This window comes from Dermacentor andersoni, unplaced genomic scaffold, assembly GCF_023375885.2.
Source record: "Dermacentor andersoni unplaced genomic scaffold, qqDerAnde1_hic_scaffold ctg00000033.1, whole genome shotgun sequence".
Lineage (NCBI taxonomy): Eukaryota > Metazoa > Arthropoda > Arachnida > Ixodida > Ixodidae > Dermacentor > Dermacentor andersoni.
In genome coordinates, this window is record NW_027314755.1 from 4440639 (window position 1) to 4584817 (window position 144179).

Genomic DNA, 144179 nt, shown 5'->3' on the forward strand with positions numbered 1-144179 from the left:
TTGAGAAGCAGTTAGAGACTGAATAGGTGTGTATGTGATTACAGAAGCGCACGTTAGAGACATGCAAGAGTAACCAATGATTGATAATCGTGTTTGGGCACATTGTAAAAGAACAAATTGGGAAAGAAAGGGAGGGAACAACTTGGGAAAGAAAGGGATGGAGAGTCCGAATGTTCATACATGCTGGAGCCAAATGGGAAAGACTAAATTCAAAGTATCAAGATCATTTTTGGTTATCAGGCGCAATCAGCCGAAAAGATTTGTCTAGCCGTGACGTATTTATGGACGCGTAAAAATTGCCATAAATAGAATCAGTAGTTAGTGCAATGCCTAAGCGGTCATTTTAAGTGTTTCGTGAATGAGAGCGGAGTTATCCTGTGGGTTGACATTAATGCTCACATAGAGGATCTAGACGGCATACCGACAACAACGTGAATGTTATGCTAGGTTTATGTGAATAACATAACATCGTTGTGATGGATACGTGGCCAAAGTGTTATGGCGAGATCACGCGGGAAGGTGGATTTAGGCAATTCGATATCGATTATTCTCCAATGATAGTGTTTCTGATCCGTTGGGAGAAATGATTATTGAGGAAGAAGGATGTAGCAGCATAGGGTATGGACAAAAACGCATAATTTTGAAAATTGTATCGTTGTTGGGAAAGAGATCAAAGAACGAAGAATTTCCTGTCCAAGTGGGAACGCTGAACTAACAAATGTAATTGCAATAGTCGAGGAAAACTTCCCACATGGTCAAGCAATGCGTAGGAATACAGTTAGCTTTGAAGTCTAATGACGACAGAAATGATGACAGGGACGCAACATGCTTGTTGGAAAGGAAAAAGGAAAGCGGAAAGTTAGTGGACCAGGGAGGTACGGGAAGCGATTGACCAACGGCAGATAGGATCACGAGAGCATAGGGAGGCAAAAAACGCACAGTTGCTACAGGATGCACCGACAGTAAGTGAGAAATCTACTGAGAGAAAAAAGCTATGATTTGAACACTGTTTCCATCAAACATAAGAATGAAAGTGGAAGTGGGTTGTGAGAAATACGTTAGAAATAGAATGCCGCACCTTGCATATTTTGGAATCGCATTAACTTACTAGTGAGAGAGATGGGTGCAGTACATTATCGAGATGCGCACGGCAACAAACTGGAAGGGGATGCCGAGTTAATTTAATTTAAAAAAGAACAGCCGAATCATTTCAAGGCCATTGCGAGGTGGCTTGTGAGGTAAGCAAGATAATGAGCCAGAACCAGATGGTAAAGCAGCCGTTGCTGAGAAATTTAAACTGGAAGATAGCTGAAAGAAAATTCCTAAACGCACAGTCACAGGTTTAGACGAGCTTCCCCTTTAGGCTAATTAATAAGCTGGTACAAAAAAGTAAGGAAGCTCTGTTGAAAGCTATAGAAAATCAAGCTTATATTGTAGGCGAATGCCTGACTGTTTGCGATAGAGGAGAATGAAGTTAATCTATAGAGGTAAGGTCGAAACAAAAATCACTCATGTATACCGTTGACCACTACATCGGTAGTGTACAGGTTGGCAATGCAGGCGAGTAAATAAAAACCGCAAACATGGGCAAAACAAAATGACGTACTGGGAGAACTACACGATGGCTTGAAAATCTGTTGGCGTCGGCATGATAACTTGTTTGTTCTCCATCTCGGTGTATTGAAATATCGAGAGTACAAAGAAGACCATTACATGTGGCTTTTTTTTTCTACATTACCGGAGGGTATCACAATTCTACGGTATCACAATTACCGGAGGGTATCTACATTACCGGGTGTTATATTCTGGAAGGAGTAGGTGTAGGCCACGACTGTATAGAGCTTTTGAGGGGGATTTAGCGAGAAAATGCCGTTTGCTCTGAATTATAAGAGATGAGCAGCAAACAGGAAGCTGATACCACCAAGGGACATAGACAGGGGCGCCCTCCATCAGTGCTGCTGTTCATGGTGTATGTGGTAAGGATGCAAAGGACGCTAGAAGGAATGACTATTGGTATTAGCCACTGATGCAACCAAGAAGGAACCATAGTGGAGAAGCAGGTTCCAGATTTATTCTATGCGTTCGACAATGTGTTGCTTTCTAACATGCAATATGATATGCAACGTCGGGCTGATACCTGTCGGCGAGAACGTGAGAATTTAGGATTAAAATTTTGCGTCCAAAAATCAGGTTCTATGGTATTAAATGAAAACAGTCAACGGACAGTGTTAACACTCTGCCGGGAAATACGTCGGGCAAGGAAATACAAGTACGTTGGTGCATCGATAAACGAAGGTGATAGATCTCTGGAGACACAATTATCCCAAACGACAGCTTCCGCGTCTTCGACCTGAGGCAGAGCGTCTCATCGACCGCATCTCATACCTCCAGCTGTCAAGACGGAAGAATGTGGAAATATTTCCTTAGCCTTCTACATTATTAATAATATTATTATTATTATTATTATTATTATTATTATTGTAAGTCTTTGTTCTGAAAATATAAAGATGCTAGAAAAAAAGGCAGAGCGAGGGGCGGGCTAGATACTGCCACCGAAAGGGACACGCCAGCTGCCTACTCTTAGAAGGAAGAGACAAAAACAAAAACGTGGAAATGGCAGAGAAGAAGGAAAGGAGGGAAGAGAAAATAAGCAGGAATATGATCAAATTCAGAGATACGCAGAACGCACAGAGTGCAGGTCAAGCACAGTAGCGCCATTCACTGCAAGTTGCGCCAGTAAATAAGGCATAAATACTGGGAATTGTGTTTCAGGGCCGATAGTTAATGTATAAGGACTCTAGAGTGAAAGGTATCAGGTGAAAGGCGAACGAAGCAATAAACTTAGTGACTTTTCACTGCCTGAACGCGCATTACGCGCAAGCGAATGGACGCAGCGAACACGTGCAGCGAACTCCACGGCGTCGGTGCAGAAACGGGAAGTGCGCGAACGCGGCGAATCCCTTCTCCGCTTTCAAGCGCTTTCCTCCTCCGGTGCTCGCTTCCCTCGCGGTGGCAAACGTAATTTTGTCGTTTTGACAGACGGGGCATCTGCACTTTCTCGTAGAAAAATACGGCGGAGACACTTAAAAATTTTACGTGTGTGAACGCAGAACATAAGTCACTTTGGTGAAATGCTTTCTTTTTTTCGCGCGTTCCTGGTCGCAGAAAGGTCTAGCCTACGTTCCAACTACGCCTCGGCAATGGCAAATGACAGTGTCGCTGCAGACGTTCTCCTGGAAAACAAAAGCGAGGGAAAATTATGTTCGAATAATAGAAACCGATTCTTAGTTAAGGCAAACAACATGTCAATGGTTGCATAGGCCGCAATAAAAACGCCCCCCCCCCCCCCCCCCCCCCCGCAGGTGAACTCTTATTTACTCGATTTCTGCAATGAGGGGGAAGAAAAAATTGTAGAATGTAGCCTTAAAGTAATCCAGTACCTTTCAGCTATTACTCAAGTATTGTTCGACTACTTTTTGGTAAACGTAATCAATAACGAATTGCTAAACAAGTCAGCGTGATCGGTTACATTACTCAGGTCACGTGTACAAGTCTGGCTACCGGACACCTTCGAAAACAGTGAGCAGGAGATCATACATACTAATGCATATGTATCATTCTTCGTGCACTTTTAATGCAGAAATATCACTACTTTTTTAGACTACACATAGATAAGTAGTCTTAGCATATCACCATTCATTTCGGGAATGCATAGCTTCCACACATGAACACGCGTCGGTGTCAATACTGAAGCCGTTCGTAGCTGAACGACGCAGTTGTTGAACGCTGCTGTTATAGAAGGGCCCCACTTGTTGCTCACGCGGAATTAGAGGCAAACATTGCATCTAGGAAGTTAATTAATGAGCAACCTTAATACCTTCACTTTCACTTATTGGCGCAGCCACATTTACTAAAGCAAGAACTGGGAGGGAACACGTGTTGCAGCCTTCGAGAACAGCAATGTACGGATGCTTAATGTCTGCCGTGCCACTACTTCTACCTTTTTGGCTATGAGCGCTACAAAATAAAGAGCGGTTGATTTCAAATCTCTACGGCGAAAGCTGAACTATATGAAAATAATTTTTTAGTGGCACAAGCCACGATTGACCCTCTTGTTTCTTGCCGAGCGCTTCTAGCTCACCTGCGGAGAGGGCACGTGAGAAAATTAAAAATAAATCAGACACAAAAACACAGAAGACACTGCGGTAAAATATACGCGTTTGGTTATAGTGATCATATCAGAGCATAAGTTTAGCCACAAGTTGAATTACTGAAGGGCCTGGCGATAAATAAAATTAATCAGAAATCAGTGATCACCGCACACTGAAGCACATAATCGTATAGTCTGGGGACTGTTGGAATCTCAGCGCTGACACCCGTTGTTGCAAATGGGTCGCAAGCCCCAAGGGTAGCGTTGGCCTGGCGGCCTGGGGCACAACTGGAAGCATCCGCAGGTCCCGGCAAAGCATGAGTCGACTGGTAACAGAACAACTTGTTTATTCTAGCATCGCAAAAGAGCGGGCGGTAAGGTCGGCCGAAGTGGAGACACGGGAGAGCACTTAACTCAACGGAAGAAATCGGAGCCTCTCGGCGTCCGGGGGCAGCTGCTTTTATACTCTCGGAGTTGAGGGCAAGAGGGAACGCCTCGATAGAGGCGCACGTGACGCGGGGCACGGACAGGCTGAGAGACACGTTGAGACGAGTGTAGTGACGCATCCGCCGGGCCGGCGCCGGTCAGACCTCCTCGCTTCACACTTGGGGAGCTCCTCTCCCCGGCTGCCGCGCTTTGACAAGCGTGGGAACCAACATGCACACACACACACACACGCACACTTGAAGACACGTGGCATTTAAACATGCCTGGACGCGCCTGGCGGGGAGGCGTATCGGCGGCGCTGAATGGGCCAAAATGTCCGCCGCTTCGAACGAAGCCCCGGCGTCCGTTGCATCCGCGCCGGCTATACCGCGCGTCGTAGGCGAAACGTAACAGACCGCCCCGCCGGGGGAAGGAGATCCCGATGGTCAGGGGACTGCATCCGCTGTCCGGAGGGATGTCGCTCGATGATGCTCATAACCGAAGTCGGGCGTCCTTCGGCGTTTCTTGAGCGCAGCGCACAGAGAAGGCCTCGTTCTCTCGTTCAGGTTCACACAGGACACTGCAAAGTGACTTCGGGAGAGTTGACATTTTTGTTCTCGTTCCCGGCAAGCGTTAGAACTACACCGAAACTCAACCGCTCAGTCAGCAAGCACGAAACAACCCTCACCAAGTCCTGCCAGGCTCTTTCCCCTTTTATACCACTGCCTAGTTCCTTACAGTAGTCTAGCAGCACTGAGAACGCGTCCACAAATTGGAAAATTGCACTAGAAAGCACGTCATCACTTTGAAACACTACACAAAAGCAATATGTTAAAAATCCTGCCTCAGGAAGAAAACATCAGTAACAAATAACTTTGAGGCTGATTCTTACGTTAGGGGCTTCGACTTAAGCCATCGGCGTTACCGGTGAGACTCTCCTTTTTGTAACGCACCTCAAAGGAATATTGCTGCAAAGCGAAGCTCCAGCGCAGGAGGCGGCCATTTGTGGAAGAGATGGTCTGCAGCCATTGGAGAGGGCAGTGATCCGTCTCGAAGCATGCGAAGCGGAGATCGCAGCGAGCGACCGTACACTAGCTCAGCTGGCGAAAACCCCGTAGCCGAAGTGCCGAAGGGCCTCCACCGCCAACGCGAAATCAGTCCCCACCAAGGAGAAACGACGCGCTGCAATTTCGACGAAGCTCTGAAGAAAAACTACGGTGCCCAAAGGATATCCGACGACGACACAAAACAGTGGGACAGTGCCATTGTCCCATGATCAGACACCTCGCAAAACCTAAGGTACGATTAGGAACCACCAACATCGACGCTGTCACCGCACTGTGGCCGCTTTCGTGGACAGAACCCGACTACTCCGTCATGAATGAATCCTTAACTACACAGTCGATGACATTTATGACTGCATGGAGAGGACCCCTAAACCGAGCAGCTGGACTTATCTCACAAGGATGACTGGAATAAGCACGTACGTCGAACACAAGAGGTGCTAGACACCCTTGCGTCCCAAGAATCACCCTTGTGTCTGAGGATCACGACAACTCGCCCGCCCACATGAAAAGTCAGCGGATGTGTGCACGTCCTGTAAGGAAGTAACATGCTTGTAAGCAAGCCAACTTGTGCACCAGTAAGCGGTTTTACCGTAGCTTACCAACTATGATTTCGTTGCTTTATTTTTCTTTACTGCGTGCTCTTTTGGTCTTCGCTCTTGTTTGGTGCTCGTAGCCATGACACGATACTTTTTAAGGTGGGCGCATTTACACGTGTACTTTTTGTCTTTTTCCGGTGAACCGGTTTTACCGCGTAAAGTGTTTCACCGCCTAAAGATCTCGCTCCGCACATGACGCGCTTGAATGTATCAGAACCTTCGGCGTCATCCTCCCTGATTTTCTCGGCTGTCTATGTTATAGTGGAACCTTGTTTAATGAGATTGCTTGCGTGACGAGAATAGTGTTCCGCATACTGTAAGGAGCTTAAACCCATGCGGCTAGTCTGGAATCTTCGACTAAACATTTTTAAATAACCGACTCGCTTGAGCCACAGATGAGTTTTTCGTAGGTTGACGCATGTGCTCGCTGCTTTCATTCAGCCTGAGTGTAACTCTTTTTATGGGCATAGCTTCGCTCAATAAAGAGTTACATTTGTGACTCGCGGTTCTTGCTACTGTGTTTTTCACTGAAGGTCACTGCAACGTAAAAATATGGAAGATTAAACCGTGTCTCAGTGAAACCTTCGTCGACAGTAACAGAAAATTTTGCGTGACTCTGCTATCGCAAACATCGCAGACCAGCGAGGCTGAGGAGAATTAAGGCTACAGAAAAATTGATGCCGTCTTCCTAAGTGGGAGGTTTCGCTTCGGACGGCGCGCCATTTAAGGCGTCTGCCCCAAAAGAATCGATTTGTTGAGACACCATGTGCGTGGGTGTCGTATACCAGAAGCAGCACCACCGCCCCTTAGCTCTGATGCATACTAGCTCCGACGCCGTGTACTAGGTAGCTTTTTAGTAATCTAAAGAAAGGTAACCAAGCGTCTTAGTAATCTAAGACGCTTGATTCTGCAACCCGTGAGGGAAGCGTCGAACCAAACAAGCCCGTGGTTTGTTTTTTGTTTTCTTTAAATCTGAGAGCAATGACGTCACGCCACCTGTGTCCCCGCAGCGCAGCTCCTTCTCCCTCGCTAGACTCCACCCACCCTAGCCGCGTCACTATGCTGCGCAAAGCTGTTTTTTATACTCTGCTTTCGCTATCTCTCAGCAATCGCTCCCCCAGCACGGCGAAGCCGCGAACGTCAAGAGAAAACCAGCGAAGTTGTAACAGCTGCACTGCAAAAACGACTTATCCAGGTTGACTCTATCTGTGTTGACTCGCATTACTTTACTTACCGATGTACCATCTGCATCAAACCAAACACGAGCAGCGGATCCCGTGACCGAAGCCTAACTGAAGGCGCCGTCGAATAGTTATCACCATTGACAGGCTCGCGCTTCCGGTTTTACTGGACTATGCGACGGTGCTTGCCCTATACCGCGATATTTTCGCATCTTTTCTTTTTGATTTATGGTTTCTCTGTTTGAAATTAAAGAGGAACAAAGGAGAAGAGAAATTTCGCAATATAAGGCGAGCATCGTCGCCTGGTGAGGTCAAACCAGATGTATCTGTCAATGCTGGTGACTGGCAGTTTTGCACACTAAACTTGCAGTTACACTTAGGAAAGACCCTCCGGTGTCCGGCCTTCCCATTTCCGTCTCCCCTTCTTGGATTGAGTTTTTTTTTTCTGACGTGCTTCCTTTTACTCGTAACAACTCCAACCTTCCTATTTGTTTGTAGGGCTCACGTATGCGTTCTTACATGTTAAGTCTTGCAACGTCTCATGGTCATTCCAATCTAAACACTATACAAGGCTATGAGAACCCGATCTTCTCCTTCACTACCGTAACTCTCCAAATAACTTGACGCACTGATGGAGGCTTACGAAGTCGTTAACTCGTCCGAAAGACTTTCCGCCGTTTCTATGTAGCAAACCGCGAGAAAACTGAAAACCAAGCTAGGATACTTTCTCTTTTTGTTACGGGCAATTCTTTGACTTAAACCCCAGGCACGGGCTATAATGTGTTAAAAATGGTCAGCGGAGACCTTCTCTTCTTTCGTGACAAACAAGAGTACGAGATGCTAAGCAGTCTTGTGAAAGTTGGAGGAATTCTGATCACCAGCATACCACACTGATGCATAAAAAGCGCGCGCGGATAAATATTGCTGCAGTGGCCTGCCCACCTGAGCAAAAGGTGGTGTCCAAAGCCAACGCTCGGACCAGTGTGCTGACACAACCCATAGCAAGAAGTCATCTGCGATGGTGACCACGCAGCATTACCAGGATCACGTGCGAAATAAAAAAGACGGAAAAAGGTCATCACCCTAATTGTCAAAGAGAATATGTCGCTTGAGAAATCCCATAAAAGGCGCAAAATTGTTTACTCACAGCCTTGGCTGATGGGATGCGTAAGGGGGAGGGGGGGGGTGTTTTTGAGACCAAGTGGGGCATTTAAACTCTGACAATTCAAACTTCCGGTGATCGGCCATCTGAAGATACCGTGACGACGTCATTGTCTCATTGGGTTGTATGGCAATAATTTTGAAGACAAGTCTGTCACTTATAATACACAACTTAAAGCCACTCGAATCAGTGTCAGTACAAGTAATTCTAAATGATAGATTAGTCACAATTCCTTCTGTTTACCTTCAATATATATATGCGTATTATAAAAAATACGTTTTTGTGGCTGATGAGTGAATGCTGGAGGTGAATGCTCAACAATTTGTAGCGAGACTCTTGGTGCGATGCCAAAGGTAAGCACATGCAACAAGTTCTTGTAGCCTAAGGTGAGTGGTTAATAAAGAGGAGGCCATGTAATGTACCACATAATTAATGTTGTTCTGTTTATTAGGCGCATGGCCCATCTGGGCTTCTTCCCTACTTGGAAAGGAATTTTTTTAAAAACTTTTTAGGCAATGACCACTTCACACTAGCGTCTACTTTAATGCAGCAACAAGCCTATCCTCGGCATAATCCTATGTTGAAGCTAGCTTCGGCAAATTGGTCGTATTTAAAAAAAATCAACATGTCTAATTCGTTATTAGTTAAGCCAACTTATCATAGACGACGCAATAACATACTTTATCACTTTTATTACTAATGCCATAGGATACGTGCAAGAGTGAGGAAATGAGGACGCGAGAAAATCAAATGAAAGAATGGGGCACACTTCGTTGATACCCAAACACGTAAACTTATATCGCATTGAAGAAGGTAAGACCGACGGTAAGACCGACGCAAGGACAAGCTAGAGAACAAGCTGTGGCAGTTTCTCTCTAGCATAAGGTCCTGCATAGAATAAATACAAGTCTGGTATGGGATAACAAGTTTACAATGGCAGGAAACTCATCCGTAGGCCCTGATGAATGACTGAGGCAGGAGCCTAGAAGATCACGCATATACTATTGGTAGACACTTCGAGCATGAGTGTAGCTCTATGCCGAAAATTCAACCGCTTTTAAATTTTCCTTAAGATCTATTACAGCTTCTCTAATCTTCGAAGAACAATTCTCTAGCTCCGGCACACTCATTTTGCAGCGTTTTCAACTGGCTTACTTGTGCATTAATCAACTAAGGATATTAAGCAATCGTCCGTGCACCCTGCAATTCAATCATGGTGATAGAGAGAGGGAAAACTTAGAATAAAGTCCTGGTTTGAGTCAAGGGAGACGGGCGGCCGTGATGCTATAGCCCGACCGGAGCCTCCCTTCCTCAGCTGGTGGCCGCACCTTGAGTCTTGGCGGCGTCGTCGTCCAGCCGAGCTAGCCAGATGTGATCCTTCGGGCATTCGCCGAGCAGCATGTCAGAGCTTGTTTACTTATTTATTATTTTAGGTATCAGCTCACTTCACTGGGGCTGAGTGTGAAACGTAATAACCACTGTGGCGTCATCACTCACAAGGATAGCAACCAGGCTTCAGTGGCCACGGCTTGGCACGTGTTGTTGATTCGTAGCGTAAGACACGGATAAACACAGAAACATGACAAGCGCGTCTCGCATGTCCAGGAGCCGTAGTAAAACTTTAAGCACAGGCCAAGTAGGCATTCATGAAGCCTAAACTAAATCAAAAGACAGTTCAGGGTGAGCCCATGCAATTGTGGTCTTTTTGTTTTTAAACTGAAGCTTTTTTGTGCGAATCATCCCGGAATTGGTTGTTGATTGTGGCTGCTGCTGTGTTACCGAAAATGTGCGGGCTTCACGTCGCCTCGCACGCATGCGCTGTGCATTTGCCATTACACAACAAGCACAAGGATGAACCGAGAAAAAAAGAAGGCTACCTTACACCTGTCATTGGAGTCTTATAGTTCATCCTGCACACACCTGTCCTTACACAATGCCAACATGCTTAATGGACGGGCGTAATTTCCTTTTGCTTTACTTATCTTTAACCGTAAGCAGGCACAGCATTGTAGACTGCTTCTGATCAAGATTTGCTAACACCGAAAAAACAAATCTTTAGCGAAGATAACTTCTATGGGCATCGCCGCGTACGCGCGTGGGCGGCGCCAAATACTTACATCTTTGAATAAAAGAGCATTAAAGGCTTAAATTTTCAATATAATAAATTTCGCGGCAAAACATGAATCTAAATAAATCGCCCCTATATGAGGCACACAAAGTAGAAGAAAAGGGAAAACTTAATTTGCGTTTATGTACTTCAGAGATCGCATGCTTTGTCAAAACGGTAAGCTCTTCCTGGAAAGGTCCATCATTTGACAAGGCGGAGAAAGATGTCATTGAGCAAGCAGCAACGAAGTTTACTGGAAGGACAATGCTTACTACAGGTGTATCGTTGTTTTAGCTTTCTTACGATGAATCAACGTTAATTTAGAGCACCTTGTACCTTGTAGAGCACCTTGTAGATTCGAGCAAGCTCGTCCTCTGGGCGAACTCCGAAAGCTGTCTCATCAAAGGCATTTACTGAGGCAACCATTTGGTTTTACCGCAAAACGGCCTCATTGAACAACGCTCGCTAAATATACCTGTAGATTTACTTCTTGAGGCTGGCGTACAGAATTCCCGCGTGTAGTCAACTTCGACGCTCTATCTGCTCTGGTTGCCACAATAAATTCCTTCTCTTGTCCGCGATTGGCATGCACGTATTTTGAAAGTTTCTTTCATACGGCAGCTGAGTATGACAAGCATTAAACTTGTATCGCAAGATACCGTTGAGAAATGTGGTGCTATCTGCACGGTTCGGACATCAAGATTTTGCAATCAGGATTGTTCCTCTGACCATATGGAGAGGATTATGATTGTCTAGTAGAATAATGTGGTGACGCAAACACACGAGAAACGTTCATTCCTTGCGCAGGACTTTTGCAATTCACGCAGCAGTGCCTCGTGCATGACGATGCAAATTGATGGTAGGGCCTGTCACACTAGAAGGAGGAAATTCTGGCAGCCACAACCCATATTACATTCTGAAGTGAAAACGGTGACCGCTGTAACGTGGTGCCAGCTGGTAACATGTGCGGAAGGCATTACGTGGTGGTTGTTGTAGATGAAATATTTTATTATATTCGAGTAACGTCGCTTGTCGGCTCGGAGCACCTATCGTTGACGTTCGGTAAATAATTTTTACTCCAGGGCGGCAAGAAGGGTCTGTGGTGTCTGAGCCGCATGACTGCAAGTGGCCTCGGGGCGCTTACGCTTAAGTTCCTCGAACATGGTTGAGTAGAAAAGACTTTTGGGATGAGGCATTTTCGCGAGAAACCTTCCTGTAGCATTACGTGAAGGCTCTATGTACAACCCAAAACACACTGAAACGAGCAGGAGCGATACTGTGCTAACGGAGAGCACTGACGTCACTTATACGTGCCTTAGATGTCTAAAGTCAATCGTCGCTCGAACACCTACACGCCCAGGGATAAAGCCAATGTTGACTTCACGTATCACATTTATCGGCATAATTTGGCCTAAAATATAGGGGGAAAACTTTCGGATTCACCCTCCTGAAAACGTCGTGTTGGCTTTGGCTCATTCTATGTATCAATTACTTGCGCCACGACTGCCAATATCTCCCGGGGAAGCCTTAGCAGTTCTCCTGAAAGAAAGAAACAGTAATAAACACATGTTTGTGCCTTACTGAAATTTGCTTTGATGATTCGGTGTCAATTCAGCAACGGTCACTGGGGCGCCTCTTTTAGTGTTCGAATATTAGCAATTTAGCGTCGACATAGTGGCGCACTCTATCGTCTCTTTTTTCCAGATGTGTTTTACGATTTCATTCGAGTTGCCCAAATGCCCGACGTTTTACTGGTTCTATCATCCTTGGCACAGACTGCGCATGCGTGATAATTCAACAACGTTCTGTCTCAGAAAGAAGCTAGTGCTCCGGAGCGTCGTCACCAGCCATGACTGAACAACGAAACGGTGAACAAACGCCTCCCGCGTTTGCTTTCATCAGAGAAGCAACCCCGGGTACAAGCCGTGAAGGCGGCGAGGATGCCTCAGGCACTTCGGACGATTACCCTGCGTGAGTATTCCCACTTGTGAAAGTTTCGTTGGATTTTGTCAGCTGTAGAAACAACCTGGAATACAGACTGTAACAGTTATACATTTGTTTCCACATCGAAGTGGGCGTTTTCGAGGACGACTTAGATTCAGCGTGGCTGCGGCAGTTTATGACCATGATAAAGAGAAGTGCCTGCTTCCGTTTGATGACGGCTTCGCACACTTGTAGCAGTAGCACATTGGCTGGGATGTTGCGCTGCTTAGCTCGACATCACGAGTAATATTCCAGGCGCAGTGGCATTTTATCAGTGATTGTGAAACGCAAGAAGGCTCCGTAACTTGGATTTACGTGCGCATTACCGAAACCCAGGTGGTGAAATTTAATTCCGTCATCCGTCCAAGAGTTTGTCATAGCGAGATCATGGTTTTGAAACGTGAAATACAAGGATATAAATAAATAAAACAGTGTCACACTTCCATTGGCGGTCGAGTGAGCACACTCCAGGAGCTTCACGAAATATCGCACAAATAGTACCATTTGGTAAAAACCCAAGAGATGTGTGACCAAAGAACAACACCTGAACTTTTTGTTGTTACTTGTTTTTCAGGAAATATAAAAGGTGCGCTTGAAGAAAAGAATTAGCTGGAGCTTAGCTAAGGTTAAGCCTGGATATCTCGAAGCGAAAATGTTCGGTGATGCTTATGGTTTATGTTATGGTTATGCTTCATGATTTAGCCCGTGGTCATGATTATGGTTTAGCTTATCGTTATACTTTGATTTAGCCTATGGATATGCTTACGGTTTACCTTATGTATATGCTTACGGTTTGCCTTATGGATATGCTTATGGTTTAAGTTATGGATATGCTTACGCTTTAGCTTATGGTTATGCTTTATGATTTAGCCTATGGTTACGCTTACGGGTTAATTTATTGATATGCTTTGGTTAGCTTCTGGTTATGCTATACGTGTGCCTTGTGTAGTTTGCAAATTGCTTATCAACGACATATACCATAAGTTATACAGGGTTAATAACTTTTTTATTCATCATTGTTGGGCACATTGTCTTGAGATTTATGTACAGCCATAAACACAGCTCTCTGTATCGGTAGTATCACTGTCTTCTCCTTCCATGTTGAATGCTCACCCCTATTCACTGGCAAGCGGTTATATAGTCTGCCTCCGCGATGAACACGCGCTTGCGGCGAACTTCAAACGATGACGCACAGCGCGCGGCAGTGGCCACCTGCACCGCGCGTGACGTCACGCGCGGCAGCAGCAAAAGGTCAGGCGACGGAGCCGGCGCCGACTCCGAACACGCTTACGGTGCCAATTCCGACATACGCCGGCTCGCTCTAAGCGCGCTCTTGACTAGCGTAGTGAAGCTTTGGGCTTTGAAACACCATAGGTGCGATCTTGTAAGCGTTCCAAAATAGAACGGAGGTGGTTCGTTCCACCGAGCCAAATACGATTCGTCAATTTTAACCATGCCGAACGCCATGACGTCAATTGTGACGTGATATCTGCTGTCAATCATTCCGAATCGTCTGCTATCGGACGAACGGAACATACCGCCTATTTTGTGACGTAAAGAACGAACCGCCTCCGTTCTATTTTGGAACGCGTACAAGATCGCACCCCATATGTCTTTGAAGTGAACGCCGTGCTCATTTTCGCGGCATGTTCGGGCGAATCTGAAAGCACTACCGGGACGCCGCGACGGGCACGTCATTTTGGCGCGACTGCGAACGGCCACGTTGGCAGAGCGTGCGAAGGTAATCCTGAAATGGCGAGAACAGTTGCCGACTGCAAATCTCAAGCTGCGCGGTCGCACGCTGGCACAACTGTTGCGAACGTGGCAGGGTGACTGATTCGACTGACAGGCACGGCCCTTGTACGAGATCTAATATAATGCAGCCAAACCTAACATAACCTTGCGTTACCTAAAGCATAGTTTGAAGCTCTCGTCCACCGTTTCCGCATGCCACTCATGGTGCGGCCATCCAGTCACAATGTGTATGACTAGCGCTTTCCAGTTGAGTTGCATGACATCGTAGAGATATACGCACGTAGTCTAAAATGGGCGGCTTGGAGGGAATGGCACTACATAATTATATCGTAATCTTCCAACTTAGCATCTTCCTAACTTGGTTCTAGCATCATTCGTTGTTTTCTTATATTTCATGCTTCATGTCATAATTTAAGAAATTACGCAATTTAAGAGTGCGCCGTTCACCTATGCCAGCCAGCAAGTTATACTTTTGATAAAATGATACATTACAGGTTTTACCTTAATTATCAAAGAATCACTTCCCTTGTTCCAAATTCTGTTTGCCAAAAACACTCTTCAGGTATATTCTGCCGTAACTAGGAGCACCGAGCCAAAGCCAATATGTATGTCTCATTCCAGGTATATTGACGAGTACATCAATGACGCGTTGAAGGCGTTGAACCGCCAGACCGATGCTACTGACGTCAATGGTATGTACAGCATGGCCTTTAACCATCCATACCACTCGCGAAGATGCTTAACAACTAACAGAGGAGGCATCGTTTCAATCCATCATGATGGCGGTGCATTTATTGGTCATACGGACGCCTTACTAGCTTCACCAAGTCAGTTGGTGATGTGCAGTCGTAGTGTGAAATTCATGCAGATGAATTGAGTGCTAACAGAGTCAACACTACGCCTATTCTACGTGCCTCAAGTTTCGAATGAATTCATTTTCAACGCGATGAATTCATTCGTAAAGGCAATCGACGCTTCTCGATATGTCCTGGATGTCGTGTTGGAATGGGGTCAGAGTAACGAGCTTAACAATGCGTAGCAAACCAACCGCATGTTTTATTCCTCACGTTAAATGCTTGCTTGAGGATCCTGTCGTTGAAGGGCCTCTTACCGGGTGCCATTGCAAATTTAAATTATACGCGGGAAATCGCCAATGCGCCGTCAAGGGAGGGTTTCGGTAATACAATTTTTCAAGTACATTCGTTATGGAAGATGATAGATGACATCGAGCTGTCGTGCTACTGTGCCGTCGGCAGGCTAATGTTGCTGCTTCCAGACAGTCTTCCCCTCTGCCTCGTATGGCGTCCTCAAGCGGCATTCCTTCGTTGCCTTCTCCCATACAGGAGCAAAGGGCCTACGTCATGTTAACGTGACGAGCCCCTTCTCTATTATTTATTTCGACACGTTTTTGTCGTACGACACATCTGTTTGTAGGCATTCCGTCACTAGATGATCAACCAAATTCCGGTGCAGTGGTCGGTGCAAGCAGTTCACATTGCACAGATACATTTGTTAGCGGGACCCTCACCGGCTTTCTCGAAGCGCGGCACCTTCCAGATGAAGGGCACGTGGCCTACTGTTGAAACTTGCGACTGTTTCCTGCCACGCAGCCGCTTATACGTTTCACACGCGGTAGCCACTCCTTAATTTACCAGCCATGCTTGTGTATTTACAAGAGCGAAACCACGTGAGAGGACCTTTGAGACAGCTCTCTGTCTACCATGCGGAAAACAAGCCACACCTTACTGGTATTCTGGAAAACATGCGGTCGTTATGTTTACCGGAGCGGGGTGAAATTGCTGCTTGTTGCATCTGGGTCGCAAGCCCCTAGGCTAGAGTTGGCCTGGGGCACAGCTGGAAGCATCCGAAGTTCCTGGCAAAGGATGAGTCGACTGCTAACAGAACAACTTGTATATTATAGCATCGCAAATGAGCGGCCGGTCAGGTCGACCGAAGTGGAGAGACGGGAGAGCACGTTACTCGACGGAAGAAATCAGAGCCTCTTTGCTGGCGTCCGGGGGCAGCTGCTTTTATACCCTCGGAGTCGAGGGCAAGAAGGAACAGCTCGGGATGAGGCGCTCGTAACGGCGGCGCACGGACAGGTTGAGACGAGAAGTGACGCATCCACCGGGCCGGCGCCGGTCAGACCTCCTCGCTTCACAGTTGGGGAGCTCCTCTCCCCGGCTGCCGCGCTTTGACAAGCGTGGGCACGAACATGCACACACACAGACACACGCACACACTAAGACACGTGGCATTGAAACATGCCTGGACGCGCTTGTCGGGAGGCGTTGCGGCAGCGCAGAACGGGCCAAAATGTCCGCCGCTTTGAACGAACCCCCGGCGTCCGTTGCATCCGCGCCGGCTATACCGCGCGTCGTAGGTGAAACGTAACAGACCGCCCCGCCGGGAGAAGGAGATCGCGATGGTCAGGGGACTGCATGCGCTGTCCGGAGGGATGTCGCTCGATGATGCTCATAACCGAAGTCGGTCGTCCCTCAATTTGTTTCTTGAGCGCAGCGCACAGAGAAGGCCTCGTTCTCACGTTCCGGTTCACACAGGACACTGCAAAGTGACTTCGGGAGAGTTGCCATTTTTGTTCTCGTTCCCAGCAAGCGTTAGAACTACGCGGAAACTCAGCCGCTCAGTCAGCAAGCACAACACAACCCTCACTAAGCCATGCGAGGCTCTTTGCCCTTTTGTACTACTGCCTAGTTCCCTACAGTAGTCTAGCAGCACTCAGAACGCGTCCACAAATCGGAAAATTTGACTAGAAAGCCCGCCATGACTTTGAAACACTAAACAAAAGCAATATGTTAAAATCCTGCCTCAGGAAGAAAACATCAGTAACAAACAACTTTGAGGCTGATTCCTACGTTAGGGGCCTCGACTTAAGGCATCGGCGTTACCGTTGAGACTCCCCTTTTTGTAACGCACCTCAAAGGAATATTGTTATAAAGCGAGGCTCCAGCGCAGGAGGCGGCCATTTTTGGAAGAGATGGTCTGCAGCCATTGGAGAGGGCAGTGATCCGTCTCGAAGCATGCGAAGCGGAGACCGCAGCGAGCGACCGTACACTAGCTCAGCTGGCAAAAACCCCGTAGCCGCATGCGGCGCGGTCCTTAATGCAAACATCACCCCAGGCAGACAGAGCTCCCAGTCAGTTTGTTGTTCAAACCACAATGCTCTCAACACGCGCTTCATGACGGAGTGGAGCTTCTCAACGGAATTCGACTGTGGGTGGTACACTGAGCTGTGTAACAGCTTTACCCCGCTCCTTTCGAGGAAGGCTGTCGTCAAAGCGCTAGTAAACACGGTCCCCTGATGTGACTGGATTTCCGCAGGAAAACCAACTCGCGCAATATGGACAGTAGTGCATTGACTATCTCAACTGAGCTGAGTTCTTTAAGAGGCACTGCTTCAGGGAAATTTGTCGCTGGCCAGATCACAGTCAAAATGTGTCTGTACCCCGTGGGTGTTACCGGCAGAGGTCCCACTGTATCAATAAGGAGCCGTCTAAAAGGCTCCGCAATGATAGGTACCAACTTCAACGGCGCCCTCGATTTGTCCCCTCGTTTGCCCACCCGCTGACAGGTGTCAATGTCCTCACAAACTGCTCTGCGTCACGAAAACATCCTGCCAATTGTACTCTTGCAAGAGATGGTTCTCAGTCTTCTTAACTCCTAGGTGTCCGGACCACGAACCCCCATGCGACAAGCGCAACAGATCCTGACGGTAGCACTGAGGCACGATCAGCTGATCGAACTCCACTCCCCTGCGGTCTAGATACTTCCGGTACAGGACCCCACTTCTTTCCACAAAACGAGCATTTTTCTTGGCGATACCTTCCTTGACATTGCAGCGCATGTTTTCTAGGCTGCCATCCTTCTTTTGCTCGGCTATCAAAGCCGACCGGCTGACTTTTAGCAACCTAATAAGTCTATCTGATGTAGGCGCGATGAGCAAATCTGCAGATAGCTCTTCTAACTTTCCCGTGTCGGGCATTTCCTCTCCGATATCTGGTGCCTTCAACGCTACAGGCTCAGTTTTATTCAGTTCGGACGTGCTCTGAATATTAGCTTGCTGCTCCTCCGACCCTTTCTTATTGTTCGACAACGTCGGCCCCGCAAATACCGCCTTTGCAGCGAGCTCCCGAACTCTCGATCTAGTTAAGGCCTGAATGCTAGCCTCACCAAACAAAAGCCCCTTCTCGCGCAGGAGGTGATCGGACCTGTTCGAAAATAGGTACGGGTAATGGGGGGGGGCAGCATAGATGACCCTGCGGCCTCCTTCTCAAGTGCTCCGAAAGGTCCTTCAATAAGCACTTTTGCTACGGGCAGACACACGCTATGAGCTTTCACGGCTTGCTTGATTCATGCGCACTCGCCCGTGAACATATCGGGTTCTACGTAAGAGGGGTGAACTACATCCATTGTAGCTGCGGAATCACGAAGCACTCGGCACTCTTTCCCGTTCACGAGGAGGTCTCGCATGTAAGGCTCGAGAAGCTTCATGTTCTCGTCAGTGCTGCATAATGACAAAAACATGACTTTTGTTTTTGTTTCTGGACACTGCGCTGAAAAGTGACCCGGCTTCTGGCACGTATAACACACGCGCGCTTGCCTCATCTCGAACCGCTTTCTGCGTTCGGCTTCGGCTGCCGCCATCTCCTTACGTTCGGTCGGACTGCTTTCACTCGCATCCGCATTACGTGTGTCCCCCTTGCTCCCATGGGCGTGAACTTCGCCCTCTCAATCTTGGAGCCAAATTCACAAGCTCCTCGGCTAGCTCAGCGGCTTTAGCCACCGTACTAACGTCTGGCCTGTCCAAGACCCACTACCGCACGTTCTCAGGTAACCAACTATAAAACTGTTCCAGCCCGAAACACTGCAGAACTTTCTCGTGGTCACCAAACGCCTTCTCTTCTTTAAGCCACTCCTGCATGTTTGACATAAGCCTGTAGGCAAACTCTGTATATGACTCACTTCTGCCTTTCTCATATTCCCGAAACTTCCGACGGAACGCCTCCACTGACAGCCTGTACTTTTTAGCAGACTTGATTTCACTTGGTCGAAATCCTCTGCCTCCTCTCTCTTCAAGCGAGCGACTACGTCGGCCGCCTCGCCGGGTAACAAAGTGAGCAAGCGCTGTGGCCACGTTTCCCGAGAGAACCCCTGCTTCTCGCACGTTCGCTCAAAGTTAACCAGGAACAAACCAATGTCCTCTGCGAGCTTAAACGGCCGCATCAGGTCAGTCATTTTGAACGATACGCGCTCTCCTGCACATCCTCAGCTTCTAACTCAAGAATAGCCATTAGTAGTTCTGGTTTTCTGAGTTTGTTTGAGACATCCAGACCCAACTCTCTTGCAAGCTTCAGCAATTTCGGTTTGCGCAAGGACTTCCAATCCATGGCTGCTCTCAATGCTGCTTTCTCTACTGCCTACTCTACTGTCTTGCCGCAAACTAACCCGGGAGCAACGACAACCACAATTACCAGCTCTGTTTCTGACACTAACAAAAGCCTGGCAAAACTCAGAAGAAGAAAGTCCCGCACTCACCAAACCTCGCAGCCAAGAATTCAGCGCCGTCGTTCCGCTGCAGGCAACCAGTCATCACACAGGGCTCATTGCACGGCTCCCGGATGGTCGTTGTGCTGCCCCAGCATACAGTCGACCGCATATCTTCGCTGCTGGCCTCCGTTGTCGTGATCTCACCGCTGGCAGCCAGTTGTTGCATCTGGGTCGCAAACCCCAAGGGTAGCGTTGGCCTGGCGGCCTGGGGCACAGCTGGAAGCATCCGAAGGTCCTAGCAAAGGAGGAGTCGACTGCTAACAGAACAACTTGTTTATTATAGCGTCGCAAAAGAGCGGCCGGTGAGGTCGACCGAAGTGGAGAGAGGGGAAAGCACGTTACTCGACGGAAGAAATCGGAGCCTCTTTACTGGCGTCCGGGGGCAGCTGATTTTATACTCTCGGCGAGGGCAAGAAGGAACGGCTCGGTTTGAGGCGCACGCGACGGCGGCGCACGGACACGTTGAGACGAGAAGTGACGCATCCGCCGGGCCGGCGCCGGTCCGATCTCCTCGCTTCACAGTTGGGGAGCTCCTCTCCCCGGCTACCGCGCTTTGACAAGCGTGGGCACCAACATGCACACACCCACACGCACACACGAAGACACGTGGCATTGAAATATGCCTGGACGCGCTTGGCGGGAGGCGTTGCGGCAGCGCTGAACGGGCCAAAATGTCCGCCGCTTTGAACGAAGCCCCGGCGTCCGTTGCATCCACGCCGGCTATACCGCGCGTCGTAGGCGAAACGTAACATGCTGTTACTTTGTCCAACGGCTAACATGCATGGCTAACTGTAAATACATTCTTAGGAAGTTCAGCTACAGACGTAGGTAAATATATGCATCGCATAGCTGGGCTCTTGAAGAACAGTTCACTATCAGTTGAAGCTTGTATTTATCTCATCATGACATGATTTTCCTTGCTATTCAAGCTTGAATGAAATTTTCACACTTGTTCTGTCACCTTTTCCTTCGCCCACGACTCGATCAGGCTGCCTACTGCTAACAATCAATAGGTGGTATGCAGAACCTGTAGGTGCACTTTTGCACACAACCCGTTGACATATACAAGTTAGTCGATATCGGGGTGCAATAGTAATGAAAGTGTCAACATTCGGGTTGGTGACATCATTCGGCAGTCATCCTTTCGCTGCACCACCCAAGCGTTCGAAACAACTTTCTTTTTAATAGGAAGCTTCGGCTGGAAGCTTCCTATTAAAAGCCAATAGAAAGCTTCGGCATGTTGACCATTTTCATGGTCAACATGCAGAATGCCAAAATGCTTTGAGTAACAGCTCTTAGACTGACATGAACGATGTTCGTTGCATTTGAGAATGTTCTAGTGACTGCAGTCAGGGAATTACACACGTAGGACCTGGATGGTATGCCGAAATTCCCGAAAATTGGCAATTTTTCCGAAATTTGACACAACCTATGCAATTTAGTAACTCTAATCCTCAAACAAGTATAGCAGTCCTGTGAACCGCAAGATACAGAATATCTAAAGAGGCCGAGTTTGATTTATGAGTCTACAATTTACAGAAATGACAAATGCTTCCGGGCATTTTTAAAAGTCCTAGCTATAACATTGTGGTAAAATTTGGACCACTGCGTATCATTATTCCATATTTACGGGTATTAGTCAATTACTTTCCAGAATTATATCGTTTTTATTGATCGAATACACAGTTGCAAGCTTGATATTCCTTTATTACAAATTTTCGCGCATTCAATATTTTTATTAAGGACACTCACCATCTCAACAATAGGTTAGTTTATGGCAGTTACAAGATTTCATCATTTTTTTCCACATTCGATAGCCTGCATCAAATCTGGCGCAAGCGTGACTGAGAAAAATATCCCTGCTCCTACGTACTTAGACAGAAGCCTCCGAGATGAAGTTTCCTTTTGCGCGTTGCTAACTAAGCAGCTTTGCAATAGCAAGAACGCGTCCTTCTTGGTAAAAGCAAGTATGGCGTGAGCCAAATTGTGCTTATTGAATTTAACATACGTTTTTTTTGCGACCTTAAGGAAGCATGGAACACACCTCTTGCTTGAAATTGGAAACATAGGTTTGACCTTTGTAGCGCACTAAAACAATACGACCTGTAGTGTTTCGCTTAGCAAATGGGCGTGTTCTAATCTGCTGTATTGTTTGCTGCGTATTTATTTTTAGAAAAATCTACATTCCACTAATTTCAACGTGATTGTCTCTCACGTCAATGTGAATCTTTTTCGTGCACTGAGCTTCGAATTCTAGAATTCCGGAAAGAAAACACGCACTGCACACGCCAACACAGCAGCCAGCCTTCCCTATCCCTAAAGCCCAGAGAGAGACAGAGAGAGAAACGTTTATTAAACGAAACAGTGTTCCGAGCGAGGCCGGGTACCTCCCTAAGATGGAAAGGCTCCTTAGACCAGGAACCCTCTGGCTTCGACTGCCCTCTTGGCCCTGGCGACAAGTTGTCGTCGGTCTTCCAGGTACCCGAGGGTTAGCTTGGCCTCCCACGTTTCGAATAGGTCGTTTGCTTCTATTGCTCGTTTTGCGTGCGTTTCTGGTTGCATTTCGCTGCCTTCCTGCCACGGGCATTCCAGGAGCAAGTGTGCCAGAGTGTCGGGTACGTTGCAAAGTGGGCAGCGGTAGCCGTGGGGCTTCGAGTAGAGACGATGCATTATCGTTCCGTGCGTGTACGTATTACTTTGCAGGCATCTGAGGATCAGGCCTTCTTCTCTGTTGAGTTTAGGGTGCGGTGGAGGGTATACTCGACGATCGAGCCTGTAATGTTGCAATATGGCCGAATAGTTGGTGGGTATGGCCTCCGCCTCTTCTATCACGGGTCCGAGAGCGCGGGGGGGGAGAGTGGAGCCCGGCTGACGTGCTCGCGGGCAGCGGCGTGGGCCGCTTTGTTCCCCTCTAGTCCTTCGTTTCTGGGTACCCACGTTACGCAGCTGTACGGGAGCGCAACTAAAATGTTTTGCATGCCACCATTTATTTTTCATGCGCTTTGAATAACCTCTGCATAGCGACGAGTAAACACCTCTGCTGTTTTTTCGGGCGGTGCAGATGACACTGACAGCGGAAGCACGAACTACGCACCTGTGGTGTCCACCACTACTGCCGATCACGCCTGGCCCAGAACGGGCCACGCTAACATCGAGAAACTATGCTCCCCTACGAAAGACACCGCGAGGTGAGCCAACATATCGAAATAATTATTGACATAACACAACCAAGCCATTGGGCAAACTGCAACGGCGACCGGGCCCCTCACTCCCGATTTTATGCCACATAGAAAATAGCAAAATAGATCATTACTGTAAAAGCAAGAGTAAATGTCTACTTCAAAGACGCGTGAAGAGGTTTCAAAGATGCGTGAAGAGGTTTCAAAGATGCGTGAAGAGGTTTCAAAAATGCGTGAAGATGTTTCAAAAATGCGTGAAGAGGTTTCAAAAATGCGTGAAGAGGTTTCAAAGATGCGTGAAGATGTTTCAAAGACCCGTGAAGATGTTTCAAAGACCCGTGAAGATGTTTCAAAGACGCGTGAAGATGTTTCAAAGACGCGTGAAGATGTTTCAAAGACGCGTGAAGATGTTTCAAAGACGCGTGAGGATGTTTCAAAGACGCGTGAAGACATTTCAAAGACGCGTGAATACGCTTCAAGGACGCAAGAAGACGCGTCTCATTTCTCTATACAATAGGGTAGGCTCATGCGGTGTATAAAGGGACAGTGCCGCAGCAACCTTCCCCTCGAAGAATGTGGCCAATGTTGGGCAACAAGCCTCTTCGGTGGGCTCAGCCCAGCGTTGCACCGCCATCCAAGAAAACCTCATCAACTTCTATGTTTGTGGCATATAAAGATACTGTCACTCAAGGCGAGGCGTTGCCAAATTACCACTTCCAAGAATAGCGCTGAACACGATTAATAGACGAACGGCACCACCGTTTCCCTTCGAGCCCTATAACCCACAGTAACCCTGGGTCATATAGAACCAAAAGGACTCTGTAAGCTAAGTTAGCTGTCTTATATTAGACACACAGCACAAATGCATTCTCCAATATGTACCCACTAATATTGCAGAAGAACGTAAGGAGACTTTTACACAATTTATATGATGTCAAACAGCCAATTTAGAAACTTAGTGCAAAAGTACTGCGAGCATAGCGGTGGCGTAGAGGTAGAACACCCGCCTCGCGTGCAAGAGGTCCGTGGTTCGAATCCCGGTGCCGCGCAATTTTCCACCGGATTAAAAAAAAAAAAAAAAAAAATCCGCGTGTTGATAAAATTGCATAAACAGGCCTGGAGTGTGGCCTGATGCCGGTGACCAGAACCGGTAACACACTCCCTCACCAGAGCAGGATTGGCCACCCTGGTGCAGTACTTGGCCACAACCTCCTATATGAACACAACAATCAAACCCCGGCCCTCAGTCCCCAGCAGCTGCGAAGCAACTGACCACGGCGGCGGTCAGACCTGCGACGCTGCAGAGGGTGCTAAGAATCCCTGGCTCCGGACAGGCCGCCATTGGAATATGAACCTGGCAACGTTTAACGCAAGAACATTATCTAGTGAGGCGAGTCTAGCAGTGCTATTGGAAGAATTAGAGGGCAGTAAATGGGATATAATAGGGCTCAGTGAAGTTAGGAGGCCAAAAGAAGCATATACAGTGTTAAGGAGCGGGCACGTCCTGTGCTACCGGGGCTTAGCGGAGAGACGAGAACTAGGAGTCGGATTCCTGATTAATAAGAATATAGCTGTTAACATACAGGAATTCTATAGCATTAACGAGAGGGTGGCATGTCTTGTTGTGAAACTTAATAGGAGGTACAAAATGAAGGTTGTACAGGTCTACGCCCCTACATCCAGTCATGATGACCAGGAAGTCCAAAGCTTCTATGAAGACGTGGAATCGGCGATGCGTAGAGTGAAAACTAAATACACTATACTGATGGGCGATTTCAATGCCAAGGTAGGCAAGAAGCATGCTGGAGACAAGGCAGTGGGGGAATATGGCATAGGCACTAGGAATAGCAGGGGGGAGGTATTAGTAGAGTTTGCAGAACAGAATAATATGAGGATAATGAATACCTTCTTCCGCAAGCGGAATAACCGAAAGTGGACATGGAGGAGCCCGAACGGCGAGACTAGAAATGAAATAGATTTCATACTCTGCGCTAGCCCTGGCATCATACAAGATGTGGACGTGCTCGGTAAGGTGCGCTGCAGTGACCACAGGATGGTAAGAACTCGAATTAGCCTAGACCTGAGGAGGGAACGGAGGAAACTGGTACATAAGAAGCCGATCAATGAGTTAGCGCTAAGAGGGAAAATAGAGGAATTCCAGATCAAGCTACAGAACAGGTATTCGGCTTTAAGTCACGAAGAGGACCTTAGTGTTGAAGCAATGAACGACAATCTTGTGGGCATCATTAAGGAGTGTGCAATAGAAGTCGGTGGTAACTCCGTTAGACAGGATACCAGTAAGCTATCGCAGGAGACGAAAGATCTGATCAAGAAACGCCAATGTATGAAAGCCTCTAACCCTACAGCTAGAATAGAACTGGCAGAACTTTCGAAGTTAATCCACAAGCGTAAGACAGCTGACATAAGGAAGTATAACATGGATAGAATTGAACAAGCTCTCAGGAACGGAGGAAGCCTAAAAGCACTGAAGAAGAAACTAGGAATTGGCAAGAATCAGATGTATGCGCTAAGAGACAAAGCCGGCAATATCATTACTAATATGGATGAGATAGTTCAAGTGGCTGAGGAGTTCTATAGAGATTTATACAGTACGAGTGGCACCAACGATGATAATGGAAGAGAGAATAATCTAGAGGAATTCGATATCCCAGAAGTAACGCCGGAAGAAGTAAAGAAAGCCTTGGGAGCTATACAAAGGGGGAAGGCAGCTGGGGAGGATCAGGTAACAGGAGATTTACTGAAGGATGGTGGGCAGATTGTTCTAGAAAAACTGGCCACCCTGTATACACAATGCCTCAAGACCTCGAGCGTACCGGAATCTTGGAAGAACGCTAACATAATCCTAATCCATAAGAAAGGCGACGCCAAAGACTTGAAAAATTATAGACCGATCAGCTTACTGTCCGTTGCCTACAAAGTATTTACTAAGGTAATTGCAAATAGAATCCGGAACACCTTAGACTTCCGTCAACCAAAGGACCAGGCAGGATTCCGTAAAGGCTACTCAACAATAGATCATATTCACACTATCAATCAGGTGATAGAGAAATGTGCGGAATATAACCAACCATTATATATAGCTTTCATTGATTACGAGAAAGCGTTTGATTCAGTCGAAACCTCAGCAGTCATGGAGGCATTGCGGAATCAGGGTGTAGACGAGCCGTATGTAAAAATACTGAAAGATATCTATAGCGGCTCCACAGCCACTGTACTCCTCCATAAAGAAAGCAACAAAATCCCAATAAAGAAAGGCGTCAGGCAGGGAGATACGATCTCTCCAATGCTATTCACAGCGTGTTTACAGGAGGTATTCAGAGACCTGGATTGGGAAGAATTGGGGATAAGAGTAAATGGAGAATACCTTAGTAACTTGCGCTTCGCTGATGATATTGCCTTGCTTAGTAACTCAGGGGACCAACTGCAATGCATGCTCACTGATCTGGAGAGGCAGAGCAGAAGGGTGGGACTAAAAATGAATCTGCAGAAAACTAAAGTAATGTTTAACAGTCTCGGAAGGGAACAGCAGTTTACGATAGGTAGCGAGGCACTGGAAGTGGTAAGAGAATACATCTACTTAGGACAGGTAGTGACTGCTGATCCAGATCATGAGAGTGAAGTAATCAGAAGAATAAGAATGGGCTGGGGTGCGTTTGGCAGGCATTCGCAGATCATGAACAGCAGGTTGCCATTATCCCTCAAGAGAAAAGTGTATAACAGCTGTGTCTTACCAGTACTCACGTACGGGGCAGAAACCTGGAGGCTTACGAAAAGGGTTCTACTTAAATTGAGGACGACGCAACGAGCTATGGAAAGAAGAATGATAGGTGTAACGTTAAGGGATAAGAAAAGAGCAGATTGGGTGAGGGAACAAACGCGCGTTAATGACATCTTAGTTGAAATCAAGAAAAAGAAATGGGCATGGGCAGGACATGTAATGAGGAGGGAAGATAACCGATGGTCATTAAGGGTTACGGACTGGATTCCGAGGGAAGGGAAGCGTAGCAGGGGGCGACAGAAAGTTAGGTGGGCAGATGAGATTAGGAAGTTTGGAGGGTCAACATGGCCACAATTAGTACATGACCGGGGTAGTTGGAGAAGTATGGGAGAGGCCTTTGCCCTGCAGTGGGCGTAATCAGGCTGATGATGATGATGATGATGACTGCGAACCGCTGTGGTTGCGTAGTGGCTATGGTGTTCGGCTGCTAAGCACGAGATCGCGGGATTAAAGTCCGACCACGGCTGCTGCATTTTGATGGGCGCCAAATGAGAAACCACCCATTTGCTCAGAGTTAGGCGCACGTTAAGGAGCCCCTGGTAGACCAAGTTATTTCCGAGTTCCCCACTACGGCGTGCCTCATAATCAAATCGTGGCTTTGGCAAGTAAAACCCCATAATTTATCAATTCTTAAAAGCTCTGGGTGTTCAGGAAACACACGTAATATCTACACACACACATTCCTAGGGAATGTCATTTTTAAGCGAGACCGCGACGATGGTCTCACCTCGTCGGCTGGTGTGGCTATAATAGTAAATAATGAAATTCCTAGCTATCAAATACAACTCAGAACGACCTTTGAAGCTGTTGCTGTCCCAACACTGCTGCTCGACAGGCTGGTAAAAATCACTTCCGTTTGCGTACCTCCCAACCACCAAATTCGCGAAACAGTTTCAGAGCCTTACGGATGAAATTCCGGAAACCCACAGAGTATTTCGAGAAGAAAATGCACGTAGCCCCCATTGGGGAGATTCTCGCTGGAAGTTTGTCTTTTGTGGATGCCTCTTTATTGATAACGAGCCAAAATTCTTCAGCTTGAGATAAAGCATTCTCCTCGAAAGACAGCAGCACCGCATCATATACACTCATGCCCTACCTCGAGTGGAACGTCCTAAATAACTCGTGAGAACTCTGCTCCGGCAACTGATCAGACTATGTCCGCAATAATAAAACACATTCACGCTGATACGCATATTTGTCTCGCCAGTTTTGAACGCCATGTGGGCAACAATATAAATTTCCATAGCACTGAAAAAGGTTATTTATGTCTCCATCTTGAAACAGGGCTCGGATACATCTTCTATGGCCTATGGCGTCATGAAGCTGCTCGTTTAATCTATTACAAAAGATGATCACTCGTGGGCTATTACTTTCTTGAACGAGACAAACTACTTGACGTTTATGAACGATGCTTTAAAACAGGCGATCCACAACTGACCACCTCGTGCGGATTGTATCTTACATACGTATAGCTTTTGCTTAAAAACAGTTATTTCTCTCATTATTTCTTGATATCGAAAACGCTTGACGCCTCACCTTGCCTTACGGAAGTTTGCGACAGCTCTCGGAAATGGGCATTCGAGGCAACATGCTTAATGTAGTAGAAAGTTATTTATCGAACCTAACGTACCATATTAGTGCTGGCAACATTCCGTCCAGGCCATTCATCGAGAATACTGGGTTACCAGGGTGGGGGCGACCTATTTGTATCATTGTTGTTGTGAAAAATGAATTTAGCACGTTCATTTATTGCGCAACGTATGCTTTAATCCATTGATGTTGATGACTTGCCGATTCTATTTAACTCGTGTGACCTTGCATGCTGAGAAGACAAGTTGAAATTGGCTTGACCAAAGCGTCAACACCAGCGCAGAATTGATTTAAGCCGCATTTCTTGAGAAGCCCCTCCTTTATTTTTTTCAAGAAATAGAGGCGTCGTTCCGGTATCCCATATTGAGGTGCATCAGCAACACTTACCTGTGAATAAAGAGCACTCAATTTTAAGGCAGCATTTTAGGCCGAAGTTAACCTTTACTCTACGCCTTAGAAAGAGATAGGGTAAATGATAGGCATTGAGGTTACCCAACAATGAGCCCGATTGGCTACCCTGCACTTGCGGAAGGGAAAAAGGGGGGGGGGGGGGCAAGATTAACAGAAGAGGAAATCTACTGTGGATATTGCCGATGCAGCAAGATTTCTCTGCTCTATATCACAGTTTGTCACTCAGTCCTTAAGTACTTTGAAAAGAAATGCCCCAAAAAACAATGTGCATTCTTAAAATTCTGTCGCAAACAACGTGGGGTATAGTGACAAGAGCTTCCTCAAACATTTACAAATTCCTAATTGGAACACGCCTAGATTACGGGGCCAAAAGTATCAATTGGCTACTTATAGTGCCTCGATGATGCGGATTGTCCATCACCTAGGCTGACCCGTTGTAAGGGCTCTGAGTGAGACCGGAACATTGGAACCATCTTGATTACCAAACAGAGCTTTGGTTTCTCGGAACTTGCTTATAATAAAGGATATTTTCAACTTTTTGTCACCGCTGTAAGTATCTCATACCAATACTTTTTTTAATTTGCAGCTGTTCTGACGACGCCTGGCGTTGCCAGCGGAACGCGCAGCTCAGGTCGATAGCCGACCAGACGTACAACCTCGACGGTACGTAGGCGATGGTCATTCGCCTTTGCAACAAACATAGGAGAGATGCCCTACGTCCACCGTGGCAGTGGTGCATTTATTGCCCATGAAGACGCGATTAATCAAAGCCGCCAAGTCGGTTTCCGCAGGAGGCGCCTTACCAATCTCCTTAGTAAGAAATTTGTGCAGATGCGTGCAAATTCATGCACAACCTATGTTTGAATGCATTTATTCTCAGATCAGTGAAGTGCAAAGGCACGCTCCCAGGTGATGAAGGCAGAGGCCCAGGCTGTACATTTTACGCAGTCATCAATTCAGGAGCAATGAAAATCGGCGCTTCACCATTGATCTCAATTTTTATTTGTCAAGCAGAATCTGTGTGTTCGTCGTGCTGGCACCATAATTTTTCTCTTAAGCACGTTGAACTTTGTTGACAAAGATATTGCTTAGATACCAACCGTGGTTGCTTTGGTTACTTTGCCATTGCGCGACTTTGTTGAAGGCATGCGGGTCCCAACGATTAGTCTGGAACATTCGATGACTGCTGTATAGAAGCCGACGCGCTCGACCCGCTGGTCAGATTTTCGACGATCGCCGACCGTGTTCGTCGCTATCGTTGTGCTATAAGTGTAGCCTGTTTTTGTGGGCACAGGTTCGCCCAATAAAAGTTAGTTTTGTGTTTCACAGTATTGCTACTGTATTCTTCAACGTCACCAGCACGTGACAGCATCAAGAAATTCCACGACATGAAGACACCACTGCTTCCCACACTAAATACGTTCCTTTATTTTGTAAGATGATTAGCACTGTTTGCTTACTTGAAGCATTTTTAGTTTTCCCAGTACCTGTGCAACCTCCTTCACTGATCTAAGTGATATTAGTTGCGATTTTAGCGGTGCTACTCATACAAGTATAAACGTTCGACAATGAATTTGCCCCAAATATTCCCGTATGCAACAATACTATAGTTCATTAAAATTCAGAGATGCTAAACTGAAATCTTTAGTACAGGAGGTTGGCAAGCGGCTTTTATTTAAATTTTCTTTATGCCATGTGAAGACGCGATTAGCGTTCTTACTAGACTCTCCCCTCTATTTCACATTGTAAATGGACGTGTATTCAGTTTTGCGGTCTGTCCCTACATTGGCTTAATGCTAACTGACCTATCATCGTTGGTCGTCATGAGGAAGCTTCCACCGTAATTATTGCTAAATCTCGTGCTTTTCTTTTTTTTTAATTTCACGCAATTACTGGGAAGTTAAGATGTGTCCCTAGCTACAACATTTGCAAACCTAGCTATACTGTCCCCACTTGTAACGTACATTTATGCTCTCTGTTGCACAGTTTGGTGTCATTGCCTCGCAAATTATCACTTCTTCATTGGTTTCCAAGCTAATATGAGGACTGCAACACAACTCTTACATATGCTGATTGACTAATCTCTTAAATGCAAAGCATTTTTGGTCAAACTTTGCTAATCTGGCAGTGTCTGTCTGTCTGTCTGTCTGCCTCTGTCATTCTCTGTCTGTCTCTGTCTGTCTCTGTCTGTCTCTGTCTGTCTCTGTCTGTCTCTGTCTGTCTCTGTCTGTCTCTGTCTGTCTCTGTCTGTCTCTGTCTGTCTCTGTCTGTCTCTGTCTGTCTGTCTCTGTCTGTCTGTCTCTGTCTCTGTCTGTCTGTCTCTGTCTCTGTCTGTCTGTCTCTGTCTCTGTCTGTCTGTCTGTCTGTCTCTGTCAAACGCCTTGAATGTCTCACGGTAGTTCTGTTAACTTGGTAGGCACAAAAAATGGCATAATATGACTAGAACGCATCAGCAATGATCAATGATGGGGCATAATTCGGATATGTCATGTAGGTCATGAAACAGCCTCCTACATCTTGGTGCTCTCATGGTCGTTTCGTTCACTTGGTATCTGCAACAATTGGCATAGTATGTCAAGACTGCATCGCGAACAGAAATGACAGGTCATAACAGGAAATTCCTGATTTTCGTGTCATGTACGTCATGAATTAGCCACCTACGTCTTGGTATGTACCAAAATTGGTATAGTATAAGAGTGTATGACGCACCTAAAAACTCGGTGCCCTTCCAATCTGTGAAGAATGACCAAGGAGGCTGTGTATGTGGGCCCCTTAATGGCGAACTGTACGCTGCAGCGGGTTGACCCGGCATTGCATTATCTTCGGAATCGTCCCACGTATGGAGAGTCCTAACGCCCGCTTAACCTCCGCTGCGGGTCTTCGGGATTTTTTGTTTCCGTGTGGACCCGATCCTGGGGGAACTAGCGCTTAACAGCACTCCTGTAATTGATTGGTAATGTCAAGAGTGAAATTCATGACATGCGTGTCATGTAGGTCATCAAACATCCGCCTACATCTTAGTACTCTCACAGTCGTTTCATCAACTTCGTAGGCTACGCGCACACGGCTTCGCATAACATCGACTCCCACAGGGCGTGTGATCTGCCAGATTTTAATGTTGTCGTATAGTCTATCCATGGCCTACACAAGGATGTTGGGAATGACAGCCGCTTGAAGCATGAAATACACGTAGCCCGGCAGGGGCGTCCGCGTCAGCAGGCGTTTGGTGTTTTGCGGCACCACGTACCCGAGCACGAGGCTTGGCCCCTCCGGCCTTCTCCTTTCCTCTCTCTTCATCTTTTTCTACGCACAGGCACGCACACACACACACGCACACAATACATGCAGCTCCCGTTTTTGGCAACCTTCAGGAGACGTTGAGCAAAACTCGGGAGCCGTAATCCAGGAAATCAAGACGAGAATGGGAGGTGACTGGGGCGAGAACAAAACGAGAACAAGTGGGCATCGTTGGGAGATCAAAACGAGATCATCCGAGGAACCAGTCAAAATCAAGAAAATGCAGTCTCTTGCCCTGAACTCCCTGTACAGGCCCGCAATACGTAGGCTAGTTACTGCTCGAATAAGTTAGATATATTTCTTCCGATTCCAATGTTAGCGAGCAGAAGGAGTCCCAGGTGAAAGGGGTACACATGCTAGTCTCGAACCACTGGGTGCTATGGGAGGTCGCCCTTCTCAGCCACGACCTCGCCTATCAACTTTGGGGTATCCGGCACGCCGAGGATACCACCCGTGTCAAACGCCTCGGGCCGTCACCTACATTGGGGTGGTTGTAGCTCCACTCCGCAAAATTCGCCAAGCGTTTCGAATAGAGTTTTCAATCACTCACTCCTATTTCTTACTCTTGCCTGCTTACAACATCACTCAACCTGCAATTTCTTGTACGCTGAAGTTTACTTGGTCAGTTCGAATAGCCACGTTGAAAACACAAATACAGCGCCCCATACAATACTCATTTTTTGGCGCTGAAATATGGTTACCAGTGTTTTCAAAGGCAGAGGCGCGTGAGTTACGCGGCGTGGATTTGGCGCCGCCTCCAAGAGATGGCGCGCCGCTGCGTGGCCAGGCTGGCACCGTCGGGCGAGCCGCGCATGGTTATGAGGGTTAAAATGGTTTAGTAAACGTCGTACTGACTTCAACCAGTCTTTCTTTCTGTAAGTCATTTCATACTTGCATGTAATCGAGATTCCAGAAGCACGGGCAATCTTCATTCGTAATGAGCTCATAAAAATACAAATGCTTGTAGCCTGTATTTCCTTAACAACTTCATCTAGAGGAGTCCTCAAATGCGATTCGGATACCGCCTTCTGATATGCGAGTACGTCGTTGACAAATGCATGTATGAATCATAGCAGGTCAACAAATTCTGCAGAGGTTGCACAGGGCACATTTTCCCCGCAGGGGCGTCTGCGTCAGCAGGCGTTTGGTGTGTTGCGACACCACGGACCCGAGCACACGAGGGTCGGACCCTCCCGCGTGTAGCCGTGCGCGGCTTAGCCGTGTCTGGGGAAAGGGGGATCCTGGGGGTTGAGCCGATGCTGGGTGTCTGGACCTTTAAGGCCCCCCGGCGGACGCAACACACCCCTTTGGCCTCTGCTTCACATAGACGGCCCCCCCGGACTGACCCACCCGGGGGAAATCGGTAGTTGCCTTTTCCTGTCTCTCTCTCCCTCCAGCCTTCGTCTTTCTCTCACTTTTCATCTTTCCTGTCTTCTCTTTCCTTCCGCTTACTTCCATATTTTCCAGGCAGCAAGGGTTAACCTTGTGTGATTAACCAACCTAGGTTATTTCATATTTGGTTATAGTGATGACGTACAGCTGGCGTTTACAGGACCTGTTCTTACAGTCTCTGTAGCGTCCCCTTGTAGGACTCCATGGTGGGTGGCTGGCGTTATTGCCGAAAATTCAATTCCTTTATGGCAACATCCTTCCCTCCACTTCCTGATCGCCCTCAGAAAAGAGGGCGCACCGATGATTTATTCCAGTTTTTTGGTCGACAAAAAGAATCCTTCCCTCGTTTTCACGTGATCCACTCTGAAAAACCAGCTAAACAAGTGCGAACAATCTCCCCGTTCCTTGTATGTAAGTCTCTTACCGAAGTTTTTGGTCCAGGATATAAGGTGTCGAGGATGGCTAGCGGAGACCTCCTCCTGGAGCTCCGCGATCAGAAGCAATTTGAAAAACTGCCTCAGCTAGTATCATTTGGGGAGACCCAAGTAGTAGTAACCCCGCACCGCACGATGAATACCTCCCGCGGCGTTGTCTCGGACGATGATTTGCTGGAGCTCTCTGAGACTGAGCTCTTGGAGGGCTTCAGCGAACAGAATGTCATAAATGTCAAAAGGATCAAGATAAGGCGAGACGGTAAAGAAATTCCGACCAAACACCTAATACTCACCTTCAATTCAAGTGTCCCGCCCGAGTCAATCGAGGCCGGGTACATCAAGCTTCGTGTACGCCCGTATGTGCCAAATCCCTTGAGATGTTTCAAATGCCAACGTTTTGGCCACAGCTCGCAGAGCTGCCGAGGCCGCCAAACATGCGCCAAATGCAGTGCCCTTGAACACGCCACTGAAGCTTGTGCAAACACTCTCCACTGTGTAAACTGTGATGGGGAGCACGCCGCGTACTCGCGGTCGTGCCCATCGTGGAAAAAGGAAAAGGAAATTGTAACAATAAAAGTAAAGGAAAATATAAGTTTCAAGGAGGCACGTAGGCGGGTATCGTACCTGCCCAGGAAAACCTTTGCCGATGTGGCGCGTCAGGGGGCAGCGTCACAACGGCCTCCGGCGGCTGTCCGACCCACAGTCAGTGAGTCGCCAGTCACGCCATCTGCCCCCACGGTGGTTGCAGCTAGCGCTGCTCCGCCAACAGAGCAGACGGAGCCATCGACCCCGAAGGTGGGCGCAGCCGAGGCTGCCCCAACCTCCGAGGCCCCCTCCAGCGCTGGCAACGGCCAGCGCAGCCAAATCCCTCAGGGAGCCCCATCGACCTCCGGGCTGGTGGGCGCAGGGATCTTGCCCTCCAAGGCGGGACTCCCTCTGAAAACCTCTCGCTCGCAAGAGCGCTTGTCCGGCGCCTCACACGAGGCAATGGACACTACACCTGTCCCCTTGGCGCACGAAACGCCTAAGGAGCGTCGAGAATCGCTCGAACGCTTCAAAAAGAACAAAACACCTATTACAGGGCCTCGAAAGGGCTCTGTAATATAAGGCATCCACTCCGTTTCCGTAAACACAGCACCAATTTACCTTAAACATGGATACACAAATCATTCAATGGAACATCAGAGGTCTCCTTAGAAACCTTGATGATTTGCAAGAACTCATCCACAAACATAATCCAAAAGTGCTGTGTTTACAGGAAACACACTTAAAATCTAAACACACAAACTTTCACCGTACGTATGTTACGTTTCGCAAAGATCGCGATGATGCCGTCGCATCATCGGGTGGTGTTGCGATTCTTACTCATAGAAGTATTGCGTGTCAACCTCTACAGCTTCAAACGCCCCTTGAAGCAGTGGCGGTTCGAGTTGTCCTACTAAACAAACTCATCACCATTTGCTCCCTTTACATACCCCCGCATTACCAACTGAACAAACATGAATTTCACGCTTTGATCGATCAATTGCCAGAACCTTATGCTCTTGGCGATTTCAATGCGCACAGCTCCCTGTGGGGCGACTCTCGTATAGATGCGCGAGGTCGCCTTGTTGAACAGTTCCTTTTTTCTTCTGGAGCGTGCCTTCTCAATAAGAAAGAACCCACATATTACTCTCTTGCAAACCGATCCTTTTCGTCAATAGATCTTAGTATAGTCTCCCCGTCTGTACTGCCTGAACTTGAAAGGGAAGTTACCGACAACCCTTACGGTAGCGACCACTTCCCTATACTGCTAAGATCATATAAAGAAAACGAATATCCACCATACGCTCCTAGGTGGAAGATTGAGACAGCTGATTGGGAGAAATTTCGATCTCTAACTAGTATCTCATGGGCTGACCTGTCTTCGTTAGGAATTGACGCTGCAGTCGAATTTTTTACAGCATTCATAATAGATGTCGCATTTAAATGCATATCAGAAGTAAAAGGCTTGGCCTGCAAACGACGTGTCCCATGGTGGAACGACGATTGTAGGATCGCTCGTAAAAAACAGAACAGGGCGTGGGGGTTGCTACGCGCTTCTCCCACTGCAGAGAACCTAGTCAACTTTAAAAAAGTAAAATCCGAAGGCAGGCGAACCCGCCGACAGGCCAGACGAGAAAGTTGGCAGATGTTTCTATCGAGTATTAACTCGTTCAGGGATGAGGCGAAAGCTTGGAACAGGGTCAATAGGATAAGAGGGCGACAAGCACATGCACTTCCTTTGGTAAACACAGAAGGCGATACCCTACAAGATCAGGCGGACTCACTTGGGGAGCACTTTGAGAGCGTGTCAAGTGCCAACCATTACTCACAATCCTTTCTCAAATATAAACAAATAGAAGAAAGTAAGCCACTCATGAGAAAATGTCAACGGAATGAACCATACAACTGTCCTTTTAGCATTGCCGAGTTGAGAGCTGCCTTGAGCGCATGCAAGAGCTCTGCACCGGGATCTGACAGAATCATGTATGAAATAATCAAAAACTTACATAAAGACACCCAAGTTACACTAGTCACACTTTTCAACACGATTTGGGCTGCGGGATACTTCCCGACTACATGGAAAGAAGCCATTGTGATCCCGGTTTTTAAACAAGGCAAAGATCCTTCCGCAGTGGCAAGTTACCGCCCGATAGCCCTGACAAGTTGCCTTTGTAAGGTATTTGAAAAAATGGTCAATCGCCGTCTCGTGCATCTCCTAGAGTCCAGTAAAATGCTTGACCCATTTCAATGTGGTTTTCGGGAAGGGCGATCTACAACCGACCATCTTGTGCGCATCGAAGCGAGCATTCGCGATGCCTTCGTGCACAAGCAATCCTTCTTATCTGTATTTCGGGATATGGAAAAAGCGTACGACACAACCTGGCGGTACGGAATCCTTCGCCATCTTTCCGCGCTAGGTATCCGCGGCAATATGCTAAATACTATAGAGAGCTACCTAGAGAACCGTACATTCCGAGTAAAAATAGGTCCTGCACTGTCGCGTACATTTGAACAGGAAACTGGGGTACCCCAGGGTGGCGTACTCAGCTGCATGCTCTTTGTCGTAAAGATGAACGCGCTTCGTGCATCTTTACCACCAGCTATTTTCTATTCCGTCTACGTAGACGATATACAAATAGGTTTTAAATCCTGCAACCTCACAGTCTGCGAGAGACAGGTACAGCATGGTTTGAACAAGGTGTCACAGTGGGCAGAGAAAAATGGATTTAAAATCAATCCTCACAAGAGTTCTTGTGTTCTGTATACAAGAAAGAGAGGCCTGGTTCCGGATCCTTGCTTAGAACTGTGTGGACAACAGATACCTGTTAACAAAGAACACAAATTTCTAGGTGTTATACTTGACAATAGACTCACTTTCATCCCACACATAAAATATCTTAAAGAAAAATGTCTGAAAACAATGAACCTCTTGAAACTTCTATCGCAAACTACGTGGGGTAGTGACAGGACGTGCCTAATGAATCTCTATAAGAGCCTGATTCGGTCACGATTAGATTATGGTGCCGTGATCTACCATTCTGCCGCCCCGAGCGCGCTAAAGATGCTAGATCCGGTCCACCATCTAGGAATCCGCTTAGCCACGGGCGCTTTCAGAACGAGTCCCATACAAAGTTTATATGCAGAATCGAATGAGTGGTCACTTCATATCCAGAGAACATACATCAGCCAAACATACTTTTTGAAAGTCCACTCTAATCCTCAACATCCGTGTTATAATACCGTTAACGAGATGACATACGCTACACTCTTTCGCAATCGTCCCTCCGTAAGACAGCCTTTCTCGCTGCGTGTGAGGGAGCTTAGTGAAGAAATGCAAGTTCCACTCCTCGAGCTTCGCCAAATGCATCCAGCCAAGCTGCTACCTCCTTGGGAGTGGCAGCTGATACAATGCGACACATCTTTCGTTCAAGTTACAAAGCACGCTTCAGACATTGAAATCCAAATGCATTTCCGGGAACTCCAACACAAACACTCCTGCACGGAGTTCTACACAGACGCATCGAAGTCGCACGACGGGGTGTCCTATGCAGCCGTCGGTCCATCCTTCTCGGAATCCGGCGTACTGCATCCGGAAACTAGTATCTTTACGGCTGAAGCCTACGCAATATTATCGACCGTGAAGCATATAAGGAAATCAAAACTCAAAAGATCAGTTATATATACAGACTCCCTAAGTGTCGTGAAGTCTTTGATATCGTTCTGTAAGCACAAAAATCCTGTTCTAATTGAACTCTATTCCGTGTTATGTAAGGCATATGTATCTAACCAGCATGTGATTATTTGCTGGCTGCCTGGCCATAGGGGCATCCAAGGTAACGTTCTAGTGGACCAGATGGCCACATCAATTTCATTGAATGCAGTTAATCCTACTGCTTCAGTCCCTGTCACAGACCTGAAGCATCTGTTAAGAAGGAAACTACGAAACCACTGGCAACGCATGTGGGACGAAGAAATAAATAATAAACTGCATGTAATAAAGCCACAATTAGGTTTCTGGCCTCCTGTAACAAAATCCCGCCGGATAGATGTCCTCTTCTGCCGTCTAAGAATAGGACACACTTTTGGAACACATAACTTTTTACTCACGGGAAACGAGCCTCCAACCTGTGGTAGATGCAGGGAGAGGCTGACCGTCCTCCCCGTTCTACTGGAGTGTCGGGAAGCCGAATCTGAAAGAAGGAAACATTTTCTCTTAGCATACCGGCAGCACATCCCCCTTCATCCTGTTATGTTACTTGGTCCAGAACCACTCTTTGACACCAATGCAGTCTTAAGTTACCTGAAAGATGTTGTATTGCATGTTGTTAGCCCCACATGTTCGTAGCGTCTCCTCTCTTCAGAGGATGGCGCTGTGATAGTTCTCTCGTATAGCACGTGCCTCTAGACCCTTATGTTTCAAGGGCTCCGGCGAGGCAACAGTGCTCCAGCTATTTTTACCATCTCATATATTTTCAATTCTATGTCATTCTTTTACGATGGATTTTAATGTTCATAGTATTCGTCATTAGTCATCGCCATAATTTTATATCACGTAGATTTTATGCACTTTACAGCAACTATTTTTAGGCCACTTTACAGCCAAGTCACATCCCCATAAATACATCGTCAACATCACCACTTGTCATGGCGCTCTTTGGCCACACCTGGCCCTTGCGCCATTAAACACCACATATCATCATCATCATCAGGGCACATTTTTTCTTTGCCTTCGTCTACAACGGGCTATGTCGGCTGCTCGTAATACATGAACAAGAGCAAGAACATTGTGAAGCATCTGATGCGCCTATTATTTGATGATGCAGCAAATATAGTGGGTGAAGGTTAGCGCGAAGGAACGGACATGTTCATTTTAGCTCCGAACAATATCTTGTTCTGCCCGAGGTTTGTAATGGAGCGTAATAATCTTCCGAAGAGGCCAACATTGCAGAATCTTGCGTGGACAGCTCCCTTATGCCCACGAAGCCTTGCATGCATTCAATACCGAGTTTCATAAAGAAAATTACACCGCATATGCAAACACTGCAATAGGATTCTTCTACCACTAAATGCTTTTGGCTTGACGATAAAAAAAAGTCCTTTCTTATGATTTGGCCTAGCAGAGCTGGGAATTCACACTTTTTATGTTCTTTGATAACATACAGGTGTCTATTCCAGCAGTAGCCCTAGTCACCTGCACCTGGGACCCGCAAGCAGCATCGATCACAAAAAGCCCAGCACAAGCCGCGCTGGAATGGTGGAGGCATCTGCAAGTTTACAATACGGAGATAGGTAAGGCGACATTAAGAAAAGTTTCATTGCTAAAAACTCGGAGACTACAGGGAATGCTTACCGGAGTTCAATTGTGCCTGCCCCCTCTAAATGTTCAAAGGGAGCGCTAGCTCTGATGTCTGAAACAGGAACTGCATCAGCAGTTTTGAGCATTCGGCAGGCGGAGCTGGCGTTAACATACTTCCTTGTTGCGAGAGAACGACTCGACACGGACAGAGCACAAAGCAATGGGTTTCCTACAGTATACTTGAGAGTACTCGGACACATCAATCGTTGAGCCCTCATCGGAATGATGGCAAGTACATAAATTTGTCTGATTATTCACACGTTGTTGTGGAGCCGTTTATTAAGCTTTGTCTGCCTTCATTATCGTAAATTTCAGAGCAATTTATGCACTTCGAAGTGAGGAATACGGTGCAAATACGCACAATCGGTACTAATGGAAGCCACTGAGCTTGTCGAGGTGGCCAAATCGAAATGCGCCAAGCGTCTCAAGGCACTGGCTTGCCCGCAACAATTATATAAATGCGTTTCACATTGCTTGTCGAAACATGCGTCCGTGGCGTAATGGTTTCAATATTGCACCCATGTGCTTAGATATCCTGTGTTCCAATCCTGCCGTCAGAGACAATTGTAATATTATTTATTCAATTATTCATTACGCAGGACAATGTTGAAAATGTTGAAAAACCAGTTTACAAAGTCAGTATGCCGTTCGAAGCCAGAAGGGGGAAGTTAAGGAAATTCCATGTACATCCCATAATTCCCATGCTACCGTAGAAAATAGCACCAGAGTTATTGGTTACTGGTTATTGTATGAAACTGTCATAAAGCAGGGGAACAGCAAAGGGCGCCATCATGAAGCCATAAAAACTCGGCCGATGTTCCATGCTGCTAACACGCTGCAATATGCGGCACAGTTGAAGGCTCGTAGCCTGTTTGCTTACTCCAGTTACGGAATTCATATGGATAGTGAGGAGCAAGATGTTAATTTAAATGAAGGCTCATAAAATGAAACAGTGTATCTAAGTTTACCGAGGGAATGTAGCGTGTGCTCAAAAAAAGAAACTTGCGCTAGAGCGACAAAACCGGCGGTCGCAGGTTGGCCGGAACGCCTGAGAAATGGCTCTTCTTCGTTTCCCTGATAGTTAGATTTGTGTGCGTGTCCACCATGAACAATCGCTAAATGAAAGGCGTCACTGTTTCGTTGGGCGAGCTTTGAGTTCATAGGCCGAACATATCCCACAATGTCTCGACAGTTTCAGGGGACCAATAAATCGTTTGTTAGGTTCTGGGCTACTTGCTGCTTGCGTGGAGTATTACCCGGCTTCCCTTTTTTTAACGTCATTGTGTGCCCATTGCGTCAGTTCTCTTACCGTATTCAAAGTGTGTTGTGACCCCTCAGAAAAGGCACCTGAATTAACACGACTGTCGGATGTACATAACTCAGTCTATACCCTCGGTCCCGCATCCAAGTGTATTCAGTGTATTCATAAGAGCGCCTGCTTAGGCGACTCTTGGCACACCCATAAGTTCTGTATATTGACTTTTTTACCCGAAGACACACCTCAGTATGAGCTTAAGAAAGAGCGCGATCTTGCAAAACTGAAGCTATGCAGGTTCCGACTATATTACCTAGAAGAGACAGTGGTGCTGCACTGTTTTGTTGAATGCATTGTAATGCGCGATGGGGTCACTTTGGATCGGCATCTTTCTCGCAGAGCCAGGACAGTTTCAATGCCGGCCTGGCAAGCGAAGCAAAATGACGGTTAAAATCTTTTCCTAAATCAGTACGTGACGAGCTGCTTTTTCTTTATTGCTACATACGCAAAAATATTACTCAATCAGGAGGACATGTGCTTTTATGTCCAAATATGCGAAACCACAGAGTGTCTGCAGGTCGCTCAAGTTTGAGAACAGATTTCCGTAAGCATTGCAACAGTTTGCCAGCATATGTTATGTACTGTAGGTGAGATAACTTCATCGAAAGATATACTGCCGGTGAATAAAAACATCTTACGAATGTTTCATTTGAAGAAATCTATATCAAGGCAGCCACAAACATGTTTCAGGTTATGCAACGTTCTAGATAACGCCGTGGACCTCTATAATATCCCGACATTCCATAGGCATCACGATGTCCGACAGAAACCTCGCATACACAGTGTCGCCAGATGTCCTTCTAGGTAATATTGCGAGAAAATTTATGATAGGGACTATCGAGGCCTGCTCGTAGTCATCACCAAGACCCTTATGTCCTAAGTATGACGACACATGTGTAGCCCAGGCAGACTACTGGAAGTCCCGTGAACAACTGCAGGTGGGAGGGCGACCAAGAGGCGGCGAACAGAGAAATCCTTGGTACACACCGGCTTCCCGCTCATGCATGGTTGTAGGTGGCCTGATCAGTGCTTCGGAAATCACTTGTAATAGGGAGTGGCGTCAAGGAACGTTCACTTTGGGACAAGCACCTGTAGCCTTCTTCGCAACTCTTTATTCAAATATACAGTGTTTGCAATACCATTATACTGACTTTGTTTATTGATCTTATACCTTGGTATAGATGTAGTAGCTTGGCCCTTTGTCTTGCCAAATAACATTTTTGTTCAAATTGATCTCGTAGCTGGCAGTATATTGTATAAGATCAATGTATCTGTGTAGGTTATGGTTGCAGGGCGCAAATGTTTCAAGAAGGGGACTTGTGCTCATGAGTTGCATCAACTTGCCGAAATGTTGGCCTCGGAAACAACCTTTGTTACGCCACTGTTAATCACCTCAGGCCTTATTGTTCGTTTGTTTTCTGTTCTAGAAATCCTCAGACCACGCGGGTTCACCAAAGCAACACGCAGTACTACCCGACTGCAGGCACATCCACCATCCAGGGTACGCGTGGGAAGGTTTTTAGACGTTCGTCTACCACGCCTCATCTTGCTGGTGATTGAGGAAGCTGATGTCTGGTATCGCACACGATACATTTAAACAGCATTTCCGCTTGCTCTCAGATGCACAGTTCTGCGCATGTAAATCTGAGCAGAATATTCTAAATTGAACTGTCGTTCCATGAAATAAGGTTCCCCTGTGACAAGATTGAATAGACTATTTGCTGCGTTGGTCAAGCTGCACGCACGTGTGCGATTCTGTTCTAATCTCTAGGATAGTTTGTAGATTATACTTGAGCAATTCCTGATGCCCATTTACTAGACTTATGGTAGCTATATGTGCATTTATAATGTTTAGCGTTCCCAAATAAAGAGGCGGAATACAACATGCGCTATAAGACGCTACCTGGCCATGTGAGATAGGTTTGTCGCAACTACGAGACAGGTTGTCCCGGTTTGCTGTTCAACATATGTCCACGTCACGACGAATGAATACAGTGGTGACGCTGCTCAACCCTTGCATTAGTAGCAATGCTTGTTTTTGGAGCTCTCTATTAAAGTGCATAATCGCATGATGAATTCAACTCGGCTGCGCATCTAGTTGTTACCTTAGACTTGACGAAAAAAAAAGTTCTACGAAATAGTCGTAACAATTGGATGGAATGTAGAAATGCCAGACGCCGACGAAGACAACTGTGCATTATTGTATAACAATTTCGACAATTTCTTCTACAGATAAAAAAAAGGCTTTAAAAGCCTCAGGCTACGCTGGATCCGTCCTCGACATGACCACGTGTCCGAAGCCAAGCTCAATTTCTTGAAGGAATGAATTGTTGTGCCCACGCGTAAACCATAGATGCACGGGAAAACTATGCCGGTTTCTGAGTATGAAAGCTTTGCAGTTTACAAAAGAAATTTGCTTTTTTACCAACATGTCTGATGAGGACAACTCTTTCTTGGCCTGGTGGATGACAATTTTCTCTTTCATGAACCCCTCCTTGCATTTCGAGATAAACACATAGGCAAAAGATGGAGAGCTTATGTTCGGGTTCGCCTAAGCCAAAGCCGTTGATCTTACAAAAAGCTTTCCCATTTAGTGAGATAAACTAAAGATAAGCAGCCAATACGAGTGCAGTAAATTACTATAAAACCCTGCGGTTTTCTTGTGGTTAAATTTTTTAATAACGGTAGAACACTAGTTTGTAGCCATTGGTCTATACATGCACGTTCAATCTTATTGTGTGATAAGCCAAAGCGATGGTTAACGCCTAGTAGCCTATAGCGGAGATAATGCATTATCCAAACACAAGAAGCTAGCAAACCAAAGTCAGGCTTTGTAAGATCAACCATGCTCTAGTCTAGGCATCAAAGGCCAAGGAATAAAACAATGAATAACTCCCAATGCGCATACTTGTCTTTTTCGTAGCGCAACGTTGGGCCTTCCAGCTTTTGTTGCTTGCATTTAGAGATGCATTACAGGCGGAAGCACTGCTGTTAAGATTTATAAGCATAAAGACTCTTACGAAAACTTATTGGTCCCCTCGCGTTCCTAGCAGGGAATGTGACACAGTGTGGATCCAACACCTCTGATTTCAGGGTATACACACAACAGAGAAACCGTAAGCACCAGTTTCACACTTCCAGTCTACAGCAGCAGCGGCGGTGGCAAATACGCAGTGGCCAGTACAAGCCACGCGGGCACGGAGGAAGCATCGGGCATTCTGGGAAATGATGCTAGGTGAGCCAAACTTCTGTAGGAATTCCCTTCAATAGAGCAACTAATTTAGACGTCATGGAACGCCGTATATGGCACAGTTATGCTTGAATTGACGAATTTGTGCGATGGATTGAAGTTCTCATGCCTGAAGCTCCGAGTATCAGCTCTTTTCACAATATGGTGCTGGCTTTAACCGGAAGCTTTATTTGGGGATCTGCTACCTAGGGCGTAAATGCGAGAGGGTGAATAGTCTTGCTCCGCAACCACCGCAACAACATTGGTAAACCTTGTGCCGTCTTAAAAAATATGCTAATATTGAAATATAAAGGAATTTTATTTTCGATTTGTTAAGAAAATCGAAACTCAAGTATGGAAATTACAACTTAATCAAGCTTCAAAAAATGAAATGATGATTTAAACCACCCTAATATCACATCTAAAGTGCCTAAAATTGATGTATTACACAGCACTCAAAAACTATTTTATGAGTAGATATCTTGGAAATTCTCGCATAAATGCTAACTATTTTACGCGTCTATGTTAGGATTGGTCATTTCAGATTTTTTTGAAGTTGGAAACCAAAACAGAAATTTTTATTCAGGCAATTCTTGGAATTTACCTGCGTCTATTTAATGCAACATCTTTCAACGAAATTCACACGGAAGATAATAAAAAACATTGTTCCTTTGCCTTGACGGGTTTTCATTATTCATTTGCCCACGAAGCTCGAACCTAATAAGGACATAAGCCAGTCTAGAGGCCGGCAAAGCTGGCATGATTTACAATTAAAACTAGAAGAGTTGAGCAGCACCATAAAATTCCATTAGCCATGTGAACAATAGCCTTAAATATAGGTATAGAAATGGCCCATTACCCACACAATAGCAAACAATGTTCACCTAAAGCTTAGCGCAGATATTTCAAAAGAGCAAGAGACAGTAAAGCATACGTGCACAAAGCGCGCATGAATCTGCTCCCGAGCAACACGCCTGCAACACGCAAGCAAACGTCTCCCTCTGAAAGGGCACTTATCTTCATGAGTTCCGCCCCCTTGTCGAAATGTTGACTTCTGCTAAAATCTTCAGCTACCTTTGTTTACCATCGCAGGCCGCACTGTTCATGTGCGTATCTTTCTTGCATTTTAGAATTCCTGACGCCACCGGCGCTGAGCCATGGAGTATGCAGTACTACGCGGCTTCTGGCACAACTACAGTCTCCGGTAGGTGTGGGAAGACTTTCAGCCGCTGGTATTCAACGCCTCACCTTGCACATGACTCAGCAATCTATCTACAGTCGCATACGACACATTTCTAGAACATCGCCGCTGGTTCACGGGTGCGCGGTTCTGCACCTGTCAATCTGTGCTCTACATTCTGCATAGTTTCTAGTACAAGAAATGTAACTCCTGCCGCGTGAAGTTAGGCTCACGGTTGAGATGATCTGATGGGTGAATTGCTGAGGCGATAACACTACTCGCGTGTGTACGGTACTGTACTCCTGCTGAGGACAGTACCAGTAAGCCAGTAATTAAAAGAGTAAGCAGGGATTCCCAGTTTGCTATCTTGTCGACGTCACCAAAAAACAGCAGCAAGGCTCCTTCAGCTTTGCCATTAGAAGAAACGTTTTTTTCTAGGGGCGGCTTATTGTTGATTGAACTGTTTAACTGCATGATGAATTAAACTGTGCTGCGCTTCTTGTCCTTACCTAGGACTTCCCAGCAGTGCTACAATATAGTCTCATATATTACCGAAAGTGCACGCGGAGGAGCCCGAGGCAATCTTCTTTCCTCCTCGTCCTATGTTCCTTCATATGCTTTATGTCACTTTATTCGAACAAATGAATGAATGAACGAACCTGCATGTTCCCAAGCACTCTGAAATTTGTCTTCCGGGTCCTTAACAACAGCGGAGTGCTGCAACGCTAGAAATCCACGAAGAGCGCTTTGTACAGTTGAAGCACGGAACACATCGACGGTCTCCATGTTTTCCATCCATTGCTTTTAAATGGTGACATAGGTTTCATGGTGGTGTCCACAAGAGGTCGCGGTCAACGATGATTTCCAAACATTGATGGGTTCTCTTGTGCATGATAGGCTGGCCATTAGTAGCCACCGGGTATCCGGCCATTCATTTTCGCATTAAGGTGACTAATGCGCTTTCTGCTGTTAAGATGCCGAGGCGCTGCCTCTTAACATAGGCATACATCAGCGTTGCAGCCTTTTGTAATCTTGCGTGAACCTGCGGAGCAGCTATTTCTGAAGCCAAGATGCAAATGTCGTCTGCATAAATTGATATTCTGACCGAGTATGGCAGGGATTCCGCTAGCCAAATCAGAGCTATGTCGAACAATATGTGGTGTAGTGGCCGGTAATTTCACCATCCTCGGTGAATACAAAAAAAAAATGCTCATTCGGGTCAGGTTGCTCCCAATTCAGCTAATAGCGTGACCTCCGATTTGAAGGGACACGAGCGCGTGAACGATGGCTTCACGTGAAACGTTGCCATACGCGCCAGTCACGTCTTACGATAGCGCTAAGGAGAGGCATTTGGGTGTATGCTGTTGTTGGATACGCAAAATCAATGACGTTGTCGACCGACGAAAGGCCACGTTAAAAGCGGGTCATCGCGTCTGCATAAACATTGCAATGCTCAAAAAACAACTCGAGGCGCGTGGGGACCATCTTCTCAGTTAACTTGCCAACAAAGCTGCCGAGAGCAAGAGGCAGATATGATTTGAGTTCAAGGGGCCTCTTTCGGTCACTCCAAGGAACGTTGGGATGACCCAGCAGGACCTCTCGCTCTTGATGTTCAAGAAGGCGTACAGCAGCGTGCACTATATTATCTAGTCAAGGGCGAAGAGGAACGCCTGCAAACGGCTAGAGCAGCCTCCAATTCTTCCATGTAGAAAGGTTCGTCCGTTGCCGAAGCTCTCGTGAAGGGAACTTCGTACAATTAAAGATCCTTTCCTAACACTCTGTCACCTGAAATTGTCTCACAAAATTCTTCTCCGACATTGACTTCTCGACAGCCTTGGTGGAGAGCCTCTGCCTTAAAGTGGTTGCGTTGCCGAGCAGAAACGCGTACGTCCTGGAGATTAAGCCTTACGCAAGACAGTACTTTGCGGGGGTCCAACTAGTTACAGAATGAGTTCCATTGTTCGTTGTACATTCGGTCCATGTGGCAATGTATTTTCTTCTGCGTCCGCCTGGCCTCCCTCGGGTACAGCATCGACTTGGTGCGTCTATATCTGTTCTCTGCATGTCGACGTACTACACGAAACCTACGCTCGAAATGAGATCTAACGAATACATTGCTGCGCCAAAAGGAAAATAAAGACTTAGGAGGGAGAGTAAGAAGCGACAAGTCGAGTGCTGAGAGTAGTGATAGCGGTCGAGAGTAGTTTCTTACTCTCCCTCCAAAGTCTTTATGTTCCTTTTGGCGCAGCAATGTATTCGTTAGATCTCAACCAACTCGCCCAGCAACAAGTTCTGCTGGAAATAAGCCATCGCGGGACCGAAGTGAGATACAGCCAGCTTCTGTACGACGACCCTCTCAAGAATGTCGGGCTGCCGTCTTTCAAGAGGGAGAAGTCATGGCCCAAAGCAAAAGGTACAAGAGTCCTGGCTCCTAAATTCTTAGAAAGACAGAGAGAGAGAGAAAGAAAGCAAGGATAGCAAAGGCACGCAGGTCAACCAGACGAGCTTCCGGTTTGCTACACTACACTCTGTGTAATGAAAAAAGGGGGAAGGGAAAGACTAAACGAGGAGAAAAAATGCCCCTTCATAGTAGGAGCGGCGTAGCTGTTGAAGCAATCGAAATTTACGGGCACCTGTAAGAAATCGACTTAAGGTTCAAACAAGCGACGAATCGCCTCCAAATGGTCTCTCCATTCATTGAAGTGCACAGTAGCAGGAACTTTTGTTGTGCGTGCATATTTCTTTCGTAAAGTGCTGAAAGCGTGCTTCAGTGACCCATCCTACTCTTTAAGTTCAACCGATAAAGAAAAGGCCTAATAAACATACACGTCTGGTGTATAACCAGCACAGACGATGCAATAAACTGCCTTATTCGCTTAAGCGCACTCTTCAATTTTAATGCGTAAGCATTCCCTGTAGAGTACCCTTGCAAAATCGGTAATTAACACGAAGAGTCTTTTGTCTCCAAAAACCTTTTGTCTGCAAAATAAATGCATAATTGGTGAAGTTAACACATCCTACTGTTAAAATTGGGTAAATGTAAATGATTGGTCCCTTTAGAATAGATAAAGAAGCAATGGAAAACGACAAAAAATGAGGAAACCCGTTATTGTCGGCCCCTTGAAAGCTTACTTTTGCGCATTAGAGATGCGCATGCAAAGAAGCCTGCTTTGGGGTGCGGAGTATGAATAATCATAGAATGGCTGCTTGGGAAATGCGATAATAGTGTAATTTTAGATGATTTTTGGCAGCCTAAAAAATTTTCCTCCTCTGAAATTTGTCTGCGTCATGCCTTAAAGAATAACCAGCTTGGAAGGCCTGTATCTCAGAAATGCCAAGGATGTCTTCACATTTCATCCCACAAAGATAAGCGCAATGACGGAATTCTCGTTTCTGAGACTTCAGACCATGTAGCGTGAGGCTAACCAGTGCATAGCGGCGGCCAAAGCAAAAGGTTAGTTGTCGCTGGTTTCCTCCAACATCGAATTTCGTAGTGCTCACTCTACAGACATGTATCTATCCAAGTAACCAACAAAATATTGGCTATTTCCGAAATGTGGCTTGCTGAACCAGTTCCACTCCGAGAGTTTCATTATGTAGCATGATGCGGCCTATGCAGGACACGGATGATAAAGAACACAACATGCTACCGAAACCCTGAGAATTGTCTACTAATGAGCAAGCATTTTTAGACATCAGAAAAGCGGTCGGTAGGTAGACATGCATAAGGTACGATAAGCAAGTAAACAATAGCGAACTAACAGCAGAGCCAAAGAACGGCTAGCCATTATGAAACAATAGTCAGAATTTCTGCAGCATTCTTTAAATTCCATATTTCATGATAGTGCGTGCAACAGAATTTTTTCGGACTCGCGATGCAGGCAGCACGGCATTTTTTTAGAAGATCACCGTTCCATGTAGCGAGTGTCAAAAAAGTTTACGACAGTGATGCCATCCCCTGGAAAGAACTCCAAATGGGCCGCAGGGTCCCGGACCTGGCATCTGTTCTCCATTCGCATCTCATGACATGCCTGAACCAAGAATCGGTGCATCCACGTGTCAGGCATCAAGTAGAAGCGATAGAACACCGATGAAAGCCACGTAGGCTACACGGCTATAGCCGGGCGCGAACCACCTTCCAATATTTCCACAAAAAAAATGCACTCAAGCAGTCGATGGTCACCACGTGTTCCCAGAATCAACAGACAAAAAAAACACGCCCGCTGTCCACGCAAGAAGGGTGGAAGAGCTCGTCAACACCAACATCGAGAAAGCACGACCTCCCTACCCTCGACCGCAGCGCCCCTTCACAGACGGGGGACAAGCTGCGTCCGCTTTACGAGACAGAGTTCTGGAAATGAAATTGTTTCATATATATATATATATATATAGATATATTCCAGAATTGCTTAACGTGGACCAATTTTTCCCTGGAAGCGTTTGTAAGAGCGTATGCTGTGGATAAGCAATTACAGCTTTGACGACACCAGCCCCTAATATACAGGCTGAGCCTTACAAACTGTGTCCGAGGATGGGCTTAGAAGGCAGACCAGTAGCTTAGTAAAACTCTGAATAACTTAGGCAAGGTACGTGGAGATTCGGATTTGAGAACTTCCAGCGTGATTTCGCCGCTCTAAATGTCTTCGTTATGGCTTCACCAAGTAAATTGTACGTTGATGCCATTGTACAGCAGAGGCTCGACTAATAGTACGCCCCTGTTTGTTCAGCAATATATCCAGACAGCTTCTTTAATTTCGCCACTTTTTGTTCGGCTTTTAAGGGCAACGAAATATTCGTGCAGAATTGTGCAAGTTGCTCGCACGTTTTCATTCTGCTACTGCAGTTTGTCTTAGAAGTGTTTAATTGCATGATAATATAATTGTGAGCACAAAATATAGTGATAATTAAATTGTAAGTGAAACTGCGTACATTTTCTCGATGATACATTTTGGAGTGGCTGTCATGCCAGTAACATCAGAATCCTAGAAAAAGATCGAAAGTCACTTAGGAATGCGAAAACCCAATGACTTCATGGATGTACACTTGCGATTATCACGTGACCGTGATACGTCATACATTGTCACGTGTCCTTCACAATTCTACCTTCATCTGCCGTTTTCCACCTTGCTACAGTTTGTACGAACTTTAACCGAATTTATTCCACCCTAATTCACATTCATCATCAGCCTGGTTATGCCCACTGCAGGGTAAAGGCCTCTCCCATACTTCTCCAACTACCCCTATTCACATAATTTACCCACAATTCCTCATATTTAGGGTTGTTCTATTTACTACCTTCTGTATCACTACTGACGTCATACAAGACGCTGATGACGTCACATTTTATTGCTTTAATATACATACTTTGAAGGCCTAGTAGACACAGCAGAAAGAAGGGGTGAAAGTATACAAGATTTGCAGTGCAGGGCAAGAATAGAAAATTTACCTGTAATACAATTTGAACAGAGATGTCGAATTAGTGCTGTCACAAACAGACTGTGGATGCGGGAAGGCGGTTCCATTCAGTGGCTGTTCTTGGCAAAATGGAAGAATAGCGCATCAATTTTATGTTGATGGTCGATGCGAGACGACATATAACTTGGTACGGTAAAATACTTTCTTTAAGAGAAGGGTTAAAGTACCATATTCTATGAAAAATACACAGACGAAGGTACGTACGACGTAACCAAAGGTAAGGTTGACCTAGTCTTCTTTTCATGGACGTGACGCTAAAATGACGTGAATAATATGAGAGAATAAAAGGGCGGCGCGGTTCTGAATGCTTTCTGAATGTTTCAAGGGAAATGACAAGATTGGCATGAGCAGGGTCCCGTATGGATTGTTGTTGCGGAGAACGCCATCTTTCCTACCTGAAAGGCCATAAAATGCTTTATCATTAAAAATGCAATACCTACACTCATTGCTCAATGCGTGTACGTGTACACGTTGCTTAGATTTATGCATCAATGCGTTCAACACCCTTTAGTCGTCGATTTCACACCCTTCTAGCAAAGTCGCGCCTTATGTGTAGTATAGACCCTTGTGATAGGGTGTTTTGACAAAAAAGGGTGCTAAAAAGGTGTGAACATGGGTGTAAATACAGAAAGCACCTCTCTTACCACCCATAAGGGTGTAAAAATGTTTAATGTGTAACAGTACTTTGTGGAGGCAAACCACCTTTTTCGCGACCTGCGACAGATGCGAGTTGCGTAGACTCGAGCTTGCGCGAGTCTGCAAGTGCACGCATGCTCTAGATTTAAGAGTTGTCTTCTAAAAGAGTTGAAACAGAATGCCCAGAATTTAGAAACTCTGCTTCGGAAACAAATATCGCATTTGTGTAAACTGATTCCGTTAGGATATCTAAAGCTGCCGATTTCGACCTAAGAATTTACAATACGCGAAAAGTACAAAAATATTTAGGAGCGGTTGGCAATGTATCACGAAATGTGGTTTCTAGAATTGTAATATTGTTTTTATTCCTCTATAAAGATCTGTGAACTTGATATTGTTTCTTTAGAAAACTGTTCCCATCCAATATTTTTCATAAAGACGTTCAGAGCCTGAACAAAAATATTCAGTCATAACATTTTATTATTTTCTTTCGCATTCAATAGGCGCCATCAAATTTGGTGCAGGGATGACCGAGAGAAACGACATCTATTTTTTCCCGTATTTAGACAGGAACATGCGTGCTGCAGGTTCGTTTAGCGCACTACTACATCAGAGGCTTTACAATACCGAGAACGCGTCCTTTTTTGTTTAAGACAAGTTGGCTGTCTGCGAAAGCATGCTCATTGAATTGATCACATCATCCATTGCCACCTTGGTGAAGCATGGAATGCGCCTTTTACAGGAAATTAAAAGCACCAATAAGACTCTTGTACCGCACCAAGAAATTGCGACCTGTCGTCTTTCGCTTAAAACACGGTCGTGTTGTAATCTCCTGTACTTACAGCGTACTTAGCTTTAGAAAAATTCACCATTCCACGGATCTGATCGTGACTGTCTCTTTATTTACTACGAAGTTCTTGCTCGCACTCAATGCAGAATTTCGGAAAATAAGCACCACACACAGCGACACTGCAGCCATGTTTCCCTACCAAGAAATTTCAACTAAAACGTTTTGCATGCCACCATTTCTCAGCACGAAATTGTCATACTCTACGAATGACCTGTCCAGAGCGGTGAGTAAACATCTCTGCTGCTTTTCCGGGCCACACAGATGCCACTGACAGCGGAAGCATCAGTCACCCACCCATGGTGTCCAGCACCAGCGCCGATCCCGCCACGCCTATTACAAGCCATGCTGGCTTGGAGAAAGCATCGTTTATCCCGGAAGAAACCGACAGGTCAGCCCACATTTGGAAATGTTCATTTTAAAGGGAAGATGAAAGCTTTTCCCGAAAAAATGAGTGAAGAGCAGTACGCCGTGGTTTTCAACCCTCTGAATTCGAATATCGCATCGAAATTGAGCGAAAGAAAGCGCAAACATATTTTATTTTGACGAAAAGTGCCGCAGCAGACACGCCCAGCTCACGCGCCTCGTTTCCGCCTGTGATTGGTCGGGCGCCTCGTGACGTGAACAATGGTGTTCGTCCGGACCGACTGCTGCCGCTACGCACGAAGCACGGTGCAAAGTAGTTTGGTGATGTTTTGCTGAGGCGGTCATGGAACTTTTCGAGAGCTTGCGCTTCTCTGAGAAATTCGGCGTAAAGTCCAAACTCTACGAGAGTGATCTTTCGCGCGACGGTGACGGGCGATGGCTTCGAGCGACAAAACGGGCCATCGCTTGAACAAATCGGTCGGTGTTGTCGCTCGATCGCTCATTTCTAGCAATCTGGAACTCGTCGCTCGTAGCCCGGGAATGCTATGAGCGACTAGCCAATTGTGCGAAGCCGAAACTGGATGTACCTAACTCAAATACTACTGTTTGTCGCACGGAACGAGCAAACTATTGAATTTTACACGTGCAAAAATAAGAACCTAGTGCAAGACCTTCAGAAATATTTTGTGCTCCTTCTTCAGTAAAATACATCAACTTAATTTGATAAAGCATGCGTCGCGCTATAGTTTCGGCGCGTATATTGCTGCCCCCATACTGGGAAGTCGTCGCTCAAAGCCGTCGCTCGCGTGGAGTTCGGCTTGCAGACGACGAGCGAACGCGACAGCCATCACCTCGCTTGTAGCGCTGTCGCTGTCGCGTGCAAGGTCATTTGTAAGGGGTTTATACTTGTACATACTACATGTACGAGCCGATTGCCAAGAGCCAGCCTCTCCAAGAAGCAAAAAATGCTGGTGCAAGCACTGCTTTCCACGCGAACGAAGGCGAAGTGTTAGCATCTCCTTGTGTTGGAAATGTTCTTTGGCGGGTATGTTTTTTGCTAAGCTACATTCAGCGTTCCAGTGAGTACGTTTCCGGGCAAACAACTGTAGTGTTACGTTCCTGCATACCTCCTCGTAGAACGTAAGCGGTGATGCGATCTTTAGCATTTGTGCGCTGCCCCGAAGCTGTCGGCAATCTACAGAGACGGTTTAAACGCGGGAAAAGCTTACCGGCTGTTGTAGCACGTGTAGCATAGCACCTTCATCAGCGCGCCATCCGCACGCTACTCGTAACTGGCGAATTCGGTCGGCTACGTGAGATGGACGGTTTCTTATGTGTGCGAGAGACGGCGGGGGGGGGGGGGGGGGCGCAGCGTCTTGGCATGAGCAGGCTTTCCAACACATGCAAACTTTACGCTTGCACTGCGTTGTGATAGCTGCATGCAGGCTGTTTCACAACACACGTGCGAATAGAAAATTCGCGGCCCTTGGCGATGAAACCTGCGTCAAGGGTGGGCGATAAACATGCACCTTCCGTTCAGCGTGCTAACTATATTTTTTAGGAGAACCCAAAGCACGCATTATTGGTAAACTCCGGAAGTAATCGTCACGGAAGTGGTTAGAGCACAACACTGTTGTTCTTGAGCGCGTGAAGTTGTTTCGCTTCACAGCAGCCTCCCACTTAGCTGAAAGCTTCTTGTCTTGGAGGAACTAATGAAACATCGGAACATCGTCGCGGCCGCTGGTGTTCGTGCAAGCGTAGGCTGCACAGAACGCCGGCATGATCGGCCTTCATGTTCAATTGATGCTGCGCACGTCAACTACCACTCCTACACACACACAAATAAAGGAATGTAGGGTCGAGCAAAGCAGATTAGGACGGCACGCACGCAGAAATAAGCCCGGTCAGGCACGGTGGCGTAGACTGCGAAAGAGCGGAAAACCAGTGTTGACGTCACTAAGCCGCGGTTTCCGGTCTCCGCTCGCATCGTCAGCGTCAGCAGCAGCGCGCGGCGCTCGACAGGGAGCGGAGCTACAGCGCAAATTTAACCAACGATTGCGTCACTCCTAAGTGAAAAATCCCCCCCAAAATTTTACTTTCATGGTTTATAAGGTTCCCGCATCCGTATATGAGCGTCTTATTGAATTCGACAGACTCTTCAGCTTCCTTTCAACACAAAGCAGCCCAAGGACAGCCCGAAATGCTGCCCATAGTGCAATCATGACTGCACTCACCAACTTGTTCTGAGGAGGGGAGTGCTGATGCCTGAAAGGTGCAATATCTCTGCTATTGCTCATAGCAGGCAGCCCCTCAGGGCAGCGTGTTATGCGTCAGCATGCGTTAGGTGTGTAGCGACACCACGAAACTAAGCACATGTGGTTCGGAACCTGCCGCGATCAGCCATGCGCGTCTTCACCGGGTCGAGGGAAAAGGACAGCCTCAGGCATAGCCAATACGGGGTGTTTGGACCTGTATGGAGTCCCGGTGGATGCGCTTATGAAAATGACTGTTGAAATGTTGATGGCATATAGTTGACGAATTGTTGACTCAATAGCCTTTCAACAATACCTCAACAATTATTGAAACCACAGAGCAATAATTCAACAGTAAGGTTGTTGGGCAGTTCACAACAAAAAAGTCGTTCACTCAATTCTGTTGGTATACTGTTGAATAGTATTGAGTATTATTGAGCCATTGTTGAGTAGTTTTCAACAATAAAGTCGTTGACTAAATTCTCTTAATATATTGTTGAATAGTATTGAGTATTATTGAGCCATTGTTGAGTAATTTCCAACAATAAAGTCGTTGACTAAATTGCGTTGATATATTGTAGAATAGTATTGAGTATTGTTGAGCCAATGTTGAGTAGTTTTCAACATTAAAGTCGTTGACTAAATTCTCTTGACTTATTGTTGAATAACATTGAGTCACGAGCAATATTGAGTTTCGAAGTACATGTGAAAAACACACGCACATGTATGTGTGCGTCTTTCGCACATATATGTTGCTTTACTGATCACTTGATCGCCATTGCATATATACAGGGTGTTGTTTCACGTTAGTTGAACCATAGACGTATATACACGTGTTTCAGCTAATTTTACTCAGAGTTTAAAAATATGCCGATGCACCGTAAGACGATCCGACCAAATGCAGGTTGCTCACTCTTGTATGTGCCACCCTATTCTTGTATTTTTCTTAAGTAGTTAATTATACAAGAAAATTAGTCATCATAAAGAGTCAGTTTTGTGGCTGGCCGATGTGCGCATGGGCGTCTTTCGTCAGCGTCAAAGCAACAGATGACAATAAGGTAAATTAGGGGGCTTTGCAATTTCTGCTGTCGTCTTAGAGGGTTAGAGGGTTTCTTTCACCTCGTTGATTTTTAGCATCGCTCAACACGGCTCGATGGCTCCAAGCAAGAACGCGGTTTCGTAACATTCTCGATATTTAAGTTTCCGCGATTGTTCCGGGCGCCAAATCCGTCATCGGAAAGCGTCGGCATTGTAAAATAAAGTGTCGGTTGCAAAGGTGGTAGCACTCTAGAGGAGTAGGTTTTTCCTGTAACCAGCTCCATCATCCCAAATTTGGGCTCCTTACAGAAAAGATTAACTAATCAAGTGCCCTCCCGATCTGTTGTCTCGCAGAGTTCCTGAAGAAACCAGAGAAGCAGCGTGGCAACAGCGAGAGAACCAGGCTACCAACAGAATGCAAGAGTGCCACGTGTGTCGGTTCGGTTTCACCGACGCGGAGGCCTTTCAAAAACACGCCGCTGACCACTCGCTTGGGAAAAACCACAACTGTCCCGAGTGTGGCAAACTGTTTAAGAGCCGTTGGAATCTCACGAGGCATTTAGGTACGCATGGCGAACCGTCCTTTGAGTGCCGCGTGTGCGGCAAAAAATATTACACCAAAGGTGGCCGCACGAGGCACATGCTTTCATGCCGCGTTGGCGCACAGGACTGAGAAGCCGTCGACGGGTCTCCTTAACAGGGCAGCACCCGCCACGAAATTGGTCGATCAGGTCCGGAAGCACCGTCGCACCTGACGGTGGATTCGGCATCGCTACAGCCGTATATTCACCCGGGAGGAGTGCCTTCTCTGGATGTCACCCTCGCACCAAGATCCATCATGTGCCTTCGGAGAAGAACTTGCGGTCTGGGCCTCAACAGTTCTAGCTGTGAGCTAACTTGCTGACAAACAAAACTGGGCTAATCTTATTTCTTCTGACTAGGGCTGAAGAAGGCCTGCGAATAAAGTTCTTACAGTGGTTATCTCGAGGAATACTGTCCGCCAGCTCTGTGGTTTCCTTCGAAGAATGCATCCTTTTTTCGCATTCCTCCAGCCATGGTTAAAATAAATTTGTCTCCTGGATTGAACAAAATAGGGAGATATCTTTCTTGGAAAACATGGTAGTAAGGATATTTATAGTAGAGTTCTTAACAGTGAAGCTGAGTAAAGTCCCGCCCTAATATTCTTGAGCCTTGCTGGTAACGTTATGATTAGTTTTAGTGGCCTGCATTGTACAAACAAAACTGTTAAAAATGGTCCATATTTGTTCAATGGTGGAAGCTCAAGACTCTGCCCGGTGAAAGGGGATAGTCAAAGCTGAAGAACAGCTACAATAGGTGGCTTCGCTCAGGCATGTAACTAATTATCAAATAAATCATTGCAGTGGCTAATTATTGGACATTAATGACGATGCTTTACTGCCATCCCTTTTATAACGGAGTGGATACAGCCAACTATCTCGTCAAGCAGGCTATAGCCTGCTTGATTGATCAGGTGTACTGTACATCCTTTTATTACAGTGTTCTTGTACAAATCTCTGCAATCCTCTTTTTTTTCTCAGCGCTTCTCTGTCTGCCTTCTATCGCTACGTAGACTTGCAACGAATCAGGTCGTATCAATTTCTTTCCTGCTTTTCTTACACTAATACTCTTAACGTCTTTTCGTTATCGCGATTGCTGAGCGGTTGGTGCTTCCAGACATATTAAACTGAAGCGCTTTTGGAAGGTTTGTGTTACCTCCGGGTCTCGCCGAATAAATCCTTTCGCATGCCATTAGGAGGTGGCGAGTGGGCTCCGAATATATGCTGCAGCATTCACATGTCTTGTCTTGTTGCAAATATTTGCTCCGTACGTTTTTTGTTCCTTGACAACGAGCTCGAGCCTCAAGAATTGCAAGCCCTTTTGTGTTATCCAACATGTTTTCTTCCAAATTTCTTTCTGCCCGTTCCTCTAAATGTCATTGGTATGTTTATTTACATTCTTTCCGGCCAAGTTGGTGTCTCTTTCTCTCTTGAGTGGCTGCGGTGTTCAGCTGCTAAGCGTTAGGGCGCAGGATCGAATCCCGGTTACGGCGGCCGTATTTTGACGGAGGCGAAATGCGAAACCACCCGCGTACTTAGATTTACTTACACGTTGAGGAAACCCAGGTGGTCTCGAATTCCATAGTCCCTCATTACGGCTTACTTCATAATCAGATAGTGGCTATGGCACGTAAAACCACATTATTTTTTTTATGGTGTCTCTATTTCTGGCTCTCTGTCATGGCTCCCACTTGTCGATTTACACTTTAAGTTACACGTTAGTTGGTTGCGAAGTTTCTCAAACTCTTCCTCCATTTTGTCTTCACGCATTTTTAAGTACCGATAGTTGAGCATTATTTTACAGTGCACTCCGCGGTGGCGTTGAGGCGAGCGCCATTTCGAGGCGTCGCGATTGGTCCGCCTATTGGGAAAGGGAACACCCATTCTGCAGCCGCGGTCACGAAACCGGGTGAGGTTGGTAAAGAAAAAAAATTCGCATAAAAATTTAAGCAGGTAATAGACTCGGCGAAATAAGAAAAAGAACTCGGTGGTGCAATTTACCCCCCCCCCTCTCCCTCCGTTTCAAACGCACGCTCATAGCATCCATCCATCCATCCATCCATCGATACAACCATACTAAACGTGCAGAGGCACGTCCGAGTACTTCTGAAAGAAAGAAATACCGGGCGAGTGTGGAAAATATTTTCAATAAGCAGGGAGAGTTTGACCTAAGGTAATATTCTTTAGCCTTCTACTCTGCTCCTAAGCGACTGAACCGGAGAAAAGACCAAGAAGGGTATAAGTAATGATATAGAGAATAGGTACAGTAAGGTGCGACCGGGGTTGTTGGAGAAGTATGGAAGAGGCCTTTGCCCTGCAGTGGGCGTAACCAGGCTGATGATGATGATGATGAAGGTGCGATTATGGAAGTATGCCAGTTCTTGCCCATAGGGCACTTTCAGAGTTTTGAATGTAGGCTGTGTTAACAAAAAATTATAAAACAGCCCTGATGGCTCATAAAATGTGACCGTGAATGGAACGCATTGGCGTGTTTCATTGAAGTGAATCTTCCTTTGCGTGCACACCCGGGTTAGGCTTAGTTGCTTCTCTGTCGTCTGCTCGGTCGGCGACTGTGTGGGTGAGTATATTTGTGAATAGATATACGAAGGTTATGTGAGCGCCCAATAAAACGGCCAAGGGTTAAAACGGCCACGAAAGGTAGACATTGCTTAGTTTGCGGCCACTGTTTAACAAGTGTCGACTCTCGCACTGTTTCGTTCTATACTTGTCTATAAATAAATAAATAAATAAGTAAATAAATAAATAAATAAATAAATGATGCGGCATATATAGTCGTTCTATCCTGATTGATAAAGTAGTGGCGATAACCTATTCTCTTTAGTGCGTATATATATATATATATATATATATATATATATATATATATATATATATATAAAATTATTGTAATTTATTGTCGTGCTACAACGCGCACAGACGACAGGGAGACTTTCTTCAAGAACAGGAGGACAACCTGTTCATAAACAAACAGAACAGAGACACGTCTTGTTCGTCCTCGCCCAATCTCACTGACGCCACAGACTGAGTCCTTTAATACCCCCGTCGTCGTTGTCGTCTGCGTAGACTAAACGCGTCACTTGTCCCTCTCTAAGAGAGCATCGCCCGGATAAGAGACCAGAAATCTTACCTGAGAAACAAAGGATCCCTGGCACAGTTTGTTTGAACGCGTTCAGCTTCATGTGAACAACGTGCGCGAGTTCAGGATGGTGCGTGCGGTGCCGCATTGGGACCATTGGGAATGACCTCGTGCTTGACATCACCGAGTCGCCGTAATACTCGATATGGTCCGTAGTATCGTCTTAACAGTTTCTCGGAGAGGCCTCGTTTCCGTACAGGTGTCCAAATGCACACCCTGTCGCCGACTTCGTAGGTGACAATTCAACGGTGAAGATCATAGCGGCCTGCGTAGTAGTCTTGCTGCTGGCAGATCATCAAGCGTGCGAGGTGCCGAGCCACTTCTGCGCGTTGCGTAACCACATCAGCGTTCGTGTCACTGTTATCAAAGTCATGTGGAAACATCGCAGCCAACATCGTTCGTAGATGCCGTCCGTGAACAAGGGCGAACGGAGTCATGCGCGTCGTCTCTTCTTTTTGTTCCTTGTTTGTCCGTGTTATGCGTAGAGATGACATCAGGTAGGATGTCGTTGTACCAATTTTTATGTTTAATATCCAAGTACACTGAAAGCCTGCCTTCAATTGTTTTGTTAGGCACTCTGGTAATCGGTTGGTTTGTTGATGGTAGGCGGCTGACTTCCTATGAGCCGTTCCACTTAGAAGCAAGACGTGATCTAATAGTGCAGCCGTGAATGCGGTTACTTGGTCTGTTATTACGACGGTTGGTGCGTCGTGTCGCAGCACAACGTGCTCAATGAAAAAGCGCGCCACCTCGGCTGCTGAGGCTAATAACATTGCTGAGGCTAATAAATGGACTTTAATGACGATGCTTTACTCCCATTCCCTGAAGAATGCCTGCGAATAAATTTATTGCACTGGTTATTTTGAGCTCTGTGGTTGGTTTCTTCTATCTCTCCATTCCACTGGGTTTCTTTTTTTATCCCCCTAACCCTTCCCCCTGTGAAGGGTAGCCAACCGGAACTACCTCTGGTTAACCTCCCTGCCTTTCGCTGCATTATGTTATCTCTCTCTCTTTGAAGAATGTACCCGTTCTTCGCTTTAGCAGTCTCACCAGCTTTACCAGTCGGTTTGGCTGGGGCATGTTAATAATGATGGCTTATAATGGACTTTAAGGATGATGTGGTATTGGCATCCCCTATAAAACGGCGTCGAGGCAGTCACCTAGCCTGCTTGGTCGGATCAGGTGTACTGTACGTGCTATAATTCCAGCGTTTCTATATCAATCTCGATAATCCTTTCTTTTTTTATCAAAGATTCTCTGTCTGCCTTGTATCGCTACCTAGACATGCAATGAATCAGGTCGTATCACGTTTTTTTTCCCTGCTTTTCATACACAAATACTCTTAATTTCTCTTGCTTATCGCGATTGCTGAGCGGTTGATGTTTCCAGCCACATTAAATTGAAGAGCTTTTGGAAGGTTTACGTTACCCCTAGGCCTCATTGAATAAATCCTTTCAGATGCCATAAGGAGGTGGCGAGTGGTCTCTGAAATTATGCTGCAGCATTCACATGTCTCATCTTGTTGCGAATATTTATTCCGGAATGCTTTTGTTCCTAGGCAACCAGCTCGAGCCTCAAATATAGCAAGCCCCTACCCTTGTTGTTACCCAACAGCTTTTGCTTCCAAATTTCATTCCTCCCGTTCCTGTAAAAGTCCCTTGTCTTTTTTTTCATTCTTTACAGCCAATTCAGTGTCTCTTTCTCTCTTGAGTGGCTACGGTGTTGAGCTGCTAGGCGTCAGGTTGCGGGATCGTAATCCGGCCACGGCGGCCGTATTTTGATGGAGGCGAAATGCGACAACACCCGTGTTCTTAGATTTATGTGCACGTTAAGGAAACCCAGGTGGTCTCAATTTTCAGAATCCCTTATTACGGCATGCCTCGTAATCATTTAGTGGTTACGGCACGTAAAACTGCATTACTTTTTTAGGTTTCTTTCCTTTCCGATGACTAACGCTTGTCTATTTAGTTTTTATTACCCGTTACTTGGTTGCCAACTTTCTGAACCTCTTTCTCCATTCAGTGTCCATGGACTTTTGAGTACAGATAGTTGTGCATACTTTTGAAGTGCACTCTGCGGTTGCGCTGAGGTGAGCGCCAGCTCGAGGTGTTGTGACTGGTCCGCCTACTGGGAAAGTGAGCAGCCAGGCTGCAGCTTTGGGTCACGATACGGGGCGAGGTTAGCAAAGAAAACAGCTTCGCATAAAAAAAAACAATGTAAAGTAGGTAATACACTCGGCAAAATCAGACAAGGAACTCGGTGTCGCAATTAAACCCCGCCCGCGTTTCACAGCGCACGCTCATAGCATCCATCCATCCATCCATCTATCCATCCATCCATCGATACAACCTCACTATGCCTGCAGAGGCACGTCTGAGTATTTCTGAAACAAATACCAGGTGAGAGTTCAGAATTTTTTCAACAAACAGAGCTCGACCTAAGGTGACATCCTTTAGCCTTCTACCCTGTTCAAAGGCAAGGGAATTGGAGGAAAGGAAAAGAAAAGGTATAAATAACGATGATGAGAATAGGTACAGTAGGTTCTATTATGACAGTATACGACTTGGTGCCCATATGGCCCTTTCAGATTCTCTAATAGAGGCTGTGTTAGTAAAAAATTCTGAAACAGCTTTGATGGCTCGTTAAATGTGACCGCGGGTGGCAGGCATTGGCGTCTACCTTGGCACCGTTTAATAGCTGGTCTTTGAGTAAATATGCACTGCAGAAACTAAAAGAACGGAAGGAAATGAGAGGATCGTAGTCATCGGAAGCGCAGATATATGGGTATAATATGGGGATAGAGGTTTTAAATATGAAAGGAAGATGGAGATCAAATGTTCGAAATTGTAGATGCCGATGAATGTAAAAAAACCCGAATAAATAAAGCAGACTAGGTGACAATTTCGCTCCAGCTTGTTTCAGAGAGGATATTAAGGACCTCAACATTATTACTGCCATTGCTCGCGTCCTCTTTGCGTTCTGAGAAATATTAGTGATATCGGTGTGCTCGTTCCCTTCTTTTCTCTCGTACAAACTTTTTGGCTGATTGTTATTTTCTTTTAATTTCAAATGAGGCTAAACTATAGTACAGCACTCAGAGAGTTCGAGTTTTTCGAAGAATTTATGTGGTACCCAGTGGTCACAAAGTAAAGAATTTTTGCTTTTCGCGGCCATTCTCATCATAAGCTAAGCATTAGCCTGACGCTTAAGTATAGCGATATATCGATTTGCCCATATATCATCCGCCTCGCGTGATTCCACCGGATTAAAAAAATGTATGTGTCGATAAAATTGCATAAACAGGCCTGGATTGCCGCCTAATCCGGTGACCAGAACCGGTAACGCATTGCCTCACCATAGCAGGATTGCCCACCTTGGCGCAGTACTTGGCCACAACCTCCTATATGAATACAACAATTTAACCCCGGCGCTCAGTCCCCAGCAGCTGCGAAGCAATTGACCACGGCGGCGGTCAGACCTGTGACGCTGCAGAGGGTGCTAAGAATCCCTGGTTTTAGACAGGCTGCCATTGGAATCTGAACCTGGCAACGTTTAACGCTAGAACGTCATCTAGTGAGGCGAGTCTAGCAGTCCTATTGGAGGAATTAGAGGGCAGTAAATGGGATATAATAAAGCTTCTTGAAGTTAGGAGGTCGAAAGAAGCGTATACAGTGCTCCAATGCGAGCACGCCCTGTACTACCGGGGCTTAGCGGAGAGACGAGTACTAGGAGTCGGATTCCTGATTAATAAGGATATAGATGGCAACATACAGGAATTCTATAGCATTAAGGAGAGGGTGGCAGCTCTTGTTGTGAAACTTAAGAGGTACAAATTGAAGGTCATACAAGTCTACGCTCCTGCATCCAGTCATTATGACCAGGAAGTCGAAAGCTTTTTTGAAGACGTGGAATCGGCGATGGGTAAAGTCAAAACAAAATACACTATACTGATGGACGACTTCTATGCCAGGGTAGGCAAGAAGCAGGCTGGAGACAAGTCGGTGGGGGAATATGACATAGGCTCTAGGAATAGCAGGGGAAAGTTATTAGTAGAGTATGCAGAATAATATGCGGATAATGAATACCATCTTCTGCAAGCGGGATAGCCGAAAGTGGACGTTGAGGAGCCCAAATGGCGAGACTAGAAATGAAATAGACTTTATACTCTGCGCTGACCCTGGCTTCATATACGATGGGGACGTGCTCGGCAAGGTGCGCTGCCGTGACCATATGATGGTAAGAACTTGAATTAGCCTAGACTTGAGGAGGAAACGGAAGAAACTGGTACGTAAGAAGCCGATCAATGAGTTAGCGGTGAGAGGGAAAATAGAGGAATTACGGATCAAGCTACAGAGCAGGTCTTCGGCTTTAACTCAGGAGGAGGACTTTATTGTTGCAGCAATGAGTGACAATCTCATGGGCATCATAAAAGAGTGTGCAATAGTTAGTCAGTGGTAACTCCATTAGACAGGATGCCAGTAAGCTACAGCAGGAGACGAAAGATCTGATCAAAGAACGCCAATGTATGAAAGCCTCTAATCCTACAGCTAGATTAGGCTTGACAGAACTTTCCAAGTTAATCAACAAGCGTAAGTCAGCTGACATAAGGAAGTATAACATGAATAGAATTGAACATGCTCTCAGGAACGAAGGAAGCCTAAAAACAGTGAAGAAGAAACTAGGAGGCAGGTGGGCGCCCACGTTGCGCCCACCTCCCTCTCACTCCCCTTCCACCAGTGCCTCGCAACATTGGGTGCTTCGGACACGACGGCAGCTTCCCGCTTTATTCTCTTTTTTCGCGGGCGAAATTGACCCACGATTGTCTGCTCCTCTCGTACGCGTTCACTCGCACATACAGCGTAGGGGGTGCGGAGACCCTATTATCTCCCTTGGACTTTCTCAGGGATCTCTCGGTGACAGCGACACCGACGGCAGAAATGGGCTTGGAGTGTCCATATCATTGCTATCGCAATAAAAGGCATTTCAATCCCACTACGGGAGCCTCATTCACAATGAAGGGAATGATGCGAAACTTCTTTATGTACGCTTCATGTTTTGACGTATGCATCGGGTGCATATCGGGGGCAGATTGCCTGAGTTGCGACTGAGCGTCTATGCCGTAGTCTGGATATGAATGGATCCAGGTAAAGGCTTGCCGTCTTGTTCTTTTCTTTTGAAATTATTGTCGCTCTCCTAGTCGATGCCATGGTGCGTAGACACTGAATGTTCAACAAACACGTTTGTTGCCATATGCTTGATGCTGACATCATAGTTGTGCTGTCCCATTCTTTTTCTAAATTGCCCGTTTCGCCTATGTACGAGCGTTCACAACCATCGCAAGAAATCCTTTACGAAGCACCTGGGAACTTCTCTTACGCGAGTTTGTCTTTGACCGTTAACAATTGCGTGTCGGAGCTTGCGCATAGTACAACTGAACAGGGTAAATGTGAGCAGCTGACGTAGTGCGACTTAACGCACTACGTCTACGCACTATATATTTCGGCTCACAAGCATCTACATAGGGTGCCGAACTGTTAATGTAGAATTTGATTAGAGTGAGCAGATGCTATGACATACATTATTTTCGTAGTGTTAGCTACTCGGTGTGTGCCTGTTCATGGCAAATCCTCCAGAATGGCCATCTGCTTTCGGGACACAAGAGGTGCAGATAACTTACTTTAACGTGAAATTGTACGCGTCGTACTTTTAGGTGCATAGAGGTGTCATCACCATTCTCTCGACCTGTAGTCTAAGTCACCTTGGTCATTGTGACATCACTGCGAGATCTCGCTCTGGGCATCGGCCTGACTTGGATATTGTATTTCGGCATAGCTTGTGAGCGGTGTGGTGCATAAACAAAGAAATTGCTAGAGAATAATGCGGTAACATTTATGGCGGACAAGCATAAATATTACCTGCCGTGGTTTCCCAGTGGCTGTGGTGTTTGCCTACTGAGCACGAGGTCGCGATATTGAATCCCGGCCACGGCGGCAGCTGTTTGTTGGGGCCGAAGTGCGAAAACACCCGTGTAGTTAGATTTAGGTGGATATTTAACAACCTCAGTTGGTCGAAATTTTCCGAGTCCACTACAGCGTGCCTCCTAATCAGAACGCGGTTCTAGCGTGTAATACCCGATATTAATTAAAGTATATATATATTTCATAAATGACACGTTGCATAAAACGAATGAAAGCAAAAATGTACGGATCGCGGTTAGTTTGAGCTTTATTAACCGCATTCGTAGTGCTTCGTTTCACATCAATTCGAAGATGTGCGTTGAATTTGTAGACTTACTGTGCGACAAAAAGTACAGCGGCCCCGGAGGACTCTCATTCTTTCATCAGTTGCATGAGGTTTTGGTAAACGCGACAAGCCTCCACTGCACGCTACGCTCCAGCACTATGAAATCTCGGTGTACAGGTCGTGACATAGATATGACGGGATCTGCGATCACGTGCAAAACCGCGCTTTATCTACTTCTGATAAAGCAAGATACTTGTATTGTTAGGCGTACAAGCTAGAGAGTACGCGCATGCGCAGTGCCATGACGCGACACAAGGTGCTAGTTCCGGCACAAGGTGCAGGAATTTGCCGTGGCACTCCCTCCAAGATTGCGTGAAATTTGACCGCGGCTGCACTTCCGAGCCCTGGGAAATAACCGGCTGTACTGTACGTACGGGAAGGGTGACTATGGCCGGGAAAGAAACAGCTCGACCCTACTATGTCGGGCTGCAACTGCGACGTCGGCGAGGGTACAAGCAGTGCAGCCTCTGATCTGGACATCAGCAGGTGAGCTTCCGTTGAACATTTACTTTGAATAATGTCAAACGCAGACGTGCCCCCCCCCCCCCCCTTTATATGCTGACTTCCAAATATGTAAGCTCTTTTACGATGCACATGTCTACGCGAGCTCTGCAGGGCTTTGCTCACCGTGGCTGCTGCTGCTGTCCTTGTGAATAGGACTCCCACACGAGGCATTTTCAATATTAAATTGGCTTGCAGGTAGCCCCCGCACATGCGCCGGTATACTGCCACTAGCGCCTACAAAATGATTCAGTGAACAAACACGCCCCACCTAATATACTCTGCGGTTTAAACGCAGGCTCTTTAGTGTCTTATCCCTTTAATGAAGCGAAGCTTTCTACGCCTTAGGGTTTCATGCGCTTACCCGGTCAACTTATTGCACGGTATCGGGGCCCTGTCCTGCAGGTACGGCAATACTAAATCTAAGTGAAATTCTGGGGGTTCAAGTGCCAAAACCACGATGTGATTATCAGACAGGTCGTATAGTGGGGGACTCCAGTTGGATTTCGACCACCAGGAAGTTGTTAACGTGTGCTCCACGGAAGACGGGTTTTGTCAGTTCTGCATTGAAATACGGCCGCAGCAGCCGGTATTTGATCACACGGACTCTGGCTTTGCAGCGCAGCACCAAATTCACTAGGCCGCTACAGCGAGCGATATTAACTTTGTCTGATAGCGGAAAAGGCGTGCTGCAAATTTGGCAATCTCGGTTACGAAGTAATCTTCGTGTCGTGTAGTTGGGGAGTCCGTGTGTTGCTGATTTTGTCAAGCGGGTGCGCAAATGCTATGCTGCAGAAAGCTTTGTTGACGATGAAGTTTTATTGCCGCGTCGTGTAAGCTTAGCTTGATATGTGCTTGAAAAAACTCCCTGGTGATGTGTGCATTTTTGTTTATTTAGAAAAAAGCCACACTAGTTATTTGCCACTTATTGAATGCGCGCCCACGGTGGCCGACAAAACATTCGCGTTCATAAATCCATTTGCTTATGCTCTTCCGGGTGCTACGTTAGATAAAATACTGTCTGGATTGGCAAAATGGCTGTCAGTTCCAGATTATTTGATTATGAAGCAGCAAGATGGCCTTTATGAAATGATTCTACATCACACATAGCAGTGCATTCGAAGTATGCAGCGTCAAACTTGCGCTATAAGCACGCTGTTGTTCCGTTTACCTTTCTAAGGAAGATTGTAGTTTGTCAATGAAGCACAAACGTCACTAAGACGAAAATTTATTTCATCACAAATTTTCGCAAATCAATATCTCGGATCTGGTGCCATCGTTAAAATTCGTTCTTAGAGGATACGCCTTGATAACCCACTGGGCACAATTCATGCCTTGCAATGTGTGCCGTCAAGTTTTATTTTAAAAAAATATTCTGTACTTTTTGTTAATAGGTCATATATACTTTTTATTGCTCGTGCAAGTGACGTCTCCGTCTGGGATAACCCAGCTCATTTACTAAAGCTATGCAATGTGACATATGTGATTTTTTAAAAAGTTATGTGATTTTAAAAAAAATTCGCTGTTCCTCCAAAGAGGCATAGAGGCGATTGCGATAGCAAATTAGTAGCATTTAGGTCATTTAAAGGATTTAAAAGAAGGTCTTGCACGTGCAGTACACTCTTCGAAAGAACATTATTTTAATACAGTGCTGCCAACTTTCATTGTAGAGGAACCAAAAAAGTTTTGGAATTATATAGGTGAAAAAAGAAACCGGTGTCGCAAATTTTGGTTGATGGTTTTGTGGTTACCGATCACGGGGATATTGCTCACCAATTCAATGACTACTTTCACAGTGTGTTTTCTAAATCCGGTGCTTGTCCATCCAATGACGCAGTGTTTCACCCCTGTGATGTAAATTTTATTTTATACCCTGGCGTAGTTTCTAGGTTCCTAAATTTAAAAACTAAATCATCATGTGGTCCCGACAACCTTCCTAACGTGTTTCTGAAGAGATATGCGGAATCTGTTGCAAAGTTTCTAGTTATTTTATTTCGTATTTCATTACTTCATGGGAATTTACCGAGCGACTGGAAGATAGCCAGGGTTGTGCCAATACACAAGAAAGGTGACCGCAGATTATTACAAAATTATCGTCCAATATCACTTACATCATCATGTTGTAAACTAATCGAACATATTATTGCCAACCAGATTAATGAATTTTTAGATGCACACGCAGTCCTCTCTAATTTCCAGCACGGGTTTAGAAAAGGATACTCAACAATTACACAATTAGTGACAGTAATATATTCACTCGCTTCATGTCTCGATAGGAACGGGCAGATTGATGCAATATTTCTTGACTTCAGTAAAGCTTTCGATAGAGTTCCCCATGACAAACTAATTTTAAAACTCAGACGCATTGGACTCCCAGAAATTTTAATCATATGGATATCAAACTATTTAACCAATCGCTACCAATTTGTAACAGTTAATGAGCAGCAATCAGGTTGCCTTCCGGTCGGCTCTGGCGTGCCCCAAAGAAGTGTGCTGGGGCTATTATTGTTCTTATTATATAATAATGACATTGCTGCTGAACTTGATCCGAATGTCCAAATCAAGTTGTTTGCGGATGATTGTGTGCTTTTTCAAGAAATAACTTCAATTAACCACCAAATCTATCTTAACTCCTCTCTTGCTAAGATTTTTGAATGGTGTGAAACGTGGGACATGAAACTTAACACAGATAAGACCGTCTTTCTTCGCTTCTCTCGCAAAAAAGCTCCGCTTTCTTTTAACTACAGGCTTGGTTCGTCACCTTTGCTGGAAGAGACTAAATATAAGTATTTGGGTGTCACACTAACTAATACTTTATCATGGAATTTACATATAGATAACATCTGTTCTTCCGCATTCCGTAAACTGTACTTTTTAAGACATAAGCTAAGAAGTTCTCACCCTAGCGTAAAATTACTTGCTTACAATTCACTAATTAGACCTAAACTTGAATATGCATGTGTTGTCTGGGACCCATTTAATAAACACAATATCACCCGCCTAGAAAAGGTACCGAGAAAAGCTGTAAGGTTTATTTACTCTAAATTTTCCCCGTATGACTCACCCTCTGAATTAATGCACATTAACGGTACACAATGTCTTGAACAACGAAGAAAAAATTTACGTTTGCAATTTCTTTTCTTGCTTTGGAATCAAGATCTAGCTATTAGCCCTTCTCCATACCTGTCGCTTTCAACGTCAAGGCATACACGCCACCATCATCCTAATTCCCTGACACCATATTTTGCGCGAACAGATTTATTCAAGTTTTCATTTTTCCCTCGCACGATAACCGACTGGAATGATTCCTTATTGCCTTTCGCCACACTTTGATGTTTTTTTTTTCTTAACTTTGTTATTATTGTTTATTGTTTTGTTGTCATTTGACCCACCCTGCTTGGACCTGTACAAGGTTTGCAGTATTGAATAAAGAAGAAGAAGAAAGAAAGATACCTGTGCGAAGTAAGGATAGTTTTATCAGCCGTATAAATTTTTAAACGTCGACCTGCAAGCTAAATTACCAATCACAGAATATGTAAGCGCGACTCAACGAGGACGTAGAAACACACACAGAGACAGCGCTGTCTTTGTGTGTCTGCTTCTTTGTACGTCTGTGTTCAGTCGCGCTTGCACATTCCATCATGGATTCAAACCAGCTAGCCCATCAATGTATTTTAACCAAATCGACCAGCACAGTGTCACGCGCGCACAGGTATAAATGAACACAACTCACTCGATGAGCGCAGAAATTTGCTGTGAAAATTCTGGAGTGAGGAATCCCAGGTGCCGCAAGCGAATTGACTTTCATGCATGTCTCGCTTCAGCGCGAATGAGACGTCGAAAGCACAGCGCATACGAAGCTACCGACACAATCCGCTTCCTCCAAACTTCGCAGATCGCTTTGAAAATGAGGCCCGCGCGGGCACGTACTTCAGCCACATAGCAGACCGCTTTCAAGACTCATGAGCGCAGGCAACGCGTCGTTACGGCGTCCGTCAAGGGCGTCTACTACGGCGTCCGCGATGCGTATGGTCAACGCCGTAGTAGACTCCGAGGTTGTCTCCACTCAGAAGGAGCGGCGGGAGGACATCAAGGCACCGTAGCAGCCGCCGGATAAGAACGCCCCTCCTCCGTCGCCTCAACGCCCGCCTCACGCGCCAGAGGAGAAGGCACGCATCCGGGCTGCGTTCCTCGCTCGCGCACGGGAGATGGAACCGCGTTTGCCGGCTCCGCTTCACACGTTTTCACTCATACGGAACCTCACGGCGACGTCGACAGCATAAGTGTGCCTGGACTGTCCATTTAATTGCTATCGCAATAAAAGACGTTTCGGCCTCACTTTGGGAGCCCCTTTCCCAATGAAGGAAATTGAAGGTCGGTTATATACACCTCATATTGTGACGCAGGTACACGGTGTATATCGGGGGCAGATTGCCTGACCTGCGATTTAGCGTCTGTGCAGTCGCCTCGTGATGAAGCGATTCCAGGTAAAGCCTTGTCCTCTTGTTCTTTCCTTTCAAATTATTTTCGCGCTATCACAGTCGATGTCATGGCGCCTGGACACGGCGTTACAGGTAACGTGTTTATTGCCATATGCTTAATGCTGACATCATAGTTGTGCTGTTTTATTTGTTTTCAAAATTTGCCCGTTTCACCTATGTGCACGTGTTCACAACCAGCGCAAGGAATTCTGTACAGTACACCCGGGAAATTCTCTTTCGCGAGCTTGTGTTTTCCGGTTTCCCATTGTTTTCCAAGCTTGCGTGTAGTATAACTGAACAGTGCAAACGCAAGTAGCAGACGTACTGCGACTTAACGCACATCCCTGTGTATATCCACTCAAACTAGCGTATATTTCGGCTCACAAGCATCTATATAGAACACTAATCTGTAAATGTAGAAGTGGATTAGAGTGAACAGATGCTATGATATGCATAATTGTAGTAGATTTAGCCACTCGGTGTGTGCCTGTTCATGGCAAATCTTGCAGAATGGCCATTTGCTACGGGACACAAGAGGTGCAGATGACTTAAGCGTTGAATGATACGCGTTGTACTCTTTGGTGCATACACGTGTCATAACCGTTCTCCTCTCGACAAGTATTATACATTACCTTCGTCATCGTGACATCTCTGCGACGCCTCGCACTCGGCATCTGCCTGATTCGGAGTTTGTATATCGGCATAGATTGTGAGCGGTGCGGTGCACAGAGGAATTGCTAGAAAATAATCCGGTAACGTCTGCGGCGGACACGCATAAATATTGCATAAATAACATGTTGCAGAGGACGAAAGAAACAAAAGTGTGCGCATCGCGGTCAGTTATAGATAATTTATTAACCGCTTTCATAATGCTTCGTTTCACTTTATTTGAACATGCGCGTTGGGTTTGTATATTTGCTATGTGATAAAAGGTATACCTTGCACATGAGATATTTTAGTCTTTCATCAGTAGTTTGTGGTTTTCTTGAAACTGACAAGCCTCCACTCTATGCTACTCTGGAGCACTATGCAATATGGGTATACAGGTCGTGATATGAATTTGGCGTTATCTGCGAACGCATGCCAAACTGCGTTTTATCGCCTTCTGGTGAAGCAAGAGACTTGTTTTGTTAGGCACACGAGCTAGAAAGAACGCGCATGCGGAGTGCCATGTCTCCATATTAGGAGCTAGTTTGGGCAGAGGGTGCAGGAATACGTCATGGCACCCCCTCCTAGACTGCGTGACATTTGACCGCGCCTGGCACTATCCTGCTGCAGGAAGTCACCACCTCGACGGTCCGTACGGGACGAGGCGACTGTGGCCCGGAAAGAAACAGCTCGACCCTACTTTACGATGTCGAGCGGCCACTACAACTTGGCCCAGGGTACAAGCAGTGCACCCTATGATCTGCACGAATGCAGGTTAGCTTCTATTTAACATTTACTTTGAACAATGTGAAAACAGGGCACGCCGTTACCTGCAGATTGTCAAACATTCAGGCTCTTTTCAGGTGAACAATTCTGGGCGAGCTCCTATGTGCTTTGCTCACCGTGGCTGCTGCTGCTGTCTTGGCGAATACGGCTCACACGAGACATTTGCAATGGGTAATTGAATTGCACGTAAACAAAGCACATGGGCCGATATACCGCCTCTAACGCCTACGAAAGTACTCGGTCAACAACACGCCCTACCTATTATGGATAAAACGCAGGCTCTACAGTGTTATTCCTTTTATAAAACGTAGCTTTCTACACTTTCGAGCCTCATGCGCTTTCTCAATCAATTTACTGCAAAGTATTGTGGGCCAGTCCTGCAGGTAGGGCAATACTAAACCGACACTTACGTTAAACTCTGGCGGTTTACGTGCCAAAACCACGAAGTGATTATAAGACACCTCATACTGCGAGACTCCAGATCCCTGTTGACCAACGCGGGTTCTTAAGGTGCACTCCTGGGAAGACGGGTTTATCAGGCCCCCATGGAAATGCGGCCGCAGCTGCCGGTATTTGATCACGCTACCTCTGGCTCGGCAGCGGAGCACCAAATTTACGAAGGCGCCATGGCGAGCAATATTAATTTTGTTGGATCGTGGAAAATGCGTGCTGTAAAGTTGGTTAGTTTCGGTTACAATGTAATTCATGTGTCGTGTAGTTGGGATGTCCGTGTCCAGCTGATTTTGTCAAGAAGATGCATAATTGTTGTGCTGCTAAAATCTTGCAGAAGATGTCCTATAGCCCCGCCGTGAAAATTTACCTTCATATAGGCTTTGCATATAGGCTTGAGAAAGCTAGCTGGTGCTCTATGCATATTTCCTTGAATATAAAAAGGCCCAGTGCTTTTGTCCACCTAATATATGCGCGTCCACGCGGGCCGACAAAATGTTCGCGCTCACAAGCGTGAATTTGCTTACGCTTTTCTGAGTGCGACGTCAGATAGAAATTTATCTGTATTGGTAAAATGGCTGTCTGATCCAGCTTATTTGATTATATCAAGCGGCACGATGGCTGTTAAAATATGTGATCCCCCATCACGCTTAGCACTGCATTCGAGGTATGCATCGTCAAACTTGCGGTAAAAGCGCTCTTTTTCCGTTTACTTTTTCAAAGAAAATTGTTGGTAATCAATGAAGCACAAACGTAACGGGGAAGAAAGTGTATTTGATTGCCGATTTCGCATATCAATATCTTGGATCTGGTGACATTGTAATAGTTCGTTCGAAGTGTATACGCCTTGACCGTTCACAGGATAGAATTCGTGCGTTGCAATATGTGCCGTCAAGTAATTATTAAATATTATTTAGAACTTTGTTTTAATAAGTCATATATACATGTTTATTTCTCGTTGAAGTGAAGTTTTCCTCTAGGAGTAACCGAGCTTTATGAATAAAGCTGTGCTATGCGACATCAGTAATCTTTAAAAAATATTTGATTTGCCCTCTTATATAGAACACAATTCGCCACAAACATTATTTCTTTAACCAGTTACCAAGGTTGAAATTGCTGTTATAATTAACAGCCCTCAAAGTAATGTTTCGTGCGGTTTCGATGGCATTAACGCAGCACCAACTAAAGCGGTCTCACATTTGCTATCCGATGTAGTTTGCCACTTAAGGAATACTATTTTGTTGACAGGAATATTTCCGGATAAAATGAAAGTTGCTACGGTTCTGCATAAAGGTGGGCCTATTGACTGTATTTCCAACTACAGACCAATATCTGTGCTTCCACTATTTCACAAATAACTGAGAAAGTTGTGAATTCTAGAATTTCTCAGCATTTCTGTAAGCACAACCTAATATCCAAATATCAGCACGGATTTCAGCTAGGCAAATCGACTGAGTCAGCATTATTAAACACCGCAGAAAGAATTCTAACACAATAGGTATTTTCTTAGATTTTCACAAGGCCTTTGATTCAATTAAAATATCAGTGTTTGCAAAGTTACCGTGTCATGGAATAAGAGGACTTCCGCGTAAGTTACTAACCGTACTCAGTTCGTTGTTGTTAATAATGTACAGTCGGGTACTGAATCCATAAACAATGGAGTTCCGCAAGCATCTGTATTAGGACAAACAATATTCTTGCTGTATGTAAACGTTATTCAACTTCCCCCTGACCACAGACATTGTTTTCTACGCTGGTGATACAAATGGTTTTTCACATCTGATAACCTTTCCCATCTCACTCGTGCAGTTAATTTATGGCTTTAAAATGTGCCTTGCTGGTTAGATGAAAATAAACTCTTATTGATCGTTCGGAAAACCATATACATAGTCTTCTCATCCGTTAATAAAGCAGTTCACCTTGATAGCTCTATAACGTTTAAATTATGTCCATTAGAGCAGACTTCAGAATACCAGTCTTTAGGGGTAAAATTTCATGAAAACCTTCGATGGACTAGTAACGTGAATTTTATAAAAGGTATCACTGCAAAATCAACTGGAATGCTAAATAAATTTCACACGTTGCTGCCAATAAGATTAAGACGGCAGCTTTATTTTAAATTACATTCCCGTATACAATATTGTCGAATAGTATGGGGGTTACATCAATGTATAATTTGGAACGACTATACATAATGCAGAAGAAATGTATACGATTCATTCAACATACATCTGGTCGTGATCCTACCTCCCCATAATATGCATACTTCATATAATAATGTTGTATATTCAGCGTTTGTTGGAATTGATTTTTCTCGAAATAAAATAAAACCTTGAGCTGTTCTTTCATACGTATACAAATACGGAGACACCATAATATTTCAGAAACAAAAACTTCGTAAAGATTAAAACAAGATCATCATCATCATTATCATCATTATATTCTTGTCCACTGCAGGGCTAAGGCCTCTCCCTGTGATCTGCAATTACCCCTGTCGTGCGCCAACCGATTTTAACTAGCACCCGCAAATTTGCTAATTTCGTCGCACTACTTAGTCTTCTGCCGTCAACTACTGCGCTACCCGTCCCTTGGTACCCATTCTGTCAGCTTAATGGTCCAACGGTTATGTAATCTGCGCATTACATGTCCTGCCCAACGCCATGTCTTTTTCTTACTGTCTAATAAAATATCGTCTATACTGGTTTGCTCTCTGATCCAAACTGCTTTCTTTCTGTATCTTACAGTTATGCCTAGCATTCTTCGTTCAATCGCTCCTTGCACCGTCGTTAACTTGTTCTCAAGCTTCTTTGTCAGCCTCCAAGCCTCTGCGCCGTATATCAGCACCGGAAAAATGCACTGATTGTATACTTTCCCTTTCAGTGATAACGATAAGCTCCCAGTCAGGAGCTCACGATGTCTGCCGTATACGATCCAACCCATTTTTATTCTTCTGTGAATTTCCTTCTAATGGTCAGGGTTCCCTGTGATTAGTTGACCTTGGTAAAGGTACCCCTCCACAGACTCTAGAGGCTGACTTGCGATCTCGGACTCGTGTTCCTTTGCCAGGTTATTTATCATTTTGTCTTCTGCATATTAATCATCTGCCCCACTCTTACTCTCTCTCTTAAGGCCCTCTATCATTTGTTGTAACTCGTCGGCATTGTTGCTGAATAGAACAATTTCATCGCTAAACCGAAGGTTGTTGAGATATTCGCCGTCGATCTTTACTCCTAAGCCTTGCCAGTTTAATAGCTTGAATACTTCTAAGTACGCAGTGAATATCATTCGAGAGATTGTCTCCTTACCTGACCCCTTACTTTATAAGTATCTTCCTACTTGTGGAGAAATCAGGCGGTTGTGTAATCTCTGTAGCTATTTTCCATGGTATTTACGTAAGTGGTCTGTACTCCTTGATTGCGCAATGCCTCTATGACTGCTAGTATCTCTACTGAATCAAATGCTTTTTCGTAATCTATGAAATCCATATAGAAGGGCTTGTACTCTGATGATTTCTCGATAACCTGGTTAATGACATGGATGTGATCCATTGAAGAGTAACCTTTCCTGTAGTTAGCATGCTCCCATGGTTGACTAAAGTCCAGTGTTGCCATTATTATATTGAAGATAATTTTGGCAAATATTTTATATAATACTTGGAGTAAGCTAATGGGCCTATAGGTTTTTAGTTCTTTAACGTCACCCTTCTTGTAGATTAATATAATCTTTGCATTCTTCCAGTTTTCTCGCCTTGCAGTCGGTAGACACTTCGTATAGAGAGCCGCCAGTTTTCCTAGCATTAGGTATCCTCCACCTTTGATCAAATCGACTGTTATTCCATCCTCTCTTGCCGCTTTTCCCGTTTCATGACTTGCAAGGCCTTTCTGACCTCATCTCTATTATAGGAAGAGTTGCTGTATACTGTTCATTATTGTTTCGAATAGAGTACTCCTGAATCCTCTGGGTACTGTAAAGGTCTGTGTAAAATTCTTCCGCTGCTTTCAGTATACCTTCGAGATTGCTGATGATATTACCCTGCCTATATTACAGTGCATATATCTTGGTTTGTCCTATGCCAAGTTTCCTTCTCACTGATTTCCGGCTGTGTCCATTTTTAAAGACTTCTTCAGTCTTTTTCACGTTATAATTTCCAATATCACTTATTTTCGCTTTGTTGACCAGTTTTGACAGCTCCGCGCATTCTATCTTATCTCTTGAGTTGAACACTTTCATTCCGTCTCGTTTCTTTAAGTCCTTTGTTACTTGGGAGAGCTTGCCTACTGGTTGCCTTGGTGCCTTGCCTCCCACTTCAACTGCGGTATCTGAAGCCAGCCTCGTTCCGGTTTCATTCATTACCTCTTTGTCATCACCATCATCTCTCTGTTCTAAGGCTGCATATTTGTTTGCAAGTACCAGCCTAAGTTTCTCTGCTTTTACCTTTACTGCCTCTAAGTTGACCTGTTTTTTTACCAATTTTACTCTTTCTATGTTCAAATTGAGGCGAATTCTGGCCCTCACTAACCTATGATCATTGCCCTTTAGCCTACCTTTTACTTCTACATCCTGCACTATGCTTGGATCGGCAGAAGTAATGAAATCAATTTCATTTCCTGTTGCACAATTAGGGCATTTTCAGGTGCATTTTCTGTTGCTACATTTACTGTAAAAGGTGTTCGTTATTTTCAGCTTATTTCATTCTGCGAATTCTACCAGTCTCTCTTCTCTAGTGTTTCTAGAATCGACAGCGTAGTTGCCAATTGCCTGTCCACGAGCCTGCTTCTTCCTCACTTTTTGATTGAAGTCCCCAATACTACTGTATACTGCGTTTGCACTTTTCTCATCGCTAATTCAACATCTTCATAAAACTTGTCTACTTCCTCATCGTCGTCACTGGATGTTGGAGCCTAAGTTTGTACTACCTTCAATCTATACATCTCATTGAGTTTGAATACGACTACTGCTACCCTCCCGTTATTGCTATAGAATTCCTGGATGTCGCCCGCTATGTCCTGAAGGATTTAGAATCATACCCCATACTGCTTCTTATCAGGGAGACCTCTATAGCAGAGGACAGGGCCACTATTCAGCAATGTGTAAGCCTCACCAGTTTTAATCTAACTAAGGCAAATATTATCCCAAACAATGTCTAATAGTGCTTCGAAGAGTCCTGCTAAGCTAGCCTCACCCGAGAGGCTTGGGGTGGTAAACGTTGCAAGGGTCAGTTTCCATTGGCAGCCTGTCTGGACACAGGCATTTGTAGCACCCTCTGCTGCGTTGCAAATCTGACCGCCGCCTAGGTCAGGTGCTCCGCAGACGCTGGGGACTGAGAGCCATTGGTTTATTGAGGAGATCATTAGGGAGCTTGTGGCCGAATACTGCACCAGGGTGGCCAATTCCTGTTCTGGTGAGAAAGTGTCTTTTTTCAAGCTTAGTGGGCCTTCCTAATTTGGTTGTACCTGGATTAGTATAACGCCACTCGCTCTCGGCATCTTTCTCCGGCGTCAGGCACCACTCCAAGCCAGCAAGCCCAAAACTAGATAATCCAAGCCAGAACTAGATACGGTATGCAATTATTGAAATGGCCAATTCCGAGCATTATGAATTGTTAATCATGGTTTTTTAGGTACAATGGCGAGTTCTCTCTTTGCTTGTTTTCAGAAAACTATCTAAAATGTATTTCCTCCAACAGTTGTAATTTTGATGTGCAGTTGTTTAGTTCTCTTCAGTCCAATTGTAGTCCGTTGATGTTAATAGTTATCATGTTGATGATGAATGTGTTTACGACTAATTCTGTCATTCTTCCTTATTTGTGTTTGTTCCTATCGTATTTGATACTCTGTACGTGCATTTTAGTTTCTGTGTGTTTCATATTTTGCAATGTGTTATGGAGCATGTTGAACTGCTGTTGTCTACTGCGCGTGCTGTCTGGTGTCAAAGGCCTAGTCAGGTTGATTTTAGTGCCACCTTTTGCCTTGGCACCAAGACAAACCACTCTTGAGCGCTGGTTTGTCAATAAAGAAATAAACAAACAAAAAGACAGGCAGTACATCACAGACTTAGAAATCTTTAGAACAGCAGTTTCTGATTGTTACAATTTTTGCCGGTCTTCCTCTGAGCGTGCGGCAGAAGTGTTGCGGATAATTTCTAGAATAGCTTGGCCTGGTCAGTGGCTACGCTGCGGGCGAAAGGTTTTCGCCTGCATATATGTGCAAAGCATGTTTTTGTCTCTTTAAGCTTCGCTAGCAGAATGTCCGTAAAGTTATATTGAGCATCAAAGTCAAAGGTAAAGTCATAGGCTGTGGCTTGTTCGATTGCTGCAGAATGCTTATAAGGGCAGCATCCGCACATCTGCTGCATTACTGACGTTTTTGGTTTGGCTACATTCATGAAAGAAACAAAGGCTAAATTCATGATTTCATCACGAATGTATGATGCCCGTAGTTGATATTTGCCTGAGAAGGGTACTGACAGCACATTTTTGAGTGTGTATGTGTTGCGGTGAAGGAAAATGTTGCACCTCTAAATCCTAATAAAAATGTGACAAGGCTTTTTTTAGGGGTCTGACAAAACTGTTTTCCAAGGTTTCAAGCTCTAGCACCTTCAAAGCAAGAAAATGAATTGACGAAAAGATTTTGTCACTACTTCCTTAAAGGTATAAACGATACAGCGCTGGTGTTCTCGACGCTTCGCTTCAAAACAGCTTTGTCTTGAACCTCCTATGTATAGGGGTGCAGAAATATAGGAAACACAGATGTCTCCTATTGTTGGCTCTAGCGTAGCGGCGCTAAGTCTGAGGACTCGGGTTCGAATACCGGCGGCGGCGGCCACATGTAACCGAAGCCGTAAAGGAAAAACGCTTGTCCGCTGTGTAGAGGGTCAAGAACTTCATGTTGTTAAAATTAATCTGGAGACCCCACTACGGCGTGTCCTATAATCATATCCGCGTCGCAGCACGTAAATACCACAGAATTTATTACACCCACATGCGAGAACAAGGAAAGAGCTGGCGTTTCATGCTCATTTCCTTTCTTAATCATCAGGAGCAAAGTTTGTTTCCGAGCGGAAACCTGGCAGTATCTCGTGCGGCATGATCTAGGAGAAGGATTTTTGTTGTGATTTTAAGCCGAGAAGAGACCACGCCGCCCGTAGCTACAAATTCCACTGTCAGTAGCAGCATATCTGCACTGATTAAACCAAATATTTTTTTTACGGTATTAGCGAAACAAAAGTAACATATAACCTGTTTCCCGACATCTGCATTGCGGCTTCATCTGTTTCTAAAGAAATGGCATGATCTTGCACACGCTATATGCGCAGAAATTTTCGCCGGGCTTCAAAAGAGCACTGCGTCTGCATTTTCTCCCTGTTGGCTTTAGTGGCCACTCTTTTCGGTGAGAGTACAAGGCTGAAATACTGATTTAAAAGGAAGGTTGATGAACTTGCTCAGCATATACTCCATATATATATATATATATTAGTGTGTGTGTGTCTCCTGCTTGCATGCGTGACGCGAATTCTGGAAGGCACGCGAGCACCAACGATTTGGGTGGAGCCTTTCATGAGTCATGCACCTGCTTAAATAGCCGAGGGGCTTGAGCATGTCACCAGATTTCAACGATCTATGTGTGTTCACGTAGCTAAACTTATTATTGTGGGCAGAGGGTCACCACGTCAACTGTCAGATTTGTGGCTTGTCGATGTGCGCACGGGCCTCTTTCATGACCGTCAAGGGAAAATGACGATAAGGTAAATAACGGGGCTTTGCAATTTCTGTTGTCGTGCAGCACACACCACTGGCTTTCTTTCGCATCGTTGCTCTTTAGAATCGTTCAACACGGCTCGATGGCTCCAAGCGAGAACGCGGTTTTCGAACTTTCTCGATTCTCAAGTTTCGGTGAACAAGGCGATTGCTCCTTGGCGCCGAATCCATCATCGGATGCAGCGGGCACTCAAATAAATGTGTGCGTAGCAAAGGTGGTAGCACTCGAGAGCAGCAGTTTTTTCTGCAACCAAATGCACGATCCCAAATTTGAGCTCTTTACTGCAAAGTTTAACTAACGAAGTGCTCTCCCAATCTCTTCTCTCGTAGAGTTTCCGGAGAAACCAGACAAGCAGCGTTTCACCAGCGAGACAACCAGGCTGCCAGCAGAATGCAACAGTGCGGCGTTTGCCGGTTCGTTTTCACCGACACGAAAACCTTCCAAAAGCACGCCGCTGACCACTTGCTTGGGAAAAACAACTGCTACGAGTGCGGCAAACTGTTCATGAAGCCTTGCGACGTCAAGAGGCATTTACGTACGCACGGCGAGCCATCCTTTGAGTGCAGCGTGTGCGGCCAAAAATTTTATAGCGTAGATGCGCGCGAGTACCATATGCTTTCATGCCACGTAGGCGTAGGGGACTGAGAAGCCGTCGAAGGGCCTCCTTAAGACGGCAGCCCACACCACGAAATTGGTCGAGCACGTCGTGAAGCACCGTTGCACTTGACGCTTGCATCTGTTTCGGTGGAGCCGAATATTCTCCCGGGAGGACTGACTTGTCTGGTTGTCACCGCGACACCCAGATGCGTCGTGGGCCTGAGCCTCAACTGTTCCAGCTCTGCGCTAACTTCTTGACAAACAGAAGTGGGCTAATCTTATCCCTTCTGACTACGGCTGAAGAATGCCTGCGAACAAATTTCTTACAGTGGTTATCTCGTGGAATACTGTGCCCCAGCTCTGTGGTTTTCTTCGAAGAACGCACCCGTTTTTCGCGATCCACCAGCCATGGTTAAAATATATTTCTATGCCTCGCGGATTGAACGAAATAGCGAGATATAGTAGTAAGGAGATTTATAGTGGAGGTTTAAAGAGTAAAGGAACCACGACTTCAGACGGGACGGGATGAAGGAGTGGATAGGACGAGCGCCGCTAGGGATAGTACTTAATAGTGAAGTTGAGCCCTCATATTCTCGAGCCTTGCTGGTAACGTTATCAGTCGTTTTAGCACCCTGCATTGCACAAACAAAACTGTTAAATATGATACCCATTCGTTCATTTGAAGGAGCTCAAGACTGTGCCCAGAACAACGTGAGTCTCGTAGCGGAAGAACTGCTACTCTAGTCGGCTTAGCTTGTGCATGTAACTAATGATCACATAACACATTGCTGCGGCAAATAATGGACTTAAATGGTGATTCTGGCATGCCCTACATAACGGTGTGGAGACGGTCACCTAGCCTGCTTGGTTTGATCAGGTGTACTGTACATGCTTTCATTGCAGGATTTTTGTATAAATCTCGATAATCCTTTTTCTTCTGTCAAAGCTTCTCTATCTGCCTTCTGTCGCTACGTAGGCTTGCACCGAATCAGGTCGTATTAATTGCTTTCCTGCTTTTCTTACCCCTATACTCTTAGCGTCTCTTGGTTATCCTGATTGCTGAGCGTTTGATGCTTCCAGCCATGTTAAATTCAAGTGCTTTTGGAAGGTTTATGTTACCTCCGGGTCTCGCCGAATAAATCCTTTCGCGTGCCATTAGGTGGTGCCGAGTGGTCTCTGAAATTATGCTTCAGCATTCACATGCCTCATCTTGTTGCGAATATTTGCTCCGGTGTGTTTTTGTTCCTAGGCAACCTGCTCGAGCCTCAAATATAGCAAGCTACTCCCACTTGTGTTATCCAACAGGCTTTTCTTCAAACTTTATTTCTTCCCGTTCCTGTAAATGTCCGTGGTCATTTTTTCATTCTTTACAGGCAATTCGGTGTCTTTCTCTGATGAGTGGCTACGGTGTTGAGCTGCTAGGCGTCAGGTCGCGGGATCGAATGTCGGCCACGGCGGCTGTATTTTGATGGTGGCGAAATGCGACAACACCCATGTATTTAGATTTAGGTGCACGTTAAGGAAACGCAGGTGGTGTCCATTTTCAGAGTTTCTCATTACGGCATACCTCGTAATCATTTAGTGGTTATGGCACGTAAGACTGCATTATTTTTTCAAATGTTTCTCTCCTTCTTTCTCATGACTACCGCTTGTCTATTTAGACATTAGATTGCCCGTTACTTAGTTGCCAACTTTCTCAACCTCTTTCTATTGTCTCCACGCATTTTCGAGCACAGATAGTTGCGCATAATTTTGCAGTGCACAGGGCGGATGTGCAGAGGTTAGCACTATTTCGACGGGTCGTGATTGGTCCGGCTATTGGGAAAGAGAACAGCCATGCTTCAGCCACGGTCACGAAAGCTCGCAAGGTTGGCGTAGAAAAAAAGCTTCGCATGAGAAATAGTATAGTTGGTGAGACGCAAAAATCAGAAACGGAAGTCGGAGGCGCCATTTACGACCCCCGCCCTCCTTTGAAAGCCCACGCTGGTAGCATGCATGCACCAATCCATCGATCCAACCATACTAAACGTGCAGAGGAATGTCTGGGGATTTCTGAAAGAAAGAAATACCGGGTGAGAGTTGAGAATTTTTGCAACAAACAGAGAGCTCGACCTAAGGTAATATTATTTAACCTTCTACTCTGCTCAAAGGCGAGGGAATCTGAGAAAAGAAAAAGAAGGGTATGAGTAATGATGTTAAGAATAGGTAAAGTAAGGAGCGATTATGAGAGGTTACAAGTTCGAGTCCGTAGGGCCCTTTCAGTCTCGAATCTGAGGCTGTGCTAATAAAAAATTCTAAAACAGTCCTGATGGCTTGTAATATGTGACTGTGAATGCTAGGCACTGGTGTCGCCAATGCCGGGAGTTCGCGGTCACATAATTTATGTCTTTATATATACTCTGTGACACACTTTACTCTGTGACACACGTCGACTTGTTGTCCTCGCCAGCTGTACCTGATGGCAATTACGTGGCCGACCTATTCCAGCCGTTATACTTACACATGGTGTTACCGTGCCGCACACTGTGCTGAAAATTACTGGAAAGCGCACCTGCCTTCCCCTTGTCAATTTCGCGCTAACCGCGCAAGTTCTGCCTCAGGGGATCTCCTTGGCTATAATTAGCGCTTTGCAGGATGATGAGGTCGAGCCATTCACAGTGAAAGATCGTTACAGCTCAGCCCATACCGTGACGTCATCACACGGTACTGACGTCGACATTGAGAAGATGGTTTCTTCTGACCTTACACCTGCTCAAGTTGAAGCTCTTTGCCGCGTTCTTGAAAGCTATCGCGACATTTTTGACTTTGACAATAGACCCTTAGGTCAAACGTGCGTCGTGAGCCATCGCATAAATACTGGCGATGCGAACCCTATTCACCGACGTCCATATCGTGTTTCTGCGTCGGAGCGAGCTGTTATCCAACAGGAAGTCAAAAAGATGCTTGCCAAGGACCTTATCGAGCCCTCCTGTAGTCCCTGGGCGTCTCCCGTCGTACTTGTCAAAAAGAAGGATGGAACGTGGCGCTTTTGCGTAGATTATCGCCACCTGAACAAAATCACAAAAAAGGACGTGTACCCTTTGCCACGTATTGATGACGCTCTAGACTACCTGTACGGTGCCACCTATTTTTCTTCTATCGAGTTACGGTCCAGCTACTGGCAGATATCCGTCGTTGACATGGACCGAGAGAAGACTGCACTTGTTACCCCTGACGGCCTTTATCAGTTCAAGGTGATGCCTTTCGGTCTCCGTTACGCGCCCGCCACCTTCGAACGAATGATGGACTCTTTGCTTCAAGGGTTCAAGTGGTCCACCAGTTTGTGCTATCTGGACGACGTCATCGTTGATTCGCCCACATTCGACACGCATCTAGACCGTCTTTCAGCGATTATGGACGTGTTCTACCGCGCCGGTCTCCAGTTGAACTCGTCCAAATGTCACTTCGCTCGCCGCCAAATCGCCGTCCTTGGCCACCTCGTAGACGCCAGAGGCGTGCGACCCGATACGGACAAAATTCGCGCCGTAACGAATTTTCCTGTTCCGAAGTCTACCAAGGACGTTCGTAGTTTCGTAGGGCTGTGCTCCTATTTCAGACGCTTTGTGAAGGGTTTTCCGACCATCGCACGCCCCTTACCGACCTCTTGAAGAAAGACTCCCCTTTTTCTTGGGCTCCTGACCATGCCGCATCTTTCTCGCAGCTGACTACTCTCCTTACCACGCCTCCAATTTCGGCCCACTTTGACCCGTCTGCCTCAACGGAAGTTCGAACTGATGCCAGTGGTCACGGCATAGGAGCAGTGTTAGCACAGCGCCAGCGAGGACATGATCGCGTTATCGCCTATGCCAGCCGACTTCTATCACCCGCCGAGCGCAATTATTCAATCACAGAGCGCGAGTGCCTCGCTCTTGTGTGGGCTGTTGCCAAGTTTCGTCCATACTTGTACGGACGCCCCTTCTGTGTCATCACTGATCACCACGCGCTCTGCTGGCTATCCTCGCTCAAGGACCCCACGGGACGACTCGCTCGCTGGGCGTTACGCCTGCAAGAATATACCTTCTCCGTGGTATATAAGGCGGGACGCTTGCACCAGGATGCCGATTGTTTGTTCCGCTACCCCGTCGACGAACCGGCTGATGCGAACGCCACCGCTTGCGTTTTCTCTTTGTCCCAGTTGCTTCAAATCGGCAACGAGCAACGGCGCGATCCTTCGTTACGAGCCCTCATCGACCGTCTGGAGTCAACTCCTGGCGACACCTCTCTCCGGATGTTTCTCCTTAAGGATGGGGCATTATACCGCCGCAATTTTAATCCACACGGCCTTGACCTTGTGCTCGTCATTCCCTCGCACCTGCGTTCGACTGTCCTCCAGCAACTTCACGACGCTCCCTTGGCTGGACACTTGGGCGTCTCGCATACATACGACCGCGTACGCCGTCGACTTTTTTGGCCGGGTCCCGCCCGCTCCGTGCGGCGCTACGTTGCCGCTTGTGAGCCCTGTCAGCGCCGGAAGAAGCCCTCCACACCTCCAGCGGGATGTCTCCAGCCGATCGACATCCGACCCGAACCATTTTTCCTTGTTGGTCTAGACCTTTTTGAACCATTTCCTCTCTTGGGCTCCGGAAATAAAAGGGTCACCGTCGCCACAGATTATGCTACGCGGTACGCCATCACCAGAGCCCTCCCGACAAGTTGCGCTACTGACGTTGCTGACTTTCTGCTCTAAGACATCATTTTAGTGCACGGTGCTCCGCGCCAATTACTCACTGACCGTGGCCGCAGCTTTCTGTCGGCAGTCGTCGAGGACATCCTCCGCTCCTGCTCGACAAAGCACAAGTTCAGCACGTCCTACCACCCACAGACCAACGGCCTCACGGAGTGCCTCAACCGGACCATCACCGACATGCATTCGAAGTACGTTGCGACCGACCACCACGACTGGGATCTTCACTTACCATATGTGACGTTCGCGTACAATTCATCGCGTCACGACACCGCCGGCTATTCACCATTCTATCTCCTATATGGCCGAGAAACCGTGTTGCCCTTGGACACTTTGCTGCCCTCGGCCACACGTTCCACCACTGAATACGCCCGCGACGCGATCGCACACGCCGACCACGCGCGCCAGCTCGCCCGCACCCGTCTCAAGGCCTCACAGGAGCATCAGAGATGCCTGTATGACTGCCACCATCGGGACGTGCACTTTTCTCCGGGCTCTCTGGTGCTTCTCTGGTCACCCGTTCGACGTGTGAGCCTTTCCGAAAAGCTGCTGTCGCGCTACACTGGCCCTTACCGTGTGATACGACAAGTGACCGATGTCACGTATGAAATCATCCGTGCCGCTCTCTCAGCGTCATCATCAGCTGCAAGTGACATCGTTCACGTGGCAAGACTAAAACCATACCACACACCTTTCACTACGGATGTGTAGATTAAGCACCGGGACGGTGCTTCTACAGCCGGGGGTGATGCTACGGAACAGCCGCCACAGTGTGGCTGCACTGAGGACGACGAAGACGACGTGCGTGCCGGCTTGATATTGCGTCGCCATTTTGGCCTCCGTTAGCTTCCTTGTAAATAAATTGTAAATAGCATTCAGCTTCAGCTGCACGTAACAATATCAAATTTCCCGCAGAAGACTATCATGCAAGTTTATATAAATTTCTTAACTATTTCCGTTGCCGCGTTCCTTATCGCAATTCGTTTACCCTTATTTTTTTCCCGTTTCCTAAATTCGTCTTAGCAGATTGTCCTTATTACTCAGATATTTGAACCCTTCCCGAATATGGCTGTTTGGAACATTCATTCAAGTTAAAAAAAAAAGCACATTTCGCAGGGTAAAGAAATTGTGCTTATTGTCTCGCGCTCTTATTATTTCATACCCTGTCGGTTCGCTGAGTGGAATTTCGTTAATAACCATCCACAGCTCAGTTCGAATAACCGAAGGTAGAATAGAGAAATTTGGTACCGTGTAAGCTATATAACGTGAGCTCGCTGTCGTAGAAGACTGGTGTTTTATTTCAAAGCTATATATGAAACGTTAGCAATGTCAAATCACCTTACAGGCGCAAATGTCTTCGGTAAACTATCACCAACACTTTAAGTGCAAGTTTTCCAGCAAAAATTTGGACAACGCTTAACCTTCGCCTGTAAGGGTGGAATGCGATAGCGTTCAAAGACTTCATACTGCTTTTCATGCTTCCCGGCAACTGCGGTTTATGTAGCCGTAACGTTCAGCGGGGAATCCGACTGCGAACGCTATGCATGAAGGTGACCTTTCTGGTAGGAACGCCGTGTTTTGCGTGGGTCGATCTCCTGATATTGTTTCACAGTTTTAATATTTCATAGAACTAACTGACAAGAACTGACATAAAGGATTGGCACTGTGGGTGTTTTTTTTTCATAGCGTTTGTTTGCGGGCGACGCTTTTCAAGTTCCGAGATATAACTTTGAATAGAATGAAACGCACCCTCTGAGCAACTTTGGGGGTAGAGAAGTGGTTGGTTAGGCGTGGCTCAAAGTTTAGGCCGAAATTATTTTGTCGAGGTGACCTCTGAAGCAAGGACTGCGTTGTAGCACGCACCTTCTGGAAGCTAGTTGCAAGAATATTCGGAATATCCATCGTGCGGCCACCACAGCGCCGAGATCGGTTTGCTAGTCTCGTCTACTACAGCGCTAGCTACATTTTGTGGTGCTTCAGTACATCGCAGAACGATCTCGGCAGTCAAATAGAGCAATGTACCCCAGAATGCGGAAGCTACGGGTGATAATATGGGGTCATATTGAAGAACATTTGTTCAAACTCGGTGAAGGCGAGTTTCTTCGCCGCTGGTCTACGCGGTACATAACCGTCTCGCGAGCCAAAGTCTTTCTACAGCCAGAATAATGCTCAATTCTGTTGCCTGAGTTCAGACTGTATCAGTATGTGCCCCGGGTACCTTTCATAAATTCGAGGCTGACAATAATGCTTTTGCGTGGATGCGGTAATGAGTTTTGTTGTTGTTGTTGTGTGTGGCAAAGCCAGTGTCAAGTAGACACCATTTATTATTTCATTTGTTAATCAGTTTTGTTTACATCAAGTATGATGTATTACATGTGATGTACTTTATATTGTACTTTTCGTTCATACCACAGTTGTAAGCGTGCCTATCGGTCGATAAGTTTCCTTGTCAGGACGCTGGATTTTCTGCGATACGAGTTCCTTAACGCTCTCGCGTTAATATCAGTGTTTCTGTCTGCAGTGATAGTTATGTTATGACGAGCATGCCTGGGGAGTAAAGCAGACAATTCAAATAAGAGCAGGTTGAATATGAATTAGGAGCCCTGTTCACTGCAAATACCAGCAATGTTGCTTTAGGCTTGCATAATATAAAGGCAACGATTTCCGCTGAATGATTGAAGTTTATATTAATTGCAATATCCGCTTATTTCTAACAAAAACATAAACGCTAGCGCCCTTACCCACGCCAGTGTAGTTTGAATGTGACAGAAAACCTGTGAGAATGCAATATACATACTCGGACTGCGTTATATTTATCTATGAGATTATAGGGATGACTAAGTTGTTCAATACTTCGCTAAAGTATGCAGTGCTCTTAAATGGTTCTGATAATATAATATGCCGGGTCAATAAATGGTACGCCACAGGTGTCATTTAAGTGTTACTCTCTTTTTACCCATTCCAAGCGTAACTCAGCACCAGTGGGCATGCCTAAGCCAGTCTCCACAGATCAGCCTTGCTAAGAGTATTCTTCACGCCAGATACTTCGCTGTTCATCACGAATAGCGTTCTATTATTTCTCCACAAAAATTGAATGCCTCATCCTCAGTAAGTTCTTTTGCCTGTCAAAGTAGTCTCCTCGTTTCAGTCATCAAATTTGACGTCGAATTCTGTTCTGGAAGTAAATTTCACTGCTATGAACGGTATTATTTCATCTCTAGCTTGAAGCCTATGAGCTGCGTCAATAAAATTAGCAGTAGCCATGTGATACAGAGCTTTCCTGCGGGTAATCTCATAACAATGTTAATGTCTTTTTGGCACTTGCTTTGCCACCATGAATGTTGACGTTATTTCTTCTCGATGTCCCGTAAACCATGGTACACCTGACGAAGCCACCCAGTCAACCAAGCAGTAGATGGGAATAGGACGATGGGAATGGGATAATTTAGATTCTTGTTTCTTTAAATGCCAGCACACCTTACAAGTGTTATTTCTGTCACGACGTTGAGTGTGAGTAGACTAGGCACGCGTATGAGCCATTGCCAGGTTAATCATGTTGATGTTTATGCTGATATTAGCAAAGATCGCATCCAGTCTTATATCGCATTCGCACAAGGCGGTCGCAATTCGATTGAAGAATTTTTTTCTTCAAATGGCACGCCCCTTTTGTCACCTAACGTCCATCGCAGTCACTCAAAACCTCTTCAATCGATCTCTCTGCAGTGAGGAGCCTTTGCTCATACTTTAACTTTACATTTGATGGCACTGAAGGCGTAGCGCTTTAGCCGCCAGTCACGTGGTATTTATTTAAAATTTCACGCACTTTAAAGAAAGCCCGGCAAAAGTTTAACAGGGTAGTTATCTTAGCATAAATGAATGATTACGATGTTTCTGCACAAATTCTACAACTTAAGCATTGATTTTTAAAAATTCGCAGTTCCCACGATAAGGCGAAAACCCGATTGCGATAGCAATTGAGTAGATAGCTGTACGACGTAAGAATAATAGTTTTAACGGACGTCTCAACTTGCAAACGTTCGCTAACTAAGTAAATTAACAATGACAGAATGCGTAAGCGTGACTCAACGAGGACGTAGAAAAAACAGACACATGGAGACAGCGCTGTCTTTGTGTATATGCTTCTTCGTACGTCCTTGTTCACTCGTGCTTACCTATTCTATCATGGATTCAAACCAACTAGCCAGTAATCGTGTTTTACCGAAGTTAACCAGCACAGTGTCACGTGCGCACGTGTAAACATGTACACACATCGCTGGATGACAGCGGAAACTGTCTGTGAAAAAGCTGGTGTTAGGAATCGCGGCAGCAGCCGACAAGCCAGTTGACCTCCATGCATATCTCGCTTGAACGCGTGGGTATATACGAAGCGTGATACGAATCTAACGCACTACGCACACTCTGCAACCATCGCAAACTGCTTTGAAGGCAGACGAGCGCCGGAAACCCATTCCTACGCTGTCCGCGATTGGCGTGGCTTTGGGCCAACACCGTAGCAGACGCCGCGGTTGTGTCCCCTCTTTAGGGAGCGGTGGGAGAGGAGGGCAACAAGGCACCGTAGCAGCTGCCAGAGAATGCTCGTGCTCCATCGCCTGTGTTCCCTAGCCTCGCGCTTCGCAGCAGGGTACACGCTCCCGGGCCGTGTTCCTCGCTCTGTCAAACGAGATTGAACCACATTCGCCGGCTGATCTAACACGCTCTCACTCATACGGGACCTCACAGCGACGTTGACGGCAGAATTCCGCCTGAAGTGCCCATATGTTTGCTATCGCAATAAAAGTTCATTAGGCAATCTTTGTTAATTATCCTGCTTGGATGATCGGAAAACATATGACGTGTTTCATATGGCTGAGAACTGCGCCAAATCAACACGCATAGCGCTTATGTTTGTTTTTCTTATTTGGCTCAGTTTAGCTGAAATACTCTGTATCTATTAGCTATGGACTAATCTAGAGAAATTGTCTAGAGGCAGTCTGTAGACCAAAATGTACAAAAAGAATAGCGACAAAAGTCCATAGCCTTGATTGGTCTATAGCAATATTCTATAGGTAGTCTTAAAACATTTGCATTGCCTATAGGCGTTTCATAGACTTCAATCACAATTGTAGAACTGCTATGTTTTACTGGGTCAGTGTTTGCTATACCAAAAGCCTTTTTGCGAACAAGTACATTCACTGTGCAGAATATTTTGCTGTTCAATTTTGTGAACACTGTAAGAGACTACTGCATTGATGAGGGTCGTGGTGCTATATGGATAAAAGTATTTTCGATTATAAAGCTTCCGTTCTATGTAAAGGAGGTCTGCGTTGACTGGCATTTACTTGTCGCTGTACAATCCCCTATTCTGCGGAAGAGAGAAAGGGAGATAGGAGAAAATGCCGCGAGGCGGTTAATGAGGCTGTTTAGCTTAGTAGCCTACAAACACTGTAGCTACCATAAAGCCTGGAACAAATATAATGGTAGGGCAGACGATTACAAATGAAGCAAACAAGAACAACTTGCGGGGTTGCTAGGTTTAGTTCATAATGACACCCACGTTTCTAGGATATACACCTCACGATCTCAATATACTTGTTGTCCTACTCGCCAAAGTACTCGGACAACTGAGAGTAGCCACTGCTTGTGAATAAACCCCGCTGACTGAGTAACGTGCACTAAATGAAGCTCGCGAAACTCGACCGGTCCTTGATTCATTGACTGATTATTATTTTTACTAATCTTAGCTTTCCTAAACTCCAAACAACTTTTCGGATCAATAGTCAAAGGCTAGCGATAGGTCCGACAAAATAGTGCGGTGAACCCGAACGCGTGTTTCGAAACTGCGCGTTATGATTGGACAAGAGACGAGTAGTGGACAGTCACTGAGTGCGCGAAAGCCATGACTTCGGCGTAATGTTATATTGATGCCTATCAAAAGGCAAAAACAGAAGTCGTTCAAAAATACCACGGAAAATTACTGTTTTTCCCGAAGGCAAAGCAATAAAATCGATAGCGAGGGTTTGCGTTCCGCTGAAGGAGTTTCAAAACGCTACCATTGCGAGGAGCGCCGCCAACGAAGTTGCAGACATCGCACCGCAATGGTGTAACACTAGACCGAAGGAAACCTAATGCATTAGTGAGCGCAGTTGAAAGAGTGACTTGAGTAGCATAGCAGCAATACGTCGAGTAATATTAAAGTAGTTAAGATGGCGACCAAGGGTCTGCGGTGCAATGTATGGGGTGACTGAAAGGCAGTGGCATAGTCTTTCAAGGGGCATCAGTCCCAGTCGCTCAACGTAGGTGTCGTTACGGCGGCATCCAGAAATGGCGATACCCTGGGTTGAGGCGCCAAAAAGGCATATTGACGTCTGGGACTTCGGAATGTGTTGGTGAGGGTGTTTCAAAAAATATATTAAAGAAGGGAAAGAGAACGGGGTAACCGAAAGCGGAATGACAAAAAGGGGGGTGACGGGTGCCGAAGTGGGCGGGAGCAAGCGTACATGGAAGAAAGGGGTCGTACAGTTGATATAAACGTAAACAAAGCTGAAGGAGTATATTAAATTGAGGATTAGACAGGAAAAAAAATTTTGAAATGAAAGAGCAGGTGAGGTTAAGAAGTAAGGTTAGCTGGTGGCACAATGTGTTTTGTGCCTTGGTTGATCATATGAGAATTTCAGATTTACGTTACCGCTTTTAAAGATTCTAAGTTGCCACGGGCCAAATTAATTCCCGTCTGGTGTAGGCAAATAAACTTGTTTATGAGGTATGATTCCGTATATTTCCTTTCGAGAGGTGAACGGAAATTTGTTTGCAGTATTTAGAGCGTTGCTTTGTCAAATATATGACCACGTTCAATAAAGTGGCTGGCTACTGCTTTAGGTAAATTGTGTTTTGCGTACACGCGGCGACCGTTGAGTCTTGTATAAATTTGTTGTCCAGCCTCACCAATGTATTGTTTGCTACAAGCGGCACATTCTAGACACTAGACGGCGTTCCTTGATGTGCAGGTAATAGCCGAAATTACCTTGTGTGCGTAATTCGACGCTGTACTTTTTACTGTAGTAGTAGAGTGAATATGTTTTCAGGTAGAGCACCTGGGCTGGCCACAGGGACTGGTTCCCGAATCCCTCTTTGTGCTGAGTTTGGCATGCACAAGATTATCTTTAAAATTTGTGTTGCGTCTGCAGCTTACTATGGGCGGGTCAGGAAAAATCTTATTCAGTTTCTCGTTGCTGGTGAAAATTGGATAGTATTTGCTTAGGATGTTATTCCCGTTTATGGAGTGCGTTTGAGAATTTAGTAGTAAGAAGAGGCATTGTTCTTGTGATCCTCGCGTGAGGCTTGAGGACCTCGGCTCGATCAAGCATGGTTGCAGCGGTGTAGGCTATTTGAACGTCACTGTTTGGGTGGTTCCTGTTTGATAGGGTTTCTTTAAGGTAATCGAGCCTATCTATGAAGAGTTGGTTTTTAACGCAAATGCGACGTAGTAGTGTGGCTTGGCCTTTAAAGGTGCTTTGTTTGCAATGTCGGGGATAATGGCTCGTATATGCTAGGTACTGTTGTTTGTCGAAAGGTTGCCTATACAGCTTTGTGTTTAGCCCCCCATTGTCAATGTATATTGTTGTGTCCAGAAAGCTTATGCGCTCAGTTGAGGATTCTGTTGTGAATTTTATTGTTGGAGAAAAAGAGTTTAGAAATGCTACATATTTATCTAGATTGTCTTGACCATGTCCCCAAATTATGAGTAAGTCCTCTATGTATCGTAGGTATGTGTGGGGCTTGTCAGTGCAGCGCGATAGGAAATCTGTTTCCAGAATCCCCATAAATATGTTCGCGTAGGTTGGTGCAAAAGGCGTACCCATTCTTGTACCATGTATCCGTAAGAACTCTCCTCAAATTCGAAGTAGTTATGTGTTAGAACTAACTCAAGGAGAGACGATTAGACTTCAGTAGAGTGTTGTCCATTGTGTATAGAGAGCCATTGTTTTATCAAAGAGAAACCATCAGGGGTTGGAATGTTGGTGCACAGCGCCGTGACGTCTAGTGTTGCGAGAATTGTGTCGTGGGGTAGTGTGCCTTTAGTATTAGTGTCCAATATAATTCTCAGCAGGTGGGGCGTATCTTGTACAAATAACGGAAGTGCTTTTGGCAAGTCGCCAAGGTAGTGGTTAAGGAATGTGGACATGCTCTCTTTTGGGGTGTTGTTTATTACTATCGGGCGGCCTGAGATGATAGTGGTGTACGGTTCAGCGGATGGATGTTTATGAATCTTTGGAAGGACGTAAAAACGCCCGGCAGTTTTGTTGCCCTGGTTTAAGGAATTTGTATTCTGACGGTGTTACCAATTCATCAGCCAAAAGTAATTTAAGCCTGTTGGTAGTTCTCCCTGTGTAGGATATTGTCGCATCGTTACCTAGCTTACGGCAATGTTCTGGGTTGTTTAGTAGTCTGTAAGCCTCGTGTTTGTATTTTGCTACTGGCCAAATAACTACTTCCGCCCTTATCTGCTTCCTTATTAACAATATCATTCCGGCAACTAAGATTTGAAATGATATGACTCTCCGACGCAGTTATATTTTCGGGTCACTTAGATGTCTTGGATTGACCTAAAATTTCTTTACTGACAGTTTTAAGGTATATATAAAATTCTATGGCTTATTCTGTTTCGGGAGTACAAGTGGATTGGGCTCTAAGTGCTGTATTCTCGGTGTCTGGTGTGTCTGGGAAAAACTGTCTGATACGCACTCGTAGGGAGAATTCTGAGAGGTCCTTGTGAAGCTTGCATTCATTTATCTTGTCGTTCGTGGGACAAACGTTTAGGCCTTTGCTGAGTACGCCTATTTCTTTTTTACTTATTGTTCTTCAAATGCCTACAACGTTGGAGTGGTTTAATTTTGTGTAAGTTTCCTTCACGTCTGGTACTTCTAAAATCGATGTCCTTTTTGCTGGCGTGTGGTGGCTGTTTGGCTGGAAGGTTGTTTATTGATTACAGTTTTTTTTCCCTTTGTTTCTGAACCAATTTTCTAGGCCGTTTTTCTTCGTAATGTTCTAAATCTGTCTTCTCATCTGGTGTCAGAGATATCTTCCGAAGCCTGTGGCTGAAACTTTCGATTTGCTCTTCGCAGTGTTCCTTGAGGGTATTCAAAAGTGAAAATGATGTATTGTGCAATGTTGTTCGCCGGCTTGCACGATGGTGTGGTGGTAGTGTTCCTAGAGCTTGTACAGCCTTCAGTGTTAGACCTTTAGGGAATATTTTTTTCTCTGTGCAATTGTGTACGTTTTCAGATGGGAGATGTAGCTAGCATGTTTTTTGGTAAGTTTTCTAGCCTGTAAGAAAGCGGTGCTTCGTGGCAGAGAAGATGTATTGATTTGCGATGTCTGTCATTTATTTGTCTTTTTGAGGGTAGATTTGCATGGGGTGTCTTTCTCTTTGGTCAGTTTATTACCGCATGACTGGCTTAATTCGAGCTCGTTTTCTGTTTGACTTTGTGCGTGTGCAGACCGGCGTGTGGGGCTCTGTGTGAAAACTTCGGTGGTGGGTTTTCTGTTGTATGTTTGCGCTGTGGTTGATGTCATTTTTGGTGTAGTGTGTGCTTTGTGGCTTCTTTCACATTCCGCTGTCTGTGTTCCAACTATTTTCGAGGAGACTGTTGCACTTGGGCAGTGGCTTGTTTCACATTCCACTGTCTGTGTTCCCTGTGTTCTTGAGGTGACTGTCGCAGTTGTGTTGTTCGCGGTGGCAGGCTCCGCAGATTCGGTGGGGGTGGTATTTGAGGTGGATTTAAAGAGTGTTTTTCTGTACTTGTCCTTACCAAAGGATTTGATGTGTTGGGGAACTAGCTTTATTTTAACTACAAACAATTTCCCGTTCACCTCTCGAAAGGAAATATACGGAATTGTACCACATACATAAGTTTAATTTCCTACAGCCGACGGGGATTAATTTGCACGGGGCAACTTAGAATCTTCAAAAGCGGTACCTTAAATCTTAAATTATCATTGCATCAACCAAGACTCAAAACACATTATGGCACCAGCTAACCTTAATTCTTAACCATCGCCTGCCCTTCCATTTAGAAAATTTTTTCCTGCCTACTGCTCAATTTATTATGCTTTTTCAGGTTTTTACGTTTATATGAACTGTACGACCGTCTTCTCCCATGTACACTTGCTCCCGCCCGTTTCTGCGCAAGTCACCCTCCTATTTTTTATTCCGGTTTCGGTCCCCCCTCTCTTTCCTTTTTAAATGTATTTTTTGAAACACGCGCACCAACACATTCCGATGTCCCAGACGTCAATATGCCTTTTTCGGTGCCTCAACCCAGGGTTTCGCCAGTTCTGGATGCCGCCGTAACGACACCTACGCTGAGCGACTGGGGCTACTGCCCCTTAACAGACAAAGCCGCTCCCTTTCTGTCCCCCCGTACATTGCACCACAGACTCCTTGTCGCCATCTTAACTACTTCAATATTACACGATGTATTGAGGTTATGCTACTCAAGTCCCTCTATCAACTCAGGTTTCATTTTTATTTATTTTTTTGTCTTTTGTGTACTCGCGCACTGACCGCCTGACCGGCTCTTCTAACGCCACAACAACATGTCGCCAACGACACCCCTGAATTCTCCTTAACCTCTCGCATCCCCAAAGCCCTCCCATGCCCTCTTCTTTCTTTATTTTTTCTCTTGTTCTTTCTGTCTTTCTTTTTTTTTGTCTTGGTGTCACCCCAGTTTTTTTGCTTTTCTTTCTTTTCTTTCTCCCCGCCTTCTCACTCTCCCGCTCTTGTCCCCTCGTCTTGGGAACGAAGCTCACAGACGTCGGACGACAGCCCTTATTACTTCCGAAGTCTCGCCCTTGATACCCAGCCGCCACCGACAACCCCCGCACGTGACGTCACTGCACTAACTATTTAAATCTAATATGCCGAGAATGACAACGCCGCCTTTGACGAAGATATGTCCTCCTATCGGAACGTTGGTCAGCCTTTCTGAGGCGCCTTATCCATGTTTACAAACTTTATACCACAGTGTGCTATTGCATCTGTCAGCCCCTTTCTTGATTTTGGAATAGATGGCAGTGACGTCGATCGTAATGTAATTGGGATCCTACCGCTCCAACGAGACCGAAAAAGCCTTTACACACTGAATATATACAGACCACCAAAGCAGAAACGGGCCAAGTTCCACTACTTGATCACTAAACCGATTGGCATAGCCGAAAATAATTGTCTGATGATTGTAGACGACTCCAACGCGGCTCACCAGGCATGGGGCTACACGACAACCACATCAAAAGCACTGCACTCCAGTACACAATGCGGCAGCGCCGTCTCACCATCCTCAAAGACCCCGCATACCCCACACGTCTAGCAAACAGCGTCTAGCAAGATACATGCCCTGACCTTACCCTCACTAAAAGGATACAACAAGCTATATGGCACTACACGGAGGAAACTCTGGGCAGTGACCACTGCATACTTGCCCCCACATTGAACGTTACGCATGCACGCCACCCGATAAAAAGGAAAACACTCACAGATTGGACAGCTTTTCGCAAAAAGTGAGCGGATGACTCCTCAACAGGTATTACGGACATCGAGCAGTGGGTACGAGAGCTCCAACAAGACGTAGCCAGACATTCAAAGCAGATTGCACTCACCACAGACATACCGGCTATAGACCCGCACCTTCTTCACCTCTGGGAAGCACGTCGAGGCCTCGTTAGGAGATGGAAGTGCCAAAAACGTAATCGTAAATTTAAACTACGTACAGCGAAACTTATGGCAACCGCGGAATCTTATGCTTGGGAGTTCACTCGTCACAACTGGCGATAACTATGCAACAAGTTGCAGGGAAATCTCAGCATGTCCAAAACATGGTCGCTGCTATGCCATCTTCTTGACCCCATACAAAGCAAGGCAATTGGCCAGCTAACAATCCAACGTACCCTCCACAACCATCCGGGTTCTGATGACGAAATCCTGGAGGAGTTGTGGGCGCGGTACACAGGCGATTTCGAGCCCGCACGAGGTCAACCTCCAACCTACAGCGGGAGCGACAATTACGACCTCGACAAGCCGATCACTATCACTGAGGTGCAACAAGCACTTCATGCACTCGCACGGAACACCCCCCCCCCCCACCCCCGACAAGGACAAAATAATTAACAAGCACCTGCGGATTATGGATGATGGCCCCATTCAATCTCTTACTGACCTCTTTATTCATCACTGGGAAGCGGGTACGCTACCAGCAGACTGGAAGCACGCGGACATCATACTCATTCCGAAACCAGGCAAACACTCCAGCTTAGAAAATATGAGACCAATTTCACTGACTTCAAGCCTAGGCAAGCTTCTGGGACATGTTATTCTGAACCGCCTTTAATCATCCAGCGACCAGCCACCTCTTTCCCGAAGAATCCAGTGACCTCTTTCGCGAAACAATGTTCGGATTCCGGCCCCACCTTTCTACCAACGCATCCTTCTTCAGCTAATGGAGTAAGCCCTTGAACACATCTCTCCGAACAACACCGGAGGAATTCTAGCACTCGATCTCAAAGGTGCTTTCGACAATGTGGCTCACCATACCATCCTTATAAACCTAAGTCTCCCGAACTATTGTCATAATAATTACGATTATATACGCCCCTTTCTAAGCAACCGCACTGCCAGAATAGGCAGTGGTTCACTCAGAACACCGACGTTACAAACCGGCAACAAAGGAACCGCACAAGGCGCTGTTCTATCACTCACCCTTTTCAATATTGCTATGATGAAATTACCTGACGAACTCAACGCAATACCAGGAATCAGGCATGCAATATACACCGATGACATCACTACCTGGACCACCACTGGTTCCGAAGGAGAGAAACAAGGCGCCCTTCAACAAGCAACCGACGTCGTCCAGCGATATGCAAAAACAGGCGGTCTCCGGTGCTCCCCCGAGAAGTCAGAACATTTAGTCGTTCGACAGAAATCCCGATGAAACCTCAATGAATTACCCCACATCACATTCACCCTCGACGACAAAGAAATACCCACAGTAAACCGCGTACGCATTCTCGGCGTCCACATGCAACAGGATGGCGGAGGCGCACACACAATCCAACGTCTCAAGTAGACGACCTTACAAATCATGCGAATGGTCAGCCGCATCACCACCAAACAATGCGGACTGAAAGAAGACAACATAATACAGCTCGTCCAGGCCCTGATAATCAGCCGCGTTGCCTACGCTGCCCCGTACTTAACTCTCACTCCCAAGGAGGTAGATCAATTAGACGTACTTCTTCGGAAAACTTACAAGCAAACGCTCGGCCTGCCACTGGGAACAGTGACACTCAAGCTTGAAGCCCTAGGAGGTCATAATACTATACGAGAAATTATAGACGCCCACCTCACCTGCCAAAGAGGACGCCTAGCTCTCACACCAACAAAAGAACAGTCCTAGTGCGCCAAGGCTACACTACACACCGCAAAGGCCACGAACAAGCAATCCATCTGGCCCCCAACTTGCGGCAGCAAATCAACGTAGTCCCTATCCCCAGAAGCATGCACCCGGAAAATCAGGCCGATCATCGCCAAGCTCGCGCAAAAGCTCTACAGACAAAATATGGCAGTCTCCCCACCACACTATACACAGATGCCGCGTAATAGCCCCAAAAAACAGCCATGACGGCCAGCGTTGTCGACTATAACCTTCAAGAGGTGGCCTCGATGACGGTCCGCACTGCCAGTGCCCTCATAGCGGAGGAGACAGCCATCGCCTTGGCCATCACCTCTAGTCCAACCAACGAGTACGTCACAATTATTACTGACTCCCAGGCAGCTGTAGCTACGCGAGATACAGAATGTCTTCAATCGCCCACCGACTCCTCATGCAAGCCTCTCGATTCCCAGACGTTGAAATAGTGTGGTCTCCAGGACACGAGTCCCTCCATGGAAATCAGCGTGCGAGCGCTGCAGCCCGAAATCATGCCTCCCGGGGGCCATAACAGAGGGTTACGGCCCCATTTATGGAGCCCATACCTTTACAATACAACACCATATTACAACACCACAGATTCAACAGATGACAATACCCACCTCCACACAAAACCCTCTCACGTGGAGACGCCGTAACATGGCGACAACTACAAACCAATCATCATCATCATCATCATCATCATCATCATCATCAGCCTAGTTAAGCCCACTGCAGGGCAAAGGCCTCTCCCATACTTCTCCAACTACCCCGGTGATGTACTAATTGTGGCCATCTTGCCCCTGCAAACTTCTTAATCTCATCCGGCCACCTAACTTTCTGCCACCCTCTGCTACGCTTTCGTTCCCTTGGAATCCATTCCGTAACTCTTAATGACTATCGGTTATCTTCCCTCCTCATTACGTGTCCTGCCCATGCCCATTTCTTTTTCATGATTTCAACTAAGATATCATTAACTCGCGTTTGTTCCCTCACCTGATCGGGTCTTTTCTTGTCCCATAACGTTATACCAATCATTCTTCCTTCCATAGCTCGTTGCGTCGTCCTCAATTTAGGTAGAACCCTTTTTGTAAGCCTCCAGGTTTCTTCCCCGTACGTGAGTACTGGTAAGACAAAGCTGTTATAAACTTTTCTCTTGAGGGATAATGGCAACCTGCTGTTCATGATCTGAGAATGCCTGCCAAACGCACCCCAACCCATTCTTATTCTTCTGATTATTTCAGTCTCATGATCCGGATCCGCAGTCACTACCTGTCCTAAGTAGATGTATTCCCTTACCACTTCCAGTGCCTCACTACCTATTGTAAACTGCTGTTCCCTTCCGAGACTGTTAAACATTACTTTAGTTTTCTGCAGATTCATTTTTAGTCCCACCCTTCTGCTCTGCCTCTCCAGATCAGTGAGCATGCATTGCAGTTGGTCCCCTGAATTACTAAGCAAGGCAATATCATCAGCGAATCGCAAGTTACTAAGGTATTCTCCATTAACTCTTATCCCCAATTCTTCCCAATCCAGGTCTCTGAATACCTCCTGTAAATAAGCTGTGAACAGCATCGGAGAGATCGAATCTCCCTGCCTGACGACTTTCTTTATTGGGATTTTGTTGCTTTCTTTATGGAAGACTACGGTGGCTGTGGAGCCGTTATAAATATCTTTCAGTATTTTTACATACGGCTCGTCTACACCCTGATTACGCAATGCCTCCATGACTGCTGAGGTTTCGACTGAATCAAACGCTTTCTCGTAATCAATGAAAGCTACATATAAAGGTTGGTTATATTCCGCACATTTTTCTATCACCTGATTGATAGTGTGAATATGGTATATTGTTTAGTAGCCTTTACGGAATCCTGCTTGGTCCTTTGGTTGACGGAAGTCTAAGGTGTTCCTGATTCTATTTGCAATGACCTTAGTAAATACTTTGCAGGCCAACCAATACATACCCCCATTTAAGCAGACCGGTAGCAGAGGTGGTATTCGAACTCATGCCTTTAAATTGTAAGGATAGGAGTCGGGCATGAATTAGATGGTAGCTGGCCGATGCCGTCGTCCACAGCTCGTTGCGTTGGACACGCTGAGGACGTTGTTGAAGTGAGAAATTTGTTCTCATCGACAACGAGGAATCTAGGTTTATTTACATTATCTAAATAAGGACGTTGCAGTGCATCAGTCTAGTATGACTGCGAGAGAAGAGCACACACAGCAACCACACAACAGCGGCCTATAAACACTCTGTCCTCCCTAGATGAGGAAAAAACGGCCGTTCACCGTCAATTTGCAGCTTCCAACGTCATCGTAGCCGACCCGCCTTTAGCTGGGAGGATTACAAACTCACTTCCGCACAGGTTTCACTGCGCCCACCGAGGCGAGAAGGCCTTCGCAGAACTAGGTGTTGCCCTCAGGAGACGCAACTCAATCCCAGTGCTGAGCCCCGCAGAGTGGCCGCTGTGGTTATCCATTGTCTTGCTCCTTCTAGGCTGCGTCAGATGGCAGCGCAAAATATCTTCCAGGGGCTCACGTGCTTCAAACAGCGGCCACGGGGCATCCGTGAACAATACCTGGTCCGCCGAGCGCATTTAGTCATAGCGGCAACGAGGGGTTGTTGACGCGGCATATCGCCGTCTTTACAAAGAACGAGTCACCGCGGCAGTCACCGCGCGAACTCGCCAACCTCGCAGCTGCGTCGGGCTGGGGAAATTTTGAAGGTCGGTACCCTTCCCGGCCGTTCGTAACACTGTTGTAAAGCATGAACACCTTCCTTACAAGATTGCAGAACACAATTCCGCGATGCTCAGATATGGGTAGTGAGGGAAACAAACTGTTTCATTGTTATTGGGGCTAAGACAAGGCGCTCCCGATAGGGCCTGTGAGAAACAGAACAAGATCACCAACAGCAAATTTCACTCAATCAAAGTACGAAGTCATCATCGTTTTGTAGAAGCGCCGCTTGAATTTTTCCGCCAACATGTTGCAGGACCTCGTCCCGGGGGCCTTTTCTCGTTCGCAACTCAGACTTAAATGACTAGCTGTGACTGACGCCAGCAAACATTAACGTTATGTCAAAAGTGGTAAAATATTTAGCGTAATTTATTCTAAAACTATAATATCCAGCCCTAAAATACTTTCTGTACGTTAGAATGGAGAAAATAGGCACACATGTGTCATGTATATATCAGACAGATAGAAGCGTATGCGTCTAAAGGCTAAGGGCTTCTTTCTATATCGCATTAGCCAGAGATTGCAATAATCGAGTAGCAGCTCTCACCACCAATCAAGGCTGCTTGAAGACGCTTCCAGGAGTGAGAGAGTGAGGAATTCATTGCACAAAAAAATGCTACGGTCATATTTCCGAGGAACCATATCAAATCTACCACCTTACTATGCTACGGTGATCCAGGAGTAGCTGCTAATATATATATATATATATATATATATATATATATATATATATATATATATATATATATATATATCACTGTAGGGATTCAGAATGCTAACTGAGGGCATGGGGTATCCAGTGGACATGTCATTTTTTGCACCTGTAGTTCTGGCCAAATATAAGTGCTGAAAGGTGCTAAGCCTCTTAAGTTTGCTTTGTCAAGCAATGTAACTTGGCACATGTAATGGACAACTGAAAAAGAAATTTCCGATTCCGGCTGTAAGGCAGAGCACCGATTGGGATAGCAAATAAATAGATAGCAGTACGAGATAAGGACGGTAGATTGAAGGCCGTATGAACACGTAATAAGTTACTTATTAAATACATTAACAATGATAAAATGTGTAAGCGGGACTCAACGAGGGCGTATGAAGAGACAGAGACAGAGAGAGAGCGCTATCTTTTGTGTGTGGCCTTCTTTCTACTTCGTCACCCAGTCGCGCTTACACTTTCTATCGTGGATTCAAACCAGCTAGCCCGCCAAGGTGTTTTAACTAAGATAACTGCGCGCAAAGGTAAACGTGAACACATCTCGCTCGATGAGCGCGGAAAACCGCTGTCAACATTCTGGAGGGAGGAATCGCGGCACCAGTAAGCCCTTCCGAACTGACCTTCATGCATCCCTCGCTTCAACGCAAACAAATCGTCAAAAGCACAGCGTGTAAAAAGCTACCGGCACTACGCGCCCTCTGCAAAAATAGCAGATCGCTTTCAAAATGAGACCCGCGCGGACGCACCCTTTAAGCAGGTCGCAACTCGCAGCTCCGGCAACGCATCCCTACGGCGTCCGTCAAAGGCGTCTACTACGGCGTCCGCGATTCTCGTGGCCAACGCCATAGTAGACGCCGTGGCTGTGTGCACTCTGTATGGAGTGGTGGGCGAGGAGGTCATCGAAGCACCGAAAGCAACTTCCGGAGAAGAACGACCCTTCTCCCTAGCCTCACTCCCTTGCCCCGCGCACCACAGGCACAGGAGAGGGAACGCGATCGGGCTGCGTTAAAACCCCTTGAACTTCGTAAAGTAGCCATGCTCTCCTCCTCCGCCTTTACTCCTCCTCGTTTCTGCTGTATTTCACGCTCCCTCCTCGACCGTGGCGCCGCCTACACCACTCGAGCGTAGCAGACGACCTTTCGCATAGTGAATGCATGCATAGCAAGGCGCGGTGCGCTTTAAGCGTTCGCGTTGGCTTCCTAGCTCCGAGTAGCTTTGTGTACAGCATAAGATTTTTATACGAATGGTTATACAAGTTCAGTGACGGCAGCTTTTCTGCCTGTTTTGATAGCCCTCTTTTAAAATAGTTACTGAACGTTTATTTTTGAAATGAAATTTATTTAGTATCTAAATAATCCTCGCCGTGCTTATCATGTTAATTTGAGGCAGAATTCGAGCCCTCTGTCGGCATTTGTACGTCAATACAAATGCCGACAGAGGGCTCGAACGATCGCTGGTCTGAAGTTTCGAAAGAGTATTACAAGCTACAGTGCCGCCAACGTGCGTGCTTTCCAATCTTGGAAGCAAGCGCAAGAGCTCAGAGGTGGGCGCTGGTGCTGTTATGTTTCTCGCGCCTCAAAGTCAACAGAATAATAAAGAAAAAAAAGAAGTCAACAGAAATACGCCCGGCCGATCAACCGAGTCGGGATTCTCTGTATATAAAAAATGAAAACGTTTTTTTTTTATATTCATTCGTGAAGCGGGAATGCAGTAACAGCGCTTCTTTCGGGCTCAAACAAGTGCATTATTTTATCAGATTAGTGACTCCTCAAGAGTAACATTTTTTCTTGCGTTAGCTCGTGCGTTCACGAACGGACGTATTTGTCGCTATCCGAGCTGCACTAAGGTGTGTGCATTTAGGACGGTCATGCTCGCTCCGAAATAAAGTTTGCGAGCTATGGACTTAAGTGAAGCGATGGCGGCGCAAAGAATTGCTACGCTATGACGCGACCGAAACGGCGTTAGGTGAAATGATGCAGTCGTTCAAATTGAGGCATCATTTGTTGTCTCTTTACGTGTTTCTGAGAGACATAGGGGTAGAACGAGGTAATAGCTGAACAAACGAGTAAGCGAACGACGACTAAACGAGCCGTTGAACGAGAGGGCGACCGCATGTTTCCTTAGCGAGGGCTCCACCGCCGCATCTTAACCTGCCTACACATTAAAGCTGATAAGAATGAACATGTACGTACATCTCCAAGACTTCTGATGTTGTCGTTCGGCGACGAACGCGGTTTCGGGAGAACACGCACACTTTCCTTTGTAAGGCAAATCAATTGGGCGACCGCCAATGATGAACACAAACAAAAGAGGCAAACAAAGCTATTAACTGTAAACAAGGCTAGTTAGTAATCCCAAATGCAGAGAGTTTCCTTCCTAGAATGAGTTTCCATGCTTGAGCCTGAAATATTGTCAAAAGGAATGCGCTGAATTCTAAAGGTTTCATAATCACGTTTTCGCGGGCAGTCATGCACGTCTGCGAATTCAATCCTGTTGGCGTACAGTACGATTGAGCGCCCCCAATATGACCACGCACTGCTTATATAAACAAAGTACAGGTCGCGTAGGTCAATACTATAAGAGACTCGAAAGTACCTCGTACACTAGTGCGGAGAATGTTGGTCTGAAGTTCTCCCTCTCAATTCGATGGATCCATGTCTTTCTTTCTTAACAGGTAGCACTTACCGAACCGTATCGATAAGAGCTCCTTGTCTTTTCTGAAACTAATTTGGCATACGAAGGCGCAGCGGGTTATGGTGATTGTAAATTCCGTGAAGCGACGTCGCACTTGCCACAAAAAGTTCAACGCTCTCGCAAACCAAACAACACAGAATAGCAAAGGCGCCTACATACGCTCATCGCCACTCCGTAAACTCTTTTCAAGCGAAAATGGCGCTGAAGCGCGGCTGTGAATAAACGAAGCCGGCGCAAGGGCCCAACGTGATGCCATTTGGCCAATGGCGCGTCGGTGGGAGCGCGCGAAGAAGAGGCGCCATTCTTCAAAGCGTGGCGCTACTTCACGAAGTTTAGGTGGCTTTAGGCTGCGCTCCTGACTTACGCACGCGAGATTGAACCGCGCTCGCCGGCTCACCCTCACACGCTTTAACTCATACGGAACCTGACGGCGACGCCGACGCTGACGCCAACCGCAGGAATGCGCCTGCAGTGTTCATATAATTGCATCACGATCAAAAACAGTAACTGAATTACAGTGCGTGCTACCTAGTAACCAAAATAATTGCTAAATTACAAAAATACAAAAAAAAAATACTCGAGTGAAGCTTCAGATTGGCCTTAAAAGAGTAGAAGGCGACAGCATTCAAAGGCCCGACTGCTCTCGCCCCTCCCGGCAACTGCACCTTATGCAACCATAAAGTTCAGTGGAAAACGCTTTTGGCGAACGCAATGCATGAAGGCAAGGTTTGTTTTTTCTTTATTTGCGCCGCACGGTCGTCGCCACCGCTGCAGTGACGATGATGATGCTTTATTGGCATCGTCTTTGAAACGGGGCGGGGACAAAAAGCTACATAGCCTACCTGAGTGGCTTAGCTATGTAAGTAAAGCCTTGGCTTTAGAATTGTTGCATACATATTTTAATTCATTGTTATTTACCTTGTACCGATGCCCATGCCTGTAATGGCTGCAGTCGTATCAGTGTCTTCCCTGCTTTTTCTCCACCAATACTCTAAACATCTCTTGCATATCTCGACTGCTGACTGGTTAATAGTTTCGTCCACATTAAATTCAAGCGCTTCAGGAAGTTGTCCGTTACATGGTGGCCTCGCTGGGTGATTCCCATCGCATTTCATTACAATGTGGTGAGCGTTCTCCGGATACGCCGAGTGTTATCACAAAGATTTTCCCCTCTGATTTCTCTTTCTATTCTTGCAAACCACCTCAGTCTGTTTCGTTTCCATTTTTCGCATCCAATCGCCTTTCTCTGTATCTCTTACATTCTTTCTGATTACTCCTGGTTGTCTGCCTACACTTTCGAATAATTTGTGATTGGTTGCCAACGTTCTTGACCTCTTCCTCCATTATGTGCCCACGCTTTTTAGGTACAGATACTTGTGAACGCGGGGAGGGGAGTGTCATCTAATGGTGTGTCAAGGAACGGAATGGCGCACGCCGTTTCGATTTGTAGAAACGCGGTGTGCGTGGTACCGTGCTAGAAATTTTTTGCTCACGCCGGATATCTGCGTAAGTGGCTTAAGGGGCCCTTAAATCTGTCGCATTAAAGCGCCCCTTAACCACCAAGATGTCGAAATTCAGTTGCGGTTTTGCAGTTGCGCAGGTGTCTGCAGCGAACACGTAGACGGGAGAATTTTTCCAAACGGTGCCGTAATGGCGGAGTTACAGGCGTTTTACGATCGAAACGCGGCCTTCGTTCGTTTGGCTCTTCCCTGCTCTCCGTTTCACGGCTGGTCTCCTCTTGGCGGAATGTTCCTCCAGATGTCACGTACCATACGTCATTGCCAACGCGCTTTTCAAAACACTGCCAACTGCCGTTCACCGCTTCTCGGCTACCCGCTGTTGCAGCCATCCCGGCACATGCTCCTGCGTAGCGTGACGCTATGAACCTTATGTCGCGCGCACGTATCGAAAGGCTCGCCAATATGATGGATACTTACGGTGGCACGCCGTGCCGAAGCACCTCCTCTGGAGAAGAACAGCAGCCGTCGCCGCCATCCCCAAATCTTAGCGACAATACGAGCTGATACGTTATGCTGTTTTCTCCCGATGGCTGTTAGCCAGTTCCGCGATAATGACATCACCACTGCAGGTGCACGTGTGCTCTGTGCGCGGGGAGGACAAATTCGAGGAGAACGTTTTCTGCACGGAGGTGACAGAAGTCGTTGTTTAAGGAAAGGGTGACTGCACTAAATGGAACCCATATTTCCCCAACATATGCCGGAATCCTGCAGTCCTGCAGGCAGCGTACTACGCTTTCTGCAATCCAGGTTTTTTTCTAAGCCGAGTGGCATATATCTGCCCTTACTTGCATCTCAGGAAGAGGGACTTGGAACGGATTAACGGTCTAATCCGAACGTTATTCAAACAGGATCTCGGGCTAGCAAAATACGAAGGCGCTCTTGAGTCTAGGGCTGCATTACAACGTTGAGGAAATCATAGAGGCCCACAAATGGGCTTAAACAGTTCGATTATCCGGCACACACGCGTGACAGCGGATCCTGGATACCTTGGGGTATCGCCCAGGCTTAGACATCCCTCAACAACACCGGATACCTAACACTATCCGGACCAAGATCATTATCCCCCCGCTTCAGAAAAACATGAGCAGAGAAAACAGTGGTAGACGCAAAGCTAGGGCGGCGGCACTCTGGCAATGCTACAAAAACCAACCCGCCATATACGTGGATGAAGCTCGCACCAGTGATGGTCAACGCACCATAACCGTCACTGCTGGCCACGGACACACCATCAGCTGTGCGACGGTAAACACATCTTCCGTGGTGGAGGTGGAAGAGGCCGCCATCGCCATAGGAATCTCCTTCCGGGGCACCAAGATTAGTATATCCAACTCCAAAACAGCATCTCACATGTACACCTCGACTTTCCTTTCCCCTTGAAGATTCAGAATCTTCAAAGAACTCAATAAATTGAAGTTGGTGTGGGTATCCGCCCATGCGGGCAACCCTGGTAATGAGGCAGCTCACCTAGCCGCCCGAGCAGCAAGTAACCGGGAGGTGGGCTTGCTCAACGGGGTTGACGGACATCAAGGTATCCACACCTTTAACATTATGACCGTTTATTACCGCGAATCGAGGCGAATATATCCATCCCCGCAGGAGACACTGACAAGAATACAGGCCACTTAGCTGAGGAGAGTACAGACTAGGTCTGTACCTAGTCGAAAAAGACTAGCTGCAATGACCGGTGGTGAATAACTAGCAAACTGCGAACATTGTAACTTCACCCTGGCGGACCAAGATCACATTTTGTGGGGATGCTATAAGTACCCTCCCCCGACAGACCTCTTTGGGCGAACTCCTTCACACGAAGAGTGGGAGATGAAGACAAAAGCTTACAACCCGGAAGACCAGATATGGTTGGCGGAATGGGATGATAGCGTCGCGGTGCAACAGACGGCACGCTAGCCCACAACACAGGGAAAGAAAGCTCTACTCAACTTTCAAAATAAAAGTGCTTTCTCGCTCTCTCTCTGTGCGAGCTCGGCATGCAAATGGAAGGAGAGTTATACAAGTGAGCAAAATGCGCTTTCATTACAACGTTAATAGGATAATTCACTGAAATAGCACGAGTGCAGTCACGGCATTGTGTAGGGCATCATCATAAAGCAGCAGGTGCCACGTCGTTTTGTTTCTTCCAGTAGGCGCTCTTGAAGCCAAGGAGCGCACACGGATACCTTCCAGCCATATTTTTCTGGCGACTTACTCCCACTTTTCTATATCGGCTATGTGTGCTTATAAGCTCTTTCGTGGACCGATTCTCGATGTTGGGCATGCCAAACAGGTCCTTCACGTGGATACACGTAATGAATTAATTGGATTACGTTTTCTGCGTTATTTGTAGTTTCGCTATTATTTTCTTTACTAGGTAATGATCACTGCCGTTCTGTCACTTTTTTTCAGTCATCAATTTCGTCTAGCGAGTGTAATGTTCTCGCAAAACAAGCTCGACAGGCGATGCATTCATGAATAGTTGCATTTTGCCGGAGCTACAGCGCCCAAAGGAATGAAAACATGTGGTTAGCTTACCTCAATATGCTGTTCGCTGTGTCAAGTAAAACAGCGCAAAGAGCACATCATTTTTTTTATCAAATGTACATAAGGAGATATTTGGGCCTATTATAGTCGATAAATATATATGAGTGGCAAAAGTGCAATTATTTATCAGGTTTACATCTCAAATAAATTCTTCGTCAAACAAATATGGCTCTTTTCGTAACAGTTAAATTTAACCGGAAACAAGCACTACTTAAGAGGTACCGCGCATGAAACTTTCATAGGTCTAATGGGAGATGCACTCAAGAGTGCTGGAAGAAGCCTGCATCGAATAACGTTGGACAAAGTCAAGTGGAGCATTTTCTAGTTTGTGACAGATTTTAAGGACGAATTTGTTTTAGTCTCAGAATTCCAGCTAAGGGCACCTGCATTGACGCTGACTATTTAAATTTCTGCAAGTGAGGGATGACCGAACGTGCGAATGTATAGGCACTACTTAATACACACTTATTATTTCTCTAGCTAATAAGAAATAGAAATAGTACATTTCGGAAAGAAAAGATATTAGTATCTCCACGGTGCCGTTTAAGAAAAATTTCATCCTTTCTGCTTGAACCATGTGGCATATGGAAAGACGATGGTCTTGATTTAAAGGCGCCAGATAACAACACTGTTATATGCCTACTTTGTTCACTTACGGCAGAAACAGTGTATTGATCACTTTGTCGATTTCGTCAACCGTGTTCCTGTGGAGCTTTTGGGATACCTTTTTTTGGGAACTGTCGTCACAAGATACCTCACGAACGTGTGAGTTTATCTAAGTTTCAAAGCGCGTACGCACGTTCACACGTTTGCGCAACCTATTCTTTTGTCGACTAAGCGTAGAAAAAATGCGATGTGCGCCCTAATGGTTTTCTTCATAAGAAGCAAACTACAAATCAGACCGGGTTCGGTGTCAATAGACTGCCATAACATAGATAGTTGACATCTTGTTCACTTATTATAGCTTGGAGGCACCCATCAATAATTGAATTGTTTGTTGTTCTAAGTAGCGCAAATCAAATAGCATAAGAGGAGCATGACTTTCCGTACTGTTAATAAATTCCTATACATGGTTTTATGTGAAACAAGTGTGGTATTACAGAAGGCAAGGTGTAGGTGAACCCCACTACTTTCTGTTAGGTTACCATTTGGGAAATATTGTCAGAAGATAACTCACAAATATATTGGTTTATGTAAATTTAGGGGGTCTAGAGTCATTCATATGTTCGCAAAGCTGTTGTTTTGTACATGAAATGTCGAGAAAAATAATGCGCTGTGCGCCCTAACACTTTTCCTTGATAATAAACGAACGACGAATCAGCCGCGTTCGGTGTTAAGTGGTAACCATACCACAGATAGTCGAGGTCCGGTTCAATTATGGATAGCTTTGCGGCACCTATCAATACTGGAATGGCTTGGTTTTGTAAGTAGGGCAAGTCAAAGGTTATAAGCAACATTATCGGACTTCCCATGTTGTTGATAAATTTCTACCAAAGTTTTCAAATAAATGTGGTATTCCTGAAAGCCAACGGCTAGCGACCGTCTAGGCAGCCATAATTAGACGCATCTGCCTTCCCGCACTGTTAATAAATCTTTATACATGAAAGAAAACTGGTATGCTTGAAAGACGGCGCCTGATTGATGTGTGTGGAGCCATTATCTTTACGAAAACTACACTCATGCTGTGTTTAAATTTCTATACATGAAAGTAAATTGGTGACAAGGAAATTTATTGACCCGTAGGCACGGTTACAACTGTGGTATGAACGAAAAGTACAATATAAAGTACATCACATGTAATACATCATACTTGATGTAAACAAAACAGATTAACAAATGAAATAATAAATGGTGTCTACTTGACACTGGCTTTGCCACACACAACAACAACAACAACAACAACAAAACTCATTACCGCATCCACGCAAAAGCATTATTGTCAGCCTCGAATTTATGAAAGGTACCCGGGGCACACACAGATACAGTCTGAACTCAGGCAACAGAATTGAGCATTATTCTGGCTGTAGAAAGACTTTGCCTCGGGAGACGGTTATGTACCGCGTAGACCAGCGGCGAAGAAACTCGGCTTCACCGAGTTTGAACAACTGTTCTTCAAGATGGCCCCATATTATCACCCGTAGTTTCCGCATTCTGGGGTACATTGCTCTATTTGACTGCCGAGATCGTTCTGCGATGTTACGGAAGCACCACAAAATGTAGCTAGCGCTGTAGTAGACGAGACTCGCAAACCGATCTCGGCGCTGTGGTGGCCGCACGATGGATATTCCGAACATCCTTGCAACTAGCTTCCAAAAGGTGCGTGCTACAACGCAGTGCTTTACTACATGCGCGTTGGTCTCTGTTTGTGCGCAATATATGCATTTATCATTCGCTACCATATGCCAGGGTTCAAGCCTGTCTCTTGTAGGTAGAATGCCCCACTGATATTGCCAATGAAAATCCTTCACTTGAGAGGGCAAATCAGGTGAAAGCACAGCTGTCCATGTTTGTGTAGTAGCTGTCCGTGGAGGTACAGCTGTCTCACACAACATTTCACAAAGCCTGGAAACTGGTGTCGCACGCCACTTTGTAATTCTTAGTTGTACAAGCTGGCTTTGCAAGCGCGCAGCCGCCGCATACTGCGGTGCTGGCGTTACCGCCGTCGGAAGCAAGTTGCCTGTACTCTGCGGCATAAGCGTTTGACGGTAATTGCCCAGCCAATAAAGGAGCAGTGGCCTACCAGGGTACTCATCATCATCAAGTAGATCACATGTACTCTTAGTGCACAACAACCTACCGAATGTAACTATGCACGGCAAGCTCCATCCTCCGCTGGATTTTGGCAGACGCAAAAATTGCTGCGCTACGTATTGCGACTTGTTTAGCCAGAACCATGAGAAAATAAGTGAGTTTACTACTCGTACTGTTGGTGACGGCGGGAGAGCTACCCTTGCGACAAACCACAGTTTACTGCACCATACGTTCTTGATGAAGAAAGCCCTTTCTGCCAGCGGCAGTGGCGACGCAGTCACTGCTTCTGACTGTTTTTTAATGGAGCTGACAATGTCTCGCCACGTGTGAGGTGAAACACCACTTGTACAAAATTCGATACCTAGTATTTGCATATGCTCGGTCTGTTTAATGTCCCCTGGTAGCGGTTTTTCGCCGCGACCTAAATTTAATGCTTCATATTTTCTCATATTTATTTTGTCCCCTGACATTGAAGCATATTGGTTATAAATACGAAATACCTCTACAAGACTGTCCCCATCCCGTAAAAACAAAGTGATGTCATCCGCATACGCCGATACCTTTATGCACCCGGATCCCGGCATAGGAAGACCTCTTATGAGCGGGCTCTCGCTAAACCGCCTTAACAACGGGTCAATCGCAAGCACAAACAATATGGGTGACAAAGGACAACCCTGCCGCACTCCCCTTGTCACATCAAATCTAGGTGTTAAAATGCTGTTAAGCAGTAGCTCAGCTGTTGTTCGCGAATACAACATCCGCAGGATGCCTACAAACTCTTCAGGGAAGTTATAGCATCGTAAAACCTGAAATAAGTACTGGCGTTCTAAGCGGTCGAACGCTTTGGCTTGATCCAAGCTTACTAATACTCCTGAAGCTTCACGCGCTGTTGTGTATTGTATGATATCACATGTTAAGTTGACAGACGAAAATATACTCCGACCCGGCACGGAACATGTTTGATGTACACTGACTATTTTCGGCAATAATATCTTTATGCGGTTTACAAGAAGGGTTGTCAATATTTTATAGTCTGTGTTGAGAAGCGTTATAGGCCTCCAGGATGAGGGTTTTGCATGATTGGAGTCTGGCTTTGGCAAGAGCATTACGTGGCCCCGATTAAACGATTTAGGAATACCTTCCCGTGCAAGAATGCCGTTAAGAAGCGACACTAAGGCAGTGCCTACTTCCTCCCAGCAAGATCGGTGAATTTCGACTGGCAAGCCATCTGGACCGGGTGTTGATCCGCTGTTCATCGATCGTATAACATCAAAAACTTCTTGCAGATTTGTTGGAGACAATAAATTCTGGCCTTCTGTATCTTCTACTTGAGGTAGGTTAGCGCAAAAGTCTGAAATTTCTTCACTCAATAGCTCTGCATTATAAATCTTTTCCGATGAAAATGCGTCTGAGAACCAGTTCCAAAAAATTCTTTCGATATCTCGCCTCGCACTGCTCTCTGTGCCATCTTCTATTATAACCCTTTCAATGAAAGAGCTGCCATTCTGCCTCCTGCTGGACGCACGAGCCAGTCGCAGTACCTCAGGGTCGGTAATTGGCCTGTTGGTCATCCACGCCTTTGCAGAGGTGCGAAAGTACCAGCTCATAAGTCTATGGTAGCGTTCACGCTGATGATCTAGGTATTCGCGCATTAACTGTGTTTTTGAGTTACCGTCTCGTACTATTCTTATCCTTCTCACGCACTCACAAAGCTGTTCGGTCTCTTTTCTTTTTCTTTTCCTGCTAGTTGCTATGCATACTGACATCCACCTTTCCTTTAAAGTATCCCACGCTTCGATATTGCATTCATAATCGCAAACTGTTGTAGCTACTGAGGCTTTTAGTTCGGTTAGAGTCGCCTGGTCACGCAAAGAAGCAATGTCTAATCTCCACATGTCAGTGCGTTCACCTGGCCTTCCTTCGAGGTTCAATATGACAGCGAAAGGGCGATGATCTGAAATGTACCCGGCGTCCGCGTGGAGATCGAGCATGCTGCACTGGACAATTTGCGTTGGTAATTCAGGGGGGAAATGCATTCGATCTAGACGACATTGCGATTGCCTTTGCTGCCATGTGGCGCCAAAACTTCCGCCATGCATATGGACCCAGGCATCCGATAAATTGTATTCTTTCACTATACGAGATAATTCAGTTGCGTGCGTATTGGAAGCGTATTGTCGTGGCCCTCGTGAGTCGCGCATGGGGTCGAGCACACAGTTAAAATCGCCAACGATAAAGAATGGGTGGTTGTCTAACAAAAAAGGGGAGAGTCTCGCAAAGAAGTCATTGCGGTCTGACCGTACGGCGGGTCCATAGACATTCAATGCCCGAACTTTCCTCTCACCCCAGAAAAAATCAAAAGCTATTACACGACCTTCCAAGTCAAAAAGGCGGTGACTTCCATGTAGAAGCACCCTACGAAAAACCACCACTCCTACACCACGACATCTTTCGGGGCTATATGAAAAATAAGCTTTACCAGAAAATTCATCGCAAAATCTTTTAACTTCCTGCTTCTTTCTAAAGTTACACTCCTGAAGAAACAGGAGGTCGACTTTTTTCTCGCGAGCGAAATGAATTACTTCCCTCTGCTTATCTATGCTACGAAATCCTTGTGCGTTAAGTGTCATTATGTGCAAATACATGGTGAGTTAGTTGCGTACAGAAATAGACTAAGACAAATGGCTTACCACAAGCTAGTTGCGAACTGAATCGGCGTCCTACATCAGTGCAACAGCGAGAACATGGCAAAGTCAGCAATGACTTAGGAGTATCACAGCAGCGAACGCGAAACGGGCACTGTTCATGTTCTTCGCACAAGTTAGCCGGAAGCAAGCTGATTACTAAAATAACGAGGTTGCAGACGCTCGCACAGGGACGGGAACGCGATGTCTGCGCCAAACACCGTTCCGTCAACGCTGCCTGAGCTTCGTAGCGGGGAGTAGAGGAAAAGCAGCCCTTACGGGCAGCAGAAGCAGTATAAGGTGCCATTGTTAGTACGTCTCCGAATCGAGACATCGTCCATGGTAGTGGTGTCTCCTGGCATTTTCTTGCATTTCTTGGACGGTGTCGCCATTGGTTCTGATGACGTAGAGCTCTCTGAAGAGAGCATTTTCTTGGCTTCTTCAGACGCTGTTTGCGAGCGCGTCCGTCTCTCATTCACCGCTGCACTAGTACAACTCTCAAGCCTGGTCGTTGTCTTGGCAACCGGCGTGATCCTCGACGGACCGGCCGAGACTTCGGGGAGGCCGCGATGGCGTCCATCCGCGTTCTCGCTAGCGTTCGGTGTTGTAGCGCATGTAAGGAGCCGTTCCCGCTGTGATAGCGTAGACTGGGCGTCTAACGTAGACTCCTCATCGTCATCCGTGGCAGACGACGCCATTGTGGCAGGTGGCGTCTCGTTGCTCTCTTCGTCAGTAGAGGGAGAAGACGCAGCGTCGCTGGCATCGGGGGACGTAGGCGTCGGCGCCTCTGAGGCACTTTCTTTTCCTGTTTGATCTGTGGCTTGCGTCTGTGCTGCCTCTTCAGATGTATGTCACTGGTGTCACTGCAGCAGCATACGAACGTGGCAACACGCAGTCAACAGTGGCGTGCTCGCCATTACAACGTCTGCATTGCGCGTTGCATGTTGCAGTCGCATGGCCGAAAATGGCACATCGGGCGCATCGAGCTGATGTGCAGGTGGCCCCAAAATGACCTTCTGCTCCGCACTTGGAGCACACTCTCTTCATTCCTTTGTATTCCAGCATTACCCGAAAGCCAGTCACCATGATGAAATTCGGTGGAGGTTTTACCATCTCGAGCTTGACCAGTCGGCTGCCATTGCTGATGTCCGTCCTGTCCTTGAAAACGACGTCGGAAATGCCTCGGCGCTTCCCATACGGTGAAATTGCAGCAATCAGGGCGTCGTCACTGACACAGGGTGGAAGACGATAGACCGTCACATAAACCACTGGAGTGCCCATGCGTTCCAGCGGTACGACCTTGTTGGCGAGCAGCAGGGAGCCTTTTGGCGCCATCTTGGCTGCATGAGCCGCGGAGCGGACAGCTGCAAAGAACTTGTTGCCGCCGTGATGTTGCAGATACTGCAACCCTCCGGCACCTACGACTCCATCATCGATGGAGTCGATGATGGCGTCAACCGGCGTGGAAACCGGTACATTGAAGAGAAAGCACTGGGCTTTCGTTGGACGCTGAGCAGGCGCTGGTTTGTCCATAGCTGGGGCGCTATAACGTAAAACTATTTCAAACTTTTCTATTCCAATTTGGCAATCAAGCCTTCCGCGATTGGTCAAAAGCTTTTTGGATCACCCCCCTTTCACCTATCTGTCATGCAACGTCACGAAAACCGCGATAGCTCCTCATCTGATATAACGTGTATACACGGATTATGCATGATTTGACCGAACGAAACAAAAATAGTTATTTCTGATTCGACGCCTCTTTGCCATTAGCCCTCGGCCATTGGTCAAAAGTTTTCGGGCTGCGCCCACTTCACCTGCCTCTCACACGACGTCACAAAACCGCAAAAACTCACCGCGTCAAAGTGACGTGTACGCGATAAAGATGCATTAATAAGCCGAACAAAACTGAATTTTCTTCTGAATAGCCCCAGGCTGTCCCGTTCCGAAACGAATAAAAGATGGCTGCCGCCGATCGCTCAGGCACTGGCTACTCGCACCTGTCGAAGAGCATGGGTTTATTTGCGTGTAATAAAACTTTCTACGTGGCCGTGTAACATTTTCGAGCACTTTCGGCCCGTTTACGACGTCGTTCTGCCAACTCTCCTTTGCTGAGGATCCGTTTTAGCGTTATTCTTATGCTTCCTTTGCATGCCACCACGACTGTCGACGAGCCACCGCAAGCTAAGTAAGGGAAAGCGGACCAATCGCAGACGCCGGCACCACCCTCTTCATCCAGTTATCGATTTTCAGTGCAGTGGCTTGGCCCTATCGAATCCCTCTCCACTTGAGCGTGCTCCTCGCCTCTTGTGAGCCAATGAGATAAGACAAGCCGCTCAGTGTAGGCAATGTTATTCGTTTTTCAAGCAAACAAAAGTGACCTCCTATGAACGAGGAGAGCGTTTGAGTGGTCTGTTCAGAGAACCCGGCGGGTGAGGGCCAGAGGCTTGCGTCGGCGGTTACGCAAATTTGACGTCAGGAGATTGGAATAAAAACACATTGGAATAGTTTTACGTTATAGGGCTCATGATTCACCTAAGCAACCACGACGCAATGCGTGGTGCCCAGGCTGATGATACACACGAAAAAAGCACAGACAAGTTGCGAGAATAAAATGAGATCAACCGGGCAACTAAACTGCTATGCTTGAAAGGGGACGAAAGAGCCTCACCTTTACATGGAGCCAAAATCCTATCTAAAACTGCCGTCTTGCTATGTTACAAAACCTGCATAGTTGGTATGGCATCCTGACATCAGTTTAATTGATTTCCATATGAGTCCTAGGCGTATATGAACAGCCACTGAGGGTACTTCGGTAAAATATGCACAGAACATGTCTTTATTCTGACATTTTCATTTTTGCGACTGACAAATGCGACTGTTCTTGTTTATCTCTGCAAAATATATTTCATTTTCCACTACGTAGCTTGATATAGCACTAAGCTATGACGTCGTAATGGACTTTCCCGCTAACCCCGTTAGAGCAAAATAACGCACGCACCGCCACGTTTCTACGACAGTTGTGTAAAGGCTAAAATACTAAGAATAGTATTCAAAAGCAATACATTGCAGGTAGCAGATACGAGAAGAGAGCAGTTTTAAATATTCGTCTATTTCTTGGGAAGATCAGATCGTAATTTATAAATTTGTCACGTACTGAATAAGATTGGTTGATTTACTGATTGATTGAGCGATTGACACTTCTTCATAAAGCTTGACCAGTGGCCTAAGATGCGTTTAACGGATCAGATAAAAGAAGGGACGCATACCTCCTTTGGGAAAGACAAAAAAGTGTTAGTTTTCATGATAACGACTCCAACGGTACAAGCCAATAGGCGTACAACGCCACCGTTAGAGCTCGGGAGTGCTTGTCCCTGAGGATGGCAGTGGCAGGACAGGAGCAGATCAGATGTTTCAGATCGACGTAGATCACAGGGCAACTGGAGCATCCCGATAGCGGTCGTCTGCGCTTGCTGAGAAAATCCGATGCAGTGGATGACTTATCCTTGGCTTTGAAGCGGAGAACCTGGGTTACTCTGGGAAGGAGAGCGGCAATTGGAGGAAGGATGCTAGAAATGGACTCCTGCGCTTTTCTGCCGTGCATCAGTCGGAGAATCTGGTGGTCTGGCACAGTGACGCATGACGAGGAGCTGTAGGTGTGGTCTAGCTATGGTGGGTTCACTTCAAGGCTGCGGTGGACATTCACTATCACTATCAGAAAGGAGCGGGCCATGTGGCCCGCTCCTTTCTTATTTTTTCCTGGTGTCTATTGCACGGGAATGCGTACAGGTCTATGATCCCGCAGGTGGTGGCAAGCTTGTTTTATGCGGTCCGCTGTGGTAGTCGCTTAGGATCCAGAGTTACATTGCTTGAGGACCCCTTGACTGTCTCTGTTGATGTAAAGCGGGCCTTCTCTGTGCCCATCACAGAAATCAATGGCTTCTTCGAAGGCTTGTAGTTTACACTCACTGGCTGTCAAGTGAGCATAGCAGCGGCGGGTCACGGCCTGTGCTTGCCCGTTTTCTGTGTCATAAATCGTAGCGTTATACATTTTGCCAGATGCTTCATCGTATTGTAAAACAGCCTCAGGGTATACTATTTACAGCGAAGCTGTATATGACTAGATTCTGGAAAAAACTGGGTGCGCCCAAAAACAATGTAGAACCAGAATTCTCCTCGAAAACGCTGAAGTCGCGTTTATAGTCCGACGTTACGTGTGCGCCTATTTACGGTGATGTCAACATGGCCTAGCGACGGTATTAGCAGGTGAGTTCTCGACCCGCCATGAATAGGACGCGTGTCGTGTGCACCGATGAAGAGCAGTCTGCCATCCAATAGCGACGGCGGAAAGCCGCTAACGCCGTGCGCGCGTCGGTGGACGGGCGCGGGCAGTCGCGTAGCGGCCTTCTCGGGTGAGATCGGAGATTGTTTTTCGGCGCATTAGTTCGTTTACCGGCGCGCGCGATTGGCCTACTTCGCGCCGACCTCGCCAGCCGCGGGTCTCGGACACGTTTTCGGTGACGTCAAAATTTCGACACGCTCCTGTCAATCATCTCGCAAATGAGCACGTCGTCTGCTAGGCGCTGAACGCGACGGGAGTGGGGAAGTTTGAAGCGATCACACGCTCACTACGAGACTGGATTCGCATGGCGCGTCTGGTGGATTGGATTCGATGCTAATGGCGGCTTCGGTCACCGAATGGTTCGTTCGGATGCGATTCATAGTTTGATTCGAGAAAATGGCGCTTGCAATGACAACTTCACTCGTTGCATTGGTGTTGCTTGAGCAGGAACGAGAGCAGTGGAGCTGCGAAACGCGTTTGAAGAAATTGAAGAAAGCGAATTCCGGCGTCGATTTTGCTTCTCGAAACAAATAATGCGTTGGTTGTGCGGCGAACTCGATAACATCATCGGGTGCCAGCGAGCCACTGGAATGTTGTTGTTGCCTCTTGAAAGGTGCGCCACTGTTCCCGTCATTTCTTGTTTCTTTTCCCTCGCTCTGCGCGAACCACCTAGTGACGACACAGAGAAACTAATAGTTATAAATTACTACTTGAAAACGTGTTTGACCTTGAGAAGAAAAATAATTATATACATTTTTTGGATTTCATTCATTGGAAGACAAGAAACATCTTGTTTTGTAGTATACTCTCCGCAAGTAGGCGACAAACGTGAGAAGTAAACTTCCGGGGAGTTCACCGCTAACCGATTGGTTGCTTTCTCACCCCCGTTCTCACAAGTTTTGCATACTGACGCTTTGCAGCAACCGAACAGGACGCGTATGGAACAAAGATCTCCGATCACTCCCCTGTTCGAATAAGAACAGCAGTGTGACCGCGAAATCCGCCTGCCAGAACAGGAACGAGAATAAGCATGGAGGCAGCGGAAGGAGACCACCGATGACCAGCGCAAAGCGCATGCGCGTTAGCTTAGTGGTGAAGGCGTTGCACTGATGAGCACGAGATGACCCATTCATTCGCGACCACGGCTTATTCAAGTTCAAGCTTATTCACATTGTTTTGCGTACGTGATAAAATCTCTAGTGAGGTTACTATATTCGGTGATCCCACAGTTCTGAAACTGCAAGATGGATCACCTAATGCTGTACATATCAGGTAAATATTGCAGCACAATGTAAAAGGAGTACATGAGCAATAAATATTAACAGAAGAGATAGGGCAAACGCAGTAGCACAAGTGTAATAGCGAACTAATGAGCTGGAAACAAATAAATTTATAAACATGTACAACATTAGTACAATCTTGAAAAGATATGTGAGTACAAACACAGCTCAGGTTTCAAGAAATTATTTATACTAATGAATTAAGTAACAGTAAAGAACAAGACCATGCACTATACAAAGCGGTGCTGCAATGTGACAAAGTAAAATTGAAATTTCCAGGAACAATATAAATGCGTACGAAGTATTTTACATGATTGCACGTGCAAAGTAATGAAAAAAAGGAAAAGCGCAGCAGCAGGTCACTATATATATATATATATATATATATATATATATATACCAAGAGTGTCAGTAATAATTACCATCCAATTCTTCATATTAATCGTCTAGTAGCTGTTTCTGGTGGAGGTGTTGCAACACATTTACCGATGATGATGATTTATTTTGTATGGTATAGAATTCCAAAATGATGTCCCAGAGGAGACGGCAGGTAATTTTTCGTAGTTTGTTCGAACGCCTGGAAAACGTAAATTATCGCTTGTAGCAAACTTGGTAACGTTATTTTTTAGTGGAAATAAGGGGGCGTAAGTTTCATTCATTACTAAAAGTGCGTAATGAAGTATTCGAACTCGTTTTACGACGCTTATTTTCTCCGCGCGCAGCGCCCGCAAAGGAAAGCGGAAATGGCGTCTGATTTGAAATTTCAGCTTTTTCCGCGACACCTAGAGATGTCATGGTCAGCGGGCAAAATCGTTATTGCGCATTGTGTGCACAGCGCTTGTCAGCTGAAAATGTCCAGTCCTGCGCTCTAGAAGCAAGAAGAGCTCGTGGCACTCTCTTCGAGGGAGCATCTGCTTGTCCCATATTTCACTCTCTTTTCGAGAGAGCAGATCTACCCTCTTTGACAGAGCGTAGAATAGCTCCTTTTGACAGAGTTTTGTTATTCCACCGCAAGGGAGTGCAAGTACTTTTCCGTAGAGGGCTAATGCTCGCCCCACGAGCGTAAAAGTACTCCCCCGGACCGAGTGCTTCCACTCCTCCAAGCCGAGTTTTTCTACTCCTTCACAACAGAGGGCTGGTACTCTTCCCAATAGTGTGAAAGCATAATGTAGAGACTTTATCACCTTAGAAGGGATTCGCAATACTTACATGTGGGAATATTTCATGCCTTAATAATCAGATCCTGCACTTGTGCTTGGTGAATTGGATATAATCAGTAGCCGCCAAGTTACTCAAATGAAACATTTTTCTCTTAACATGTCAAAATCTTTATTGAGCGGTCACAAGACAAACTGAAGCAGAGGCCAAAGAGGTGTGTTGCCTCACCCGGGGGGCCTTAAAGGTCCGAACACCCGGCATCGGCTCAACCTCCAGGATCCCCGTTCCCCGGACACGGCTAAGCCGCGTACGGCTACACGCGGGAGGGTCAAACCCTCGTGTGGTCGGGTACGTGGTGTCGCAACACACCAAACGCCTGCTGACGCAGACACCCCTGCGGGGGTATTGGTGAAGGTAAGCGTTGTCTCTGTAAATCTGTCTCCTTCTACGTGGTCGTTCAGACGCGCTTACGCATTCTGTGCCCCCGTTCGTAACGTGCCACAGAAGACAGATTGTGCGCCCCTGTCGATAAATCGCGAAATTAAAACACGTATGGAGCTGCGCTCAGATTTCACATTAGAGAGTATTATAATCGTCCTTAATTTGTTTTTGTTTCTCTAACAGAGGTGAAAGGAAATCGCCAGAGCCCATAGCCAAGCTAACGTTCACATAACACTGTTTGGGGCCAGAGTTCAACGTCAAAGAAAATTATGACAGCTTCTTCACGTTCATTAGAGCAATAGAGAGCTCATTTATATATAAAAAAAACTTATGAACTGGTATTTGAGTTCCACTTGCTTCTGACCCTGACAAAGCATATGCAATGATGTATCTGCCTGGTCTTAGTGATCATTCCATAATCCATGCATCGTACTCCTGTCAGCTTGCACAAGCTACAAAGATAATCGAAGTGATCAGAATGTATGACAAAACGAATTACTCGGCAATTAACTCGGAACTCGCAGATTTTACTGCTTCATTCCACACCAGTTTGTTCATGCGCTCTGTCGACACTAACTGGCTACTTTTTAAAAACAAAATGCTCGATGTGTTCGCCAGATACGTACGCGTTATCACCCTAACCAAAGAACAGTCATCCTCGTGGATGAATATCACACTAAAGCATCCTAAAAATAAAAAGAAAAAGCTTTTTCGCTAGGCTAAACAATTTGCCAACGCAAGCGCATGGAATAAATATTGCCTTTCAGAAAAACAATTCGAAGCTCTAACTAATAAAGAAAAACGCACTATTTTTTCGCAAATGCTGCAGTCTATGTTAAGAAATAAGCCCCCAAAATTCTGGAAGGTCTATAATCCTAATAGCTCCCAGCCATTAGCTCTGTTTGATGAACAAAACCATCGTATTCCCGATTCCGAAGTTGCTGAACAACATAACCGTACTTTATCTTCCGTCTTTACAATTGAACCTGTCAACATATTACCTCGCTTTCCTCTTTTCGATCATGCAGTCATGCCTGATATTACCTTTTGTCCTTGCGGCATTGAGGAACTAATTTATTCTTTAAAACTTACATCATCGTCTGGTGTCGATGAAGTAAAAGCTAAAATGCTGAAAAACACCAAAACAAATGTGAGGGCGATCTTATGTGCTATTTTTCAGGAATCATTGTCATCAGGAGTGGTGCCTGAAGACTGGAGAGCCGGCAAGATTGTTCCAGTCCCCAAAAAAGGTCCTCCATCGTGGTGCTCTAGTTATCGTCCCATTTCACTCACCAGTGTTTGCTGCAAACTAATGGAGCATGTTATTTACACTCAGATTGTAAACTTTTTTGTATCCAATAACCTATTTCATCCTGCTCAACATGGCTTCCGTAAAGGTCTTTCATTCGCCCAACTAGCTTTATTTCTTCATGATCTAAGTTCTAACCTCGACTTGAACGTACCTGTAGATGCGATTTTCTTAGAATTTGAAAAAGCGTTTTACAAAGTTCCACACCAACTCCTACTCCTAAAGCTTTCCTGTCACAAGATTAATCCACTCGTACTAGACTCGATGCGCAGCTTCCTCACTAACCGGCAGCAGTTTGTACTTCCTAACACGCAGTCATCTAAACGATCTTCTGAACTTTCGGGCGTACCACAACGATCAGTTCTCTGACCGTTACTCTTTCTAATTTACATTAATGACCTTCCTACTGAGATCTCTTCTAACATTCGATTGTTCGCAGATGATTGTGTAGTTTCTCGACGCATAACTATCACTTCAGACATGAATTTGCTTCAAAATGACCTAAATCGACTTTACTTATGGTTTAACGAATGGCTGGTGTCTTTATATACTAAAAAAAAACCCTACTATTTTCTTTCCATCGCAGACAGCCTCACCAATCAGGGAAATACACCATCTATGGCTCCGAAATCTCATCCGTTCACTCGCATAAATACCTCGGCATAACCTCTTCAACTACCTGAATTTACTCCCATCATGTTATTAACTTAGCCATTGACGCAAATCGAACCCTCGTTTTTCTCGGCCGGAACCTAAGACTTGCTCCCCCATCAGTCAAATTATTACCTTATGTTACATATGTCTGCTCTAAGTTAGAATATGCATGCTCTGTCTGGGATCCTCATCAACATAACCTATCTAATACACTTGAATCAGTTCAAAACCATGCAGCCCGGTTTATCTAGTCTGAATATTCATATCATGCAAGCGTGTCTGAAGTAAAAACCCGTGCCGGTCTTACTAATCCAGAATCACGTCTTATTTTTAGACTGTCTTTTTCATAAATTCTATAATTCACCACTCCATATTTCAGCCATATTACCAGCTCATCGTCAGACCAGCCGCATTAACCACAGAAAACCCCCTGCGCAGACTACCTCCCATCTACGATCATTTTTTGTGAAAACCGCAAGGAACTTGAACGGTCTGTCTGCCGACGTCACGCACGACTCTGACGCACATCACTTCAAGGCTGCTCTCGAATCACTGTTTTGTTAAACTAAGCCCATCCCCCATGTATTACCCCTTCTCTGGGGCCTTTGAGGTATAATAAATAAATAAATAAATAAATAAATAAATAAGCATGCTATTTAGACGTTTAGTAATTGGCTTACTCAAGTATCTGTCAGTGAAAACTCGCTGGAGAATACAAGAACGCTACTGTAGGCTACGCGGCAAGTTTTCCACGCTGAAATTACATTTCCTTTGTAAACCATATCTATGTTGTATTTTATATAAAGGCCGTGAGCGTAACCAGCGTGGTGTTTTTACAATGGAATTTCGGAGAAGTTGCAGAGGAGTCTCAAGGCAGGCGAGGCGGACATGCTTAGCCAGCTTTGCCAGAAATAACGTGCTTCCTAATTTAGAAAAATAATGTTACCCAGTTTTTTGTTATTAAAACCTTGGGGACTGTTGTTTACATGAAATGATACGGAAGTAAACCGGTCATGGTTGCTTGGTGGCTGCGGTACAGTGCTGCGGAGCACCAGGTCGGGGCATCGAATAACGGCGTCGGTGGCTACATTTCCATGGGGACGAAATGCGAAATCACCGATGTACTTATATTTACGTACACGTTGAAGAACAGCATGTGGTCCAACCTTGCAGAGTCCTCCACTGCGGTCTGCCTGATAATCGAATCGCGGTTATGGCGCACAAAACCCCATATTTAATATGGAGGATATCGCGCTTTATTGTATCCTCGTTTTTATTCAGAATAATTAAAATTGACCTAATTGGGCAATATTGAAATTGACCGCTCCCGACTGTTCCGGGAGACGGAAAAGCCTCGTCACAAGGTGTGCGACGAAGTTTGAATGATAGCGTGTCGCGACATATGCTTGCCCAAGAAAACTTGACCTATCGGAACCTATCGCGACTCACGGCGACGATCAGTGTCAAACTTCGTCGCGCGTTCTGTAACCTGGCGTTCCCGTCTTGTGGAATGTTAAGATGGCGCTTTCTGCACTCCAGGCAGGCTTGGTTATCATAACTGATTTGCAACTCGATGATAGATTTATCAAATTAGGTTCGAATTTACCACTTAGAAAATAAATAAAGAACACGTGTTTGCATTTAAATGTGACTACTTCTAAAGTTGTCATTTACACAACTGTTACCAAAGCTGTAATGGTAAAGTAAAGAACTTTTTTGGTAATGAGCCTTCCGTCTAACATTACTAGCGGCAAATATGAGCGCCTCATCTAGAATACCCGATGCAAAAAAAAAAAAAAATCGCGTTCGCTACATTTATAAACTTTTTAATAAAATCTGCATATGTGAAAGAAAGCAGAGAGAAGATTATGTATGCATGTCTGAGAAATGTGTTGTAAGGTTCTTTGTAGTCCGAACATGTACAGTTGCCTGCAAAATAAATGTAGCTTCAAATTATATGAACGAAAGGCTACGTTCCCGGGACCTAACAGGGAATAATGTTTTCGCTTGTCTTGGGTTCCGCTAACTTTTGTGGCCAAATGTAACATCTAAGTGAATTGAACACTGCGTTGGTCGCACGTAGTAATGTGTTCTGCATTGCTCCAAGCCCTACATAGGCTACAATATGCACACTTGCAAAATTTCGAAGAAAACCAACATTGTTTTCTCAAATATTTGCAATATCTTCTAACCTGCGGTAATATGTCCAAATAATTATAAAAACCGCCACATAAGGTAATCCGAAAGGGGACGTATACACTGTCAGTCGGCGTTTAATGCACAGATACCCACAACACGTAACTTCGAAGCCCCACGGCATGTTACCGCATGTCTAATACGACGCCCGGAGCTGAAGTTGAAAAGACATAAAGGAAAACACTAAATCAATTTACGAAGTAAGATGTTGTTCACTTCAATATACATTGAAGGTCAATGTCCCATTTATAGAGTGTCATGCTGTAATCAATGCGATGTTACGTAACTTCAACTTATCTTCTCATATTTGCGTGTCAAGTTTGTGAAATTCCGCATTCACTGCTTAGAAATATAAGGGATATAACGAGACAACATAGAATAATTTAGAATCGCCTTTGGCACATAGGGCTGTTGTTGTACTTGAGCTGAAAAACTCGAGTAGTCAGACAACAGTTCCGCGAGAAACCGAAATGTACGCTTAAATATATATATCGGGAATCAGGTAAATACCGTTTTTATTGCTTACATTGCGGTGCATGGCAGAGTAATAATTATAACCGGGGAGTTCGCAAGGTGTATACACTTGGAACGAATCCTATTTCACGCGCAATTAGGCCAACCTTCTTTACTATCACGTCGAAGCTTGCTCAACCTGTTTATTACTACTAATTTATCTTCCTTCCCGGTGAACAGGTGGGCCCATCCCAGAGACATTAATGCCTATGACGGAATGTGTTTAATTTTTGACTATATTAGTGTTAATTACACCCGGGCTTTTAATTTCACCAACATTGCCGGTAATTATTGTTCTTTGTGGGCCCCAGCGAAGCCACCTTGCAGATACCATTGCCTCATTCCAGGCAATTGACTCACTTCACTTCCCAAAAGTCCGCAGTTGGGCGGCTTTCTCTCGGCATCCCAATATCTACAGCGGTGCAGCCTTTACAGGCGTTTAGCACAATGTAACATTTTTTACTGTATTTCCTCTAACTAGACCCGTACGGCTACTTTTACCTCCTCTGCAGCATTATCACACCTTTTCTATTGTTCAAACCAACATCTTCGTAACATTTACGACTTGGTACGGCGCCCTGGAGGCACATGAGGGCCTTTTGCTTCGGGAAGTGGTGATAAAATTTCCAGATCTTAGAAACGCCATGCCCGTGCGAACTCAGCTAGGACCCTGTTTTCAAAAAAGAACAGTTCGAAATATAATTCCTATAATCATTTGAATTAGAACGTGTAAAGAAATCCCGTTGGTCTTGCTGGAATGCGATGACAGATGAAAGCAAACAAAAACCCAAATGCTTTGGAAAGCTGTTTACGCTTTTGCTGGAGAGTCGTAACACATTGTGAACAAGGCTTCCCTGTGGAATCCGCTGTGGTAAGCCTCGCAAAACGAATAGATTTCTTTGGCTTTTTAGTTCAGTTTCGTGAGCGGTGATAGGAGGTTCGAGTTTCGCAGTTTTCACGACCGGGAGAAAAGCACGTATGCAATAGGGGTCGCGAAGCGCGTTCTTCGTCGAACCACGCAAATTATTCAAACCATTCAAACGAAAACGTTGTAAACGTGTACTACCCCTACATAGTGGTCTCATAAACAGCTTTGTTCTCATCGGAGTTATGCTATAAAACAATATGCTACATAAATATCCTCGCTGCAAGGAACATATAGGCCCTAGAGCGTTTCATTCTTTCATTAAGGTGATTAGAGTTTTAGAAGTATTCTGTTATTCGCTCACATAGACGATCATCGTCAATGAATTCTGCGCACGTGTTTTGTGGTCAATATTTGTCTTCACCTTTCTTCGCTGTCCCTTTAACATCACATCGCGACTGTATTCAATGAAAGAGCAATCACGACATTATCCCTTTGCAGGAGTGGCTTATGCTCTACTTACGGGCGCAGTGCGATCCCACTTGTGCACTCTACGTACCGGAGAAGAACGGGGGTATTGCTGGAGCGGAATTGGCTGGCGCGTGGTCAGGAAGAGCGGGTCTTGCTGCTCGAGCAGCTCCGGTGGCGTGGTATCGATGTTCCTCAGTTCCCATGGTCCCACTTTGGGCTCCACGGCATGACGGCCGGCGATACGCAAGCGTCTGCTCTTCGCCTGCGCTAAACATAATCAATCAGTCAGTTAGTAAACGAATCAATCAATCAATCAATCCATCAATCAGTTAGTCAGCCAGTTAACCAATGGTCAAAACGCTTACGGCAACAGGAAAAACATTTGAGGGCGCTTAAGCTTCGCCTTCACGACTGGAACCCGATAGAATTCAAAGATGCCCGAGTGCATCTCGCGCTTCCCGGCAACTGGAGCGCATGTAACCGTAATGTTTACTGGCAAACGCTTGCCGCGAAGTCTCTGTGGCTCTGTGGTAGAAACGCGGCCTCTTGCGCGGGTCGCGATGCGACGGAAGCGAGCGCCAGCTGGTACTGCAAGGAACCGAGGGCACCGCTCCATGGCCCCAACGTGCACATCGCGGGTACTCTGTGAATGGTAGAAACGCAGCAAAAGGGGTTTCTTTGAGTTTTCACCTAACAGAATTATGTTTTCTCGTATAGTAAAATTACAGTCAGGGATCTATTATGTCCGCAGTGTTGTGCGTAAGTCATAGTTCACGATTTTTCCGTGTATTTTACTTTGAAAATTTTGACTTCTTCAGTACCCAGTTCAAGACCCAGTTCGACGGCAGCGCATTGAAGTGTGCACACGCTAAAGACAATTCTGCATCCTTTGCAGCCATCGCAAGAAGCGGCCGAGATAATCAGCGCTACTGGTAAGATCTGCGACCGTCAAGGCTCTACCACGTGACGAAGAGAGCTGGGGGCGTCGCTGTACCTTCCCGACGGCGGACGGCTTAAATACGGTCCCCCTGAGCCCAGGCGTCCAGTTCGGCGGCAGCGCAATGAAGTGTGCACACGCTAAAGACAATTCTGCATCCTTTGCAGGTGAGAAATAGTGTCGATTTGCTTTGAAATCGTCTTTGCAACTCTGCGCTGCTGCCGAACACGCCTGTTGTGGTTGTCTTTTTTTTTTTGTATGAAAGTAATTGGATTGATACCTGTGCTATCATACAATGACGCCGGGGAAAGGGAAAGAGGGGGAAAGTGATGTAGCAGTCTTGTTTATAGCATTTAAGCGGGAAATGCGTGCTGAACTCAGGGACCTGAGAAAGTCTGTTCAGCACTGCAGTGACGTGTGACGATGTCAAAGACGTGACCCGGGATCTAAAGGCGCTAAGAGATGAATTAAAAAGCTTGGTATCTGAGAATCAAAAACTAAAAACTGAAAACAAGCAGTTAACTATGAAAATACAAGAGTTGGAACAATATCAAAGAAGTAACAACCTTGAGATAAAGGGTGTTCCGGACGAGTGCGACTCTTTAGTAGCCATTCGAAAAATCTGTGAAATAGTCAGAAAGGCAGTTGACGAGAGGGACATTGATATATGCCATAGAGTTATAACTGCGAACTCAACAACCAAGAACATTGTTGTTCGTTTTGTGAGGCGTGCTAAGAGAGACTCGATATTAGCCAAGGCTAAGAAAATAAGAATTGACGCAAAAGACGTTCGCCTGGTTGGTGTTAACAGTGCGATTTTTGTCAATGAACATTTGACACGCCACAACAAGCAGTTACTTGGAGCAACAGTGGCAAAGAAGAAAGAGCTCAAATGGAAGATTGTGTGGACAGCAGCTGGCAAGATCCTAGCAAGGGAAGACGAAGATAGTCTTGTCCTGCGAATCACTTCTTCCGATGAGCTTGCCAAAATGAACTAAAGATTGTATCAGCTAATTATAAGCTTGCTTTCTTTTTACTGTAGATGAGCACGTGTGATGTCTACACAGCAGAAGTATTTACACCGCATTTAAGACCAAGCAAAGTAACTTCTCTCTGATTCATTTCAACATTAGAAGCATAAAAAACAAGCTTGACAGCCTACAAATTTTCTTGGAGTCTCTCGTTCTGAGATTTGAAGTCATTGTTTTTACGGACACTTGGCTGGCAATTACCGCTGATACACCCGTCATTAATAATTACACCTGCATACGCTTGGACCGCGTAGGGAAAAGAGGAGGGGGTGCGGCGGTATATATCAGTCATAGCTATGCTTACACCATTATTGAGGAGTACACAATTTCAAATGCAAATGTTGAATGCTTAGTTATAAAAACATCTCAATTTCAGCTTGCTGCCATATATAGGCAACCAGCTGGTTCTAAACGCGAGTTCTTAGATTTGGACTAAATTGGACTAGCGTGTATGACTGCAGTGATCCTAATGATGCTTACAAGGAATTCTACAAGAAGTTAAAAGTAAGTTATGATGATGCGTTTCCTTTACAATGTGGCCGAAAGAATAAAAAAGCAATAAGAAAACCTTGGATTAACCCTGCACTATACAGAAGAATAAGAGAAAAAACAAGCTGTATCACACTTTTACTAGTACGCGCGATGTAAACCAATTTAAGGAGTTCAAGAAACTTCGAAATAAACTAACTTCAGATCTAAAGAAAGCAAAAGAAAATTATTATGAAAGCTTGTTTCTTCGCCATCAAACTAATGTAAAAAAAGACATGGGAAACAGCAAACAGATTGACAAGCAGAAACAATGCCATAACCAGCGTACAAGAGATTGAGATCAATGGAAATGCGATAACAGGCCAGTCTTTGGCTAACACATTCAATGACTACGTTATACAGTCAGGAAAGGCAAATAGCGCAATCGTAGTCAGTCAACAACCAACAAGACACATCAGTTCTTTACCAAATTCGTTTGTTTTGTATCACGTCCCCCCGCAAGAGAATGAAGAGTTACATAATAGAATGAAGAATGTCGCCGCTAGTTATGCCGAATTTAGGGCTGAGCCAGTAAAGTATATCTCCAAGTTACTGAAAAACGTTCTCACCTATATTATTAACTTAATGTTCGATACTGGTGTCTTCCCTGACCAACTGAAAATAGCAAGGGTTGTTCCGATACACAAATCCGTAGACAAAAACGCCGTTACAAATTATCGGCCAATATCCGTATTAACTGTTTTATCAAAAATCTTTGAGTGGGCAATTAATGATCGCATAACAAAGTTCTTAGAGAAATATAATATCATATCTAGTTCGCAATTCGGATTTCAAAAACACAAGTCAACTGAACAGGCACTACTTCGTGCAAAGGAGAAAATTATTCAAGGTACTGAAAATAAGGATTTTACTTTAGGTCTCTTTCTAGATTGGCGGAAAGCATTTGATTCGGTGAATCATGATATTCTACTTCTAAAACTGCAGTGTTATGAAATACGTGCCGTGTCATTGAAGTTAATAACCAGCTACCTTGAGAAACGCTTCCAATTTGCAGATGTTAATAATTATTCCTCGACGTCGTTAAATGTAACAAATGGAGTACCCCAAGGATCAGTATTAGGTCCTACCCTGTTTTTGTTATACATTAATGACCTAACTCAGATTGACAACACCCTTGATATAGTAATGTTTGCGGACGATACTAACGTATTTTTTACTTCACGGACGAAACGAGAACTTCAAGAAAAGACTAATCATTATCTACAAAACCTATCCAAATGGCTAAATGATAATTGTCTACAATTAAATGCCTCTAAAACTAAATACATTGTAACGAAGAAGCGTAGCCGCCTGCGCCACAGCACCATCGCCACCGGCATGAGCTCCTGGTTGCTGTCTTTCGCCGAACGCTTGTGACAGCTACCCGTTCGCGCCCGTTGCTAATAAATCTCTTAGCAAGTGGTGGACGTGCTGGGTTTCGACCACCCTGGAACTTCGCAGTCGCACTCTACCCCCCATCATGCTCGACGACGCACGCACTCCTCCAGCTCCTCCAACGGCGCCGGCCACCTTGCTTTGTGCCGGTGCCTTGCGTCAGCGAGATCCCCCTATCTTCTCCGGCACAGATGACAAAGACGTTGAAGATTGGATCTCGTCTTATGAGCGAGTGAGTGCCCATAACCAGTGGGATGACGTTACCAAGTTGAGAAACGGCGCATTTTATCTTGCGGACGTTGCGAAACTATGGTTTCTAAACCATGAAGCCGACCTCACTTCGTGGTTGGTCTTCAAGACCAACTTTACCCAAGTTTTCGGTCGGCCTGCAGTAATAAAGTTTCCTGCAGAACAACTTTTGCGCACATGATCCCAAGAGGCCGGAGAAAACTTCACAAGCTACATTGAGGACATTGTCGACCTTTGCAAACGGGTGAATGCGTCGATGTCAGAGGAGAAGAAGGTCAAACATATAATGAAAGGTATTCAGGACGACGCATTTCAAATGTTATTATCGAAGAGTCCTCACACTGTCGCTGAAGTGATAGAATCGTGCCAGAGTTACGACGAGTTGCGCAGGCAACGGCTTCACACCCGACGTCCCACCCCACCCGCCGACTCTCTATCAAGCCTTGGAGTCGACGACAACCATGCTGCTCTCTTCGTAAAAATCCAGGAATTCGTTCGCGCAGAGGTCGCCCGCCAGCTATCTTTGATATCTTTTGTCCAGGAACCACCCCCTGCTTTGCATCCTACGATCCGCGACTTCACTCAAGAACAAGTCTCTCAAGCCGTTCCTCCAGCCGTTGAGCAAACACCAGTCACGGCTCCTCTCACTTACGCTGAAGCAGTTTCCCGATCTCGTCCACAAACGCCCCTGCCGCCCTCTATGCATCGACCACCGACATTTTTGCCGCCATCTATGCCGCTTCACGACCGCCGGCATTTTCCTCCTATGCCGCTGCCCGACCGACAGCATTTTCCGAATCCTCAACCGCGACTCGGACCTTATCCCCACCAGTGGCGCACCTTCGATGACCGCCCAATATGTTTTGCTTGCGGTGGTGCTTGTCACGTGGCGCGCCATTGTCGTCGTGGCATGGTTCCTCTTCAGAACATCCGGCGAGCGCCACCTTTCCCCGCTCCGTTTTCCTCTTCGCCTTCCAGCCTTCCTACCTCTTCCTTTTCTCCTGACCACCAAACCACCTCTACTCGCCGCTCACCATCTCGCCGTCGTCGCTCGCTTTCTCCGATGCGGCGCCGTCCCGTGTCCACCGAGCAGGAAAACTGATGGCCGCAGTTCCTGAGGCACGAACTGCGTCCACGTCGCAACGCCCAAGTCCTCGTCCCTCTCCAGCCAACGTCATTGAAGTCTCTGTCGAAGGAATCACCGTCCTGGCACTTGTAGATACAGGAGCCGCCGTATCCGTAATTTCCGCCGAACTCTGCCGCACACTACGAAAGGTTTTGACGCCTCTCTCCGAGTTCTCCCTTCGAACTGCGAACGCTCAAAATATAACGCCTCTCGCTGCCTGTACTGCTCGCGTCTTCATTCAAGGTCTACTGTATACCGTCGAATTCGTCGTGCTGCCCACTTGTTCCCATGACATCATATTAGGCTGGGACTTCCTTGCAAATAATAACGCCGTTATTGACTGTTGTCATGCCGAACTCGAACTTTCTGCACTTCCCGACGTCGAGCCTATCAAAAACGACCCTTCCAGTGTTAAACTGTTTGTTTCCGAAGACAATTCCGTCCCTCCACGATCTTCCCTGCTTGTGCCTGTGTCGTGCGCCGCTTTTTCTGATGCCACTGTTCTCTTTACGCCCTCTGAGCTGTTCATTCACCGCCGATGTTCTCCGCTGCCCTTTGCTCTCCTTACTCTTCGCAATGGCGTCACGAAAATGGTCGTCGACAAACCCCACAGCCTGCCCTTTAGCTTTATCTCATGGTGAATGCCTAGGCCTTGTTCAACCGGTCGACACCTTTTACATCTTTGACACTCCTGCCGTTTCTACTTCTGCGGGCCTTGGCGCACTTACTTGTGATTCTGCGATTGATCAGTCACTCCTCGACGCTTTCCACTGCTCCATCGACGATGGCACGTCATCTTCAGAACGAAGCCAGCTTATTGCTCTCCTGCAGAGGTTCAGCGCTTCTTTCGACAGCCATGCTTCCGGTTTGGGCCGCACATCGACCGTTTTTCACCAGATAGATACCGGCAGTCATGCACCTTTACGGCAGCGCTCTTACCGAGTTTCCGCCTCTGAGCGCCGTGTCATTGACCACCAGGTTGCTGACATGCTCAAGCGTGGCGTTGTGCAGCCTTCCAACAGTCCCTGGGCATCACCGGTCGTCCTCGTTAAGAACAAGGATGGCTCTATTCGATTCTGCGTCGACTACCGACGTCTGAACAAGATAACGCGCAAGGACGTTTACCCGTTACTGCGCATCGACGACGCCCTCGACTGTTTGCAGGGAGCTGAGTTCTTTTCTTCGCTGGATTTACGTTCCGGATACTGGCAAGTCCCCTTGGCACCATCTGATCGACCTAAAACAGCATTTGTAACACCTGATGGATTGTACGAATTCATCGTAATGCCTTTCGGCCTGTGCAACGCTCCAGCCACTTTGGGAGAATGACGGATAATATTTTACGCGGCCTCAAATGGAACACATTTATGCTACCTGGATGACGTAGTTGTCTTTTCCGCGGATTTCCGAACCCATCTCAGCCGTCTCGAGCAAGTTCTCAAATGCCTTACTGACGCGGGACTTCAACTTAACTTAAAAAAATGTCGTTTCGGCGCCCGAAAGCTCACTATTCTTGGCTATGTTGTATCACGAGATGGCGTCCTTCCGGATCCAGCCAAGCTCCGCGCTGTCACCGACTTTCCGCAACCAAAGAAGTTAAAGGAGCTTCAAAGTTTCCTTGGTTTATGCTCATACTTCCGACGTTTCATTCGAAATTTCGCTTCCATAAGTGCACCCCTGACAGGCCTTCTAAGTGGCGACAAAGAACTTTCCGCTTGGTCACCCGCCTGTGATGACGCCTTCACGAAATTACGCCGCCTGCTAACCTCGCCACCTATCCTCCGCCACTTCGATCCTGCAGCGCCCACAGAGGTCCACACCGATGCCAGCGGCGTCGGACTTGGCGCCGTACTCGCACAACGAAAAGCGGGCTTTGATGAATATGTCGTTGCCTACGCAAGCCGAACTCTGACAAAGGCCGAGGCTAATTACTCTGTTACAGAGAAAGAGTGTTTAGCCATTATTTGGGCCCTTGGAAAAATCCGTCCTTATTTGTATGGCCACGCTTTCGATGTCTTCACTGACCATCACGCCCTTTGTTGGCTGTCTACCCTTAAAGACCCATCTGGCCGACTTGCTCGCTGGGCCCTTAAGCTACAGGAGTACGACATCCGCGTCCTCTACCGTTCTGGCCGCAAACACACGGACGCTGACGCCCTTTCTCGCTCCCCGGTCTCCGCTGACTGCGCTTGCCTATCCGCCCTTGAGCCCACAGTTCCATCTCATGCACTGCGCAACATGCCGTCGGAGCAGCGCAAGGATCCCTGGATCGGTGCTCTCATCAGCATCCTTTCTGATCCATCCACCTCTTCACCATCTCGCGCTCTTCGCCGCCAGGCTACCCACTTCTGTATTCGCGACGGCCTTCTTTATCGTCGTAATTACCTCTTTGACGGTCGCAAGTGGCTTCTCGTGATACCCCGCCATCTCCGTGATCTTATCTGCGACGCTTTCCACGCAGACCCTCAGTGCGCACATGCCGGCCTCTTCAAGACCTATGCTCGACTACGCATCCGATTTTATTGGCGCGGCATGTATAACTATGTCAGAAAGTTCATTCGCTCCTGTGCTCAGTGCCAACGCCGAAAATTACCTCCCGGACAAGTCTACCCGTCACAACCCCTTCCCTGCCCTCGTCGGCCCTTTGATCATGTTGGTATCGACATCTACGGACCGCTACCCTCCACTCCTGCAGGCAACCGCTGGATTATTGTTGCAGTGGATCACTCGACCCGCTATGCTGAAACAGCTGCTCTGCCGACTGCCACCGCCCGCGACGTTGCATCGTTTCTGTTACGACATTTCGTTCTTCGCCACGGTGCCCCTCGCGAACTTCTGAGCGATAGAGGCCGCGCCTTTCTTTCCGATGCTTTGAAGGCACTACTCGACGAATGCCGAATCGTTCACCGCACCAGTACAGCGTACCATCCGCAAACTAACGGCATGACCGAGCGCTTCAACCGTACTCTTGGCGATATGCGCTCCATGTACGTCGCCTCTGATCATTCGAACTGGGACCAAGTTCTCCCTTTCGTGACGTATGCGTACAATACTGCGACCCAAGCAACTACTGGTTTTTCCCCTTACTTTCTCCTTTACGGACGAGAACCTTCTACTACTCTCGATGCCATTCTGTCATATACACCTGATGCGTCCGAAAGTACTCCGCTATCTGAAGCTGCTCGTCATGCCGAGGAATGCCGCCAGCTTGCCCGCTCTTTTTCCACCGAGGACCAGTGGCAGCAGCAATCCCGTCAACCTGCCGGCCGTTGTGCACCAACTTTTTTGCCTGGCTCTTTCGTATGGCTTCGGGTACCCGCTACTACACCCAGCCTCTCCTCAAAACTTGTCGCAAAGTACCTAGCACCCTACCGCGTTCTCGAGCAAACGTCCTCCGTCAATTACATCGTAGAGCCGCTGACGCCATCGACAGACCTACGCCATCGCGGCCGCGAACTTGTCCACGTCTCTCGCATTAAGCCGTACTACAACCCAATAGTAGGCTCTTCGCCTTAAGAGGAAGCTTTAGCTCGAGTGCTCCTATCTAAATACATGTAAAAGGAGAATTCGTTTTTCTCGGCAACCACTGCACCAAGTTTGACGAGGTTTGTTGCATTTAAAAGACAAACTTAAAATCTAGTGACTGTTGGTTTCGAATTTTCGAGTTAGTTCGTGAATTTTTAATTAAAAATTGCCAAAAATCGAAAATTTTCGAAAAACGAAACTATCAAGTTTACAACTCTGTAACTCAACCACTAAACATGATAATAGGATTCTGTGAATTGCATCTAATAGTACATCTAAAGCGGACAAAATGGATTTGTTACACATGAATATAAAAAATATTTAATCATACGGAAATACAACTTTTGCAAAACCATTGTAACCGACGTAACAAATTCACGTAAGATGTAAAATGACATATTGAATTTGTCCGCTTTGAATGATCTAATGGATGCCGTTTACAGAACCGCGATATCAGTTCTTGATGCAGAGCTATGAATTTGTAAACTTCGTGCTTCCATGTTTTTCAAACGGTCAAATATTTGAAAACGGATTTAAGAAAATTCAAGCCCTAAATCGAAATTCCGCTTCCAACAGTCACTAGAATTTAACTTTCTCTTTCAAATGCAACAAATTTCATCAAAATCGGTCCAGGGGTTATCTCATAAAAACGTTTTTGCGTTTTACATGTATTTGAATAGGCCGCATCGGAGTTGGGCCCGAGCTAAAGCTTCCTCTTAAGCCGCCAGGATGGCGCCTTTTTCTGCGGAGGGCGATTGTAACGAAGAAGAGTAGCCGCCTGCGCCACAGCACCATCGCCACCGGCATGAGCTCGTGGTTGCTGTCTTTCACCGAACGCTTGTGACGGCTACCCGTTCGCGCCCGTTGCTAATAAATCTCTTAGCAACATCATTTTTTCTCCTCCAAATAAACGTGACCAACATGACATGCATATTACGTATAAAACCGAGATTATTCAGCGAACACCTGAGCGAAAATTCCTAGGCGTTTGGTTCCAAGAGTCTTTGGTATGGTCATATCACGTCGACCATTTGGTAGTCGATATAGCTCGATCAATACGATGTATTAGAAAGTTTTCTACATTAATACCTCTTCGGCTAAAAAAGAAACTCTTTATTACACTCTAGTATATTCTAATATTGCCTACTGTTCGCTAGTATGGGGCACGACCACTCAGCGCAATTATAATAGATTAACGGTACTACAAAAGCGCGTGCTACGTATTTTTGAAAATTATGCAGGAGATATGCGTGACTTACCTACCAGGAAGTTATTTCTGAAACACAACGTGCTTATGGCCAATCAAATTTATCTCTATAAATTAGTGCAACATATGCACACCACAAACATATACAAAGACAGTGATATGGTAGTTGAGCATAAGTACGGGTTTAGACAGCATAGGAGGACGCTTCCGAAGATTAGGACAAATTACGGGAAATAATCGGTAACGTATCAAGCTATACATATTCTAAATAAAGAGAAAGACATAATAAATTGGGCAGACAGCCGTGGTAAACTTAAAATAATGTACAAAACGTTCCTTGTCAGAACAGCATGTGTATTGTAGACTGTTTTACATTACTTTCTACTATGTCCATGGCATTCCTGATTTTCTTCTTTTTTTCTGTTTTGTAAGCCCAATGTACGGGTACATAATCGTTCTCTACATATCTGTAACATGATAAAGGGTCTATTAGCTATCTAACACATGAATCCTGTGTGACCTTTTCTATATGCATATCCATCTGCGTGACCTATGCACACATGTATGCATTTCATACTTCTTTTCTGATGTATTAGAAGTCACTTTCTTTCCTTCATCGGCTGTACATTAAGTACAACTGTAATTTTAATATAATGTGCACCTTATTGTATATGTTATTATACGCGTAAATGCTGTATGAACTGAACGGGGGCAGGGGCCCAGTCAGGCTATTTCTGCCTTTAGTCTCTGTCTCCGCAGGAAATACCCTGAAATAAAGTGATTTTGATTTGATCTGATTTGAAATACTCGACGTCACATGCAGGGCTTACGCATAGGTGATCCGAAAATGGCGAAACGATATCCGACACTGGACGCCGATGCCGAAGCCGGATTTTCGGCGACAAGGGCTTGTTAATGCTATCGCGGTAAAATGCCGACAAAGAGAGACAGAAACGTGCTAGGGCTGCTGAATTTTTCGTGCCCCTTAAGCTGCGAAAATTTTTTTACCCTAGTTTCAACATTGAAGCCTTAGATACCTGCCTTGTTTCGGCGCCCCAGTCAATGAAATATTCTGTGAATGATTCACACATTTCCTCAGTCAAAGATTCAGTCAGTCAAACGATCAGCCAGTCAGTCAATAAATTAACTTTTGAATCAGACAGTCAGTGAAATAATCAATCAGTAAGTGGTTCAATTAACCCGTCACTGAATCAATTAGTGCATGAATAAATATCGCTATCAACCCTATTCTGCGGCACTAAATCGAATATTCATTCAAATTCACTCATTTTGACTGTCAATCACTGTAGAAAGACTTGAACGGTAAATCAAACAATGAATATTTGGAAAGCATACGTAAGGTGAAACTCACAAGCAGTTCCAGCAGTTCTGAAAAGCTTATGTCTTCTGGAAAACCAGCAGTGCATTAGTTATCAGTGCAGTGCGGATTATATCATCGTTACGCGTAGAAAGACACAGTGAAGCGAGACTTTCTACAGGGAATATTGACTGGGGGCCATCCGCTGCGGGTAGATACTCGCCCGCGCCAAAAGCCCAGACACTTCATCGTCTTGAGTCTGTTGAATATCTTTGTGCCAAAACATTGAAATGTATGTGACGCAAAATTTGTTTAAATTATAGGCTTTATAATGTTCAGAGTGCGCACAGCGGTTAATGGGAGATACCATAGATGAGGGCTCCGCATTATTTGTCAATCAGCTAGGGCTGTTTAACGTGGACCCATATGATTTTATACGAGCGTTGTTATGTTATACAAATGTGGGTACATGTTGTCGACGCCGCCACACATTTATTGATATTCGCGTGTGGCGTGGTTTCTAAATAGACTAGCACAGCGCGTGCAGCTATCTGCATATAGCACGCATGTGCCCACTGCGCCGGCATGCTTTGCTTATCCTCCATTGTCGGGCCTGACCTAAGCCAACTAACCTAACTTGATTCTTCGTACGATACCCTAACCTAGCCTACAGAATCTACATACTAGAATGAGGAGAGTATGCTTGGGAGTCCAAAGAAGCGCGCTCATTGATAATGAGCTCTATTTGATGCGCTGCAGTTTTATCGTAACTGCGAGCATCGAACACGTGGCACTATCACACATTGTACCACACAATGCGCTTGACCCGTGGCTAAAGTTATAGAAGACTCCCAAAGCATTTGCTTCTATAGAGCGGCTACCTTTTGTTGATGCAATTGCTCTTTCTTTCATTTATTAATAATTTTTGGTGCTATCTGTTCGATTCAGCGTCTTTGTGCACGTAGAATCTTTCTAAGAAGCTACACATATTAGCGGCTGTTGGCACTGAAGCATCCGCCCCTTACAATGCAGCGTCTTGTATAACATTGAACTCGCTATCCGATCCCTGTGTGTGCGAAGGAAAGCATACGAGGGTTGCAGAGTTCTATGATTGAGCATGCGATGCTCAATGATGGAAGTCTGCTGATCGACGGCACGCTGAAGCGAGAGAGCCGGGAGGGGGGTAAGGAGATGGACTGTCGTGGCTGCACATGGTTGTCCGTGCGGTGGAGAACATACGCTGACCCTGCTTTGTCTTGGAGTTAATCTGGAGTGGGGGCATGGTTAAGCGAACAGAGATGGTTCGTCGCTTCATGTGCGATGTCTTCTCGCGCGCCAAGTGAAGAAGATGGCGTAATTCCGCTTGCTGGCAGGCGTTGAAGCAAAGGGCCACTCCAAGGCTCGCTTCCTGATGTCGACGTTCTTCATCATGACTGCATTGTTCGCGTTTGCGCTTGCGCAAGCGACACGGTGCTTGCTAAATATATTTCAAGGGAATGTTTATTGCGACTTGGGGGTACCTATAAAACCATGAAACTATACTATGCCTAATTGCTTAATACTTCGCTATCGATATGAAATTGTTTGTCTGCTTGATGAAACTTGACGGCACCATTTGTTTTTTTACAAAAGGTGCTGTTTAAACACGCACAACTAAATTTTCACAGAGAAGGGCTATAGTTTTATTCCTCTTTTCAACGAATTTTTTTACGGTGGGAGGTGTTATTACGGTGGTACTAATTTTAATATGGTGGTCCTCGCGCTCCCTAACTGGTCTTATACGTAACTTAGTACAAAGGTCATAGTTAATTGAGATGGCTTTTACTTCGTTGGCGCATTAAATATAACATGCACCCCTTATTATTAGGCAATCTTATAAAACTGCCTTGTGTTGTTAACCACTGAATAAGGGTAATGGTACAAACTGTGCATAAAGAATGATAACAGAAAGAATACATGGTCTTGTTTTCTTTGCAGGTGTAACGAAATCTACGAAGCTCAAATTTTAAGCAATTCAACTAAAATAACATGATCCCCGTTTTCGCGACATATAAACTTGGAGTGACATAGGAATTTCTAAATATGGCTAAATGGCTTATTAACACAGTAAAACGAGTTTGAGCACTTCATCTTGCAACTTTCGTACTGAATGATACCTATTCTCTTAACATTTCTAGCGCATCACGCCAGAAATTTAATTAGGAGGTTTACGTGCATATACTACCACTTTATTGTTAGGCACGCCATAATGGTGGTTGCCGGACTAAGATTACAAAATTGGGGCTGTTTAACGTGTATCTAAACACGAATGGTTTTCTTTTTGCATTTCGCTATCCTCAAAATTCCGAAGACTGAGCGCGATTGAATTGCCGATCTCGTGCTCAGCATTGCAACACCTTTTGCCACTAAACTACCCGGTGGTCATCACACTAGGAAGCCTGCAACGTCTAGCCATAGAGTTAATATAATCAACTCCCGAGCAAAAGTTCTCAGACCGCCCATGCATTGAAATTGGTAAATTAAAGGGTGCCACTTTGTTGCTACTCTGCACGGACACACAAACACACAGGCGCAGACGACGAGATGTGATTCCGGCTAGATACGCAAGCAACGCGATACTGAGCCTCCCTTTGCATGGTGGCGCCATCTACTTCAGGCACCTGAAAGCGCATTCTCTATCGCACCGTAAGCAAACAGAGGCTGCGTATCACGTGGAACGGTCAACGACTGCTCTCGCGACTGCATGGCACGAACCTGAACCAGCCAGAGCAGGACTAACTCCTTCTCCCCTAGAATGTAAATAGGGTTAACGAACGCAGACCATGCACTCCAAGAAAAGTTTACACCCTTTGGAGTGCCCTTTCTGCCACACAACAATAATCGTCACCTGCCTTGATGCGTTTCCTTTCTTGAAAACACCGCGCCGCCTACTTTTCTGTCGGGAATGCTATCATGCTTATAACGCGCATGGCGTTCATTACTGGAAAGTACCGGGCTCGCAGCGTTAAAGAAAGGAAATGCATCAAGGCAGATGACGATTATTGTTGTGTGGCAGAAGGGGCACTCCAAAGTGTGTACACTTTTCTTAGAGTGCAAACCCACGAATACCAAAGGTGAAGACAGCGCACACCGACAACATAGTGCCTTACACGCGGAAGCAAATCGCTAAGGACCACAAATATACACGGACGCTGCCTGACAAAAGTTCCTGTAAAATGTATGGCGCTACCTTATGTCACACAAAAAACGGGCAGGCACACGACGTGAACTACAGCGTCTATGCTTAGTGTATAGACACAAAGCTTAAAATTCAAGCAGTTGGAGACGCCATTAAAGTCAGTGGTGGGCAAACAGGGCGCACGTTTCACATCTACATTAATATTCAAGAAGCCCTCAAGCAGCTGAAATCCCGATCATACAGGATTACCATAGTGCTGCACATAAAGCAAGCCCACTGCCACCTGCGGGATAATAAAGGCGTATGCTTTCTCGTGTAGAGGACAGGAGGCCACTGCATGAGGGCAGTGGGGAGCGGCGAGGCCCATGAGGCTGCAGGCGAGAAAACTAGAGAGGACCGCCATCGCAGTATTCACGTAAGCCCACCATTGCTGGACCATATCTATAGCTCTCCGTCAGCTGTCGCTGTACTATAGTACCCAAAAGAACACGAGTGGATAGTTATACTACTGGAGTCTATCCTAGCATCATTCCTCCCACTTCCATGTGCCTTCCACGAGCAGCCCCGTTTCTCATCGGGAAAGAAGAGCTAAGGCAAACATTACACCGGACGTTTCGAGTAAATAGAAACAGAAGTGGGTTGCCCTAACTGCCCTGCGATAAGCGCCGGTCTCAAACATCAGATCTGGTCCTGTTCTCCTACACCCAACCTCACAAGCAGCAAGCACACCCGACCTCTAATGGAAGTGTGGTAAGACGACTGATTCGCACTACAAAAAGGCGCCGCCAGAAGAATGAACCCTTGAAGTTTGGAGTCCTCCGCTAAGGATGCAGGCATCCTTCCTTTCACTTGATTCCTTGCCCTCAATGTTAGACCACATGACATTGTTTCTGATAAAAGTTTCAATCAATCACTGTTCAATAAATTAATTCTAAATATTACACGACAACATTATAGATGACCATCCGTTCTTTACGAAATATCGACGAATCTTTTACAGTTTATCCACACGTACGTGCTACCTTAAATTAATATTTTTGGATAATGTGTTGCATATTTTTAGC

The 144179-nt window shown here is 45.9% G+C and overlaps 1 protein-coding gene and 1 long non-coding RNA gene across 2 annotated transcripts; both read left to right on the forward strand.

Annotated features, from left to right (window-relative positions):
* Positions 1–12412: 12412 nt before the first annotated feature.
* Positions 12413–57307, forward strand: LOC129381422 (uncharacterized). Its single transcript, XM_055064281.2, has 10 exons — positions 12413–12660; positions 15049–15119; positions 23057–23183; positions 29561–29637; positions 39785–39911; positions 42721–42794; positions 44387–44528; positions 45653–45726; positions 52925–53051; positions 56671–57307. The coding sequence occupies exons 1-10, from the start codon at positions 12539–12541 to the stop codon at positions 56987–56989; spliced, it is 1260 nt and encodes a 419-aa protein (XP_054920256.1). The 5' UTR covers positions 12413–12538; the 3' UTR covers positions 56990–57307.
* A 9461-nt stretch (positions 57308–66768) lies between these two features.
* LOC140214402 (uncharacterized) lies at positions 66769–83867 on the forward strand. Its single transcript, XR_011891347.1, has 3 exons — positions 66769–66840; positions 72615–72758; positions 81307–83867. It is a non-coding gene; the product is annotated as an uncharacterized lncRNA (long non-coding RNA).
* Positions 83868–144179: the final 60312 nt, after the last annotated feature.

Coding starts and splice junctions, on each gene's coding strand:
- LOC129381422 (XM_055064281.2), top strand. CDS start 12,539: ATGACTGAACAACGAAACGGTGAACAAACGCCTCCCGCGTTTGCTTTC. Junction 15,120..23,056: donor CGATGCTACTGACGTCAATG/GTATGTACAGCA, acceptor CGGGCGGTGCAG/ATGACACTGACAGCGGAAGC. Junction 39,912..42,720: donor AGTTTACAATACGGAGATAG/GTAAGGCGACAT, acceptor TTTCTGTTCTAG/AAATCCTCAGACCACGCGGG.